The sequence below is a fragment of the Centropristis striata genome, chromosome 7, assembly GCF_030273125.1.
Source record: "Centropristis striata isolate RG_2023a ecotype Rhode Island chromosome 7, C.striata_1.0, whole genome shotgun sequence".
Lineage (NCBI taxonomy): Eukaryota > Metazoa > Chordata > Actinopteri > Perciformes > Serranidae > Centropristis > Centropristis striata.
The window spans coordinates 20,550,844-20,693,944 of NC_081523.1; the positions used below are offsets into that span (position 1 = coordinate 20,550,844).

The following is a 143,101-nucleotide window of genomic DNA, read 5'->3' on the forward strand; positions in this document are numbered from 1 at the left end:
AAAGGGGCAGTATTCATTGCTTAGAGGCAGACCCCTTCACTTACTCCTTATCCCATCTCAGACAGTGTGTATCTGCTACCCCCTTTTGACCAATACATGTATGACAGTCTCTAACTCACCAGAAACATAATGGTCAGTTTCTCCTCTTGGTGTGGCATCCAGCGGACAACACACAGCAACAGGTGAATTTGACTTGAAGGACAAGGAAGATGATAGGAAAGCTTTGTTAAAGAAAGTTATATTTCACTTCCCATTAAAACTGAATTTTCAAACACAGGTGAGAATAATGACATAATGGCTGAACTCCATTCAGGTGTGCTATTTCTGTAGTTTTCTGGCGGTTACTGAGTCATAGTTAATGACATGTTTGCTTTCTCTTATTTGACAAGTCAAAGCATGCTGAAAGTGAGAAAGGTCAACTGAAGGAGAGTACAGACAGCAGATGTTGATATAAATGTAAATACATTAAAAATGTGCAAAATTAGAAAACAGAAAAAAGAAGATACTATAGGGAGAGTCAGCAGCATTCATTTTTGTTTCGGATATATATATATATATATATATATATATATATATACACACACACACACACACACACACACACACACACACACACACACATATATATATATATATATATATATATATATATACACACATACAGCAAATAAAAAATAACCACTTACTGTGATTTCAAGAAGTATTTTTGTGCATTTTTACACTGAACTTTTAAGATTTCATACTCAAATGCATGTAGTTGTACTGAGGGCCACTTCAAGTGAGTGTGCGGGCCGTATGCGGCCCCCGGGCCTCCAGTTGCCCATCCCTGCCCTAAAAGCAGCCACCTGGCTGCCAATGCCAACATTTTCATATAAGGATTGGCGTTTCTTTAGCTGAGTTACAATCTATGGTTACAGCTCCTTGGAAGACGATAGAAAGTGTGCATAGCTAAAGTGAAGTCCCCAAATACTTAAGCGTCATTACTCCAACATCAGGCCATGGTTGCATCAGGGGTTAACCAGGTCAATATTCGGCTCCATGTGTTACCTTACATCACTCCATCACAGGTTTCATAACGTCACCCTGTTAAAATAATCGCCTTACTCATTTTTTCAAGTTTTGCAGGAAACACAAAAAAATTCACAAAAGTGTAACATATGACATTTATTGGTCATTTTACTCAAAAAAGGATGTAACAAAGGATGGCTATTGGCATAGTAATAACACTGTGTGTAAATTATGTAGCTTAAGAGAAATAAATGACTTAGGCAATTTTTTGAACATGCCTTTGTGACTTAAGCAAGACATGGTAACACTTTATTTTGAAGGTGTCTACATAAGAGTCACACAAGCCTGTCAGAGACATGACATGACAAGTATCATGAGCATTAATGTTACTTCAAAGTATCATTAATGTTCATGACACATCCAATGTCATGTTTATGACACGCTCATGTCACTCTTATGTAGACACCTTAGAGCAAGTGTTACTAATATTAGTGTCAACAATAAAACACTGATAACTAAACAATCTCCCTCTAGCTCTTCTTTGCTGGGTTCTTATCTGATGCCTATGAATGTGGCAAATTATCAAAGAAGTGATTATCTTAAAGTGGTAAAATCACATGATCTGATCAACTGAGGATGGAGGCGATTTTACCATAGGTGGCCGACGTCATGAGGAGATGATTTAGGCAAAAAAACAACAATTTTGACAAAAAATGACCTTGGCGATTATTTTAACAATGTGACGATGTGTTGGGCTACTTTACATCACTTCATTATAGGTTTCATAACTATGTTAAGCCAACTGTCAAGATAGTTCCCCTTTCATTCTCATTCACATTAGTCGATCACACAGTTTACCACACTGTAAAACCTTGAGACCATGACAACTTATGTATTAGACTACAAAAAGCAAATTATAGGCGTACTGGTGGCAAAATTCAACAATACATATATCGCTGTTTCAGATTGAGCCTGTAAAACAAAATTTGAGCAGAAACGGAAGTACGCTACAGTGTATTATCTTGACTCAATCGCGAGTTTCCGGCTCCCACTTCCTCTGACCAATGAGCAAAGCCGGCATAGCATCCTCCAGGGCCGCCTGAGTTCGCGGGAAACCGGCTGTAGCGTTATTGCTCTTGGGTTTAAACAACCGTATTTGATACTAAATCAACGTGTCATTTATCGAGCCATTTAAAACTGTAACTGATAAAAAACGTAGCAGCGAGACACAGCTTCAATCCGCCGTCTTCCTAGCACTGCTGCCCTGGCTGCTATGCTAACGAGGCTTGTTAGCTAGGTTGCCTCATTGGCTAACAGGAATATTGTGCTTTATGCGACAGGACACAGAAAATACTGCCGACTTCAAAGAGACAAAGGGCTGCAGTACTCAGACACGAACAGACTGTTAAACATGTTCAACTTAGACCGTTTTCGTTTTGACAAGAAGGCGGCGACGACAACAACAAACAAAAGCCAAGAAAGCGGATCGAAAAGTCCAGAGTCTGAGAAAGAGAACAAGCCAGGTAACCAGATGTTAAGCTATCTTACGATGCTGTTAGCCAGATGTGACAAGTATGCTATCGCTAGCAGTTGTTAAGTAACATCGGTTTCAAGATGACGTCTTAGCTGCAGGTTAGAATGAGTGTTTCCCACCTTCACGTGCATGGAACATACACTGTCACAGTTTCTGATATAAATTAAACTGCCACCTTTTGTAATCATTGCAGTGAGACTCGGTGCATGTGTTGTAGATGGGCAGTGTTGACAATGTCAAATATCACATAATTTTGAAAGCAGTGTGTCAGTATGTGAAGGTATTTTAATCATGTTGAAGCTTTGAAGTAATGTCACCACTCTGCATCGTTTAAAACCATAAACTATTGCACTCATTGTATACAACAATAGTATGATGAAATCTCACATGTCAATATCTATAACCCACTGGAGTGGAGTAGTTAAAGCAGGTCAAAAGGGAAGAGCTTTGGAGCAAGGCACACAATACATGATCCCTAAGCCCCCTAAGATTATGGTCACAGTGTCATTGTCATAATGAAGACATACTTTCAAAAGAGAGGCAAGCAGCAGAACATCAACATGTCACATAAAACTAACATATCTGCAAACTTTGCAAATGATCAACGCCTCATACTTTTTCAAACAACTGCATCCAAAAATCTGACATCTGTTACGGCCATGAATGCATCTGTTAACTTGTTTTTAACATTTTGCTATCTAGCTCAAATGAAAGCCCCACCAAAGTCCCACGCCAGAGGAGTGGTTTTTGAAGAAATGATTACAATTGACTTGGAAGAGGAGGAGCTTCACTCTGGAACAAAAACCAAACCCAAGAAGGCCCAGTAAGTGTAAACTAAAATAATGTTTTTTTTCTAACCGAAAGGTTCAGGTTCATTTGGCTTTACAGTCTTGTTGTGTTTTCCATAGGAGTGCCAAGGGGAAATCATCCAAGTCATCCCAAAATGGGGCAATGTATCACACAGATGACGAGGACAGTGAATTAGAAGAGAAAATGAGCAGATTACTGGAGATGTTCCCTCAGTTGACAAGGATGGAACTGCTGGAGGTGAGATCAAGCAAAGGCGTTGCTTTTCAGCATGGAACGCATTAGTCTGACTGCCGTCAAACCTATCTCTTGATTGATTATACGCAGCTTACTGTACACTAGCTTTTGGCTAAATGTATTATCATTCATTCATTCACTTATTATCCTTAATCGCTTATCGGCACTTGGGTCGCGGGGAGCTGGAGCCGATCCCAGCTGACATTGGGCGAGAGGCGGGGTACACCCTGGACAGGTTGCCAGACTATCACAAGGCTGACACATGGAGACATAAATGTGTTATCATGATAGTTACTAATTTATGTAAAAGGCGGCTATGATTTTGACACTGCACATGCAATAAAATCTGTTTAAATCCCCAGATGTTCTCTATTAAAAGCACCTTGTTCTGTTCCATTTTCAGGTTGTTGGCAGCACAAGCACATTGGATGGGGCTGTAGCTGCATGTCTTCTAAAGTTTGGTGATAAAGAAGGTAAAATTTAATGAGAAAATAATGATAGTCCATGCTAAATTCTACATGAATTTATGTAGAATTTACATGAGTGAAACAGATTCCTGAGGTGTTCTTAGTTTATGATTGGTGAAATTAAATGATTGGCTCCATCCAGCAAATTCAAAACTAGATGCAGCAAAGTTATTACTGAACCTGGTGTCCAGGTGGAGAAATGTAAGACATAATTACAAATATGGGAAAATGTTGCAGTAAAACACACACACATAAATGCTTTAGTTATAAGTTGTCTACTTTTGAGAACACTGCTTGTTTTTTTCCTTCCCAGCCCCAAACCAAGGCAGGAAAAGAAAGCAGGATGGATCCAGCAGTCCTCAGGAAAATGGTGAGATTCAACCCAGCAAGAAGAGAAGGCCATCCGCGGTAAGATTACTAATGACAACTCTGTCGTTCAAAACAATAGCCTGGGATGTATAAGTTTCCTGTCATTTTAATTTGAAGGAGAGCTTTAATGTCCCACACTGCAGTTGCTCAAATAAGCTGATTGGAGAAATACATTTATTTATTTTTATTACTTAACCCAGATTTATATTTGTTAATTTTGATGAGAGAAACACAACTTTTAATGAGGACGGATGCAACAATTGGTCCTTCCCTTCAACACCAAATGCAAATATCAGTAGGTGGTGATGAGGTTCATCTTTTATTGTATTTAAACCAAAAGGTTTCTGATGAAGATGATGATGATGATGATGATGAAGAAGATGAAGAAGATGATGATGATGAAGACAGAGAGCCAAACTGGGAGAAGCAGGAAGCCATGGTCAGAAGACTGCAGAAAAAGTTTCCTGACCAGGACAAAGAGGTGAGGATGCATGTTTATACTCTACATAACATTGTGATGTCCAGCCTCAGAAAACCTTGCAGCTTAATAAATCTCTTAAGCACATTCAAGTCTTTATAACAACTCACAGACTACTTTAGCCTTGTTTCTATTCAAGCATTGGAAGCAGTGGATCTCAGGGTAGCTCGATTACAGCAAAAATCTTAATCATGATTATTTTGGTCAATATTTAAATCTGATAATGTAACACATTTACCCATTGACTTCGGTGAGTGTTTTTTCTTGAACTTTAAATATAAACTGAAAAAGAAATTGAAAAAAACATTTTAAAAAATTGATAGATAAAATTATATATATCAATTTTTATAGATATAACGATAATAAACAAATAAATGATTGAGGATGTTGATGATAATTAGACCAAAATAATAAATAAATGAGATCAAACATGTTGTAGTGCACTGCCACAACCTACTGAAAACTCCTAAATACCTATTCAAGACTTAAACTATATTTATATTCCAGTCAATAATTTGGTGTAAACGAGCGAAAGGGCACTGCTGTTAAGGAAAAGTTTGTTAAGGTGTAATCTGTTTATAACACAAGACAAAAGAGAGCATCATTATGAAACAATGCAGTATAAACAATTTTTAATGAAAATAAAACTGCCCAAACTCTTGTAGCATTTGCGATTTAGTTCTGACTCTTGCGGGTGTCTGTTTTGTAGGAGCTGCGGATGGTGCTGCAGGAACACGACTGGAATGTTGAAGATGCTCTGCAGGTTCTTCAGATGTTCTCCGACCCAGGTACAAACACAACAGCCACTACCTGAATCTAGTCATCTTTTCAAAAGCCTCATGTTTATGTGTACTTTTTCCCCTTCTGTCTTTTTTCTTTTGTCAGATGACACCAGTTTCAGCTCGCCTGACACAGAAGAAAAGAAATCCAGTAAATCGAAGAGTAAAGACAAGTCATGCAAGGACCACAGGAAGTTAAGGCGCCACAAAGATCATGAAGATGGCGAAAGAAGAAAAGGTCAAAAGGACTATGAGGACACATTAGTTATTAGTGAAACAGATGAGGACAGTAAAGGTGATACAGAAGATACAAAGGACAGTGAAGAAGAATCGGACTCGGACAGTGGAAGATCGAAACACAGAAGTAGCACTTCCACTCTGTCTACATGGTTAAAAAAAAGCTCTGACTCAGTATCTTCATCCTCCTCCGTCAAGAAAACAACTACCTCTTCCTCCCAGAAGCCATCATCCTCTTCCTCTACTGTTGAGATGTTGTCCAAATTTGCCAGTGGGACCAGTATAGCTAAGAAGCAGGCAGCAGAGAGAAAGCAAAAGGCCCGTCTCTCAAACGAAGATGTCAGCTCTGAGGGGGAAAATGACGATGGAGAAGACACAGTTAGCACTGAGTTTGAGGACTCTGACGAGGAGCTGGACACTAAAGGTGGAATGACAGATCTGAAGAAACAGATACTCAGTTTCTTCCAGGATGCATCAATCGATGAGCTGTCGCTGATTGCTGGGTGCTCTGTTAAGAAAGCCCAGAAGATTGTGGAACTGAGGCCATTTGATGAGTGGCAAAGCCTGGTGAGAGACAAGTGTTTGTGTGTGTATCTGTATGTGTTTCTAAAGGAAATGAGACATTCAACACTGACTAGACATCAAACAGGGGTTTCTTCATGTCGCATAAAACAGTTTACACAAGTGATCAGTGGGAAAAGTTGTCAAATAATCAAACAACCACATCATGCATAGTCTGACATCTCCCTACCAAACACCTGGAATATGACTTTGTGACCCGTTAAGTTTCATTCACATTGTATTTACTTAGTGAGCGCATGACTACAAGGTCTTCTGTGTAGCAACAAGACATCCCTTACAATCTATTGAATAGCTGAACTCTTCAACTACTGACATATCAACCCCAAGGCTCTCCTTTGTCATATTTTGTCTCATTTTCCAAACATCTCTAAATAAATGTTGATGGTAATAGTGCATGATAATTACGAGAGGTTGTCATGTTGCAATAAATGGGGCAGTGAAATATTTAATATCTTTGTAAAAAACCAAACTCAATGATGACATAGTGTTGTTAGCACCTTTTATTATATGTAGTTGGTTTTTTTTATTTTTTTCCCACAAGATGGGCTTGAAACGACTACACTCAAGGTGTGTTTTCCATCATCATAGATGTATTAAACCATGTGAGGCAGGACAGACTGCTTCTCAGTGCAGTGGCACCAGTTCAGTAATTCAAATATGTTGTCCAAGTCCACTGGAAAAAAATGCTATGCCATTTTTGTCTTGGTGGAATCTACATGCTCACCACATGGAAAACCCTTTTTTTGTCCCCCTTTTTCTGTCCACATCTATTTATTGACCTCAGATCAGAGTATTCACTTATAGATGCAGTAGAAGTCAATGTGTGCTGTCTAGATATTGACATATTGTGTGAATGTTCTTTTCCCTTCAGCTTGATGTCTTTCATAAATCCAACGGGCTGTCGGAAGACTTACTGTTGGGCTGCAAAGTCGTCCTCAGAGAGCGGCAGGTCGTCCTGGGACTGATGTCCAAATGTCAGACCATTGCCTCAAAAATGGTCAAACAGGTCACTCAGGTGATGGAGAGGGGCCCAGGGTCCATGAAACAGCCCAGCCTCCTCAACAGCCAGTGAGTAAAATGCACATAAACACACACTGAAATTAATGAATAGATCATAAAACGGTTAAACCAGTGAATGAAGGATCAGTCAGCCTTTACTCTTTAAATTTCCAAGGATGATGCATTAGGACTTACTGGAGACTTACAGCATGTGTTAAGAAATGACGGCTACAGTTCTTCTCCTCAGTGCGTTATTGTTTGTCTTTCAGGAACCAGCTGAAACCCTATCAGCTGATTGGTCTAAAGTGGCTGCTGCTTCTGAATGAGCACAAACTAAGTGGTATCCTCGCTGATGAAATGGTAAGGCAACCAGTGAGAAGTGACGACCAACATTCATGAGGTGTTGATCACAAGCACAAAGTCAAAACCAATGAAAAATAATAAATGTAAATATTTAATAAGCCAAGCAGGATGGCAGGCGCTTACGGCTTGTTGAAGTCACCTCTGATGACTGTCAAGGGGTGTTTTGTGTGGATATGCAGCTTTCCTGCAGGTGGATAAACAACCAGAAAATACAGGGAGGAAAGCGGAGAGTAAAATTTGTTATTTTAGCTCCAAGACGGTGAGAGAAGTGAGAACTTTTGATTTGTATGCTTTAGTAAAGCTGCAGTGCTGTTGAAGGATGAAGGATTTTTTGTTGTTTATACTGGTCGTATGGGATCTGAAACGCAGATGTTCAAATACCTTTTTTCCTTTTTTTGTCTGTTCACCTGGCTGGCTGTCTGTTTGTCTGTATCTTTGTGTTTGATATCTGACTGACTCTCTCCTTTCCAATCTGTCTCTCAGGGTTTGGGGAAAACTATTCAGGCTATAGCGTTTCTGGCACAGCTGTCCCAGAATGGAATATATGGTCCTCACCTCATCACTGTGCCCGCCTCTACACTGGGTAATAATCTCCACAAATCAGCGTTGCTGCCTTGCTTATTATGTGATATATAGATAAATATGATTACATTTAGGATAATGACATGTAATGTTTGTTGTTGTCTAAGGCCATGTTTACACATAACATTTTTTGGTTGGAAAAATAACCCTTTTGTGAGAATAAAAAAGCAAATTATTGCTCTGCTCACCTCACCTGTTGCTCTGTTGATCTCAACTTATTGCTTGAATTTGCCATAAATACTACGTTGAGTCCATTCAGACTGCAGTATTTTACATCTTTGTCTCTTGAACTTCTTGGAACTCTTAAAAATCATCAGTCATGAATAGTGATTTTATGCTCATGTTATTCTCTCTGTCTTGTAGATAACTGGGTCAGAGAGCTGAAGCTGTGGTGTCCAAGCCTCAAAGTGGTAGTCTATTGTGGTACGTCTCCTCTTTTATCTCTTGCACATTTCAATCTCTCGTGTTGTCTTCCTTCTGTGAACCATGAAATTGATTTGGGAACTTTAAAGGTATAATATGTAACTTTTTTACTTTAAAATATCTAAAATGTCATTTTAAATGTATATTGAGTTGTGCAATTACATTACCCCAAATGGCAACAATTTTTTTTAAGACCAGAGAAATCTGTAAAACAACCAAGGTCCCTTCCCGTTAATTTAATCCCCTGTCAATAGCATCATATCGCCTTTGCGAATGTGTCAGCGTTGTAGTTATCTGTCATAAATTGACTTTTTATCTAGTTATAAGCCACATTTTTATGAAGCCTTTTTTAGTTCTCATCGTTTTTAATTCGACATTTTAACCTGATGAAGGTTTTTAGTCAGAGAGACTGTTAGCAGCAGTTCAGCTCATGGCCCCTTCGGGATGTCCTGTGCCTGAGGAACAGCATCACAGAGAAACACAGATTTTTTACATGAAAGCTTTATTCAGTGTTTTTACCAGTGGGAATAACTAGGTGCATTTGTTTTGGAGAGGAGACCTCTGCAGATAATTCGGCTCGTGGTAAAAACCACCTGTGAACACACTGAAGTGATCTGAACTGGGAGAAACTGACTACAATGAAGGCAATGGTGGTGAAGTCACCAAACTCTCTCTTTGTAGTATTTTAACTCTAGGGGTCTTTCAGTCAAAACAATAACATATTGTACGTTTTAAGTGTTCAGTGTGTTCCCGTTTGTTTTATGATGCTCTGCTGTTGTTAGTCTGTACATGGCCTCATGCAGATCTTTTCATAGTTTTGAGCAGTGTACTCGTATATCTCATGCAGGATCTGTGGAGGACCGCCGCTACCTCAGACATGACCTCCTCAATCAAGACATTGAGTGTGACGTCATTGTGACCACGTGAGCACACACGCACAAACACACACACATTATATTTGACAGATTTGAGTGCTGGTGACTACGAGCCTGAAGGGAAGTGACTCAGTACTTATTCCTTTTTGCTTGTTTGATGTGTTTTACAGATATAACATGGCCATCGGAAACGATTCTGACCGCAGCCTTTTCCGCAAGCTGCCTCTGAAGTATGCTGTGTTTGATGAAGGTCACATGCTGAAGAACATGAACTCTCTACGCTACCGCCACCTTATGGCTATTAACGTAAGTTCACTGGCATTTTCTAATGTATTTTTCTACCACAACTACCCCCATATTTCTCTGGTATCTTCATAAGTCATCAGAATCAGTTTCCTTTCTATTGAGAAGCATTGCACATAACAGCGTGGGACGTCTCTCGCTCTCTTTCTCTGTAGGCAGAGCATCGCTTGCTGCTGACAGGAACTCCTTTACAGAACAACCTCTTAGAGCTGATGTCTCTCCTGAACTTCATTATGCCTTCTATGTTCTCCAGCTCAACTTCACAGCTCTCCAAAATGTTTTCTATGGTGAGTGATGGTTCAATCGATTTTTATCTAGATTGCATCTACATGCTTACCACATGGAAAAAACGTCCTTTCCTCTTACTTTTTCTGTTCTAAACTTATTTAATGTTGAATTAATATCACTCAGATATTCTGGTTTTAAATCATGGCTTTGAAACACAATACAGATTATAGCAGCACTCTGGATATTTCATAAAAAGCATAGTGTGAGAAGACATCTTCACTTCCTATCTTGATTGCATCTCCTGGCCCTCTGCTGTGTTTTAGTCCCTTGAATTAATTTGTCTCTCAGGTTTAAAAAATAATACAAATGTTATGTCTTACAAGCTATAAAACAAACTGAGAAAAATTGTTGACTTTTTTTATGTCAGAAATCCCACGAGGAGCAGAGCCGATTTGAGAGGGATCGTATTTCTCAGGCCAAACTCATCATGAAACCTTTTATCCTCCGAAGAGTCAAGAGTGAGGTGAGTTGATTAGGTTAAAGTTGCCCATTTTTATCGTGTTAATATGATGTATATGTGGAAAGAGAGTTCTGTTGGGAAATCTGCAATAAAAAGGATTTTCCTCTGTCTCCCAATTTTTATATTAGTAAGACTGTGTTTTTGCTCTAACAACCAGCAAGAATATGATTTGGGTTTTTTAAAATGGTTTCCATGGATGAATTGTCAGTCTCCATAAAAATACATGGTAAACTGAATGGTAAATTTCAAGTCTCGCCCAAACAAAAGTCCCATTCTGAAATCTTAAAAGGTGGCAATGGTGAAAACATTGACGAAAGAGTTGGAGAGAGGAGTGTCAAGACATTTTCTGTGTTGGAGTACAACAAGCATAGCTTACTGTTCTCAAAAGATTTTCAATATCACATCTGAATATTAAGCTCTTTCCAAGAGGCCACACTAGATTTGTTTTTTGTTGTCGCTGTTAATCACTTAAACACAAACATGCAGTGTGAAAATAGTGTCCAGGTTGAAAATGATCAGTTTTCCTTTAATTTGTTCAGCATTTGTTACATATTAGTATTGCTCACAATGAGTAATTGTTGTTAGTATTGTAAATAACTAATGTTTTTTTTAATTGTTTTTTTTATCAGGTCCTCAAGCAGCTGCCAGCCAAGGAAGAGAAGGTTGAATCCTGCCCAATGAGTGACAAACAGCAGGTTCTCTACCAGACCCTCTTTAAAAAACTCAAGACTTCCATAGATGGAGAGAGTAAGCCTGAATTTCTGCTTCCTGCTGTACATCACAATGTTATTTTGTGAAAATGATAGAAATTCATGTGTGGTCAACAATTTCCCAATACATTTTTTCTGCAGAACAAGAGTTGTGTAATGCGATGATGCAGCTGAGGAAAATGGCCAACCACCCTCTGCTTCATAGACAGTACTACACCACAGAAAAGCTCAAAGCCATGAGTAAACTAATGCTCAAGGTCAGTCCTAGTCCTGGTTTGTATTTTTAGATTTTTCTGTTTAGTTTTTTCTTTTCTTTTTCTTTTGTTAAGAATCTCCCCTGAGTTTTTGCTCCGAGGCTTAGTTTGCTGCTTCTTAAAGTATTTGAATATTGAAGAATCATATCATTGAAACAAGTTGGGCGACATAAAATAACATGGTACACATTACCACATCACCCTTACAGCATTAATGCCAACTTTACTCCACCACCACATTCAATTATTAAATCTTTATTTGTTTATAACACAAACAAATGCCTCCTTTTTTAATCTTCCCTCTGTATCCTTTTGGAGTAAATCTCTGCCTCCTCTTGTTCTGTGTTTCCTCCTTTCTTCTTCCTCTCCTACCACAGGAGCCAACTCACTTTGATGCAGACGCTGCTCTGATCCAGGAGGACATGGAAGTGATGTCAGACTTTGAGCTGCATCGTCTGTGCCAGCAGTACTCCAACATCGGCTCTTTCCAGCTTGAAAATGATCTCCTTCTCGACTCTGGGAAATTCCACCACCTCAAAGAGCTGCTGGCTTCACTTAAAAATAAAGTAAATAGAAATGTCCAGATCCATGTCTGAGATGCAAGCAGGAGGAATGCAAAGATCTTATCATGTAGCATAACTTTTGTTCTGTCTCACAGGGGGACCGAGTGGTATTATTCAGTCAGTTCACCATGATGCTGGACATTGTGGAGGTGCTGCTGAGACACCTTAAGCATCGTTACGTCAGACTGGATGGATCCACACCCATAGCCGACAGGTCAGCGTTGTGAAGTACATTAGATCAGTTGTAGCCAACAATGCAGGATCATGAAGGATAGTTTTATTATCATGTAGGAGTGGTAACACAGGCTCCAAGGGCAAGCCTAAACTCTGCATCTGTGTAGTTTGTGATGACATATTGGTTAACCTTTAGCCGATTCAGTGAGTCAAGCATATGTTATTCTAGCGGTTACTTCGGGTGAATAACAATGATTTCAAATTGAGGAACACTAAAGCAAAGTTTGGAAGATTCAACTTTGTCGTCATAACATAAACCGTGTGGCATGTAACGGCTAAAATCGTTTCTTTTTCCTGCAGGATTGGATTGATTGATGAGTTCAACACTGATCCTGACATATTTGTGTTCCTGTTGTCAACACGTGCCGGTGGCCTCGGCATCAACCTCACCTCAGCTAATGTTGTCATCTTACATGACATCGACTGCAATCCATACAACGATAAACAGGCAGAGGACAGATGTCACCGTGTCGGCCAGACCAAGTAAGATGGAGTTTGGAAATGGAAAACTCTTATGGGATGAGTTTTTTTACCTGATGAGGTCTTGTAATCAGAATTCCTTTTAATTATGTCAGTAACTAGACAGAAATGTTCCTCTTCAGAACAGTGCTTAATGTATTTGTTTCATGTAGTGGCTAATGTACGTCGCTGTGTGTGTCAGGACTGTTCAGGTGATTAAGCTCATCAGCAAGGACAGCATAGAGGACTGCATGCTGCAGCTGAGCCAGAAGAAACTAAAGCTGGAGCAGGACATGACTGCTGCTGAAGGTAAGGACGTGCACACATGCATACACTTTGTTGATTGTATTCAAACAGTCATTAAATTTCTTAGAATTTAACTATGCAATGTAATACATCAAAATAGCATTGGTGATTTTTTTAAGTTAGTGCCAGCTTATTGCTGTAGGCCCAAGCTATAGCAATGCATTTTTAACCATCAATCTTATGTTTATGTGTGATATAACACAGTGAACATTCACCTGCTTAAATTGAGTCTGCAGTGAGTTCTTCAGTGAGAAATAAGGTCAAACAGATTACTGCACTGCTCCACTACCAAAATCAAAAGTACATATTATACAGAAAACACAGATCAACACCATGTTCATTTTGATAAGCAGCTACTCTAATCGTATGCGCGCTAACTGCTAACGTTTAGCGTTTATTCAGAGCACCAAGCACAGTGAATGTGTGTAAAAACATAACACAGTTTGCTAGTAGGCCTATGTTTATCACTTACTGTCATAAGTATTTTCATAACATTCTGAGTTATTTTTAAACTGAAAAGAAAATTAAAGCAACATGTGTTCTTTAGGTGGTGAGGGGACCATACCTGAAGATATGGCATCTTTGCTCAAAGCCTCACTGGGACTGTGATACACAAACACATGATACTTGAGACTGAACAAACACATTTTTGATGGCATTCCTGTGATTCTGGGCAGACTTGAGTGTTCTGTCTGAACACACACACACACACACACACACACACACATACTTGTGTCTATACTGGAAAACTACTGAGAACCATATGCTGCCATGAAAAAAAAAGTACTGAGATCTTATTTACTGTGTAGCATGGTAGCTGTGCCTAAAACACCTATTTTTACATGCACACAGTTTTTGCTTTATCTTTGACGATGAGATCAGTTTAAAAGGCGAAAAATGTTGCCTTTTACAGTTTATGCACTTCACGTGTTACGCAAGGATTCTCTGCAAAAACTTGAAAGAAAGTGGTGTATAGAAGTTCAGACCAAACTATCAGTATTGCAGTATGTGTTTGAATATGGCGCTTGTAAGAACAAAAGAATCATTTAAGTTTGCATATCCTATCCGGTCTTATAATATTTGCATTCAGATTAAGGTCCTGTATGCTGGCAGTCTTTGATGGATGAAATATTCCAAGTTCTAGTACAGAAGTTGTGCGAAGACATGAAGAATAGTAGATTTTTATACCATTCTTTCAAGTATTGCATCTTGCCTCGTTGACTTGCTCTTACCGGCCAGCTCTTACAAAAAGTGTAAAAAACATAAAAACTGTATTGCTGCTGTGATCCACATTAACATTTAACAGTAGCTGACAAGACAACTATACAGAAAATGTTGCTGTCCACATTGATTTGATTTTATTCCATTCCTGATCAAGCACTTTTGACAGTTGTGGTTGCATCAGAAAGTCAGCCAAGTATCTGGAAAATTGTAAAATCTGTAAGTGTAATGTGTCAAGTTTCATCCTGATGTCATACGTGAGGTCAGTTTTTTGCTAAAAGCAGGCTGGCCTTTTTAGTCATAAGATACATGGGTGTGTGTCTGTAGTCGATGCATTTAGTACACAAATATTCCAATTTTTCTAGTTTGTTCATCTAGAAAAACAAAAATATGGTTTCTCTGATGTTTCTACTCCTTTAATATCTTGAGCGAAGCGCCACAGAGAGGATGATTATAGGAAGCAGCTGCTGCATTAATGTCTAAGTGGCTAATGTGTTGTAAGTGTTCAAGTGTAAGTGTAAAAGCTTTTACTAAGTCTTTGTATGTTTTTAAGGTTCCTGTTTGAACTGAATAATAAAAATTGGAATAAATATTTGTGTGGTCATGACTACAGCGATTCAGAGGAGCTGCCAAAAGAAAATGAAAAAAATGATGATGTACTTCTGGTGGTTTGACAGCAGATCACAGACTTGTACATTTTGTAATGCCATTTTTTATCTCAATGAGTTCTATACATTTGGGATGGGTTTTCACTAAACTTTGTGTAACAGAGTTGTAATAGAAGATTGGCCCTTTTTTAGTTTAGATTTTGAGCAGGAGTCTACTACGATCAATCAATTTAGAAATCTAAAGTTCCCTGTATCTAATGCCATGAGATCCAGGGACTGGGAGATATGACATATCTGACTTTTTCAGTTATCAGCTGATACAGAGTACAGGTCTGGCCTTTGTGCAACTAAATGTAACAAATATTAATGAATCGTGCACCTGCAACTAATTTATTTTTGTATTAATTCCTATAATATATAAACATATTTTAGTCGGTACCTGCCCAATGTTGGTATCAGTACATGTGAAATGTCATCTGCCACTTCAAAGAAATATGTATGTTTGTAGAAATAGTGTGTTCAGCCTTTATAATTATCAATGCATTATTGATATACTGTACATAATTTAATCAGATTTGCAATAAGACAACTCAAGGTGACCTAAGACAAAAACACCAACACTTTATTGCGAGCACTTTGGTTAGTTAATACTGAAATATTACAAGACATTGGCATCGACAACTGATGACTTTTTTTTTTTTTTTAAAGAATGAATACTAAATGATTTTCGAAACTTAACATTATAAAATTGGGTTAAAGACAGATGTTTCCGGTTTAAAATGCAAGGGAAATGAATATCTGAAACTAGAAAGTTTTAACATTAAGAAACTGCTAATATCTATATCAACGCTATAATCTAATAATCTACTAAGCATTGGGGGAGTATCGTCCACACCTGAAGCCTGTTAAGTGAGCATCACATTTGATGCTGTAGGTGAAGTAGAGAACTCCTTTGCTCAGCTGACAGCTTAGAGAGTGAGTTCCTCGCTCAGGGAAGACAAGACATCTACCTGCTACATCATTGTAAAGAACATCTCTGTCCCAGACTTCAAACCTCAGCTCTTGACCCAGTTCCACCGATCCAAAGTCGTAAGTCACATTCCACACTGGGTCGTTGTTGTCCATCACCGTCTCGGTCTCCTCGTAAATGCCGTTATAGAAGATCTTCACATAGGCGTCTGTTTTTGTGAAGGTGTCCGCCCTCAGACCTGCAGCTCTGTGGATCTCCAGTCTGAGAGATCCTCTACCAGCACGCAGAGGACAGCAGTTGTGGTCCAGGTTGGGAGTCGGGGAGCAGTTCTTTAAACCAAGCAGGTCCTCCTGCAGCTGGTTATCTTTGATGTACTCTGTGATAGTGCTTCTCAGATTAGCACTGATCTGTGAGTCCTCCACCAGGTGATGCAGAGGGAAGATGGCGTAAGAAACCACATCAGGGTTGTCATGGAGGCTACTCATCCAGCTCTGGTACGCTTCAGATGGGTCATCGTGGTAGAGGATGTCGGGGAAGTACCTCTCCCCTCCTATCACCTCAATCTTGTGGGTCATGAAGCCTTGGTAGAAGCCCATGCTCATGTTACCCTTAAGGAGGTTGTCGCACTTGTTGGAGAAGGAAGCATTGCCGGGGAGGAAACCGAGAGCCATCCGTAGTTCAAAATTCAGGCAGTTTTTTATGTCGGTCTCTGAGAAACCCTTCAGTGTGGCTAGGCAGGTCCTGAAGGCGGTGATTCGCTTCACCTTACCACCAAGCTGCACCTATAGGAGACACAACAAATAAAAACTGAGAGCAGAAACACCCTTTATGGCTTAACAAGATTCATCATTCCTCCCTGTGTCATTATCTTGCATGTTGCAAAAAATTGAAGTGCGACAGTATAAAAAGGCAAAGAAAGAGCAGTCACCCCCCAGACCTGGTGTATGTAGTGTGTTCCATAGGTGTCTATCAACCGTCTATACAGGGCTTTGTTCTGGCTTGTGTTTAAGCTCTGTGGGAGTCTCTTCAGATGCTTTGTGAACTCTGCGCTCAGCTGTGGATGGTCAGCCAGCCTGTAGCTGAAAAAACAAAAGGCATGTGGCGTTCAATCATAACACAATGAGAATATAATCTTCACTCTTGTTACATAAACAGTAACAAGTTGAGTTCACCATCAGGCCTCGCCGCACTCAAAAATAATGTCTGTGGTGCACCAGTTATTCCTAAAGACCTTTTTCTTAAATTATACTCTTTCAAAGTCAATTTTTCTCACAGCCTAGGGAGCATTGGCAAGCTGTCCTCTAAGTTATCTTTTGATGTTAAACATATTTTAATCAGTGAACTACATACATTGGTTGAAGGAGTATTCAGATATTTACTTAACTGAAGGTAGCAATATCACAGTGTACAATCTAGTCCTTTTTTCACTTCACTTCTACAAAAGTACTCATCATGCAGAACTTAATTTAAGAATAATATCTATTCTATAATTGACACATTGTAGTCACTTTCATGTTGCAGCCCGTAGAGGTGGATCTTATTTTATTAAAACCAATCTTAAAAGCAACTAAAGCTGTCAGATAAATACTTTAGGGTAATAAGTACAACATTGTCCACGTAGTATAAGTACCTCTTAATTGTAAAGTTCAGCACCCTTCACCTTCACCACTTCCTATATATGCTTTACTTTCTTTACATGCAGGTGGAACAAAATATGATCTAGTATGTGCAGATAGGAATTATTCAAATAATTAATATCACTTTTAATAACTATTGCACTTAGGCGTTCTTAAGCAACTAATAAATCCACAATAATATCCATACTTATCAACATTTAATATCCGAATGTAACAAAAACAGAATTCCTCACATTGTCATCTACTATGCCTATACATGGTGATAACACTTTCTATGAAGACTACATCTATAGTGCATTATGAGCGCATTCATAGTGAATTATAATGCTCATTATAATCAATCATAATGCATTATGACTGCACTCATAAACACATATGAAGCTTCATGATGCACTATACCAACAGTTATAAATATAGCTTATAATGACTTATAAATCCAAGTGTCTTATGAGTGCTCTTGACTGGTTATAAACTACAGGCTGACTGATGAGGCTTATAATACATTACAACTACTCATACCCCTCTATACACACACCTCAACAATCAATTGTTATAAGGACTCATAGGATGCCATAAGTATAAATAAATGATCAATGTATGCTTTAAGTAAAGTGAGGTGCATGAAAATGTGTTACACTTTACTTAACGCCCACAATGAAACATCATGATTAGCTATACTGCATTATAGATGCGTCTATATGAACCTCACTTTACTTAAAGCATACATTGATCATTTATTTATACTTATGGCATCCTATGAGTCCTTATAACAATTGATTGTTGAGGTGTGTGTATAGAGGGGTATGAGTAGTTGTAATGTATTATAAGCCTCATCAGTCAGCCTGTAGTTTATAACCAGTCAAGAGCACTCAAAAGACACTTGGATTTATAAGTCATTATAAGCTATATTTATAACTGTTGATATAGTGCATCATGAAGCTTTATATGTGTTTATGAGTGCAGTCATAATGCATTATGATTGATTATAATGAGCATTATAATTCACTATGAATGCGCTCATAATGCATTATGATTGATTATAATGAGCATTATAATTCACTATGAATGCGCTCATAATGCACTATAGATGTAGTCTTCATAGAAAGTGTTACCCAAATGATTACTTAATCAACAGACTACACTAATTAAAAATCACTTTTACAACTCCTGTTTACCTGTAGTAGGTGCAACTGATTTCATGTATGGCGAAAGTGGCCTTGTCCACACTGTGCTGCGAACGAGCAAACTTAGCCAAGTCAGAGCGACTTCCTCCCAGCACTCCATTTCCAATATTATCTAAGCTCAAGCCCAGGCCCCAGTTGTTGTTCACCAGGGAGCTGGAGCTGCGCAGCAGGGAGTCCACAGAGTGGTGGAGGGCGCTCGAAAGCTGCTTACTACAGCGGCTGAAGGGACGCCAGTCCAGCACTGCAGCTGGGAGCCTCTGAATCTGAGCAGGAGAGAAAAAGCAGGATGCAGGTGGAGGAAGAAAATGTGAAAAAGGAAATGTGGAATACAGATGGAGGAAAAAACACAAGGCGAGAGGAGCAAAACAGAGGAAAGGTGGCTTGGATGGAATTTAGTGAGACGAGACTAGATTGAAAACACTATTGAAAAGAGTTTTCACCTGTCCTCCTTGGAAACGGTTTGGACACAGTGTACAGGTGCGGTTGTCAGCCAGGTGAGCTTTGACATTGATGACGTATGCCCCTGTACGACGCATCCGTACCACATCAAAACCCTCCCCTGCCAGGTTGTGGCCCGGGACAAAAGGGGCTTTCTCACACTCTGACCCTGAGCCAATCCGACAGCCCAGGACTGTGCAGACCATCAACAGGACCAGTATAGCCAATGTAAACAGAACAACGCTGCCCCGTTGGCATCCTCCAGCTTGCATGATTACCTAAATGCAACAACACACAAAGGGAGAGAAAGTAATCACTAAAATCTCTATATAATTACTTCTTTGCAATACAATACAGAGTGCAGAGTGGTTGCTTGTTGCAGACAAACAGTCAAAGATGAATTATGTCTCTAACACAGTAAATGCAGATGAGCTTCTAATCCTCTCTGATTTACAATCTGGAGTAATCCTGCCACAGATGTTGTGTCAACTCTAAAAACGTGCTCAGCAGAGCCATACACCACAACACAGGCATGCACTCTTACCTTGGACTGTATGATTCTATGCAGCGTCCTTCAGATTCTGTCCTCGTCTTCTTTTTCAAGTTGCCAGGTTGTAGCTTTCTCTGCCTACTGAAACTCCTCTCCAGATTTTAACAGCCAAGAAAAACACATCTGCTGTGCCTCCCTCTTTTTACCAACCCCATCGATGGTGCAGCTTGCTGTAAACGATGAACTGCAAACTGACCAAACTGACTTAGTCCTGCTGGAAATGAAATCACGGTTGAGAGAGCTTTAGCTTTACTGGAAAGCTGCGCTGAAAGCCTGCTGGGTGCACTCTTTTGTCCGTCCTCCGCCTATGAAAAAGACCAAGAAGGGAGTTACCCTGCTTTAGGGCTATGAATCTGTCTCTCTCTCAGGCCTTAACAATTTCCTCAGCATGACTGGGTTTGTTTTCATGTTCATGACCCAGCTCTGTGAATCCCTCACAGCTGTGGATGTGTCTGCACGTGCATTTGTGGGGGAGGGAGATTCTTGTATAGTCACGAAAGAAAAGGTTCACATTAGTATGAGTGCTCTTTACGGGAAATGGCTTTGCGTACGTTGTATGTATGTGCATGTGAGTGTACAGTGCATGTGTGTCTGTCTGTTGGATGACAGTGTGTGTTTTTGTGGATACAATGTCTGAGCCGGCCTGTCTGTGTACTGATAACCTCACCAACAACATGAGGTCAGCTTTGCCATTGTGTATTTTTGGATGTGGGAGGAATGTTAGTGGTTTTCTCTGTAAGGTCAGGGAAGATAAGTGTTCCTCTGCACACTGTGTAAAAGGTTTCTTTCAACATTTTGAGAACCCAAATGTGCTTTACTGCCACGTTTACAGGCTTATGCATACCCACTTCAACTTTGTTGTTTTTATTTTGTGCTAACTTTAACACTGTATAGTTTAAATATAAATTAAGTCATGATTTGTTTGGATTTAGCTCAAAGATGCAACTCCATTTGTTAGATTAAAAAAGATGCGTACTCATAAAACAGATCTGCCAAAGGCTGATTTCTTTGCGTGACCACTAAAGATGCACAACTTGGAATTTGTTCAGTTGATATGATAACTGCTTGTAATTGCAGATACCAATAAGATAACCAATACTTTCACACTGAATAAGTTCATAACCTGTAGTTTATGCACACCTGAGGGTAAGAAAGGCCTAGATGAAGTAAGAACAGATGGATAGTATATATACAGACATCACTATTAACACAGCAAAAGCAAAAACCAGTTCTGATAATTCAGATATATTCTTTTTATTATTTAATTATATAAAAAAACTTCACAAATATACTTTGGCTTTGATGGAGGATTTTGCCTAAGAATTGAAATTAAGTAATTTGACCTTTGAATAAAGGATTTTATAGAACAGAAAGCCTGCAGGTAAAATTACAAAATGCTTTGATACACTATTATATTTAATAAAGAAATGGAAAAGGTTTCAGGGACAGCTATGCTACTTTTGGTGCATAAAGGTCAGGCAGATTTTCCTATACTTCAGTGTGAATCAGTGTGTATATCCTCAGTATAATTGCAAGACCAGAATCATACTATAATTCTAATATAAATCTCCCATTATATCATGCCTCCCTCAGTAACCATGCTACTTTTAGAGAATTTAGCATGTTAAAGTTTTACATGAATGGGGAAATGTGATGCATACATACAATACAGAAATGAAAACATAGATTCATTAAATAGGTTTAAACAACTTTAATCAATAGTTAAGTGCAGTGCAGAACAGTTTAATTGACAAACATTTACAAATCATGTCAATTTTAGTAGCATGATATAAAAGGTAAAGTACAAAACATAATAAATCCTTATTCCAATGCTTCTTTTATTCATATGTTGAACAAAAAGATGTTATTCATTCATCTGTAAATGATGCATGCTTTATGAAAGGTAAGGTAAAAACAAGGTAAGGTAAAAACAAGCATGCATGTGCTTAAATGGGATATAAAAAATATTTATGTTAAATGACATTATTCATCTCTGCCTCATGGGGGCAGTAATGCCTCATCTTTCTACAGCATTTCTGCTTTGTGACATTTGGTGACTTCAAAAGCAGATTGCTTTCGAGTCACAAGTGCAAATGACAGAGTTGACCTATGCTAAGCAAATGCTTACATTTTTGGTAAAAGCATTACATTTACTTTCCATAGCAGTTGTTGTAGCAGTTGTGGATGTGAATTGCTAAATGGTTTGAGAGTTGCCTCAAAAGAATAAGTGCAAATACAAAATCTAAATGATTAAAACTAGGAACTCTTAAATGTGTGGGGAAAGAAAAATCACCCCTGTAAAATGCATGACAGTGGTTTCTGATGTGAAAATCAACAAGGAAGTTAAAAACAAGATCTGCCACACTAGATTAACCTCTCGGGGTGTCAAGCCTCTAGGCCTCTCCTTGCTGTGTCTCTCTCTCGCCTCCTTCATTACGCTCGACCTCTGAACTCATTTCCACAAAGCCTTCAGCTCGGCTAAACACAGACAGCCTCCTCCTTCTCCTCAGGACTAGGACTACCAGGACTACCGCCACTATCACCAGCCCCATCATACCCATCACCCCAAAGGCTACCCCTGCCTTTTCATCACTAGACATCTGATTCAGTTCTGGGTTAAGCTCCCGTACAATCTCCTTGATTTCCTCTGGTTTGGCCAGTTTCCACGCCTTCGTCTGCCCCACTCTGACCCAGCTCTTCTCTCCTTCAGTCATCACCATGACTGTGTTTGTGGCTTGCATGCTGACAAGTGGAGGTTTAGTGAAAGGAGGCAGACGGATCGGAAGCAGCTGCCCACCTGTGAACAGACCTGACTGAACACAGTAAAGGATTTCACAGCCGTCACTCACTGTGGCGAGGTGCTGACTGAACTTAGAAGGGCAGCGACGCTGATCCTTTGCCAAGGGGTTGCTTGACTCACAACTGAAGAGGCCTCCGAATGGAACTGCGTATTTGCTGCCAGCTTCATAGTCGTTACTCACACAGATCACTTGGCCATCTGAGAGAAACTTCAAGGGAATGAAGTTTGCGGGGCATCTTTTGGCATTGGTGAGGGGGTTCAGGAGAGAGGGGCTGTATATGCCTCCAAACAGATACCCTGAGTTTTCTGGGGCCTGTCCGTTTACGGAGCACCAGTTAGTGTTGATGCGAGCAGAGCGAACATGGTAGTTGTCCTGACACACTTGACGATTGCAAGATGACAAGTACAAAAATCCACACCGGTAGGGTTGGTCATAGCAGTCATAGGTTGTGTAACCCTGCTGTCTCACTTCTGATCTCAGTAAAGTAGCAGAGTAAGGCGAACGACATGTGAAGTTCCCTGTATCAGGGTTCTTCTGGGCCAGGGCTTCACATAGTGGACCAGCATCCGTGCTGAGAGGAACACACTGTTGGTACACGCCACCAAAATTGAGGTTTGTGGCGGGGCCTTCACAGGATGCATCATCAATGTTGGCTTGGAAGTTGAAGTTCTTGGAGCTGATGTCGACACATCCAGGCCGCGTGTTGACCTTGTAGTAACGCTCAGCAGCCTGACTCACTGCAAGGGCCACTTTGCCGACTGTCGGCGGTGGCAGATCAGGGAAGGTTTTGGTGTTTATAAAGTTATGTAGAGGGAAGCCTGACCGGTCAATAGCAACCAGGTTGTTCCTGATATTTTCCTGCCACTTCTGCAGAGGGATGCCAGGATAGAAGGGTGTGCCGCCATGGCTCTGAATAAACCAGTACTTAATGTTGGACTGATAGGTTTGCAGTGATGAGCTCTGTTGGGTATTTGGAATGCTTATGTCAAACTTGAGTTTGGCAAAAAAGTTGAAGCCTGCCTGCGCTGTGATGGAGGAACTTTGTGACACATTGTCTGTCACGTATGAAGAATTGAGGTAGTCCTCCTGCATCAAAGTGGCTCCAGCGTCGACACTAGTGATAACATGGGTTCCATAGTCCAGCACCATCTTCTCTGAGAGATAGTTGGCATTCCTGGTTTGGTTGTTTTCAATTGCATCTGCAATATCTTTGGCTTGTTGAGCAAATCGTGAGTCCAGAGTGAAGTCCGGATATGCCTTAACTGTGTAGATGAAGTTACGAATCTTTGAGGAAAAAAAAGATTAAATATCAGTTAATTTTCTTTTCAGTTTAGTAATGATCTATTCCTTTTTTTATTTGCTTTTTAAGGTGACATCTGTGACATCTGTCCAGGAACTAAAAAGCTACCTTCTTGCTCACATTTGCACATTCACAGAAGTGTTTTTTTTTTATGTTAAAAGACCTATTAATAGATAAATGATTTAAGATTCACAAAATGTGTGTTGTTTGTACTATTGTTCATCTGCCCTTGCACTGGAGAAAATCTCTGTATAATGTGTCAGATTTCAAGTTTTGACATTTATGTTTAAATGGAGTAGTCCTGCAATAAAGATAAGGACACTTAACATTTTAAAAACCAAATATATTAGTAATTCATGGCAGAGAAACATTGTTTATACATAAACAAAATATTTCTTAAAATATTTTAGCTTTTTATACACAACTAAATGTCCCTTTAATTGTATTCATCCAAACTATGGAAAGCATAAAGCTATAAAAACTTACTTGGACTCTGGCTGTAGTTGAAGAATCTTTGACCTGATGGGTTTTCATCCTCTGGTTCTCCTCAGAAAATTTGCCATTCAGCAAGCTGAAATAGGAAACTTCTGCATTTATGGAGCTGGATGTTGAGCTTTTCTGCTCCAGCCAGGAGCTGATGATCTCTGAGTTGGTCCCCACACTCGTCTCCTTGTGGGGGATGACGAACACCTCATCTGGGATGAGGTAGAGCCCGTCCTCGGTGGTCTGGCACTGGAAGTAGCTGAGGTTCATGACTCGACCCATGTCCGTGTTCCTGAGATTGTCCCAGCCTCCACCTGGCAGCACCTCCAGTGCTGTGATGGAGAGGTTGGTGGAGGCTCGACATTGTCTGAGCCAGTTGGTGGGGCGGCTGACGGGGACTGAGGAACAGGCTTGAAGGAGAGAGAGAGCCAGGAGGGTCGCTGCTGCCTTCATGATGACTGTGTCAGAAAGGGTAAGACAGCTGAATATAAGGTTCAAGTCAAGTTCCTCCTCCTTTTATGCAGTTTATCATATGACAGACAGGAAAACCTAGTTTAACAAAAGGTGGGGGCAGAAGAGGTTTTAGTTTTAGTTTCATTTGCAAGTCTGCATTCTTTTTCTTTAACCTGAAAATAACCATATTTAAAGTCATAACATCTTCAAAAAAGTCATTTATCTGTGTTTTATATACTGCAATTGTTGTTATTAGCGTTTTCTAATTGAGTGATTTAAAGATGTCATCTTTCAGTCAATGCTTCCTTATTTTAATACAAACACAGTGCACTATAATGAACTCCATCATGAGGGGTTTGGCAGAAAAATACATATGTCAAGTGTTTGCAGGTACACCATAGCAGTGCACACACTGGAGTTTCATTTCACTTGCCAGTCATCCAAAGTATTTGTTTGTTCCATGCATCCTCACTCCACCCAACATAAAAATAACCTGCTTCTTTTTGAAAGCACGGTGATCGAGAAACGCAAAGAGCTGAGGTGTTTACATGTTTTCACAGTCACATGAGTGCATGTCACTGGGAATTTCCGACTGTGACTCCACATCCAACAATCAAACCTGAGCTTCAACGTTTGGCAAACTACAAAAGATGAGTAAACACGATACATGTAACTGGTAAGGTAAGGTAACTTTATTTGTACCCGAGGGTAGATTTGGTTGCAATTAAAAAGAATTGGCTGCTTACACACACACACACGCAGACAACATTGACAATATTGACAGACAGTGACATAAAAGTGACAACAGTGCTCCAGACATGGAAACATGGATTAAAAGCATACAAAAAGGTATTACTATCAAAAGATAAATAAATACTGAATACAAGCCATAATGGCAGATACAAAAAACAAGGTCAGAATAAATAAATAAATAGATGAAGAAGGCTGTACAGTCCATAAGTTAATAAGTTAGTGTGTAGCTTAATTAATTACTTACTATTTAACGTTTTGACAGCTGAGCGAACAAAACTGCCTCTGTACCTCTTTGTTTTGCAGGCAGGCATTTTGTACCTACGGCCTGATGGGAGAAATTGAAATTCACCATATAGTGGGTGGGATCCATCTTCTAAGATAGACCCAGCTAGTCTCTGTAGCTGCCTTGTATGCAGGGATTCTGGGTTCAGCTGTTGCTCTCCAATCAGCCTACTAGCCCACCTCACAATTTGGTTCAGGGAATTCTTATTTTTTAGACACCAGGCTAAAGGATATGACAGATTCAATGAAGCAGCGGTAGAACATGGTTAGCATTTTACTGTCAATGTGAAATGAGGAGAGTTTCCTCAGAAAATATAAACTCTGACGTCTCAAAGTTTAGCTTATTGTCGATGATGGTCCCAAGGTATTTATAGTTTTCTACACACTCAACAGTCTGACCCTTTATGCAGGTGAGTTCCTTAGCACTGGGGAGTTTCCGGAAATCTATGTGCATGTCTTTTGCTTTTGAAATGTTCATATGAAGAAAGGACCTATCACACCAGTCTACAAAATCCTGAGAAACTGGGCCATGGCCTATTTCATTCCCTTGTAGCAGGCTTACAATGACAGAATCATCTGCATACTTTAAAATAAATCTGTCTTCTCTGTTGCTGCGGCACATGTTTGTGTAAAGGATGAACAGGAGAGGGGACAAAACACAGCCCTGAGGGGAGCCAGTGGATGAGCAGATCTGGTCAGACAGTACTCCATTGACTCACACTCTTTGTGTCCTATTGGTTAAAAAGTCTAAAACCCAGCCAACAAGATTTTTACTCAAATCAAATTGCTCTAAAAGTCTTTCTGTTAAGATGTGGGGTTGAATTGTATTAAAAGCAGAAGAGAAATCTATAAATAAAAGCTGAGCATGTGTTCCTTTACCTTCCAGATGTTTAAAAAGTTTAAAAGTTTAAAAATCCTCGACACCTCTGTGTGGCCTATAGGCAAACTGCAATGGGTTGATATCAGACTCTGTTTTCTTTAAAATTTAATTTCTCACTAATTTTTCAAAAGCTTTCATGACAATAGATGTCAGAGCAATAGGCCTAAAATCATTCAGAATTTTGGGGCAGCTTGTCTTGGGAACTGGAACGGCTATCGCATCTTTCCAACATTTTGGACTAGAACATTATTAATGCTGTTTACATTTAGAGCATAAGGAGCAACATGAAATGTTTTGTTTTATATCAAAGGTATGGAATTTTCTTTGTCCCATGATCATTTACTTTGAGATTAATATGTGCCATGGCTTAAATCAATAGAGTTCAAACTTTACTTACCGCCCCCCTTCTCGCCCCATCCAATTCCTCAAATCTAAAAATCATTTTAAGACTCAAAAGCAAACACAATATGCTTGACCTAATACTAAACAAACAATTCTAATAGTTCATGTTTTTATTGAACACATCCATTAAACATTCATAGTGCCAGTGGAAAAAGGAAGGGAACCCTTGATTTAATATTGGAATGCAGGGCAGTTTTTACACCATACCTATTGCTGTGTGTTCTTCATGAACAATTCAGGCTTAGTTTCATCAGTCCACAAAACATTTTCCCAATAGTGTTGTTTCGAGATTTGATAAACAGTGATGCAGTGATGTTATCTTTGTAAAGCAGCGACTTTCTCCTTGGTGTCCTGCCATGGACACCACACCTGTTCAATCTTGTGTGTGTGGTAGACTCATGACTAGAGATGTTAACCAGTTCCAATGATTCCTTTAAGTCTTAACTTGTTACTCTAGAATTCTTTATTACCTCACTGAGCTTTCTGTGTTGTGCCTTTGGAGTCAACTTGGCTGGGCTGGACTGGTAAATTCCTAAAGTCTTTTAGTTCTAGCAAGTTCATTTTGTCTACTCTGAATATTATTCTTAGGTTTCTTTTTTCACACAAAGGAAAGTAGGAGATGTTCTTTACCTTACATGTTTCGACTGAAAACTTCAGTCTTCGTCAGAGGCGTCAGCTGATGACGCAGCTGTGACGTGTCCTTTAGTGGTGTTCCTCATGGGCGTGGTCAAGCTGACAGACCTGTCAGTTCTGTCAGGTAATACTTCTAGCAAGTTCATTTCATCTACTCTGAATATTATTCTTAGGTTTCGTTTTTCAGACAAAGGAAAGTAGGAGATGCTCTTTACCTTACATGTTTCGAGTGACAACTTCAGTCTTCGTCAGAGGCGTCAGCTGATCGCTGTGACGTGTTCCTCATGGGCGTGGTCAACCTGAGAGACCTGTCAGTTCTGTCAGGTAATACTTCTAGCAAGTTAATTTTGTCTACTCTGAATATTATTCTTAGGTTTCATTTTTCAGACAAAGGAAAGTAGGAGATGTTCTTTACCTTACATGTAACATGGAACATGTTCTTGCATGTTCTCCCCGTGTCAGCATGGCTTCTCACCGGGAGGTAGCCTACGGCTTCCTCCCACAGTCCCAAAACATGCACTTAGGTTTAATTGGTGACTCTAAATTGCCCGAATGATATCTATATGTCAGCCCTGCGATAGTCTGGCGACCTGTCCAGGTACCCCGCCTCTCGGCCAATGTCAGCTGGGATAGGCTCCAGCTTTTGCAATGTATCAAGTACCGCAGAATTGCTGCATTCTGATATCATCATATAACACAGTATAGCAATAGTATTATATCATAACTTACCACCTATGCTTTCCACCCGACTACACACTTTTTTACTTTTTACTTTATTATGTTTTTTTTTTCTTTATCAACTTTTTAGGCGCTAACTTTTTTATTGATTGCATATTTATATTTTAAATGCAATTAATAATCAAACTAAATATTTGCATGAATATTTCTCATTTTCTTTTCTCAAATGACAATTTTCATGTGTTGGCTATATAATGTATCTCATTGCATACAGATTGTCTACATTACAGTTTTAAACGGAAACGCTAAGTTCAGTTTGCAAACCAGGAGAACGACTGTTGCTGCGTTGGGAATTTAGGAGGCCTCTTTTATGAATAAATTATATCTTGCACAGTCAAATATGTAAATAAAAGGGCGTTATCATAAATGCTATCCCTCCCATAAGGACATAAAATATATCAGAATTATTAATAATTATCATAAATATTTATTTATTTATTTATAATAAATAATATTTCAAAAATATAGCAAATTCCCCTGACTCAGTTACTACTATCTAACTATATCGAACACTGATTAATAATTATTAATATAATGATACTGAAATTAGCATATTTAGATTTTGTAATGGTTGAAGGAATTTTGAATTATTTCATAGAAAAGGTTGATATATCGTCCGCAGTGTACAACATTAAGTAGACAGCATTTGTAATCATAAAGGTATTTATGCTACAAAAAAGATGTGTGCTAAAAGCACACATCTGTGTGTTTGTGTGTGTGTGTGTGTGTGTGTGTGTGTGTGTGTGTGTGTGTGTGTACACATACAACTTCAAATGATTTAGCTACAAGAACATCACAACAAATATACTTTAAAACACACGTATAAACCAAATCATTGATTACAGGTCAAATCATTTGTACTTAAAGTCCTTGCTAATTCCTGGGCTCTGGGGAACCAGAGCTTTTGTCCCTCCGGCTGGTCGATTGAGAAAGACAGAAAGAAGATAAGGGGTACTTCCTCCTTATAGTAGACCACCTATGGTGTCATAGGTCTCCTGACCAATGAACTCATCTCTAGGTGTCATAAATGCTGTGCATCCTGGGAGAGATGTTCCTTATCAGAGAATCAAAATGGAGGGGAGACCTCTGGTTGTCCCTTGTCAGAGAGCCATCATGGAGGTGGATAAAATGCTGCTGCATTTTAGTCCACATCTGTTAAAGTCCACAAATGAAGCCAAGATTTACCTGTGGTATAATCACAACATTCCCCCTTTCGATCACACTTCCACTAGATGTGTAATTCTGCAAACTAACAAAAAGTAATCCACAGTTCATTTGTCAGTTCATTCAGTTTGTATTGTCTGCGCAGTTCATTATCTATGTATCTTGGATAAACAAGTACAAAACAAAATCCAGAGAAAACACAACTGTAATGACATGTTGAGTGCAGATCTTCTAAATAGCGCATGGATTTCTTGCTGGCTGTTTGAACATCATTTTGCGCTTTTATTGATTCTACCTCCTTTTCTAGAGCAGCTTTGCTCTGAGAAGCAATGTTGGATTACCTGTGGAAGTTCAAAATCAAACATCTTAACAATGGTCCATTTGATGCAGCTTGTGCGTCACACCTGTCACTGAGTAAGGAGTCTATATCTTAACTGCACTCACTGAAATTTAAACTGCTGATTAACTCTGGATAGCCGGGTTTAAGGCTTTGTGCTATGGAGGAGATGAACTGTTCTATACAGGGGTTTTACATTGTTAAGGAAGAGAAAAAAGAAACAAGAGAGTTGAGTACACAAACAAAATGGTTGGGTGAGGTGTTGTTTTGACAGACACCTGGTAATGTAGCTTTGACACTACACTAGCCTAACCAAACAATAGGCTGGCTACACAAAAGAAAATAGCTTCCTGTGGAAGAGGACAGCTACAGCACCAACTGACTCTAGTGGGTATAGGTTTTAGCCAGTAAATGTTAAACTCAGCTTACAAAGGGGAAGTTTGCTTCTTAAGCTTCAACCTTGCACACTAGCTGGAATGCAGGGCAGTAAAAGTTAGGGGATTGTTTCTTAACATTTTTGACTCAAGCTGAAACATGTGTAACTGCAAGGTACAAAATTATTAATTTCACAGGGCTGAAAACACGCTGTGGCTCAATCTCAGTTTCTATCTCTTCTGTTGAAAAAAAACAATGAGGAAACCTTTAAAATTAAATTATCTGACTCAAACACAAAATCCTCACCTATTTCTCTGCGCTGATCGCATGATGGGGAAAGGATGAGCAGGAGACGTCCGAATTCTCAGTTTAACTTCATTTTATTACAATAAGAAATGTGCAGTTTACAGAGTCTCTGGGTTCAATCCAAGTGAATAGTGAATTACGCACGCATAGATAGTGACCTATGTCAACAGAGACAGAATAACAGATTATTAAAACAGCAAAAGTAAAACTCTATGTGCACAGGGCCGGAGGCACGCTGTGTCTTACTCAACAAAGGGAACAGGAGCACTTAATTAACAGCAAATGTCTGAAAAGGTTGCATAGAATATCCTGTATTCAAATGCTGAACCAAACTTTTTAACTTCTACAGAGTAGGTTTTAACTTAGATAGTTATCAACAGCAACTTAGCACAATGAGTGGATTACTAAATTTTTGAATAAATTAATTTACACCACAATGTACTTTTGTGAGTACATATCGATCTACTTCTGTAGCAGACTGCCGGTGTAAAATGTTAAGACTTCTAGCAAGTCTAGAATTGGAATCAAAAAGTAATTTTGGTGTGGACCAAAAATTAAAATGCTGATATTAATATTGCACAATTATAAACGATACATCAACCTCTCCTATGAAAGAATTCAAAATTCCTTCAACCATTACTAAATCTTAATATGGTAATTGATCATAATTATATTCATAATTATTAATCAATGTTCCAAATTGATAGTTCAGTAACTTTATGAGACTGATCTAGGTGAATTGGCTATGTTTTTCTTTGTTTTACAGAGTGGTGCCCCAACGAGTGATGACTGAGAGTTAATCAAGTCATATCATTTATTATAATTAAAAATAATTTTTTGATAATTATTAATAATTCTGATAGCCATCTAACACACTTTTGAACCGTGAGGTCCACACAAGTGTTTCTCAGGTTCATCCTTACGTATATTATATCCTTATGGGAGGGATAGCATTTTATAACGCCCTTTTATTTACATATTTGATGCCCCGTGCAAGATATCATTTATTCATAAAAGAGGCATCCTTAAATTCCCAACAGGTGCCACTTCAGCAAATGAATGAATTATTACTGAATCTGGCCAGTAGGTGGCAACAGGCAACCATACAGCAGATGAACTGTAAAGCTGTGAGTCACCAAATTCTGTACACTTTATCTTAACTTTACAGATTCACTACGTCACCCCACCACGTCGATATACGTAGCACCAAAAGGTTGAGCTGGTGACTGTACCCTGCAGCTGTGTTGGGAGTCCTGAGCTGTATGGCAGATTCAGTTTCTTTTAAATATACAGTACAAGTCAAAAGTTTGGACTGACCCTCTCATTCAATGGTTTTTCTTTATTTTCTATTATTTACAACATTGTAAATTAATACTGAAGACATCAAAACTATGAAAGAACACATATGGAATTATTTTGGTTTGTGTAATGCTTTTTTACTACATATGTTGTATATTTTAGATTCTTCGAAGTAGCCACCCTTTGCGATGACGACAAATTTGCACACTTTCTTGTTGTTGCCTTCTTAATGTGTTTGAGATCATTAAAGGAAGAGGTGGCTACTTTGAAGAATCTGAAATATAAGCCATTCTGGTTTGTTTAACACCTAGAGGTATTGTGATAATAATAATTCTAATATAAATCTCCCATATCCTGCATCCCTCAGTCACCATGGTACTTTTAGAGAATTTAGCATGTTAAAGTTTTACATGAAGAGGGAAATGTAATGCATAAATAGAATACAAGAATGAAAACATAGATCCATGAAATAGTTTTAAACAACTTTAATCAGTAGTTAAGTGCAGTGCAGAACAGTTTAATTGACAAACATTTACAATTTGTGTCAATTTTAGTAGCATGATATAAAAGGTAAAGTACAAAACATAATAAATCCTTAATCCAATGCTTCTTCTTTTATTCATTTGTTAAAAAAAATATGTTATTTACTCATCTGTAAACAATATATAAAATGCATGCTTTATGAAAGGTAAGGTAAAAACAAGGACATAAAAATATTTATGTTAAATGACATTATTCATCTCTGCCTCATGGGGGCAGTAATGCCTCATCTTTCTACAGCATTTCTGCTTTGTGACATTTGATGACTTCAAAGGCAGATTGCTGTGGAGTCACATGTTTTAAGTGCAAACGACAGAGTTGACCTATGCTAAGCAAATGCTTAAATTTAATTGGTAAAGGCATTACATTTACTTTCCATAGCAGTTGTTAAAATGTGGATGTGAATTGCTAAATGGTTTGAGAGTTGCCTCAAAAGAATAAGTGCAAATACAAAATCTAAATGATTCAAACTAGGAACTCTTAAACATGTGTGAGAAAAAAATTCCCCCCTGTAAAATGCATGACAGTTATTTTTGAGTTGAGAATCAACAAGGAAGTTAAAAACAAGATCTGCCGCACTAGATTAACCTCTCGGGGTGTCAAGCCTCTAGGCCTCTCCTTGCTGTGTCTCGGTCTGTCCTTCTTCGTTACGCTCGACCTCTCCACGTATTTCCTCATAGCCTCGAGCTCGGCTAAACACAGACAGCCTCCTCCTTCTCCTCACCAGGACTACCGCCACTATCACCAGCGCCATCATACCCATCACCCCAAAGGCTACCCCTGCCTTTTCACCACTAGACATCTGATTCAGTTCTGGGTTAAGCTCCCGTACAATCTCCTTGATTTCCTCTGGTTTGGCCAGTTTCCACGCCTTCGTCTGCCCCACTCTGACCCAGCTCTTCTCTCCTTCAGTCATCACCATGACTGTGTTTGTGGCTTGCATGCTGACAAGTGGAGGTTTAGTGAAAGGAGGCAGACGGATCGGAAGCAGCTGCCCACCTGTGAACAGACCTGACTGAACACAGTAAAGGATTTCACAGCCGTCACTCACTGTGGCGAGGTGCTGACTGAACTTAGAAGGGCAGCGACGCTGATCCCTTGCCAAGGGGTTGCTTGACTCACAACTGAAGAGGCCTCCGAATGGAACTGCGTATTTGCTGCCAGCTTCATAGTCGTTACTCACACAGATCACTTGGCCATCTGAGAGAAACTTCAAGGGAATGAAGTTTGCGGGGCATCTTTTGGCATTGGTGAGGGGGTTCAGGAGAGAGGGGCTGTATATGCCTCCAAACAGATACCCTGAGTTTTCTGGGGCCTGTCCGTTTACGGAGCACCAGTTGGTGTTGATGCGAGCAGAGCGAACATGGTAGTTGTCCTGACACACTTGGCGATGGCAATGTGATAGGCCCAAAAATCCACACCGGTAGCGTTGGTCATAGCAGTCATAGGTTGTGTAACCCTGCTGTCTCACTTCTGATCTCAGTAAAGTAGCAGAGTAAGGCGAACGACATGTGAAAGCCCCTGTATCAGGGTTCTTCTGGGCCAGCGCTTCACATAGTGGACCAGCATCCGTGCTGAGAGGAACACACTCTTGGTACACGCCACCAAAACTGAGGTTTGTGGCGGGGCCTTCACAGGATGCATCATCAATGTTGGCTTGGAAGTTGAAGTTCTTGGAGCTGATGTCGACACATCCAGGCCGCGTGTTGACCTTGTAGTAACGCTCAGCAGCCTGACTCACTGCAAGGGCCACTTTGCCGACTGTCGGCTGTGGCAGATCAGGGAAGGTGTTGGTGTTTATAAAGTAATGTAGAGGGAAGCCTGACCGGTCAATAGCAACCAGGTTGTTCCTGATATTTTCCTGCCATTTCTGCAGAGTGATGCCAGGATAGAAGGGTGTGCCGCCACCATTGCTCTGAATAAGCGAGTACTTAATGTTGGACTGATAGGTTTGCAGTGATGAGCTCTGTTGGGTATTTTGACTGCTTATGTCAAACTTGAGTTTGTCAAAAAAGTTTAAGCCTGCCTGCGCTGTGATGGAGGAACTTTGTGACACATTGTCTGTCACGTATGAAGAACTGAGGTAGTCCTCCTGCATCAAAGTGGCTCCAGCGTCGACACTAGTGATAACATGGGTTCCATAGTCCAGCACCATCTTCTCTGAGAGATAGTTGGCATTCCTGGTTTGGTTGTTTTCAATTGCATCTGCGATATCTTTGGCTTGTTGAGCAAAGCGTGCGTCCAAAGTGAAGTCTGGATATGCCTTAACTGTGTAGATGAAGTTACGAATCTTTGAGGAAAAAGAATAAATATCATAATTAGTATATTTTTATTTCAGCTCAGTAATTATCTATTCCTTTATTTGCTTCTTTTTTTTTGTTAATAAGATTTGAGATTCACAAAATGATTAGTCTTTGTATTATTGTTCATCTGCCCTGGGACTGGAGAAAACTGCCTTGGCTATATCTGTGTAATAATGTTTCAGATTTAAGGTTTTGACATTTATGTTTATGCCTTCTCAAATAAACTTCATAAAGATAAGGACACAACATATTTATCACTCAAATACAGTCATGGAAGAAATTATTAGACCACCTTTTTCTAGCCATTTCTAGCCATTTACCATGGTTTTCTTGATAATAATAATAATAATAATAATAATAACCAAACTAGATATCGGCTCTTAAATTAAACTCTCATGAGCTTTTTTGTTGTTGTTATCATTATATTTGCCCAAACAAATGTACCTTTATTGTACCAGGCATTAAAATGAACAAGACATTAAAGAAAACAAGGGTGGTCTAATATATATGAGTAATCCATGGTAGAGAAGTATCTTAAATCCATAAACAAAATATTTGTTAAAATATTCTAGATTTTCATACACTGCTGCCACAAATAAAAGTGCCTTTAATTTTATTCACCCAAACTATGGAAAGCATAGAACTATAAAAACTTACTTGGACTCTGGCTGTAGTTGAAGAATCTTTGACCTGATGGGTTTTCATCCTCTGGTTCTCTTGAGAAAACTTGCCATTCAGCAAGCTGAGAAAGGAAATGTCTGCATTTATGGAGCTTGATGTTGAGCTTTTCTGCTCCAGCCAGGAGCTGATGATCTCTGAGTTGGTCTCCACACCTGTCTCCTTGTGGGGGATGACGAACACCTCATCTGGGATGAGGTAGAGCCCGTCCTCGGTGGTCTGGCACTGGAAGTAGCTGAGGTTCATGACTCGACCCATGTCCGTGTTCCTGAGATTGTCCCAGCCTCCACCTGGCAGCACCTCCAGTGCTGTGATGGAGAGGTTGGTGGAGGCTCGACATTGTCTGAGCCAGTTGGTGGGGCGGCTGACGGGGACTGAGGAACAGGCTTGAAGGAGAGAGAGAGCCAGGAGGGTCGCTGCTGCCTTCATGATGACTGTGTCAAAAGGGCTAAAACAGCTGAATATAAGGTTCAAGTCAAGTTCCTCCTCCTGTTATGCAGTTTATCATATGACAGACAGGAAAATCTAGTTTAAGAAAAGGTGGGGGCTGAAGAGGTTTTAGTTTTAGTTTCATTTGCATTCTTTTTCTCCCCAAAGTATATATACTCTAGGCTACTTATTAACAGAAAAACAGAAGTTGGTTGAGGATTTAACCTGAACACTCCTTTACTTCACAGTAAAATATTAACATATTTAAAGTCATAAAATCTTCAACAAAAGTAATTAACCCATGTTTTATATACTGCAATTGTTTTGATTTATGTTTTCTTATTGTTCAAGTGATTTAAAGATTTCATCTTTCAGTCAATGCTTCCTTAGTTTAATACAAGCACAATGCACTATAATGAACTCTATCACGAGGGGTAATATGCAGAAGTCATAAAAACCAAATTAGTTTTAAGTAAACAGAATCACCCAACAGTCTGAGGACAAACACTTCAGAAAAATACATGTCAAGTGTTTGCATGTACACTAGAGCAGTGCACACACTGAAAGAGTTTGATTTCACTTGCCAGTCATCTAAAGTATTTGTTTCTTCCGTTTCACATCCTCTGCCCACCCAACATTTAAAAAAAAAAACTGCTTCACAGAAAGCACAGTGATTGAGAAAGACAAAGAGCTGAGGTGCACATGAAGGGTTATTTGCGGAAATGAAACTTATTGGTTAAAGCTGCAGTGTTGATAAATGCTGTGTTCCACATATTCTTTTCTACTTTTAAGGTGATGGTGAAGTTGCTTTTAGACTTCCTCTTATCAATAGGGAACAGAGAAATTATCTATTTGCAAAAGGAAGTGGGGGCATTTTACATGTTTTCACAGTCACATGAGTGCATGTCACTGGGTATTTCCAACTGTGAGTCAACACCCAACAATGAAACCTGAGCTTCAATGTTTGGCATACTTCAAAAGATGAGTAAACACGATACATGTAACTGCAGGACTAGAACATTATTAATGCTGTTTACAGCTAGAGCATAAGGAGCAACATGAAAAGTCTTGTTTTATATCACGTATGGAATTTTCTTTATATCTTCTGATTGTTTACTTTCAGTTAATATGTGACATGGCTTAAATCAATAGAGTTCACACTTATCTTACCGCCCCCTTCTCTCCCCCATCCAACTCCTCAACTCTAAAAAACATTTTTAAACTCATAGGATTAGAGGTGATAAGACTCAAAAATGCAGTCATATAAAGTAACAAGTACACTTTCATTGAAAAACTGATTCTTGGCTGTTTTTCATCTTTTAAGCGACTTAGTTACTGATGTAAAAAATACATAAATACCAAATATAAATAGTAAAATGCATTTAATGGCATACAGTTGCACGAAAAAGTAAGTGAACCCTTTGAAATTTCCTAGTTTTCTGCATTAATTTGTCGTAAAATGTGATCTGATCTGCATCTAATTCCCAAGTATAAACAAACACAATATGCTTAACCAAATGCCACAACAATTATAATATTTCATGTTTTTATTGAACACATCCATTAAACATTCATAGTGATGATGGAAAAAGTAAGGGAACCCTTGATTTAATAACCGGTCGAGCCTCCTTTGGCAGTAATAACCTCAACCAAACACATTTGATAGCTGCTGATCAGACCTGTTCAACATTCAGGAGGAATTTTGGACCATTCTTCCTGACAGAACAGCTCAGCCATATTCTGAGGGTGTCTGGTGTGAACAGCTCTCTTTAGGTCATTCCACAGAATCTCTATTGGATTGAGGTCTGGGCTCTGACTGGGCCACTGGGCCACTGAGTCACTACTCCGTGACTCCCTGCCTATTAAATGGCTTGTATTCTTCTTTTTAACATGTTAACTTCAGAACTGTTGTGCTATTTGGCATTTCAACCTTTTGCCAGTTTTAGATTTTTCTTTTACATTGGAATGATGGCACATATGGACATAGTGGCAATCTTTGTGTCTCAGTTTTCCAATTATGTGAATCTTACACTAAAATGCAGGGATTAATTGTATAATAATCTGCCTTAAGAGGTGATTTCCTTCTTCAGTTACACAGATATCATGATGTATTGTAGGTTATTGTTTTGCAATATATCATGTACCGCAGAATCGCTGTATTCTGATACCATCATTATAACACAGCATAGCAATAGTATTGTATTAAAACTTACCACCCTACTAGACACTTTTTTTTTACTTTATTATGTATCTTTTTTTTTGTTTATTAACTTTTTTAGGCGTTAACGATTGCATATTTATTATTTAAGTGCAATTATTAATCAAACTAAATATCTGCATGAATATTTCTAATTTTCTAGTCTCAAATCACAAGTTTCATGCGTTGGCTACATATCTCATTGCATACAGATTCTCTGCATTAGAGTTTTTTAATCGGAAACGACAAGTTCAGTTTGCAAACAAGGAGAACGACTGTTGCTGCCACTTCAGCAAATAAATGAATTATTACTGAATCTGGCCAGTAGATGGCAACAGGCAACCATAAAGCTGATGAACTCTTCAGAGTGTGTGACCACATACTGTAAGCTACACATTATCTTAACTTTACAGATTCACTACGTCACCCTACCACTTCGATATAGAGTACCAAAAGGTGTATGAATATGCAACCATTTCAATATTTTTATATGTATTCACGTGTACTCCTTTAAAAACCAAACTCACTTACAGTAATCATGTTATCACTGACTGCGTCATCTGCCGCCTAAATCCCACCATAATCTTGGATGAGGATGGTAATAATCAGTCGGGCAAAAACTTGATGAAACCCTGGCATGTGTGTTTTTTTCAGCTGGAGATAAGGGGAACTCCAACGAACACGATTCGTCACGCCCGTCAGGCCTGATTAGCTGCCTTTGGCAAGCAGCTGGTGACTGTCCCCTGCAACTGTGTTGTGCCCAGCCTGGGATCACCCACAACTGTGCTGCCTATGTCTTTCTGCTGCGGATAAAAGTCCTGTGCTGTACAGCTGATTCAGTTTATTTTTAATATACAGTACCAGTGAAAAGTTTGGACACACCTTCTCATTCAATGGTTTTTCTTTATTTTTTATTATTTTCAACTTTGTAAATTAATACGTAAGACATCAAAACTATGAAACGCATGGAATTATGTAGTAAAAAAAGGTGTTAAACAAACCAGAATATGTTGTATATTCTAGATTCTTTAAAGTAGCCATCCTTTTCGATGATGACAGACATGCACACTTTCTTTTTATTGCCTTCTTAATGTGTTTGAGACCATCAAAGCAATAGGTGGCTACTTTGAAGAATCTGAAATATAAAATATATTCTGGTTTGATTAACATTTGTGTGTGTTCCATCATAGTTCTGATGTCTTTAATATCAATCTACAATGTAGAAAATGTATTCAAAATAAAGAAAAAACATTGAATGAGAAGGTGTCCAAACTTTTGACTGATGCTGTATGTGCACATGCATAATTACGTTTTGATTAAAATCATTTGTGACGTTAACCCTTTGATGCACAACATATAAACACCTTCTAATGCACAACATGGGTAAAAAATGACCCGCATTCATTTCCCATGTTATTTCATGCTGGCTGTGTGTTTGAATATCTTTTTTTTTTTTTTATTACAACAGATCATTATATTCTTTTTTCCTTTCATACTTTATGAAGGAAAATAGTTTTTGTATTATTAAAAATGATTAAAATGACATTGTGCATTAGAAGCGTTTTAGTACAAAAAGGGTTTTTATCCAAAAAGTAAGAAATGAAAAAAAATAGGATGTATGATGATCAAAAAAACAAGTTAATTGAGGAAAACTTGCAGTAGTGAATGATGAAAATAATTTATTGCAAAGATAGAGAATATAAAAACTTAGTCGGTCACTTTAGACCCATGTTGTGCATCAAAGGGTTAATGGCTTGTGCTTGTGTCCGCTACACTCATTGTTCAAATGTGAGTGACACAGTGAGTGCACAGTGCAGGAAGCCTTGGTCCCCGTGCGTAATAGTGCGTAAATGCGCCCCTCCAAAACGTTGCGCGCGCTCTTCTGCGTCACTGTGAATTAAGGCTGCGTCCGAAATCAGACCCTTGTTCAGTCAGTGCTCCGAATATTATGGACACTCCGTACTGAGCAGTAAATTCCAATTTTGGACACTCACTAATCATCATTTTGCTGCATTAATGTCAGATGTAAAGACGCACAGAAGTACACTCACCCACAGTAGAGTCACATTTCTGAGACACTGAAGTCAATTGTGCTGAATGACAAGATACTATTTTATAATACATTTGTAACAATGTCAATTTACAACGGTTTTTGACCCGATCGGTATAACATATTTTTAAAAATGTTGTAGACTTTATATATATATATATATCAGTGCGATAAAATCACAAAACACACTATACATTAAAATATGTTTATTATTTTCTACAATTGTAGTTCAGTTCTTTAGAAACCACAGCAGATGGTGCCAGAGAAAGAAGAGTCAAAACAGCAAGTTCAGTATTTTCCATTATAGAAAAACTATGAAATATAAAGCAAGCTCAAGTTCTTGTAATAGATGCAGTGTTTTGGTCCAAGCGTGCGTTAAACGCCTCCAAAAAGGCGCTCGTTCGCATTTAGTGTTCATTAGAGCGCGTTCACTTCTTGGCAGCAGCCCTGTTCTTGGTGAGCCTGCGTCCCTTGCAGGTGTCGGGACTCTTGAGAGGCTTCTTGGCAGCTTTGGACTTCTTTGGTTTGCTAGAACTCTTCCTAGGACTCCTCTTCCTTTTAGGCGACTGAGCTGACTTCTTGGTTTCGGCCTTTTTCACCTTTGATTTCTTCTTCTTCACCAACTTCTTCTTCGGAGGTGTGGGGGATTTCTTGTTCAGCTTGTATTTGCCCTTGATTTGGACCACACGTTTGCTGGCCACCAATCGCCTGAGGGCCAAGCGGATTCTGGCTTTGTTCTTCACCACGTCGTATCCTCCAGCCGTCAAAACCTTTTTGATGGCAGCCAGGGACATGCCACCGCGCTCTGTGGACGCGGCCAAGGCCTTCAGGATCCGGTCTGCCACGGTGGGACCCGGCTTCTTCTTCTGATTCGTGGCTCTCCTATTGGGAGACGAAGCAGCCGCAGCAGAAGACATTGTATCAGCGCTGATAGTGGGATCAAATGAGTGAGAAGTTCAGAGATATCTCTGTTGTCCTCTGGTCAGGGTCATGTCTGATATAGCCCTGGTGAGAACCGTGTAGAGTGAACCTCACCTCCAAAGTGCGCCTCTTCTCCTCATCTCAAACTTGATGAAGTTTGTGTTTTCTCCAGCTCCATTATTCTGTTAAAAACATGCGTAAAACGTTGAATATCCCCATATAAACCACATAATAAGAATCACCACAATCTAAGCTGTCTATATCTATATTTTCATTCAGCCATTTAATAAAATACACTAAAGTGTCCTGTATAGTTACAGACTGGCAGTTGTGAAGTGTTTATTTCAGACGTGTATTTTGAACATTTTAACAAGATTACTCCCTCTAAACAACTGAGTACAGACTTGTATATTTAAATATGCATAAATAGTAATGTGTCTGATGTACTGGCTCCAAAACCTGGTTTTATTTCAGTTATTTTTGCTAATTTAATTCATTTAAAGATGACCAAAGAAACACAGTTGCATTCCAGACCCACCATAGTGAACTCAGCAAAATATAAATGCATGAAAGGCAGAGGCAGGACAGTTGTGATAAAATGTGCGGTGAAAAAAGTGAAGTAATAGAAAATATAGTTTTATGCTTTTATATGATACATAATTAAAGTATTACTGTAGGCTGCTGTTTGTCTCCTCTGTGTGGAAGGAGATGGACTTGAGCCAGAATTAGGGTTATCAGTCTGTGAGGAGGAGCAGCCAGAGAAACAAATTTAAGATTAATTTCCCGGGTCTTTTAAACGTTTTCTCTCTTTTTTCAATCACCAGTGAGGGATGCATTCACATTATGTATCATTAAAACTAATTTCATTTATATTGAAGTGATCTATGATTATGTGTTGCTGTAGAGAAAATGTAGTAAGTAATTTCATCATGAGCTTTTAACAGCAACATGCTCCGCATATAAAAAAGATTAATTAAATCAAGTGCAATGGCAACATACTGTTTATTATATTCATCTGACTGCCTGTCTTCAGTCTGTAGTGTTTTTAGTACATGAACAGCATAAGATACTCCTGTGGAGTAGTATAATATCGAGGACTGTTGAATTGAATTATGAAGTTTAGTTCTATTTCAAACATAAAATTGTATTCACTTTATTTTACGTCTAACCATTTTGTGTGTTGTTGTTTTTTGCACATTTGTGCACCATCATTAAGTCAATTATGATCCAATTGCAGTTATTCACTTAGATTATATGATTCAATTGACCTATTCATGAAAAATAATATTTTTTGTGGCTATTATTATTATTATTATTATTATTATTATTATTACTATTATCGTAAATGCAGTTTTGTTTTCTCATGTGTTTGCAAACATTATTGATGGGGAAGGAAAATAACAACAATAAAAAACATAAAATAAAAAGAACCTGGTGCCTTTGAATCACTTTAAAGTGCATTTGCATGACTCTGAGCTGGAGAAAGAAACTTTAAATATAACCAAAACATTGGTGTTAGCTATTGATTTTAAAGATTTCTAGTCAAATCATTGAGACTTTATTTCTACCTCTCTTTGTGGTTTTTACCTCCTTTTTATGAAAATAAGGTGAAGAGTGTGCATGTGCGTGTCTATGTGTATGCACGCGGGAGGGAGGAGATTGGCAGATGTTGCTGTGCCTTCTGTAGTGCACTGATAGCGCCTCCTCCTGTTACACACAAAAACAGAGAGAGAGAGAGAGCATAATAGCAGAATAAGTGAACTAGCCTTTATATATTAGTTGTGCTTTTAGATGGCTTGTCATTGGTCAGTTGTATACAAACATGTTCAAATGTCTACTGTAGCTGTGTTTTCTCTGTAGATGAGAAGTGTATGTCTTTAAATCCACTCCAACACTGGACTGAAGTGGAGAGCAGAGAAGGATGTAGGCAGATCAGATTAACTTGTTTTTAACTTAAGAGGTAATACTGACAGAGTGTAAAACCTCCTTTTAGACTTCTTTTATTCTAACACAACACTTTCGGCTATATAGCGGATAAGATTTTCTCTCCAAAATTCAAGCAAAACTTTTACTTCCTTAAGCAAAGAGTTACTGAAACTGTTCTTGTGAGGTTTTCAGTTTGTCTTGTCTACATCCCTATGTTACATACACCATGAAAAGAGCACAAAATGTAGCAGATGACTTATTTTAGAAGATGTGCCGTTATGGTTTGAAAAGTTCAATCTATGTCATGATAAGAAGAGCAGCTGAAGCCTTATGATGTGCTCTCTAAAACCTCCATAGTAACTAACTTGAGTTAAATATGTCAGTGGATTAAATGACAAGCATCTAGTCCTACCTATGCCACTGTGATAGCCTACAACTGAGACTTCCTCTTCAGCAGATAAAAGGCCTCCAACCTCCTGATGGTAAGCGGTGCTTCTAAAACCAGGCTTGTGTCTAGTTCCATTGAATTCCCTCTGTTTTAGGTCTCAAAGGTGATCATAGGTCGGTGACTGTTATGTCTGTACCCGTGGGCCGTGACCAATTTCTGATAAATCAATGAGAATACATATATTCACGGTGCGTTGTTATTTGTTTTTATCCGCGGGCGCGGCTAATCCACTTAATACGGTAATATATTCACTACATTGAGCCAATCAAATCGATTGTTTACAGTGCACTGCTTACTAGACTGTGAGAGACAGTGATGTGAAGCAGCTAACTGCATGAGACAGACGTCCTGCAATAGAGAATTGTTTCTAACACTGTTTTTCCAGTTGAACCAGCGTAGCACTGCACACATAACCATGTTTGGATCGAGCTGCAGCTGTGAGTCAGCTTTCTCAGCTATTAACCAAAGCTCTGCTATGAACATTATGAAACTCAAGCAGCCAACCGATCCAGGATCAGCTAATGAGCATCTAGATCCATGGCAAGATTTAAACCACTGTCAGTCACAGGCCAATTTGTCCCTGTGGGAAAGGAGGCAGAAAAAAGAGAGATGGGCTGCTAAATGGTCTGTTTACAGGAGGGACTTATAATCGATTGTATCTAGAAGATTCTGTCTTGTTTTTTTTGTACTCAACATGTTGAAATGTAGACCTTATGATCATCCTACTAGGACTAATTTTATTTAATAGTGTTTTGATATCCATACAGTGTCACACAAGTTCAGCGTGACAGTATGTTGAAAATAGATTCTTGCTTTAACTGACAATGAATGTTGTCATGTTGAATGAAGGTATATGAAATAGTACATTTTAGTAGGCCTAACTGGGCCTCTTTTTTATTAATATTTGAAAAATATTTTTTAGTACCTCTGTCATAAGACATCTTTGCTGTTCAATGCTGAGGAGCAGAAGAGGATTTGTCATCCAGTTTCTTCCATCACAATGTAGCTTGATTGTTGTCTAATTAATAATTACAGGAAAATAAAATAAACACTTAAATAATACAAATATGGGTATTGAAGTTTTATTTTGAAAAACTAACAAATTATAGTTGTTATTATTATACTCAAATTACAATTATATTAGTATTATTATTTAATCTATTTTTTTAATCATAGTTTTCTGTTTGTTTTGTGTATTTTGGTTACTGTATGCATAGCTGTAGGCTATCATCCGTTGTTTTTTATTAGTTATGATGAAAATAAATAAAGGGTTATATATTTCAAATTAAAGTGGATTCTTAAGCATTTTAAATCCAGATAAGTGTGTCCTCAGTATTAAAATGTTTAATCCCAAATTTTGTCCAAGAGCTCAAACCAGAATAAAATATTATGCGTTCTACTTTCACATTACAGCCTTTTGTGTTATTAGGTTATTTTGTATACAGTATGGTTTTTCCCCTCTGCTGTGTGACGTCATGCAGCCTCCCAGCAGGGGGGAGCTGTAGGACCGGTTCTGTTACATCGCTCTCCCCTCCCAAAGCATGTGACCATGTGATCACAGCCACTGCAGGCAGACAAACAGACAGACCGAGAAAACTTGTGACTAAAGCAGCAGGGGAGAAGCAGCTCTGCCGGATAAAAAACTGCACCTTCAGTCTCTCCATCTCCAACAGACAACATGGACTGCGGGATTTTCACGTCCAAGACCGTCCTCCTCTTCCTCAGCTTGATATTTTGGGTAAGGCGCGGTTTTATTTCTGTATCTGCTGAGATTTTAATTCAAATAGGGAATAGGGATTTCTCTAGGCAGGGAAAATAAAACGTTTTTGTCTGCCTATTAACAACTCATAGTCATAACTATTTGTGATTATTCTGTGTGCTTTAAGGTTTACATCCTACAAATAAGGTCTGACTTGATAAACATCCTGGTAGCTGCCCCAGTTTTGGGGCAATCTCTGCATTGTGCTTCCTCATTTTGACAGTATCCTGGAATAGCTCAGGTATGACTGGGTTATTTTCCAAAGAAGTCAAATGATTCATGTAAGGCTATGAGAAACATTTCCCAATAATGTCCAGCTGGGGTCAAGGGGACATTGAGTGGATTCCTGTGAGGTTATGAGAAACATTTCCCAATAATGTGAGTCCACCTAGAGTCAGAGAGAGAGTTCGCTGGAACGTTCTCAGCTTGAACTCTGACTCATTATCAACGTTTGGCCAGAGTTCATATATGTGTTAGGGTTTTTTTCTTTTATCAGAGTGAACTTTGTATTTGTGTATTGTTGGCTCATTTAGCCAATTCTCTCCCCAGCTGTCAGCTCTGCTCTGTCTCTTTCAGTGGAAATGGGTCTCAGAAGAGGCCCTGTGAAATTTTGAGCTTGCTTGTGCTGATGTCTGTATAATGTGATTACTGTGAGAGACAACTGGCCTGTGTGTTTGTATTTGTAGGCAAAACACAGCCATGGTTCATCTCATTTATTCAAGTATCGACATCAATTTTTCACTTCCCTTTTCTTAGTCTTCTTCCCAGTTGAATGCTTTTTCTTTCTCTGCATCTCATACGTGTGATTTCCTCACCTTTTCCAGCTATACGACTTTGATTAATCAGTCTCTCTCGGATGATTTTTATGTGTGTAGGCTTGATTACATTTGTCCATACTATCACCATATTCCAGAGGTTTCCAGTGGTGCTGGAGATGCTTCAAAACAATTGAATTTTAATGTGGTGCTTTCAGGGTTTTTTAGATTTTGACTAAAATGCTCTAAACTTTACAGGTGACACATTTTGAAACATGAAACTTTGATTCATTTTCCTTTTATTAATTCAGTAGAATGCTTTCACAAAACACAAGTTTGGTTTGTAAACACCTAATTTAATGTGATGAAGAAGTGAGATAATCAACATACTCTATATAAATACATAACTTTCCACAAGGGTATGGTGCTGCCAAAGTTTGAACAGTGCTTTGTAGGAACCCTGTCCAAAACATATATATCTCAGTGTCAAACACATCCGGATTCGTCATTTTGTCAAACAGCTTCAGCTCAGTAATCTAGTCTGCCATGCCGACTAAACTTAACAAGTCCATATATAGAATGTAATCGTGAGCAGCACCCATCTTTGATTCATCTTCTGATTTATCGGGCCAACAGTATGAAAAAAAAAAAGTGTGAGTTAGATTCCCAGATTCTCTACCAACAGTAGACTTTTTTTTTGGCCGTCACTTGGCGTCATTTTTCATCAGCAGCATCATCCTCATTTTAATGGATATCATGAAACAGCGCTGATTAGCATTGTGAAAAATCCCAAATTTTGAACAAAATTACAGGACAGTAACTCTTGCCAAAGGAGATATGTTGAGAATTTTTTTTTTTAATTATTATTAAATAATTCAAATAATTTTTTAAGCTCTGTCTCACCTACTTGTTGGCCTGTCTTTATAAAAGTATATGCAAGTAAAGATTGTACAAACCAACAAAAGCACACGGTCGCCAATAAAGTTGGAGTAATTTTGTTTTCAGACACAGTCTTCTGTTAATTGTGTTAATTGTGATATGTTTGGAAGAGATTGATGGATTAAGTTTTGAGAATATATACACTTTATCTGTCAAGAATATATCACTTTGTCACAATCATTTCGTGGAAAGACCATATTTCTTTTAAGTCTTCTGAAAATCTCAAAGTTTTAAATTATGGCAAACTTAGTGACATTGCATAAAACTCCACTTAGCAATATGAATAAACCTAAAGTAAGGGTGCTGCGATAAATTCAGACATAAATAGCCTTTTTTCTTATCAAATTATAGCCTAGGTAATCAAATTAGGTAATTTAAGGGTAAAATCAAAACATCTAGAGGTCAATACATTTTCAATGTTTAGAAGCACATGAGTGGGAATATCATGGTCACTTTCTTTCCTAGTTTCCAAAACGTAGATCATGCGTGCCCCCTGGAACTTGTCTGATACAGTACTCGTGTGTTGCGCAGGGCCCCGCCAAAGTCATCCCCACAGAGACATCGCCTCAGAGGTTTCTCACATTCCACAGAGGTGGTGGCACCGTGCATGGGCGCTATACATTGTGTAAGCCTCTTTGTGCTGCTTCTTAGGCACAAGATCAGAATTTCTGGGAAGATTAGGGGTGAGCGGTGGAGGGGGGCAGTGTAGCGTAACTCCCACAGAGGGATCCCGTGACTATGGAGTGATTAAAAGAAGTGAGTCATGAGGCTGAAGTGGAGGATAAATGATTGTGAGGCTGCACAAAACACACATACTCCCATACAAACAAAGACAAGTTCGCAATCTATAACATGTCATTAATAGGAAGTGATACTGAAAAAGACACACAGAGGGGGATTTTTTACTTAAAGTAATAGTGGCGTCGTCTTTTTGCCACAAATTTTCCATCTGTCATAAAAAGGGAAATGTACTGGCAACATTTTCTCATATTCCAGCTTCACATCAAAGCAGGACTTACACAAACAGCATTTTGAGTATAATCTCATTAGCAGTTTAGATTCTGATGTGTTATTATTGTTTTCATTTTTTTATTACTCAGCAGTTGTTTTTGTTTTTTGGTCTTTTTCCCCTCAACACTACTGGCTTTCTTATATCAGATACTGCATTTTGGTTCAAGGAGGTTCAAAGGGCAAAGGGAAGTAAAGCAGGCAGCTGATAAGATAAATAATTCAGAGTCAATGTTTTCTTAACAGCTTGTTAGTCTGTTTCTGTTATTGGAAGTTTCTGTAGTTTTCCATACAAAGAAATAAGAAATCTCCACTGCTATTCCAGTCTGAACTGTGGATGCACAAAACTTGCCTATATACGTGCAGTCTTGTGATTGATGAGATCACCTCTGAAGCTTGTGGAAAAGTCATGACAACAGTGTGACCTAAAACCTACTCCACCTCTAACAGACTGTCATGACCTTAATCACATGAGATCACAGCAGATAAAAAAGAAGGAAAAATCTCTCATTGTTAAAGAAGCGGTAAAACAACCAGACTGACCCAAATCTTATATCAGAAATTATTTATTTGAAAAGAAATCCTTTACATTTACTCATTGCTCTCTACTATTAGTGATTATACAGGAAGAAGTAATTTGCCAAAAAAGATAATAGCCATTTTAAAAATTCATAACCCAACACAATTGTGATGGATGTTCTGTTGAGTACAATATAATAATACAGTCATGGAAAAATTATTAGATCACCCTTGTTTTCTTCAATTTATTGTTCATTTTAATGCCTGGTACAACTAAAGGTACATTTGTTTGGACAAATATAATGATAACAATAAAAAAATAGCTCATATGAGTTTAATTTAAGAGCCGATATGGTTTTTTATGATAATGATTTTGGTTATTATGAGGGAAACCATGGAAAATGGCTAGATACCAGCTCTTAAATTAAACTCTTATGAGCTATTTTTGTTGTTATTTTGTTGTATTTTTTGAGCTAACTTTTATTCTCACCATAACCATAAACATTTTTGATAGTGAGTGATCACCTTAATGTGTAATATGTGATGTTTTCTCCTTCCTGCAGGCTGCAGGAGCGGCGTTGGCCTACGTCGGTGCCTATGTGATCAAGAGCTATGACAACTTTGAAAGTTTCATTCAGGACAGGTACACACTGATCCCTGCAGCCATCATAATCGGCGTCAGCGTCGTCATGTTCATTTTTGGTCTGGTGGGATGCTGCGCCACCATCCGGGAATCCAAAGTCGGCCTTACCTTTGTAAGTGTGTGTGTGGTGGGAGAGAGGAGGTGCTTAAGTCATCTTCTCTGTTCACTGACTTCTGTTCATGTTTCCTTTTTAATTTCCTTGAGCTTTTGTTCATCCTTTCACTTCATTTTACTCACTAAATGTCTCTATGTTCTTCACCCCTAGTTCTTCATGATCATCATGCTGATCTTTGCAGCTGAAGTGGCTGCTCTGGTATTCAGCTTCATCTACCAAGGCAAAGTGAGTCACATATACGTGTTCTCTGTCACGCAAAGTTTGCTGCTGTCAGTAAACACTTTAGGAATTGAATCTCACTGATTCCCTCTTCTTGTGTCTGTCCAGATAAATGCAAACCTGGAGCACTCAATGAATGACGTCTTCATGAAGTATGACGGACAGGGCACTGAGACGAAAGCTGTGGACTACCTGCAGACTCAGGTTGGTGTCATATTCTACTGTTTATAAAAATAGTTTTGTTTTCTCAGCTGCACTTTCATTCTCTTCAACCTCTTCTGCTTTGCTAGCATTTGTTCCTACATGCATGCTTTCAATTCCTTCTTGTTCTTTCAGTTTACACCATAGCCCTTCTTTATCTCTCTTGCCTTTTTAGAAAATAAGCCATCTTAAGACAGCAAAAAGTATACCTGTTGTAAGACACAGCATACTGTATATTTTGTTGGTGATGTATTTTTATTATTCCTGTGAATAACTGGTCAATAATGTTTATCAGTGTCACGTAATATGATCAGAAGTATCATTGTATGTTTTGTATTTTCAGCACAACTAAAATTAACTGAGAGAAATCTCTTACAGACAGCTAAAAATACAGACAACTGCTCTCTCCACCTATATGCACCTAATGGTATTCTGGGAAATGCAGAAGTAGAAAAAAAAGAGAACATTTAAGTGTGATTGTCAACATGAACAAGACTAGTGTCACCAGTGATAGAGGAAGTATTCACATCTTTTGCCCACGTAAATGTACAAATGCAGCATTGTGAATATACTCCATCACAAGTCCTGCATTGACAATGCAACTTGAGTAAAAATATGTTAGTATAATCAGGAAAATGTTGTGTTAATTGTATTTAAGACAACATTGTTTTGATCAAACCAGCTGCCTGAACCTGAATTTATTGAACAATAAATTGAATAACTTAATAGGTAAAGTTGATTGTATTTGTAAAGCTGAAACCATGAAATGTTTTATACAAACAATGACTCAAATGGCCTAGTAGTTTATTTTGTTTAATCAACATTTTATTGTTGATTATTTTACAGTTTATTATTTTTAACATTCGAATTTGGTCAGTTGCTCTAAAAACACTTCAGAGTGTATTTGATATGTTAAAAAGGTGCTACAGTAAAAAGTTTGATCGATTGATTGATTGATTGGGCTACCAGTTAATTTAGTCAGTTGACCAATCAATAAATTAAGTAATCATTTCAGATGTAGTTGTATATACCATTACTTTCAAACAAAACATCATGTTTTGTAAGCTCTTCATATATTTTGTAAGAAAAAAAGATTCTTTATGAAGCAACTAACAGTGTCAAATAATTGCAGTGGAGTGAAAATTACAAGATTCCCCCTCTGTAATGTAGGGAAATAAAAGTATAAAGTCGCATTCATAGAAATACTAAAGTAAATTACAAGTACCACATTTTTTTTTTTTACTCATCTTGACTTTTATATTAACTCCTGTCTGTTCTCTCTTTGTCTCTGTGCAGCTGCAGTGCTGTGGTGTCATGAATTACACCAGCTGGTCTAACACCACCTGGTTCAGCAACCACAACAACACAGTGCCAATGTCCTGCTGTAAAAACAGTACGACACAGTGCACTGGCAGACTGGACCAGCCAGAACTACTTAACACACAGGTAAATCATACAGAAGCGCACTCTCTTTTCTCTGAAATACTGTGCAGGTTTGCATGTGGTTATTTTGGGATTGTAAACTGTTAATTTAATATTACTTTAACGTACGTTTGAATGGTTCTCCAACTGCAAACTTTGGAACAGCAACAATCTTTTTATTTTGTGATTTTTAATGCGTTTATGACTTGAAATATAAAGCCTACAAAATCAAATCATCCCCCACTTCTGAGGCAATGAAATAAGATCTTAATTTCAGACATTTTGATGTACATTCACTCACTGTAATTGTTCATGTGTTTTAGGGTTGTCAGCCGAAGCTGGATCGCCTCCTACAGGATGTGTTGGGTTATGCCATGCTGGTCATTCTGGGCTTCGCCATCATCAAGGTAAAGACAGTCACATACAGTTTAGCAGCTGTGAATAAGACTTATTGGTAACGCTTTATAATAAGGTCCTTAATAACCATTAATTAACAATTAATAAGGCATTGTTCTCGCTTTAGATCCGGTAGTTGCAAAAAGCATAGTTAACTTATAGTTAACTTATAATAGATGAGCAATAAAGTATATTTTAATATCAATAAGCAAACAAAATAAAATTAATGGGTGTTTGTAATGCCATTATTAACACTTATATAAGCTTATAAACACACAATAATGTTAATAAGCATCGTGTAAGGACTTACAAGGGCCTTATTACTTGTTAATTAATGGTTCTTACAAGGACCTTAATATAAAGCGTTGCCGAGTTATTATAAGTCCAACTCTCTGTTCTCACAATGCAGTGAGCTACATAGCATCACAGCTACATGACATACTCCTCTCTATTTTGTGTAGTACCTAAGTGCATGGATTTTCTTACAGAGCACTAATTGTATGATATGTTGAATTCAATATAGCAGTTTAAGTACTTGAGCTAGTCCCATCACGTTAACTTCAAGAGAATATATTTCAAGAGCTTGTGTCTGATTACTTTTATCTCTCCTTTTGCAGTTCTTTGGGATGCTGAGTGTGTGTGTGATCACCTGTAAAACTAGCAACCGGAGAAGCGGCTACCAGCCTCTGTATGCCTGAACCACTACCTGCACATGCTGATCTACCACCTCCTCATGTTGCTTGTCTAGGTTTGCAGACCACTCACTCAGCAGTGTACATACACTTCTAGGTCAATCATTGTAAAAGTCTTAAGAAGGACTTCAGTCTTTTCCAACCTTTGTTTTTGTTTGTAAGTGAGGGGATCTCAATTTTTGATATCGATCCAGTATTGAGAGAGAAACTGTTTGTTACTGGAATCTGTGAAGCAAGCTACAAGGACAATTGTGCATGGTTATTTTTCCTCTGTGGTCATAGGGTCACACACCCATCGGTCTCCTGAGTTGTACAGTTTTGCAGCAGTTTTTCAGAACAATACTCCTCAATTTCTGGAAGATCTTTTCCATAATATCGTCAGACACTAATATTAACAATCTGAGCCTGTCAGCGGCAAAAACAAGCACTTTTAGTGAACGTCATGTTACATTGACAGGATGCAATTTCCCTTCCAACCAGGCGACTGCAGCACTCTCACTCAATACTGGACCAGTTTCAACAGTTGTTATGCCCTTCAGTCACTTAGACAGAAAAACATGGTAAAATTAGATCCAGGTTTTACAAAACAAAGTTCCCTTTTAAGTTTTACTTAAATACTAGTATATAACATATGCACAAGTTGCAAACCTTGTCTTAATCTAAAGGGGATCTCACCAGATTATTACTCCACATCTGAAATCAGCACAAATGTTCTTCTAACTTGTTAAATAATTTTGCTGAATGTGGCTTTGAATTGAGTTATTGTCTAAATGTTCCCTCTTTAGAGATTTTTTATCATCTTTTATGTCCCTGTACTGTCTCAGCCCAGCTGCTGTAATATTCTTTGGAATAATAATAAGGACTTCAAACTATATTTTAAGCTGTTTGTGATTGTAAACGAAAGGATAGCTGTTTAATGCCTTATTAAGGGTTACAATATTTATAGCCAACTGAATACAGTATAATACAGTATATATATAAAGTTTTATGGTCAGTTAACTGTATTGAATTAAGTGACAGTTCTACATAGCTTGACTTTTGTTGTGTTTATTATGTTTCTAAATTAAAAGGGTGAAACTTTCACAGCAGTCTGGTGCAGTTGTATCACATTATTGTGTTTTTGCCTTTTTGCCTGTGTTTTTAAGATTTTGTAATTTACAATAATATATCAGAGAGGACACACTGGCAGGTGCAGATATGTGTAATTATGAAATTACAGAGAGAAAGTTGTGTCTAATCCTGTGGTCATTTTTGTGCCAAAACACCTTCTGCTGCTGTGCTTTTTTTTTAAAGAGCAGACCAGTGTTGCGGAGTGTACATTCAGAGCATCACATTAAATGTGACCCGTGGTGTTAATCTCTCCTCTCTCACCTCCTGACACTCCTGATAAAGAGGCCCTTAGTGCTGTGGAGAACAGGAGTGCTCATCTCACATAAGCTAAGCAAAGATAAATGAGAATATAAACTCATGTCTAGGTTCATTACAGTCATCAATCATCACAGAGCAGCACAGGTTAAAGTATAGGTCACCTGTTGATGAGGCTGTACAGCAGATACAACTAGTTTTAACCATTAGTTTAATTAAAATGTAAAGTATACCATGATCTGTATCATTAACGGTAAATTGAAACCAGCAATGTATCAACCTAATTTTTTTCCTTTTTTGCCATCCCTATCCTTGTAATAAAAATGATATCTTTTCCATCAATTGCAACATTAATCATACATTATAAGGTTTGTTGTTGTTGTACTTTAAGATGCAGTAACACATAAAATCCTGCAGGTGGGGTTAAAGAACCTGCTCTAAGTTCAAAGTAAACAGCAGTTATGTTGGTGAAGGGGCCCAAAAACAACTAACATGTGTACATTCTATAGAGGTAGCAGAAAATAAATAAGTTATTATATTTGTAAAGGTTGAATGTGGGACGCTTTTAAATAATGGGATAAATCAGATTTTCAGATGTTCTTAAAGCTGACAGAGACACTCAACAATTATTACTTTATAAATTGAAAAAAAAATGTCATGACACTTGTTACTTGAAGTTTTGGAGTTTTAATGACTTGCTCCATGCTCCATGTGATTAACATCTGTGTGTGTATGTCTGTGTGTGTGTATGTGTGTATATGTGTGTTAATGAGCTCCGCTGATGTAAATGACCCTGCTGCCCTGTCTCAGCCTGCGTCCCTCTCATATCTCTCGTCTGCATATCTTATTCAGTGCATATCCTCGCTGCTCCGGGCTGTGTTGACATTTAGACAGGCCGGTGCTTTTCAGAGAGAACTGTTGGCACACACAAGACTAGATAACCTTGTCAGCTCCCTCCTTCCTTGAGCTGTCTATTTCTCCTGTCTCTCTTTCACTCTTGTGTCTCTTTATCACTGTGTGTATGTGTCTGTTTCTCAGCTCACCTCTTTTTCTCTTGCCTTTTTCTTTTATTACATTTGAGGTGTATTTGCATCTCGACCCCCCATATTTTTTCTGTTCTGTGCTCTTGTTTTTCTAAACTTCCCTCGCTCAGCAGTATCTCAAGTGTTTCCCCTTGATATCAGGTGGTGCAGGGAGCAGGATTGTGCTTTTTCTCAGTAATGCTCAGTAAAAAAAATCCATCTGAACAGAGCAGTAAAGTATCATAAACATGACAATTGGCAAAAGTGCAACAAGATGTTTTTTGTGTGTTTTTCTGTTTTGTTTTCTGCATTTTAACTTTAGTTTTGTCTTTTTAAAGTGTAGATCTGGCTGGGTATGAATGTTGCTCTGTATGATTACGTTATGTTCTGATGTTTTTCTTTCATATTTTTTAAACACGTTCATTTTGTGAAACAGAACTACTTGGTTAGGTTTAGGCAACAAAATGGTTAATGTTAAAATTAGTACTTAATACATACATACATAACCCTGATGGCACAATCACTATGCAGGTATCACTGCAAACTAGACTTCATATGTAAAATCAATGGAGTGCACCTTAAATATTAGATTTTTTAGAAATTAATAATCTGGGATATCATGAGGAATCAGATGTTCGTCCCTATTTTATAACAGTCACAGCATGTCTGTTACCTCAAAGGTAAAAACAAGCACTGAAAGGTGTTGAATTCACTGGGGTAAGAGCTGCTCGTGGCATGATTTGCCATTGTAGCAATTGCTATTCCCTCATGAGTGATTTTTGCCCACCTACAGATGTGCCCTCATCTGTCTATCCCTCTCCTCTCTGGGCCATCACATCTCTGGAAAATCATTCATCACGCACCAAACGAGCCGCCTGAGCCAGATGTTGTCACATGGAAATTTCAGCCTGACCTCTAATTTATTTATTTCCTTTCCTACTTAGACAGGGATCTGTTGGAGGGAGGTAATCTGAGGAGGACACACACATAATACTGCTGCTCACTCTGTGGTGAAGGGAGATGAACACAAGGGCAGGCGTGCAGTTTCTCTGTGTCTCTGCAGAGATCTGAGGACTCCTGTCCAGCCAATTCCTTCATAACATTTCTAATACTACTGCACATTTTTTGGATTTGTTTTGTTTTGTTCCATATCTGCAAGATTTTACATCAAACAAGTAGCAAAGAACCCTGCCTACCACAAACAGTTTGCTTTGGAACTGAATCACAGAGGAGATAATATGGTCTTTTTCTCCTTTTTATGAAACAATAATACAAGCAAGGAGGGAAACAGTACTGTGCCACAGTTTTATTTGGCTCTCTCGCTTTCACCTTTCTTTTCAGGGCATGCTCATAAATAATAACCACACCATGTCACAATCAGGAGCAGGTGCTGCGGACAACATGTGCATGTGTGTGTGTGTGTGTGTGTGTGTTTTTCTGTAAATAGCCACCCACCACAGACACTGTGATGTTTCCATTTGTCAGATGCTATCAGTGTTAATTAGAGAGGGCATAAATACAGAAGAGACACAGGAACAAAGCACAGACACAGAACAAAGAATCAAATGAGCAGCAGTAGTATCATGATATGATTAATATCATCTATAATTTTCTACACTTTTAATGCATTTAGTAGCCTGACTGCTATTCCCTCTTTTATTTTAGCATTTTTCATTTCTCTCTTTTCTGGTTATTTTCAGTGTTTTTGTAAGCCGTGTTATTTAAAAGATGCCAGTGATTTTATCTAGTTTTTGGCTAACCTCCAGTGGCTAATGACTTCCCCTCTGTTGCATTTGAAGTACTTATAAAAGGACCAGTGTTGCTGCTCTCTTGGAAATGGTTTTAGGGAATTTAAATCACAGATGTCCAAAAAATGCTAACAAGAGGCTATTTTTGTAGCTTTCACCTTTAGCTGGTACATCAGAGCACATTTTTTTTCTGCCTTCTCAAATGGCAGTTCCAAAGGGGGGTCAGTGCCCCTGTAATATTAAGCCTGGACTCCCTATGACGCCTGTGGCTCTGTTTTAAAGATAAAAGGAATATATCATATGAAACTTAACAACCTAATGCATCCATTGGTACTTTGCTATGCTAGTATGTCATGAATATAGCCAAATAAAACTCCATAGGGGTCTGCTTGCCTTTGACCTCAAGCTATCTAAATTAAAATGGCTTCTATTGGTTCTCATAAGTCTCCCCTTTACAAATATGCCCACTTTATGCTAACCTCGTGCAGTTTAAGCTATGCATATGATTTAAATATGTATTTTGTTTATTTTACTATTTCTGCATACAGGGTCCGTAGTTTTAGAATTACATAATTGACTAAGGCTTGAAAACTGTGGCTCTTGTTGATTTAAGAAGCCTGATTGTATTCATGTGTAATGATTTTAGTCCCAATAGTTTCATTGTAGTGAGACCATCTTTCGAAACCTGACCTCACTGTATGAAATTACCTGATGTGACCTCTAGGATAATCACAGCCTTATGATACTTTACAACCACAAACTAGACAACTAGAGAACTGCTAATGGCCATTTTCCTCTTTCTGTTGTAAATGTTGTGATGTTGCAATGTTTCAGAAGCTGACAGTGCAGTAAAATAATACAGTTAACACATGTGAGATGCCAGACAGTGTTATTTCATGCTTTTTTGATTGTAGACATTCTTTTGAATTGCACCACCGTCAATCTCATTCATGACAAAGGCATCAAAACCCTTATATAGAGACTGGAGACTGATTGATTGGTAAACAGTTACATTTGGATGTAAATAAGATAATCAAATGGTGTGTGATTTAAAAAAAACTGAGTGGTTTTAAAAAGGGAAAAGAATATTTGATCTTTCATTTCAAAATAGTCTTCACTACATTTTCTGACAGCTTAGCTGCTGCTTAATAAAAACATCTAAAGTCAGCTCTGACTCAACAGCAACAAAAGTATTTGACAATTTCCTCTTCACGACATTCCACTTGTAACCCCGTCTTCTCTAGCTGACACACAGGAGAAGGAGCGGATACACACCTGGAAGACGTAAAATGTCTTTGAATCCAAGAGGCTTTACTTTAGGTACATCATACAGTGAGCACAGACTTCTGCTGCTGTTTTTGTTTGGAAAGGGGTGAACATTTCTCTGTCACTTTAATTTTTCCAACAGCACCAGTTCTCTGATTACAACCTCTGCTCTGTAATCACAAAGGAACAACTGACCCATCATCTAATGGCTCCAATTTATCAAATTATTCATCACATTTCGGCATCAAACAGATTCTACTAAAAGTGTCCAGTGAAATAAAGTGAAAAGACTCCATCCAGGTAAGATAAGAGAGAGATCTATAACGCGACTGTCAAGGTCACAGGATGCTGCATCTCCCACTTTGTTTTCATGTTCACCTATGTATGTCACTTAATGAAGCAGAAATAGCACACAAAAGCCAGAACTGTCCCTGTAGCTCTTCTCACTGATGGAGCCATAAGATCATGGTGTCACTTTACTGTGGTTTATTACATCAGGCAGGTCTCTGTTAACTCTACAGCCTCTCTCCTCTCTGCTAATCTTGTAGCACCTCTGCATAATCATCATTACACCCTGCATGACCTGCCTTCTCTTTCCTTCCGTTTCTCTTGCTGCACTACCTATCGTAAGAACCCTACAATAAGATAATGAGGTTTGAACTTGGTCACAACCTGGAGAGAAGACCATGCCAAAAACATCCTTTTAATATCTTGTTTTAGGTTATTATGATGCTTTATATTTTGAGGAGTTTTATATTACCAGTGCTCATGCAAAATGAGCTAGACCCTCAGGATGTAGCCCACCTTTCTTTAAACCTAACCACCCTCAACTAACTACAGGCTATTGGACTTTATAAGTCAACAGACTATTATACAATACACCCAGAAGAAATCTGCAAACTTTGGAGAAACTTCGATGTTTGTTCTGCCCCTGTTACACTCTCTCCATCTTCACGAGGGCTTACTACCCACACAGTGCATCTGGGTCACAGGGTTTTCCGTGGTTGTCAGAAAAGTTTTTCGGAATTCAAGTCTCAAACTGAATTGAAACACTAAACCTCAAAATAACTAGCTAAACTTAATATGGAATATGACAACCAGTAAGATATTATATTAAGAGTAGCAGGGTGGTATTTTTTGGACTGTTATCTTTAGTTTTGTACTCTTATAATGATCATTGACCTGAAAAAAGTTAATTTGTCTAATGGAGTTTTGTGGAACAGTAACTGGGGTTTTGGCCATTAAAGTGTGAAATTGTAATCAACTAGAAACAACCTCATACAGCATACAATATAATTGCTTCTTTCATGTCTTGCTTTCTTTTTATGATAATGAAAAAGTTTCACATTTTACTACAATAACAGTAATTTCCAGTAAATTAGGGCAGCTGTTTTGAAATATAACCATTCCACCTCTACTTTCAAGGTGACTTATTTAAACAAGATTTTGTATTTCACCTTCACTCCCTGTACGTACGTATCACCCAACATTACAGACTTTCTACAGATCCCTTGTACTTGAACAAACTATTATTTCTCATTAGGGGTCCTTGACATGCGGTGGTATCCTTGCTTGCATCCTTGTGGCTGGTGTAAAAAAAATCTATTCACTATGAACAAACGCTCCTCCAGCTTCCTCTCTGGGGAAATCTCAGACAAATCATGGCAGGATGGTAGATGAAATATGGTAATGATCACGCTATAATAATCCAGCTGGAAGAAGAATCTGGAGGCTGGCTTTAAGATGCCCTCAAATACAGTTACTGTTTTCCCCCTTTAACTTTGACACATTATTTTATTCTGGAGACTAGTGAGTCCAGCATCCTGCAAAAGCGACCCACGTTGGGTACAGGTGCTGCTGGGAGTCCGAGAGAAAAGAGGGAGAGATTGGTACTTAATCATTCATGGTGCAGTGTGTGTGTGTGTGTGTGTGTGTGTGTGTGTGTGTGTGTGTGTGTGTGAAGCCACTCAGCTCTGGTAGATGTATCTGAAGCGGGGTGATCCCTCCTCTCCTCCCTTTCTCAGATCACTCCTCTGACAGAAAGCGGACAGTCGCCCACAATAACCGGCTCTATAGCAGCCTCTGGCTTATCTCATCGCAGCGGATCGCCCCCGGTGCCGACCCGTACTAGCTGCTCCTCCTGTATCACCAGAATCACACACACAAACACACACACACAAGAGAAAGAAATGCGGTCGTGTTTCACTTTCTGTGCTTCCAAGGACCCGTATCTCTCACATCTTTTCCCCGGATCTTTGTCTCTGGACGGCGGGCTGCGGCTGCGTAAAGCTCCGGTGAGTACTGATGCTTGCTGTTGTTATCTTTCTTTCTTCTTCCTCTTGTTATTGTTCACCGAACACATACTGACACAGATAAGATAACGTGAAGCCGGTTGGGGAATGAAAAAAAAAACCCACGGGCCTGTTTGCCGTTGGTGTACTTTGTTTTTCTTTCTTTTTGGAAATGGGGTTTGGTGTTTTATTAGATGCACTTCAACCTTAGTGTTTTTGTTCTGTCAGAGGGGCGTTAATCGAGTGTTTGGAGACACACAAAGGCATGAAGAGAGGAGGTGTGCAGAGAGGATGCAGCGTTTCCCATTTTAACTAAAACTGCTTTAACGCCTGTTGGGGAGTAAAAAAGAGAGAAAAAAAGAGAAAGAAAACACAGACAGGGACACAGAGGCATGCTGCACAAAGCCAGAGTACAGCTGGATGTACCTTTTATTCTCCCATCTACTATCACATACATCATAGCCTACTGGCTCACCAGAGTTTCATTTTCTGCTTAACCTAAATTAAAGGATATTTTAAGCCAGTGGGATATTTCAGAGAATGTTGACAATGGGCTTCACAAATTATAAATTAACCTATTTTCCTGCACTGCATCAACTATTCCTATTCCTATTTCTAATATGTATTCTGGTTGCATAAGCAGGAGAAATATGGAGAATAAACGCACACCAAGAGAACACCAAGCACCTTCTCCATTGGTTATGCATTATATATAAAGTTAGCCCAGTGCTGCACCTCCCACCCAGCAACACTGTCAACGCTTCCTCTCTCTCAGTCTCTCTGTTCTCACTTTACACTCCTTCAGCCTCTGACAGTCAGCCCGACTAACATGAATACGGAGTGTGTCTGTAAGTATTTTGAAGGCTGTTAAAAAGAAGCTATTGAGTGCACATCCCCCCACCTCTAGAAATAAAAAAGAGAGGTAATACTCAAGCCTGCCCTCAGGCCTTTGACAGCAAAGAGATTTGTTTTATAGATTGATGGATTGTTTGAGTTTTGCTGCCCAGGGATCTAGAGGTGCGAAAAAGTCAAAGCTTTTGTTTTCTACCACTGTATGACCTTTCAGGGGTGGCAATAAAATGTCAGGTATTTGATTTATTCACTTTTAATCAGACAGAATGTGCACTACAATCAAAAAAACGCAACAATGAAAGTATTTGTCAATGAAAACAACGCTACCATGATAATCCATTCCATCCTGTCCAATTGTCTCTGCTTTGAAATGTCAACAGCATCATATAGCAGATATTAAAGTATCATTTAATTGAAGTGATCATCCTCTCTAAGCACATTCAGTTGCTTTTGTAGATTAGGTTACACTGCCATTCAGTGTTATGTAATGTTACTCTCCTGCGACATAGAGCCTGTTAACAAACTGGCTCTGTTGCTGTGTAACTTTCATCTTTATCTTTGTTCTGTTTCCTTTTTCTCCCTTTAGCAGCAGCGGGGGCAGCAGATGTGTTGAGCAACTCAGCTAATAGCAGTATCTTTCCATAGTGACCACAGCCTGATGCTGAAATCCCTACATTCATGAGAAGGCAACAGGAAGCAGATTATTGAGGGATTAAACGCATGCACACTTATGCACATGCACACACTGAGACAGTTCCGGGATTTGACCGCTGTCCAACTGTGGAGCTCACACTGAATGAACTTGTCTGACTGACTGGCTTGTATCATGGAAGAAGAGGAGGAGCCAACAGAGTCTCATTGAATTTAACTCACATAACCCCTCCTCCTTTCTCCTGCCTCCCCATCGAAGGCTTTGACTGGTCGATGAGGATTACAGATTTATAACAAACAGCAGAGAAAGAGAGAGAGGAGTGCAGAGCCGCCCGGCCTGCTGCTGTCCCATGATGCATCTATACATGTAAGAGCAGGATCAGCCACACAGAGGGCTGTTTCTATGGATACCCCTGCCCTGGGTAGTATTAATAAGACTCTGATATCCTGACTATCTGCGCGTGAAAAAAAATACAGTGAGAGATCAGAAGTGCATCTCTGCAGCAGACTACACCATCAAATAACATCTTTGGAGCAGCGAAATACATCATCAAGTGTCAAGAGGAAAACTGATGAAAGAAAAATCTGTTATTTTAAGAAATGCACTGTAGATGCTTTACACTCCTTTTTCTAAACACCTCAAGGGTTGTTTTAAATGTGATGCCGAGTGGATTCTCAGCTGGTTCAGGAAAAGGGTGATTTAATAAGAATCTGCCCACACAGGACCAGAGGAGGAGGGAAAGATGATGCACAAAGACACTTTTTAGGCCTGAAGGAAATGTCTTCTTTTCTAACCTGATTGCAACACTGAGTACAGCTTGAAATTCTGGATAAAATATTCAGACAGGAACTTTTGTGGGCCCCACCACCTTTTACCAGACTAGTACTGAATTTGGGTGTTGTCTACATGAGAGCAGACATCTACATGCACCAGCTACCTATAAAAAAATCAGGGCTTTAGTCCAGGTTCTGAACTCACCAGCAAGATGTAACATCATGTGCATAAAAAAAAGATAAAGCACTTTTATTTCTAGATATCGTGGGGATCCATCAAGCTTGAGGTACCTGTAATCTAGCCATCATCTGTCCTCCACACTGAGCTATCATGGCCAGACAAGACACCCCCCTCTTCCTCCATGGTTTTGACCTAGGCGGTCACTTTGTTGACCTTCGACCTCTCGGCACAGGCGTTACAGGCCTGGTGCTCTCCGCTGTGGACGAGCGCACCGGACAGCGTGTGGCAATCAAAAAGCTAGTGATGCGTGATGCCGTGACAGTGAAGCATGCCCTGCGGGAGGTCAAGATCACCCGACGGCTGCTCCATGAAAATGTGGTGAGGGTTCATGAGGTTTTGGCACCGTATGGAAGACCGCTTCCCAGAGACCCGACCCAGCTGAGTGCCCTGTACATCGTCCAGGAGTGCATGGAGACAGATCTGGCTCGGCTGCTGGAACAAGGACCCCTCCCCGCAGGTAAACAAACACACGTATTATTTTTTTTAAATGTGGACAGTTTAAGTCCCATTATTTTACTATAGTGTGGTGTCTCATGTTGAATCACTTGTTTCATTGCTGCACTGCTGGCTTTGTTTACACTGTGATTTAGTGGATTTAGTGACACTCTTCTACTGAGACAGTGCTTTATCCACAATTCACACATTTGGAAATCATGTCATAATTTTTTCCCAAAATGTGTTGATTCATTCATTCAGCTTGTTTGTTTCCTCCACATAAACATGCTCAGCAAATACTGAAGTGATACAAACCATCATTTTGACATATGCGCAAAACATTTTAGCCCATATTGACCAACCACACATAATAAGATCAGAATCTGAACCCAAATCTGCTTGTTCATTCAGTCTTTCCTTCATTTATTCATGTCTTGTGTTTTTTATTTAGTTTCTGTAAATTTACTGTGTATATTTTTAAGGAAGACAAATCTGTCATGCGAGGAAACATAAGAGCAAATTATTCTACACATTTGATGATAAAAATAAATACATAAATAATGAAATAAATATGTTGTAGAAAAAAATGAGAAATATATTAAAAATAATAATAATAAACACGAAAATAATAATTTATAAAATTGTTTTAAATTAACAGAAAATAAATCTAATAAAATAATAATTAAAAACAAAACACAAAACACCACTTGAATTAGGCATCTCTTTAAAGTTTGTGCACCCTCCAGTGTAATTTAAAAAGGGGTCTCAAATTTATGAAAGGGTTTGTCCTAGAGCCAGTAGGTCATGGCTTCCAGAGGGATGTTGTATTTTATTTTTGTTATGTCTCTGTTGACAGGTTTAAATGATGATGAACCCATCCATGTTAGCTTTACTGAATTAAACATAACTAAGCATATTCACTGAGTCAGGAGTACACATCAATAGAAGCTGTGTGTTGTATCCTGATACCTGACTTTTGTCCTTGAACAGGTCACGCTACTCTGCTGTTTTACCAGCTGCTGAGGGGACTGAAGTTTATCCACTCTGCTAACGTCCTGCACAGAGATCTGAAGCCTGCCAACATTTTCATCAACACGGACCAACTGCTGCTCAAGATTGGAGACTTCGGGCTGGCCAGGATTGTCGACCCTCATTATTCTCATAAGGTAAGAGAGAGACGCACAAGGAAACCCACCACACACACGATAGGGCTGCACATTTCACACTTGATCAAAATCACAACATGGTATCGTGCAATATCTAAATCGCAGGAGGCGCAATATTTGTGAAAGAAAGGCATGTTAATGCAGCACATGTGCCAAATGTTCTTTTGACCAGAGGCCAATGAATGCCTGTGATCATTATTCTCTTTAGGCTCATGCTCTCTTAACGAGTTTTAAATTAATTTTATGAATCCAAAATCTTCAGAGGACAAGCCAGCTTAAAGGTTTAGATCTCCGTCCACATGATTTTGGCTGCCTTATCTTGTCTCTGTACATTCTGATACTTGTTCTACAAAAATTAGTCATACTACGAATATTCAAGCCAGCAAAGTTGAGAAAGTTGTTAGGATTTTTCACTCGTCTCATCGCTGTGAACCAGTGTGGGCTGCTGATGGATGAATCAAGGGAGAATACTGTAATATTAAGCATTATCTCTGCTCCCTCTCATTGAGGTGGAGCTGTTATCAGGGAGAGATAGCAACTCTTAGAGCCCTGGCCCTGTGTGGTTGTCAGACAGTGATGAACGCACCCTTGTCCCAGTGTAGCAATGGATACACTACCTATAGTGTGGGATACTGTTGCAAAAGAAATCAGCGGGTTTGCATATGTTTTGTCCGCCTCGTAATTGAAACACAGGAATAATTTATGTCTTTCTGGTGTCCTCTTAATGTGATATGTCAGGTGATAGCTTTTGACAAAAGATCCAGATTTTAAACACTGGCTCACAAAATGTAGCCAGAATTTGAAACAGAAAAGTGTTTTGAGGTGTAATTGCTCCACCTCTTAAGGATTCTACCCGCTGCAATTGCACCACAGCTAAGCCGTCTTTTTTCTATGAGTGGCATCTCCAATTACACATCCCCATGTCTGATGTTGCCGACCTGCCTTTCACATGAAGCCTCCTCTTCAGGTCAAACCCTGCTATTACTGTAACGTCTTCTTCTCAAACCTGGTATCAAGTTTTGTGCTAATCAAACCCTGTGATTAGCCTGTCCACTGTGGGTAAAGGCTTCTGAGAGATTAATGTGACTATTTACCGCTTCATTGTGCTGCTTTATTATACACGAAGACCCAGCAGCAATACTGTAACAAGAGCAGGGCAGAATGTGTGTGTGCTTGTTTGTATGTTTGTGAGTTTTTTTGGTCTGTGCGTGGAGAGAGGCGCTCTCGTGAAAGGCGATCTTTGTCGGCTTAGGACACGGGACTGGGGATCAGCTGGGCGCAGACACAGGGGGTGCGTTTGGAGTGGAGGAGAAGCAGGGGGGCGGGATGATGAGGGAGGGGAGGCAGAGAGCAGATGAGGAGCAAGGGTGAGAAATATTGAGTCATGGAAGGGTGAAAAGAGGGGAGGTGAAGAGTACAAAGGCAGTGGAAAGGAAGGAGGGTGAGCAAAAGTGCAGAGAGGACAAACAAGGAAAGGAGGAAGGGGGCAAAAGAGATATCAAACATAGAGAAAAAGGGAGAGAGATGAAGGTAGTTTGATTTGTACAGGACAGCAGAAACAAGGTTTTCTACTCTGTTCCCCAGTCTGTGTGTGTGTGTGTGTGTGTGTGTGTGTGTGTGTGTGTGTGTGTGTGTGTGTGTGTGTGTGTGTGTGTTTGAGAGCATATTTGCTCTCACACTGTGTACCTACAGAAACTGCTGTGCCTGTCAGAGAACACAATGTTCAGGCTCCAACTACTGCACTGTCATAAGGTAGGTAGGTAGATAGATAGATAGATAGATAGATAGATAGATAGATAGATAGATAGATAGATAGATAGATAGATAGATAGATAGATAGATAGATAGATAGATAGATAGATAGATAGATAGATAGATAGATAGATAGATAGATAGAACCCTGATAGTCTCATGTATGTGGGTTAATAAACTCAATCCATCCATTCCAACATTCACATCAAATACCTCACTCTTGGGTCCCAACTTTAGAGTTAACAGTTTTTTACGTTTTGACATCAAATCCTATCTTTTTACAGTTTTCAATTGTATAGCCTATTATGTCACCAAGGATCAGCAAATTAGCAAAAAAGAACGTCCCAACTTTTTTGGATTCATGGTGATGATGGATGGATGTATGGATGGATGGATGGATGGATGGATGGATCATACACAATTTACATGAAGCAATTGTTGATTTGTTGTGCAATAAAAACTGTATTTTAGCTTATACAGATAGCATTTTTCCCTTTTCTGGTGCTGCACTGTCAGCCTCTTCCTTTGCAGACGTTAGCCTCAAAGCTTTGATAACAGGGAGCATTAATAACCAATAAGAGTGCTGGCTGCACATTACATTCTAATTTTAAACTGACTGCTGACATGCTTTGAATTGTTCTGAGTTGGATATTGGGAGTTAGTTAGGGGTCCGTCCCAGCTGATGTGTCTGTTAGCCAGCAGAACATCCGTTTGTCATTGTTCATTAGCATTGAGATTGTATTACCAGAGTTATGTGTGTGTGCTCGTGTGCATGACGCCGTGTGTGTAAGCTGATGCTGGGCTATTTGTGATGCAGTGTTGACACCAAAGCAGATGCCTGCAGTGAATGTGCTAGCATCCTCTCTCTTATTTATTAATGCAGAGCCAAAGAGCTGCTTTTTCAAACAGTTTTGTGGTAATAGACGTGGGCAGTGTTCACTTCAGCTGTGATGTGAAATTCATAGTATTAACTTTCATATTCTGCTCTGTGGCTCTGTTTTTATGTCTCATTTGCATTGCTTTCAAACAAGGTCCTTGCATCACAGTTGACCTTATTAATCAGGTTTTATATAATGTCGTGTTTAACAGTGTGATTGTTTAGTTTTGATTTCCATCTCTCACCATTCAGTGACCTTTTTTAAATGAACTATAAGTGCTCCAAAGAAATCCCTGCTACCTTTTCCTAGTGTTCTCCAGAATCTGACATGGTCTGTGTGTTATCACAGTGGTTTTGTCAGCACTCTGTGACTCTGCAGTGTATTGAAATGAGGCTGTCTGACGAGTTGTCTCGATGTGCGCTTGTGACTACACAGACAAACATTTACTCAAGCAAAAAGAGATGACAGAAAGGTTGAGAGAAGAGAAAGGGGAAACACAGGCCAAGAAAACATTATTTGTGATGTTGTTTACTGTCAACACCGGTAGGAATTTTGGAGTGTGTATGTGTGAATTTCACCTGCTGAGGCAGCGCTGGATCTGCCCAGAAATTATTCATGATGGCCTGGATGAAGGAGAAAGAAAGGAGAGGAAAGGTGAATAAGGAGAGAGAAAAAAGGGAAAAAGGGTGAAAGGGAAAGAAGTGAGTGACAGGGGAGTCAGGTAAAAAAAATAAGCAAAGTGGAACTGGAACTGACAAGAAGAGAAGAGGGGATAAAACAGGTGAGAAAAGAGGTGAAGCAAGGAGCAAAAAAAAAAGGAAAGAGATGGAAAAGAAAGGTGAGGAAGACAGTCTGAGCTACTGTTGGTGACGTAGAGAAACACTGAGGTGGGTTGAGATTAAGGGAACGGGTGGAGAGGAAAGTGGGAGGTGATGACGGGGGAGAAGGTCGAGAGGAAAGGAGAGGAGTGACGTAAGCCAACAAACACTTTACATAGGTGAAGAGCTGCGATACAGTGTTTAAATCAGTGTAAATATAGCTAAAACATCTGTGCATGATTTTGCAGAAAACTGAAACTGAAAGATGTTTCTTCTTTAGTTCAAAGTGCCGTTTTATGATTATCATAAAAAGAAAAAATTCTATCCCAAAAAATGTTCCACTTTTGACCACTCCTCGAAAAACACCGTCTGTCAGATACTTACCGGGAGGCAGAAAGGGGAGCTCAGATGTAGAGACTGATCAGCAAAGAGATAGAAGACAAGGTGAGCATATGTTTGTCAGACCATCACTAAGCACTCAGCATCAGTTTTTGCTCTGTCATCTGCTGGCTCACAGGCAGCGATGAGGGAGGGCATGGAGGGGCAGGGGAGGCGTTTAAGTAAGGTGCAGTGAGGGCAGAGGAGAGAGGGAGCAGAGAGCATAATAATGTAGGGGTAAAGAGGAGATGATGAGAGAAGAGGTGGCAAAGGAGGAGCGAAGAAGAGAAACAGAGCTGTAAAACTGAAGTTCAAGTCATAGCTTCTTATTCACTGCTATTCGATAGTGCTATTAAAATGGGAAACTCATTTAACATCTTGTATTCTAGGAGTAATGCAACTCCAATAAAGGCTGGCTGGAAAAGTCATAGATCCATTTTGACAGGCGAGACACTACAGGCAGAGACATAATTTCTCACTGCACTGCTCAAGTTTGAGATTTTGGGCTATTTCGCTTTCATAACAATGCTTCTTGCAGACTAGTAACATTCAGAATACACATTTAGGGGCACTACTCTTCGTCTATTTGCTTCTATAGATTTCTCCTAAATTCACCTAAAGTTGGCATTAGATAATCCCTCATTTGCTTATTTAAAGTTTTACCCTTTCCACCCGTATGCCTCCCTTTAAAAAAACAAACATGGCAGCCTGGCTGAGTTCTATGTGAGGACACACTGCTGGGAGGGCTGTATAACAGGGAACATTGCAGTGGGTGGTGCACAATGAGTAAAGGCTCTGAGTCATGTCCTGAACCTGCTGATCAAGACACAATTATATATATAAAATATAAAACCTGACCCAAAACATAATCATCAAAACGACTATGTCCTGCTTAGTGGGATGTTATCGTGGTATCACAGGAGGCAGCAGATAAATAAAATGATGAAAAAGCTCACAGGGCAATTTCTGACATCCACTTTAGAGTATGAGAACTCCTCTCTGTAAGGATGACTCCCATGCTGTCTATATGGCATACGCCTAGATAGAGTAATTTTGCAAGAAGCACCAGATGAAGAGGGAGATAGGAGAATAGTGAGATGGAAAAAGGAGGGGGGAGGAGCAGTGAGGGCAGAAGAGGTAAAGGTAGTGATTAAGAAAAGGATAGCAGAAGGACGTTGCCTGATTTTGGATTGCCTTTTCCAGACATTTGGGATAAAGGTGAACAAAAAAAATGATGCCTGTAATAAAGAATTATCACTTTAAAAGTCTGCAGTATCCCTATTACAGTATGTCATCATTAAGCAATTCACAGCAGTCAAATGTCAAAGTATTGAAATTAAATTAGCCATCAACTGCCAAGAAATATGAGTAAGAAAGTGTAAATCTAATTATAAGCATTTTATGTTGTGCAGTATATAGTCTTCAATATCATTACTTTAAGCAGTTTTAAGTTTTGCTCAGGAGGTATGAGGCCATGAGAAGAAATATCCTGCAGTAAGTGCAGGGATTTGGAGATTTTTAAGGTCAGAGTGGAGCGATTACAGAAAGTGAGAGGTGGATTGATATAAGATCTCTATGCATGTCATCCGTGTTTCTCACAAGGTGAACATTTACAAAAGTAAGAGGCAGAAGGGAGCCTTGTCGGAGCAGCCCTAATGAGAGGACTGTGTTGTTAAATAGCAGAGCATCAAAGGCTCAATGAATCGCAGTGACTGCAGGTAGAGATCCGGGAGATGTTTTCAACTGCATAGTGTATCCACAGCAAAGCCAGCTTCCATCCTCACATAGCTGATGTCTTGTGAGCTCAGATTTCCTTCTTGTAGCTGACATGACCAACCTCACTTCAACAAAATAACCACCAACAAACCACTAGCTAGATTGTAATTAATATGAGCAACATCTCATATACATGCAAGTGTATGAGAAGTACACCACTAAATGGCAAGAACTGGTAACAAACCTGTTGCATGCTCATAACCAATACACTATGACTACAGCAAATCATTCTGTCTTTTAACTCTCTTTCTCCTATTTTTCTCTCACTCACACCCTCACCTGCTTCTCCAGGGCTATCTGTCCGAGGGACTGGTAACTAAGTGGTATTGTTCACCTCGTCTGCTCCTGTCCCCTAACAACTACACCAAGGCCATAGACATGTGGGCTGCTGGCTGCATACTGGCTGAGATGCTCACTGGACGCATGCTGTTTGCAGGTACCTCTACTGCTTGTCATATAGTGTCCACAAAAAAACTCATGATCTTGATGCTCTGCAGGACTATTATGATTTTGCTCTTCATTTATTTTACTGAATAATAAAATATCATCATATCATTAGTGTTCAGCAGAAAAATTGTGTCACTAAAAATCCTCCCTTTCTGGGAAATTTGTTTTTAGGAACCGGCCGTTTTTATAACTCATTAAAATGTTTTAAAAATGTGTTATGTGAAAGAAGAAATGTTAAGTTTTTAAAGGTGAACTCAGTACTCTTGAATTATATTTGCTGCATCAATATCTGCAGTATTCATATACACAGTGTGAGAAAGTGACATCAGAACATCTCAGAAATTAAAGCCTAAATAAGACAGAATATTAATGTCTTTGAGTGACTAATTGAATACAGCCATACAATCTGGGTAAACAGATGCATTTAAGCACATATTTTGTGTCCCTTTTCTTAGTAGCAGAGATGCTGAAAAGGCGCTTAAAGACTACATTACAAGGTGGCATCAAGTGAGAGCAGAGGATAGTTTGTCCAGAGTGTCCTCCACCAAAGATACTTTATTCTCTTTCTGCAGGCTACTTCTTTGCCTGACCAGAATAACAATGATGACAGAGAAATTCTCCCTGTCTGAAGCTGATGTAGTTCCTCCTGACAGGCTGATTTGACCTCCACCAACCCTCTAAACCACAGGAGAGATGGTGCCATAAACTCAAAAAGCATCATCTGTTCCCTGGTGTTTGTCTCTGCTAGAATTTCACACGTCCACTGTTAGAGTTGCTTTTTTTTCTTAATAGCCAGAGTTTACACGCCATTAGTGTTATTGTTTACCACAGGGAGAACAGTGCACTCTCATCCGAATACAACACCGCTGCTTGCTTATGCAGTGTGGTGAATGTGTTGATATAGCACCACCTGCTGGTGCATATTAGCCTGATGATGATTTTGCTGTTGCTACTCCTTTTTGCATACAATTGGGAAACTGTACTTTATCATAACATTGTGCCTTTAGGCTTTGACCCTCTTACTTATATATGTTGTGCAGAGGATTGTGGGTCAGAATAGCCAAAATGGCATGCAAAATGTGCCCAGATGCAGCAGGACATCTTGGTAGTTTTAGCGTTTAGCATTTGATAAACTCTGCGTTGGGGCATACTAAATATTCTTCTGGCATACTAATTAATATGGTAGTATACTCATACTGAGCTCTGTTCTAAGTTGAAAATTCAAGCATGTAGCATGTCTGGTTACAACATGGTCAGTGACTTCAAAATATTTGTTTTCCAGTCATTGGTTTTTAACACCAAATTGCTCTTTGGGGACTTTTTCAAGCTTCACAGCATCTTGTTCCTCACAGTTTGTGTACAACCCTGAACAAACTCAGCTCTGTGTTTAAGGTTATCGAGGTTTAACATTAGGATTGGTCATAGTTCTGGCAATTGTCTGACAATTTTAGAAGGATGTGAGATTTTTATACAACCTGCAAAGAAGTGCTGCACAATAGGTCGTATTGTGAAAACAAAATTACCAGGTGCACAAAATGCTGCACCTACTGTGGCCTCACAGTTAGGGTGTGACCAGAAAAACAACAAGCCTGCATTTTCAATCTTTTCTATTCTTCAGGGTGGATTTGCTTTTAAACACATTAATATTCAGAGGGCGTAAAAAAATAAAATTAAAAAAAAGATGCAAGATGTGACATTTTGTGTGATTTGAAGCACTGGAATAAAAATTGAAGTGGGAGTTCTAATATTTGGACCTTGGAGTGATGATTTCCTGCCATAGTTTTTTAATACAGAAAAAATAAATAAATAAATTGATAGTTGACTGCAGAGTGTTCCATTCTATCTGCATTGCACTTTACCATTTCTTGACAGCTCACACCTCCTATTTTTTCCTGTTTGACTCTAATTGGTCACTTTTTTTCTGCTTATGTAACTGAGCCTCTGTCTCTTCTCTGCTTGTCTCTGATTGGTCGGTTACCTTTCCCAGGAGCTCATGAGCTGGAGCAGATGCAGCTGATTCTGCACACAGTGCCGGTGCTGAGAGAAGAGGACAGACAGGACCTGCTACAGGTGCTGCCTTATAGGCTGTCTGCAAACTGACTGTTTAAATATGGAACAGGGTGTCATTTTCATGTCATGTTTGCAGCTTTAGACAAAAAAGGTTTCATCTACAGTCAAGGTTAAATGTGCACACAACTCTTTCCATTAAAGGCCCTGCATATGCAGCCTTATAGTAGAAGTTAATTTAGTGGATTGCCTTGAAATGTGCAAAAAGAATTATATAAAGCAGAATCATGCACATATTTTAACCCCAATGTCCTCTCCTCTCCCAGGTGATGCCTTCATATGTCAGTCATGGATGGAGAGTCAAGAAACCCTTTTCTGAATTGCTGCCTGAAGTGGATGCTCAGGGTAAGCAGAGGGAAATAAGTAGCGGCAAGAAGAGGAAGGTCAAACAGCATGAAATAGAACAGGGACAAATAAGAGTAATAGAAGATGTGAGGAGTAAAAAAGATACAGCACATTCTCTGGGTTTTAAAGGGGGAAGTGATGATAAAGTAGGCTGTAGAGGTTTAGAGGTTCAAAACATACATTTAGCCCTGATAGTGGAAGATGCATGAGGATATTTTTAAGAAGAACACTACCATCTATTTCTCCTTCTCTCCCACGCTCACTGATCCCTTCTTTTTCTCCTCTCAGCTGTGGACTTCCTTGAGCGTATCTTGACGTTTAACCCTATGGATCGGCTGACAGCTGAAGCAGCGTTGTCCCATCCCTTCCTCAAGCAGTACTCCTGTCCAGAGGATGAGCCCACCTCATCGCATCCCTTCCGCATCGAGGATGAACTGGAGGACAGCCTCGTCACTGAGCAGAGCCTCAGTAACAGTAACAGTCAGGCCTCCAGCATCCACTGGGAGAGGTGTGTAGATTAACGTTCCTATACCAATATATTTGTTGGAACAGAGAAGTCTGGCAAAGCATAATAAGATATAAGATTCTACCTCAGATTACCACTGTTAAAAAGGACAGTGAAGTTATAATAAATCTACTTATTAATTTCTGCCCTCCTGCAGGTATGAGACCAGTTTATCAACCGATGTGTCCTGGCAGCAGTCAGGTGGGAGGTGTCGCTGCATGCCTCCTGGCCACATGACTTCTGACCTTGGGGACACCACAGAGGATGAGGAGGTGCAGAGGGACCCCCGAGCCAGTTCAGCCTCATTGTTGGAAGAGGCTCAGGTTGGATATGCTTTGATTTTTTCCCCCATACTGATGGATTTGTACTTGAATAAAACCATTATCTTGTTTTAATGAAGTGAACAGATCATCCTCACCCAAAAAATAGCCATGTAGATTGTCATGACCCATATTTACGTTTGTGGCGACCTCTAGTGCCTGTAGTAGTTATGACGGGAGCAAATAAGGAAGTCAGTTGATGTAGCGTAAAGAGAGACAAAAGTCTGTAAAGAGGGGAGGTCAGGGTGGTTGGATGGGTGGGTCAAGCAAACACAGGACTGTGACCCAGGAGACCATCATGGAGGGCCCAAAAATACTTTTTTGTGTAGGTAATTCACCTTCCCAGTGCAAACATTTAAATAGCTCATATTTCAATTATAAAGTCCTAAGAGTAAGCAGAATCAGAAGTTATTTTTCTTTCTCTGTTTTTGTGAATGGGCAGTTGGGAGGCAGGATAAGACAAACACATGTGCTTGCGCTATGGGCCCCACAGATTCTTGTTATTTTATACAGAACAGTCAGTTAGACTGTTAAAGCAGTCATATGTCATTTTGGAAATCATTGTCAAACGACCATTCTGTCGTTTAGGCATTAGGATTTGTTGGAAATGCAGTGTAAAGAATATTGAGTAACAAATATTTTAATGATGCAAAGCCGTTCAACACACAATACAAATGGAAGTAATTTCTCCTTCTCTATTTATCACCTTTTCCCTCCCCGTCTGCTACTCCCCATCTATCAACCTATCTATCAATATATCTTATACAGGTCGACCCACGCAAGTATTCTCACAGTAGCTCAGCAGAACGCTTCCTGGAAAACTCTCACTCCTCTCTGGAACGGGCCTGTGGTTTGGGATATGGGGACCTGGACTGTGGGCGCTCCTGTGACTACAAAGTTGGTTCACCTTCATATCTGGATAAAATTGCCTGGAGGGAGGGTAAGCCTCAACACTACTCCGAACCTAAGCTGATCCTGGATCTGTCTCACTGGAAGCGTAACACTAACAGCCTCCCTGTGCCTGCTGAGCCTATTGGTGGCAGCATAGAGGACCTGGGAGAGATGAAGGAAGAGGAAGCAGAAGAGGAAGAAGAGGAGGAGACTGGGGATTTATTCAAGGAAATCTCTCGCTGGGTAGAGAGCACCCAGTCTCGCCTGCACTCACCCAGTCCCAGTCCTTCTTTAGAGCCACAGTCACCCTCCTGCTACACCTCGTCCCCCCCTCTCCCTCTCTCCCCAACTGACCTTCCAACTCCAGTCTTCCGCTACACGGAAGTTGTGCAGCATCCCTCAGCTGAATACGATGAAGACAGACTGAGTCCACTTCAGCCTGCCACGTCTTGCTCCAATTCACCTCCCTCACTACTCCCCTCATCTCCCACCTCTCCACTTCCACCTCAAACAGTGTCTGCCCCAATATCGCCACTTTTTCCTTCCCCGGAATCTCAACCCCTTTCCTCTACTTCCTCCATTTCTCAGCAAGTAAACGATGGTTCCATGGAGTCACTTCCTGTCAAGCAAAAAGATCGGCTGTTTGACCTGGACGTGTTCATATCCCGGGCACTGAAGCTGTGCAGGCAGAATAAGGAAAAAGTGGACGGAAAGAAAGGGAAAGAGGGAGGATGGAGGGAAGAAAGCAAACAGCCGAACATTAACCGGAAGCTGCCAAGGCTTCCGGAGCACAGGACTCCACCACCACAGACTCCCAACTCTTGATGTTGAATTTCAGCTTCAGGTTCACCATAGTCTAGCATCACAATGGGTAGCACTTCCAAATGCTCATAGTGCTTTACATAGTGAGGGGCGTCAATGGTTAAATATGCTGCTTAAACATTAGACCTTAGTGTTTGCAGTATTTTTGTTACTAATGCAATGACACGATACACGCTGTGATGAAAACTCTCACTTAAACAGGCAATCCTGCAGCTTTGTCAAGAGGTGCTCTCAGGCAATAAGAGGTCAAAAAGCATTTGGGTTAAATAGGAATAACCATGCTATCAACTGCAGATATCAAGAGTTTCTATTTTAGAAATAATCAGCAAATTAATGATTGTGACATGTGGTTTGCATTTTTCAAGTTAAGTCACATTATAGATGGGTCAAGCATTGACTTGATAATAACTTGTGACCACAAGAACAGCTACCCAGGATAGTATGTCCTGGATAACAGTTACTGCAGAGGGATCACTTTGTTTGTTTTAAGTATGCTTTAGATTTGTGTTTCTATACAAGATCCCTCGCTGTGTGTCAGTCAGTAAGTAATGTTTTTGAAATGTAAGACAGTCTTCCAAAGGTGATGTTCACCAAATAATGATAATGACACTGGGAAATGCTTTTTCCAAACTGAATGTATTTACTGAAAATTATGCTCAAATTATGCTACATGGTGACCCATAACGATTTTATTTGTTGCTGTTTTAACACTCTGACAGTGACTTATTGAGCTCCGTCACTGCTACATGCCTTGTAAACTTGTATAAAACTGTTGGCATATTTAATAGTATATTTCTAGAGACTGTTGTTATTGATATTCTTGTGTTTTAAGTATTTGTTGCTGAATGCTAGAGCACAAGTTTCTGTTTATTTGGAGTGAGTTGTATTTTGTTTATTACTGTGCTCTATTGTAATATTTAAGCTATCCTTTAAACGCATATTGTTTAATATCCTGTCTGCCTGATGCACCAAACAAGGTCATCATCTGCTGTACACATTAACTGAAATACCATCTATATCTGTGCTAGACAGCCAGATATCTGTCATCATTTTGCTCACTTGTTAGCCACAGAGAGCGATGATTCTAACAACAGTAAGCTATATTTTGGAGAATGTAGATCCTTTGCAACCTTTATAGGAAACTATTTGTACTCAAAACTCCTCAATGCTGCCCAGTAACCATATTAATATATGGAACAGAAAATAACCAAAACATATATTTTGAAAAACTTTTCTATCCAGCAAGGAAGACAGTAGACCCTGAGAATGTTATTTACTAAGATGAAGGCTTGTGCCTCATACTTTCTCAATCAAGAGCATCTGACATTCACTTCACCACTTAGTTTTAAAGTTGATCGTGAGGATATGGAAATGGCATTAAACAATTCTGTTGAGCTAGTGCCAAAAAGAAATCCCATGTATATCGTATATATGACTGAACAAGGGCCAGAGGCATAAAACACACTGCCAGCACAGCTACATCCCAGAATAAGACATGTTTTGTCTCTTTAGTGATTTGTCAGCAGCATCTGATACCCAATCTGACCAGTCAGTTAGCAGTTCTTCAAACCCTTTTACCTACTATAATCCTTAATCCACACAATCCTGGCACAATAAACTAGGACCATGAGAGTGTGACAGTTCATATAGGTCAATGATGATACCCACTTTCCCACAATACAGCAACTTTATCCCTTTCTCTTCTTTTAACAGATGTTAGCTCATGTGATGTTGACTCCTGTTACACCATCACTGTAGGCAGATCATCACTTGCAAAACATAGAGTGAGCCATATTTGAGAATTGTTAACAGTACAACCTATGATACAGCAAAGCCAGGTATGTTCTTTTTTATCCACAATAGACATGAAGCACACATTGGAGTCACTAGCACATTTAGAAATGCAAGTTTCCCTCAGCGACAACTGAAACTTCATAACTGTCAATGTTGATTTTTATCAATAATGTACCTCTAAGGTATAAATCATATCTGGGATGGATTGCTGGACCAGCAAGTAAAGTGCAAACTGTCCATTTTCTGATCCAGAGCCATTTATCTATTGACAGAAAATAGATAAAAGCTGTGCTGCAGTCAAACTAATTAAAACAAGTCCCGTTTTTAACCTCGACCAGTCTAATGATCACATTTTGCATTATCCAGTTTCCTCTGCAGGTAACCTAAGCCAGCAATAACATCACTGACGAACATACTGTAACACATGTGGCTACTGAGCCGAAGTTAATTATTTTAATTGTGTGAAGAAATGTAGAAAATGTGCCTCAGTACACCTCGATGCTTCCAGCTTGCTGAATGTAAAATATCCTTTCCCTTCTGCATGGCTTTCACAACTATTCAAATAGCTTAAACTCTGTTGTTTTTACTATGTGTCACTTTTTTGGACAGTCACATTTCCGTGGGCTCTTATTTCTTTTGTACTCACGCTTCAAGGAGGCCTCAGCTTTTCATTTGAGAAAAGCTGTGAGGTTTTTTAATGCTCAATATTGATTGACAGTATCTCTTTTTGCAGTTTCTGTTTTTGCTGAACAATTAATAAAACAATACTTAAGCTGTTCTTTAAACTCATGTTTTCTGTTATTGTGTTGTAATGTCAATAACAAATAGTGCTGGAATTGGTTATTTAAGAGTATTCTTTCTTGTGATATATATTTATTTGTGTAGGGACGGACCAATTCATCACAGCATTTATAGCCAAAAATGGACCAAATGCAATATATACACACACACACACACACTATTATCTAGTACATTTTTTTTTGGTAAATTTTATTTATGCAAAGTTTTGGCACATATATATACAGACACATACAATACAAGAAAGGTAGAGAAAACCCCCCCAAAAAATTAAAATTAAAATTAACAAACAGAACAGAAACAACAGACAGCCAGACACCACTTAATCATTGACATAAAAAGAAAATGTATGTCACAGGTTTCTTTGTTCTCTGGTGATACAAGTACACGGAGTCAGAGATCACTTAAAGCAGTTTATTTATACAGGCAGGGTTCTTTAAAAAAACAGCAAAAAATGCTGAAGGGGCACAGTCTTTTAAAAGAGTCTTTACCGGGGGTTCCCAAGCTGTACAGTCTTTTACTCCTCCTTGACTGCAGCTAAGGGGGGAACAAGGTAGAGTCCAGCCTGTGCCGTCTGCTGCTCCTCTCTCTGCTCTGCTGTGTCTGTGTGAATCTTCCCCCTCCATGCTGCTCTGCCTCCCCCTTATCTATTTGGAAGGTGATGAGTGTTTGCAGGTGTGCCAGGTTGCTGCAGGGGGAGGTCCTTCAGCCACAGGAGAGAGAGGCACCTCAAAACAATGATTCAAACACAAAACAATTAAGGATAAATCAATACACTGCAAACACAAAAAAGTATCTCCTGGTGACTTTGTGACATGTACACAAAAACATGTCGGTCCAACAAAATGCCCCCGAATGTCCGCTCATATGAAAAGGGCCAGAGATTGAGTCCAGAAGGCCCGAGCCAGAGGGGAATAGCAAAGTCTCATAGCATGGATACATTAAAAAAAAAAAAAAAACAGCAAAAAAAATAATCACAAGTAATTAAAAAAAAAAAAAACTGGCCCATCTTTTCTAATGTATACATGGGGAGCAGGGCCGGAGTGGGGCCACTTTTCAGCCCGGGACTTTCAGGCCCAAGACCGGCCCACTTTTTCCATGGTAGTGGAAATTGGATAAATGAAGCAACAGTTCAGCTCTTACTATCCTGTAGTTTTTTTTTATTACTACCATGGTTCAACAGATAATGTTAAGGTTAAATAATAATCCACTTAAGCTGAAAAGTTAACAAAAAATATTTCACTATTCCACAAGGATACAGTAGGTTGATAAATTAACAAAAGCATAAAATAAATAAAGCATTTGAAACATATCCCACTCTTCAATAAAGATGCATATTGAACTACTGTTTACAGTTCAACTCACAGTAGCTCCACTATTCAGTTACATTGTGAATAGCACCATTATCATTTTTCTGCATAGGTATAGCCTATTATGGTGGTTTACTCCTTTAGGCTACTGCGCCCACATCTGAGCAAATAATGCATATTGGTTCATCATGGACTGTCATAGGTCTATACTGCTCTTTCTTACATTAAATAACTTTAATTCATATTGTTTACTGTTATCATGATGTTATCCTCTCTACCTGTCCCTGTAGTCATGGCCTCCTCATTGCAAATTTCGGGCTCATCATTTTCAGCAGGAGACTGGCTTATCTGCTGCTCAGAAGCTACAAAGAAAAAATAATTTCACTGCATAGCCTACACAGTTTGAGTTTTGTTATCAATATTTTCATAATATTTGCAAAGTCTATGAATCGCCATATATCAGGTGATATAAAAAGGCTTATATTTTAATTCAATTCAATATTTTGCTTGCGAATAGGTTGACAACGCTTCAACGATATTAATCACGTTACAACGTTAGCCGAACAGTTACGTTGCATTAAGCCTATGTCTCTCTTTACCAGTTGCCACTTGTGTTTGTCCTCTCGAAAATAAATCTGTAAGCTTGGCACATTTGGCAGCATCCTCCTCCAATGCCTTTCTTTTCTTCAACCTGGCTTTTTCAGCCCCTCCTGGCCTCTTCCTCCCATCCATCCCCCCCGACGTGTATCGTTGAGATAGGGCTGGCCCAGCTATCGGTAGCCTACCTGAGAAAACTTTTTTGGAAAGACGGCTATGGACCCAACCAACTTTATTTGGGAGGGGAGAACTCCCTCACATGGTACAACCCATGCTGAGGCTGAGGTGTCAGAATGCAAAACGTGTTTAGCGTACTTTAAGAGGAGATGGACTAACGTGAAAAATGTCAAATAAATAAATAAATAAATAAATTATCGGCCGGCCCAAAAGTGAAGCGGCCCACCGGGAACTCTCCCGATTCTCCCGATTACCCACCCCGGGCCTGATGGGGAGTTAGACATAGAAAATCGAACCTCTTCGAGGTATAAACAGGAAACCATATCATTCAGCCACCTTTTATCTAATACATATTTAAATATATTTTTTAAATTGTAATTATTTCAGTTCTATTTTTGTGCTGTTTGCTGCTACCGAACACCAAACAAATTCCTTGTAAGTTAAGACTTATTGGGGGAAAAATATGTTTCTAAAACCTGCTTCTACGGGACTATCTTTTACAGTAATTACGGCAGTAGGCGTTGCTCCAAAAAAACTTGTGCCTGTCGTAGTCTTTACGGTAGCCAAGAAGGGAATCCCAAGATGTGATTGGCTGAGCGGCTGACTGCTTCCACACCGCGTGAGTCTCCTCACTGTCACTCTGTGCTGCATCTGGCTACCGTGAAAGGACAAACCGAGCGGTCAAACGACTGCAGTTACACAGCGAACTACAGGAGAAATATGCTTTATAATCATTGAGCTGCCCTACTGAAGAAACCACAGCAGTATAATAATCAGGAACAGGTAAGCCGAACCGTTATTATCTAAAAGTAAACGTTTGTGTCAACTAAGTTCCCGTTTGTGAGCCAAGAATTACTGAGCAGGGGGTCTGAATGAATGACAGCATGTAGATCATCAGGTTATCTGTTTCTTGTTGGAGTTACGTTTCTGTTTCAGTTTGACAGACATTTGGACTGTGGATTTTTCTGTCGTTAACCCTTTCGCTGTAACAGGTGCTCAAATAACGGCACTGCTTGGTCCGTTTTATTTTTAAGCTAGCTTCTTAGCTTGTAGCAGTCGTTAGCTGCGTTTTGTTTGTTGTTAAGATTGCTAAGCTAACTTATCAGGTTAGCATGCCACTGTAGAAAGCTGCAGTCCCTTATTTTAACATGTCCATCTGATATTTTTGTGTAAGTGCTCACACTTAGCTGTAATATTGCTTCAGTCCACTCCAAGTCTACCTCAAAGAGAAGATGGAAGAAAAAACGTAAATATATTTTTCATTTTATTAGATAATATATAATATGTATATATATATATATATATATATATATATATATATATATATATATATATATATATAGATATAAGTAATTATTTATTTATTTATTTATTTATTTTATTTTTTGAGTTAACATAATTATACTAATACTCCAATAAAATTGTTTCCATTGCTTCTGCTTTATACCAGTGTACTCCTGGTAAAATCCACTTCTAGGACCAAACAAAGTTTACACATGAAATGGGTGTGGGTGTAATTGATTGCTTGTTAGGTTAAGAGGATGTGTGGTATGCATACAAGGCTGGCTTTCTGTTGGTAACTTATTTCTGGAATGACACCCTTTGTTATTACATTATGCCTACGATAGTCAATACAAACTATTAGAAATACTTCACACTGGCTGGATTGTGTATTACACCTTAGATTTATTCAGTCAGATTTGGTACTTGCGAGTACTTGGCTTGGCTCTGTGTGGAGATCTCAGCACAAGCTTTTAATATCCACACAAGAAGTCATGCACAATTCTGGGTTGGTTGGATGCCTGCTTTAATGAGCTATTTGCATACAAACAGTTACAGTTACATAAAGTCCAGTGGAAGTAGTACTAGTTGTTCCATCACTGATACAAAGCAGGCTTGTTATGGTTCCCATGCCAGAATTGCCCTGCTACTTGGCAGACAAATAGGACAAATCAAGCAATTACAGACAATCTGATTATGTTTGATTTCTTAGAGCTGACATGCTAACAAAGTCTGGGAGGAAATTACATGAAAAAGGATTTTGTATCTCCAGTGTATCAAATACCAGCCTTATTAGGGTGTGTCGATAACCAGAAAATATTCTTGTACACAAAGACTGGAATTCACAGAGGACACACTCACTCAGAACATCAAATCAACAAAACATTTCAATAACAAAACAATATGTCTCTTCATTGTCGGTGCTGCTTATACAGTCTGCCACTTTGGCCCTGGCTTTGATGCTGCTTTCTAGGCAATGTTTCCTGGATGTGTAGTTGTAAGCCAAGGCTCTGCCAGCTGGCTATGCTTGTCATTTCTTTCATCAGATATTTTGGTCAAACAGAGAAGCACATTATCAGACCACAGTGCTGCCTGTTAGGCTGTTCTTCAACAAGAAGTACAGGCTAATGTACAATTTTTTTCTTTCTAAGAAATGTTTAAGGTTAATGATAGTTACCATCCGTGACAGCATGTAGCCGGTGTTGTTTTCACATTGTGAATCTGTATGTGTGTGTGTGTCATCTTAGCAAAATGTGGTCCTGGAGACACCTTAGTGAAGCAGGAACTAGGGCTGCAATTAATAATTATTTTCTTTATTGATTAATGTACAAGTTGTTTTGTTGATTAATTGTTTAGTCTTTAAATGTCATAAAATAGTGAAACATGTCCAGCCGAGTTTCTATAAGGGGATGTCTTTAAATTACTTGTTTTGTCAGTCTAAAACCTAGAAATGGCAGTTTAATCTGATATAAAATAGCGTCACATAGGGTGTGATCTCATCGCTCTAGTCTGAACTGGATGTGTAGTGCATAGTGTGATTAAACACAGGGATTGCCATTAAAAACAACTGTTGCATCTTGCTACTATATATAATATATAATATAATATATATATATATATATATATATATATATATATATATATATATATATATATATATAATATATTTGTTTGTCTCATTTCCATTTGCATGGTCTTGTGGTTTTGTGTGGGTTATATCTAGTATGATAAATAGAAGTGTGTAATGAGGGGACAGAGGAGGGCAAGACAACGTTGACAGCACAGATGAGTCCTGTTTGTTACATTAACTGGCCCTGGGTCTGTTGTTTGTTTGTTATTTGCCACCTGAGCTCAGCTGCATTCTGTTTCAGATCATGAAATCATTCATCGCTCTTCCAAACTTTTCTTTCTTTACCTCAATGATTTTCAGTTTTCTTTTCTTTTTGGAACAGCTGACTGCAGTTGACTGTCATTTCCTCATGTATCTTGTATTTCAAAGAAACTAATTTAGCATTCAGCTAGTCTCGGTCACTTAACTGCCACAACCTAAAATAGAAACTGCGTGCAATAATGGCCACGTAGCTGTTCCCCACATAACTCGCTGACAGGTCCAGTTGCATTTCCTCTGGGTCAGGTCTTGACATTAAGGAAGGCCGGAAGATATTTGGCCTGGATAACAGAATGAAGCCAAACCAGTACCAGAGCAGAAAAAAGTGTGTATAACAGTTGGATTGAGAAATGCTTCTGGCTACATTTCCTCTGTGGGCTCTATGGCTGCTTGTGAAATCTACCCTTATTGGCATTCACATTTAAAGCACAAGATATGTTATATCTGTATCATACTGTATGTGGCAATTTAAGGCTGTTCTTTCAGTCTGTTGGCTCTGCAAGTCCAATGAGAAGGCAACATTTACTTCCTGGTTTCATAGTCAGATGACAGTTTGCTGCAAATAATTATCACAAACTCCTCTTAATTGTCTAAAACTTACAAATTGTCTACACTGGCATCTTTCTGCATCCAACACAACGCAGCACCACACAATAAACACAGGTCACATGGAGGACCTAGCCCTGACAATGACGTTACTGTTCCATGCCATCAACAACTGCGAGACGCAGAATAGGGGCCCCCGAGTAATGTTAGTATGCTCTAATGGTTGTTGGTGTGGCACCACTTTAGGAAATTCTGCTACCAGATACAGTTTTTTTGTATTTATTTATGATCTTGTTTTATGTCCTTCGCTTTCAAAATAGTAGAAATAATTCATTCCTACAGGTATGCTCTGCAGATGACACATGTGATTTGTGTGGTTGTTTATAGGAGTCCTGTTTCCAACTTGTGATGCATGTTATCTGCCCGTCTTTCCATCTTATTTGACGACTGATGTCATCATGATTTAACTTGCTCTCTGTCTTCGTGTGGTGCTCATTGGAAAAAGGATAAAGACAATCTTTCAAAGCTTTTCTCAGATCACGCACTAAATCACTTCAGTCCACATCCAGATTAATGACATGCCGCTGCTGTCAGCATTTGTAATCCTCGAGGGTGGGACTGTATATGCACACCAAGTACATTCATAGTCTTCTGTGATTAAGTGTGTGTCAGTAGAGCGACAATCTTCACTGCTGATACCTTAATTACTTAGGGATGATAGCGGTCTGATGATGTCATATGTTCAAAGGTGGTGGCAGCGGTGCACTTTACAATAAGTATTGACCCGTTGACCCAAAGGAAATGTGTCATGGCATTGGCACCACAAATATTCAACATCCATTCATCCATTATCTGTATTTGCTTAACTTGTTCAGGGTTGAGGGGGGTGCTGCTGCCAAACCCAAGTCAATAAATCATTTTTTCAATATTGTCTCTTTTTCCTTCCTCTGCAGCTTTACCAGTGGAGCTTCCAGACCAGTGACTCCACCATGTTGTCCAGGTTGAGGACAACTTGGTCCCTGAGGCCCTGTGTCTCTGCTTGCAGATGGGCACACACCAAAGAGAAGGGCAAGCCCCTCATGCTGAGCCCTCGCACCAACAAAGTGAGTGGACAACATTGTGTGTATGTGTGTCAGCATTAAAAAAGACATACTGTGTGAACAGATGGCCGTGTTATTAACATGTCTGGCTGCATGTTAGCCCATTTCTGCTAGACCCAAGCCAATTAGGTCATGTCATAAAGTCAACTAATTTGGAATTAATGTATTTATGTAGGCTAATTGTCATAAGCTTTTTGTGTGTTGGGGTGGAAAATAATTGGATGTATGGACATCAGAATTGTATTATATTCTTTGGTTATAAGGGAATTAATGATAATGAATGCCAACAAATAAAATTGTTTATATTTGTTTAATTTTTATATTTGTATTATTTCTGTTTTAAAACCATCTCCTTTTGTTGACAATTTTTAGTTTTCCTCATATGAGGAAAACTTAAAATTTCAAAGCATCATATTTCTACAAGTAGAAGAAGATGTCTTCATTCAGATGTAACAATCAGCAAATATGAAGAAACTTTAAAAATTGAGTTTATCATGCAAGCACATGCAGTTGCACTGAGAGCATTGTAAAAAATAAAAGTACAGTACGGACAACATGGACATGAAGTACAGTCAAAAGCTGCATCATTTAATCTAATCCAGGGATTAGTTATATGAAAAACTAGAAAAACTTGCACTGGCTTAATAGAGACCTACTTAAAACAAGTGTTTTTTTTCTACACTGCAAAGGCCTCAAAAGGGTGCTGTATTTTTTACTCCTTTGTCTTTCATTATTTTGTATATTCCTATTTTATTCAATTCTGCTCTTTATATTCCTTCTAAAGGTTGCGTTATTTCTCATGTAAACCTCATGTCAACTGCCTTCCGTTTAAAAGGTGCTATATAGAAATAAACCTGCCTCGCCCTGTCCTGCACGTGTCCCCACACCCAACAGTGGTGTCACTTGTGCATTCTTGCAGTGAGGTGGGGAAAACAATTCTTTAGCTCTTTAATACCCTTTATGTGTATCACAATGTTTAGCGTATTCCATTCATGCTGTGAATAGTTTGGGTGGGAGAGGTTCCTTGTCAGGTTTTTCAAACTTCTTAAAGCTTAAAATGACATTTGAAACATGAGGCTGCTTTAAGTGACAGGATCTCTCTGTGTGCAGGTTTTTGCTAAACTTAGCGTAGACTACACATGTTGTGCTATATATAGACATTCCAACCATCATGTAAACTGGTCAGTGGCTGGTTGGCTGTTAGCCCTAGAAACACTGTATGCATAGCAACTGCATTTCAGATCAAAACCACCTCAAGTGTTTAAAAGCTTCGTGAAGAAGATTACATGTTTTTTTTTCTCTTTTTGAGTGACATTGAAAGTTCATTGTGACTTGCATCTAAAACAACTTAAATTGCATAAAGCAAGAGTGATACAGCAGGATGCCAGAAACTCATAGGAAATGTGTATTTGCCAGAGCAGATGTGACTTCATCAGCAGATTGAATTGTCATGATTCTTATGATTCATCATACATCAACAGTAAAGGTCATAGTGTTGCAGAAATGCATTGTTTATTACATTACACTGTCAGATAGATTAAATTAAATAGTTAAAATATATCTTGCAAGATGATGCTGTGTGTGTTTAATGCGCCGTTATCCTGATGCTCAAATTTTCACCAATGTACTGTTGAGTGTACACGGCAATTTTGAAATTTAGTTTTGAAAGGGCATTTAGGTGTTCAAAAGTATCAATTTTCGTCAGAAACTAAAAAGTGTTTCAATACACAGACTAATATGACACTAAAAATACATATACACAAAGTACAAGTATTAGCTTTTCAGGAAATCCATTATTTATGTTTTTCAGCACAGTTTGAATCACTCAACACACTACAAAACAGCAATTTTAACAAACCAATAGATGTTCAAATACTCCGTTCAAAATAAAAAGAGAAAAATCTAAAACTGCATATCAGAGGTTTGCAGCATGTTGCATTATGTTGAGAGGAACTGAGTACTAGAGCTGAGTGAAGTGAAATGCTCCATCAGCATGACTCAGCATTTTGCCAGGGGAGCCCCCTAACATTTATCACTCTCACAGAATAATCAGCCCCTTTCCCAGCCTCAGACATTATGGCTTCCATATGTTCTGCCCATATTTCATTCAGACATGGCTTTGTAAACCTACACACACACATACATGCTTACATCCACTGCAGGATCATAAAACACTTTCTATCCCTCCTCCCCAACCCTTTCTTTTATTCATGGGGTGTTTCTGCCCACAGTTCTCCTTATTGGCTTCCTAGAGGCGACTCCCCTCTATTACCTCTTTTCCCCCAACTGCAAAATTGCCTTTCATCTGGCCTCCCTGTTTTTCCACTCAGATGTCCGTCTTTTCCTGTTAAGAGTCAATAGGTCAGGCCAGTCTTGAGACTCGTGGGTAAATCAGTGCGCCCTCTGGTGACAAAACTTTGTCATTGTATGTGAACATTTCCTGCCGCAAGGGCTCTGAAAATTGGTTCAGTTATTTATTTATTTTTTGTTGAAAGGGGTGATCAAGTAATTTTAGGAAGGAACTTAAAAGCAGTACACCATACAACAGAGAGAGGTGATATGCAACATGTGTCAGTTGGTGTAAAATACCAAATACAATACGACAAGAAATGCTGGGTTCAGAAAATCAAACATTTGTTGGACCAGTTGTTCATGAAGGATCGTTCTTTTGCCAACAGAGATTGCATCGTTTCTCATAAATTTTGATTAATCACTTCCTGTAGTCAGAAATGAACACATAACAAATACCATACCATACTTTAATCCAGGCAAATATATGGAATAAACAGGAGTCTTATTCAGAAATAGTAAGATTGATCATCTTATCTCTTTATCTCTTGTTAGTGTCACAAGACATCCAAACCAACCCTCTTTACATATCTGCACAAACACAGCATTATAAAACAGTGCTGCCTGTTGAGATCTTAGACAAACTTGTTATTCTCTAAAAATAATAATTTGACACAACTGTCTCTTTCTGTGTATTTTCCCCAGGGCATGGCTTTCTCTCTAGAGGAGCGACAGATTTTGGGGATACATGGTCTGTTACCTCCCAAAGTGGAGACTCAGGAACTTCAGGCCATGCGCTTTCAGAATAATCTCAAGAAAATGTCTGATCCCCTACAGAAGTAAGGACATATTTTGCTTAAAGAACTGGAAAGTGCAAACACTATTTTTTAAGTGTTAGGTTTTCCTTTTAAACATTTTTTTTAATCACATGCTTATCCTCAATATTTACATCTATATGGTTTAACTTTTTCCTCCTTCTCTGCTCAGGTACATCTACTTGATGGGCATCCAGGAGAGGAACGAGAAGCTTTTCTATAGGTTGTTGATGGAGGACATAGAGGACCTCATGCCAATTGTCTACACTCCAACTGTAGGCCTGGCCTGCACACATTATGGAAGCATTTTTAGAAGACCCAAGTAAGCAAGCAGTAAAGCTATCAAGAATCAACTAGTGAAAGAGAAAATGTAAAAGACTACAAGGAATGTTGTGCTGACCTTTGTTTGCAGACATACTGACCCTGTTGGGCACTAAAAAGTTAATAAAAACAAAAGATGTGCACCTACTGTTCAGGAGTTCTATGAAAGTGATAAAACTGGAAGTATATTTAAAATTGATGAGAAATGGTCAACACCTTGACCAAACTAACATTATGGATGTTATCATAGTGGAGATATGATTATACTATTTGTTCTCAACAGAATCTTACAATGAGTGTGTTTAAATAAGTAAACTCATCATCTTTTTTTTCTCACCAGAGGCTTATTCATCTCCATTCGGGACAGAGGACACATCCGTTCCATCCTGGATAACTGGCCAGAGACTAATGTTGCAGTGAGTATCTGAAAACCTCACCACAGTAACACCTTATCAGCTAATATCTTTAGAACAGTGTAAAATAGATTACTAGGTCCATTAATCCCTCTCAAACCAGGAGACTGAGGATTTTAGAAATTATCTGTGACTATCGAGATATCACCATTGAGATATCACTTACGGACATTTTGGCTATACAACTATGAATAAATAGAATTCAGATCAGATATCACAGTAAAATAAGAAATAAAGCCTACTGGTGGGTTTGAATTACATTATTTCTTTAACATTTCATCTAAATTATACCATTTATCATAACCAGAAACTGTAAAAACATAAATATAATCAGATTTTGAATCTGTCTTTGAATGAATAATGTGTGACGAATGGTATATAAACTGAAATAAATAATTTGCACTAACCAGATCCTATAAAAAGAAAAATCAGTGCAACTTTGAAGCTCTTACCAACGGTCATGTGACAAAAAAATCACTGAAATGTATTTATTTTTATAACTCATGTGGGCACTTCGAAAAAAGTTGTAAATATAAATTCAATTTTTATGACATTATAACTGTGTTATACTGCTTTGAATTCTCCCTGCTTTTAGACATGACTGTGCTGTTTCCATAGAGATGCAGAATCTCTATATTGAAGTGAAAAATGAAGCATCAGGGAATAAAATGTGACAGGAGCAAAAAACGCTCTGAACCTGCTTAGGGTTCAAAATTGACCCATTACCGTTCACATTTTACATTCACTTGACGAAGGTCCAGTTAAGTGTTGTGGGCTTTTAAAATGTTAAACTGCAGTTTTGCTGACTAATGTACTTTTTTTCCATCTACTCTCCTCTTTCAATAGGCAGTAGTAGTAACTGATGGAGAGCGTATTTTAGGATTAGGGGACCTGGGTGTTTATGGAATGGGCATTCCTGTGGGAAAACTTTGCCTATACACTGCCTGCGCCGGCATCAGACCTGAGAAATGTCTGCCTGTGACGATAGATGTTGGCACAAACAATGAGGTAAGAAGATTTTTTTTGTATGTTTTCTGTATACTGTATAACTGTATGTGCATTATGCTGAATATGTTCGTTTTTTCCCTCCAATCAGACTCTCCTCAAGGATCCACTTTACATGGGCCTGTACCAGAAGCGAGATAATTCTCAAGTCTACGATGATCTGATTGATGAGTTCATGGAGGCTGTGGTGGACAAGTACGGACAGGACACTTTGATCCAATTTGAGGACTTTGGGAATCACAATGCCTTCCGCTTCCTCAGGAAGTACAGGGAGAAATATTGCACCTTCAACGATGATATTCAAGGTTTGCATATAAACCTTCATACAAAAACATTCTGAGATTTTGCATATTTCAGCCCCTCTCTATAAATTGCCTTTTTTATTATTGTTGGGAGGTCTTTCTAAAAGCATGTTAGGTTTTTAGATTGCTTTTCTAACTTCCAGCTAACCGTTGATTTCTTTTCATGTCACAAGGAACCTGAAGACTTCCTTGAATTAAATAAACCATTACACTGTACATATTGTGACCTTTAAGTCACATTGCTGCTGCAAGGTAATGCAGCTGCAAGCTGGGACGTTATTGGAAAACTGATCTACACTGACAGCTGAGATTTGGGTGCTGAAACAAAATGCATTCATAAGCTTTGTTGTCTGAAAATCAAAGAGACTAAACAACATTATCAACAACATCATTTTTTACTGTTGTGATCTTCTGCATGGTTCCAGGCACTGCAGCTGTAGCCCTCGCTGGTCTGTTAGCAGCTCAGAGAGCGATTGGCAAACCCATCACTGAACACCGGGTGCTTTTCCTGGGAGCTGGAGAGGTAAGATAGCATTTATCCATAAACCTTGGTTTATTTTGTTTTCTTAGTTTTATTTCTACTCTTGAATTTCTTCTCCAAAAAAAGTCCCATATAACAACAGGTGCTAGTTTGTTATATATGTGTTGTATTTGGTGTTTTGGGGCTTTTATACCTCTTTTAGGGTTCCGGATTCCTATCTATTTTATACTTTGTTTAATATATTCCATGTTTTATGAATGTCTTTGTTAACTATTTTTTGTCTTTCAGTGTTTTTATTAAAGTTAGCTTACTAAGACAAATTCCAATGAATCATGCTAATATGAAAATAAACTATTAAATCAAAATAATTTGCAAAGGCTATACTGCCCCCTACTGACTTGAGCTGCTACAACCAAACACATGATAGTCCAAAATTATTTAAGAATTAAAACTTAGCTCAACATCGACCAGAACATTTCTAGGGAAAAAGCTGGATTTGCTTAGTCATTCTATTATTAGAGAAATAATTCAGTGTTAAAGTTCTATGTGAATACACGGTCTCAGTACTTTGAGTTTAACTTGATGCAATTATTTCCTCCTTAGGCTGCCCTTGGTATTGCCAATCTGATTGTCATGGCCATGATGGAGGGGGGGATGACCCAAGCTGAGGCCAGAAATAAGATCTGGATGTACGATAAACATGGCTTACTAGTAAAGGTTAGTGTATTTGTGTGTGACACAGACATCAACAACCACAACATAAGTCATATGTCTGTGTGGTTTCCTGTGTGGCTCACTGATGATACTTTATAATTGGTTTTACTATATTTGTATTGATGTATGTGATTTCAGGACAGACCGCAGGAAACAGACTCCAACCAGGAGGCCTTTGTCCATGACAGTCCAGGGAGTGTAGAGAGCTTCTTCGATGCTGTCAACACCATCAAACCCACAGCTATCATTGGTAAGGAACTTCTCATTTTCTGTATTTCTATAGCTATAATGCCTTGCAGCACAGTTTGGAATATGCATTTTTAAGTTTGAGCAATTAATCAAAAACAGAAACTGGATAAAATTATTATGTGCTCTTGTTTGTAAGGCTTACAATTTATTACATTTTATCCAAGCAGGAGATTTGACTCAGGTCAATTGAATACCTATATTTTATATTTCAGCTATTTATTATTTATCCAATCATTAAATCTACCTGCCAAAGCAAGGCTCTGCTTGTGTGAAGATGATGGATCACACACACAGGATGACCAAAATTTCTCTCACGTTCTTCCAGGTGTGTCAGGAGCTGGACGTCTGTTCACCCACGATGTCATCAAGGCCATGGGAACCCTGAACGAACGACCAATCATCTTCGCCCTGAGTAACCCAACCACTAAAGCAGAGTGCACAGCAGAGGACGCCTACACGCTCACTGATGTACACAGTTTTTCTTCTTTCCTTGAGTTTTTGACCAACTCAAACATTAAGAGCTTGTGTCCTGTCAAATCTTGCTTCTTGTTTTATTAGTTTATTTGTGAGGGAGAAGCACAGAGAAACATTGACAGTTGCAGAATCAGTGTTTGATGTACTTGTGTACGGTATACAGTAGGTAAAGTTAAATCCCTTGATGGGACCATTGATAATTCAAGTATTAATTAAAATTACATGTTACAGTATAAACTTTAAAGTGAGTGCATATAATAATCAAAGACAAAAGAAACCATTTATGACAACACACCTTTAAACAGGACCCAAAACCAGTTCTAGCCAAGTTTTCAGCCATTAAGGGAATTCCAAAGGGATGTGCCTTTTACAGTGTTGTTTTTGCAAACAAAGTTGTGCAGTGTCTAATTAGACATGGACATAACTAGACTTAATTATACTGTTTGTGGTACTATATTTTAGTCTAGTTATGTGTTTAAGTGTTGCAAATGGGTCAAGCTAGATGTTGGAGACATTTAAGTGGGAGTTTGAAGTATGTTTCTTGTCCAGCACTTGAATAGTCTAGTAATTAAGGAATGGTGAAGGTTAAATGGTGGAGGTGATGCCTGAGACGTGAAGGCTATGCAGTATGCTGTTACCGTGCTTTCTTTCCCCCCATCATCACTCTTTCACCCTGTGCTTCCTTGTCTCACAGGGTCGATGTCTTTTTGCCAGTGGTAGTCCGTTTGATCCAGTGACTCTGAGTGATGGTCGCATCATCACTCCTGGACAAGGCAACAATGCTTACATCTTCCCAGGTGAAAGAGAGAAGAAAATTAATATTCATCATTTCTATTAATGAGAGACTATGGATTATGTACTGATTCTCCGGACATACAGAATAGCTATCAGTAATTTACAGTGTTAAGATGCAACCAAAGACTAGTGCACCATTTGCACCATGGATAAAATGATTGCCTGTACTTTTTGCATTTTGTTTACCACGTTGTCTGTTTTAAAACATGCTGTTTGCTCACTGCAGGTGTGGCCTTGGCTGTGATACTGAGTGGAGTGAGGCACATCAGTGACACAGTGTTCTTAGAGGCTGCTAAGGTCTGAAGTCATCATTTCTCAGTCTTTCTCTCCTTTATATATGCTGATGTCCACCTTTACCTTCCCCCCACCCAATCCTGCACTTTCTTGCTGACTCTGTTATGTATACATATGCTATAAATGGTCATAGAAACCCTCTTTAACCCTGTTATGTCTCCTGTTCCTTCTCTTTCTAGACTAACAGCTAGCAGATGTGGGGCTTTAAAAAGGCTGATCCTGCTTTGCACTCTTTTGATCTGTTCTTCCCTCTTTGCATTTGACTTGATAACATTGATCAGTGCAATTAATGATAAAAAAAAAAAAAATGTAATTTCTTGCCAGCATTCTTTGGTCAATATTGAAATATTTTGTAAAACACACTGTCATTTGCATGTTTGCAATGGGAGTTGTGTTTGGATAAACAGGAAGGCACTCCAGGCATGCAAGGATCTGTACCAATCAAAGATATATATTTTTTAACTCTGCAGAAAATGATTTGTAGGCTGTCACATCTGTAAAGAACCACAATACTTAATTCGGAATGTGATTTAGATAAAATTTCGATTAATTAAATCCTTTATTGTAGTGGCTAAATCATTAAAAAGCCAACATGTTTTTTTTTTTAATTTTTCATAATTTTTTAATGATCTAGCCATCACAGTAAAGGCTTTTTAATATTTTCTTCCCTGTGGTTACATTTTGATTTATTTTGGAGTGCCTCGATTGTCGTCTGTTTTTCCTATTTTATCCCCGTTTTCCAAGAACACCCAACACATTTTTGATTTAGATTCAGTATATGACAAGAGTCATCTCTTATTCCTTTATGGGTAGTATTTGTTTGGTCATTTCTGTCACACACCCTAGAACTTCATATATTTCTTACATCTTGTTTATCTTAATTCGCCTAATACCAAAGAACATACTATATTTATGACTTCACATTTGTGTTGGTGGCAAACAGCAGGGAAACATGCTGTAGGCAAATAATAGTCTTTGTCTTTTTGGACCACATAAATTCAACTCCAGCCTAAAAGTATTTATGTACTCCTTCCAGACCCTTTCAGAGCAGCTGACAGATAAAGAGCTGGATGAAGGCAGACTCTATCCTCCTCTCTCCAACATCAGAGAGGTTTCTGTCCAGATGGCTGTCAAGGCAAGTCTCCCAAAAAAAAACAATTTATCTAGAGACCCCAACTTTAGCTAAATGTTTCAGCTATTCAGGAACCTGTTCATGTTAGTCCAAAATTTAAAATTATAATGGAACTATATGGCACTGGATGAACCTTCCCTTTAACAGTTCCATCCTAAATTTAGCCTCCTCTGTCAATCTGATATTATATATATACGAAAGCAGTAAGCTGTCGCATTAATCTAGGTATCTTTTAAAAACTTCTCTAGGTGACTTTTCACACAGTATTGCTTTCCAGTGATTTTTGTATGTAGTTGTCCAGTAGCGTTTGGGCAGTTCATTTTCTATTTATCTCTAAGTACTTCTATCTGTCTTTTCCTTTTGTATTTGTCTCTCAGTTTTTCTCGATGCTAACCTTTTTCAATCTTCCTATAGGTGGTGGAGTTTGTCTATGCTAACGGCATGGCGTTCCGCTACCCTGAGCCAGTGGACAAGGAAAGCTTTGTACGTGCCACTGTGTGGGAAACCAACTACGACTCCTTCTTGCCAGACACCTACGACTGGCCAGGTGTCAGCTTCAGCCCCAAGACTAACTAGAATTAGACCAGAACCTCACTGTGCCCTTTGTTTTCCATCTTACTCTTATGCACAGATCTATTTAGGTGATCAAAATTATCTTAGTGCAAACATCTGCTTGTGAAAAAAGTCAGTGGAATTCAGTTACTGCTGCCACGTCACTGCATTTGCACTAAACTGAAGGCTTTTCTTATCAGATCTGTGAAAAGGTAGAGTGGAAAGAGGCATTTTAAAGAGGATATTTGAATGGAAATGGAAATGTTCACATCCGAGCTCTTTATCACCTCAGCATCACATGTAAACCTGCACCGAACCTGGAGTGCCACCTGGTGGTGGGAAAAGGCAGTGTGGAAATCTTGTTTAATTATTGAAACCTTAAGATACAGATTCTGTTTTGGCCTGTTCAGGGTTTATCCCAGCTTTCGCCCTATGATAGGATTGTTGATAATCAATGAATGAATTAGTGAATACACTCAATACTCTACAAACCAAAACAGCAACTGCAACTTGCATCAAACAATTTGAATGCCAAGCATTTGCAATTGCGTTGTGTAGTAGTGAGTAGTAAACCAAACACTGTAGACTGTCCCTCTGCTCGAGGTTCAGATGAGTTTTTATAAGTAGAAATGACTCCATGATTTGTTTTGTGTTTGTGTTATCAACCCCTATCTTTTCATTCATAAGTAACCTTGGACCCTTTTGTCAGAAAAACACTTTTCTTGTTTTCACCTATTTATAAAAAGTAGTCACTCCATTTGTAATGTACTAATACTTTGTTATGTACACTCCTGATGCAGAGGTTATTTTGTGCTTAGCACTTACAGTAATTCTGACTATGTGTACTGTAGAGATTGCCAAACTTAATGCACATTTATTGATATGTATTTCTGACATTGCCTTTTTTCACATCAAGTGGGCCTCTGGTGGCTTCACTGATCCAACCTGTACCCGGTGTAAGACTCCTTTTTAACCTCTGCTTAAATCGGGCTACATGGTTATCAGAAAAGGTGTAGTAGAGCAGAGGGTTAAAGTGCTCAACCTTGGTGTGCAAACTAAGAAAGGAATTTAATTGTTTTAAGAAACAATTAAAAAGACCTCGGAAAATTAGATTTTTTTAAGGGAAATTAAATGACAATAATGTTTAAAAACATTTCAGAAACCAACGTCCACTCCTGCATTGTATTTGTTTGAATGCTTTTGCCACATTGTATTTATTTCTCTGATTTTACCTTATTTAATGAGGGTGTATTTATGTTTTTCCCTTGTACTGTATATTCATTAGAAACCCCGTTGTCAACACTCCTTTAGTGAGCTGTAAGGTGAATCCATCCCTAAAAATACCCCTTTAACTGAAGATAAACTATTCCCTAAATATTGAAGGAAACAATTTGCAGTGTTGAATGATTGGATAAACAGTTTATATTTTAATTATATTTTGTGTACTGTCTACTTAAAAGAGTGTTCATAAAGTTGTGTTAAGTACATCAACGTGTGTTTCGGCAGGTTGTTTGTGGGTTTCACTCCTTGAAACAACAGGACAACAAATTTACAGGCTAGGCTTCATATTTACTGTTCTGGTCTGTTGTGATCATTAATAACTGTCACATTATCTCAGATTAACACAAGAAATAGAGATGAAAACTCTACCTTAAGCAAGTTTATTTTTATGGCACCTTTCAACAAGGCAATTCAAAGTGCTGCAAATAAGACAAGACCAATATTTAAAAGACAAACATAAGAAATAAATAAATAGTACAATGCATAACATCTGAAAAATGAAAACTGATGACGTTCATGTCCCAAAGACAGGTAATGCTGCCAACAAGATAATAAGATAGTTACTGGCAAATTATTCCATTTTTTATGAAGAAAGCGAGCAATGCTAGTACTTCTTTTTGATGCTGCAGGTCTAAGTTTTGAGTAAAATCCAGTGATCTACTCCCAGCTATATACTTGATTAATAGTTACAGTTACTGCAGAGCACAGAAGCAGAACTTGGGCATTCCTCAAAGTTAGATACCCCATCAACTATATTCCAGTTATATTTTCACAATATTTCACATATTTATGTCTGTAACATCTATAACATTTGCAATTGGTCTTACACTATCTCAGTGAGAAATAGGACTGGCAGTCAGCCTGCCATGGTTGTCCTTAAGATGTAGACCTTTATATTTTTGCTCTGCTGCAGTCTAATAAAGTAAGTAAGTCAAATATCTAAAATTATGTATTTTTAATGTAAAATGTGGGAATTGACAAAACTATGGACACAAACACACCCTCACAGCTAAAAATCTAAGTCTGGTAGTGTTAATGTAACTGGTTAATTTTTCTATCCTATTTTTGTTACACTGTTGTCAAGGGCATTGGTAGTATCATGCATTAGTCTTAAAATACGTTTATAGAAATGAGGCCACCGTGTTAATTTTAATCTCAGGATACTGTATTAGGACCTTCTGATCACCTGCACTGAAGTGCCTGCATCATGTTCAGTGTCCTTTCATAACCACTTCATGTTCCATGATGTAGACCTCACAGCATGCTGCAGGTAGAGCTGAGAAACAACACCTCAGCACTGCTAATACAAAGAAAAAAATGCTGTTTGTCTTGTACCAAATAATGTAATTGTGTAGTATTCAGTGTGCAGCTTTTCCTCTGATAGACTGTGCAGCTTCAGATTATATATTGTTAAAGACAAAGTTTTCTATCCATACATTTTGAAATAGTTTTACTTGAAAGAAACTCTTTGAAAAAGTTTAACCTCAGTGAGTGTTTGCTCATAATGTGTCTGGTCCAGTTGTTGTTACTGACTGTCATCGTCCAGAATGAGATTTCACTGTGTTGTGTAAGAATATGGCGATTGTTTTGCGCATGTGTTTATTGCCGTCCCCATAAGGAAAATGTACTCCGTAATTAATTTAATTGTGCTTTTCTTATAGTGCTGTGTCTATCCAGTCTGTGTTTCTGAAGTTTATTTTTGTTACATAATAATGTTGCCTTAGCGTTTGTATGCAGAGAGAATACCTATATGAAGAATAAACAGTTTTACACTGGCTGTATCGGGTGCTGATTAAAATGTTTTATGTGTTTTAATGGTGTGACTGAACAACTGTACTTGTTTAAATGCAGTTTTTGTGTGTAATTATAAAAAACCCTACATTTCATTTTCTATGACAAATAGAATACAGTCTATGATATTTACATAATAGGATACATATTTACAAAAATAAATAAATAAATAGATTAAATAAACAAATACATAAATCATTTATCATTTATGAAAACACCCGATTGTTAAAGCCCTTCTGTGCCCTTTAGTACTACTTTTTAAACTGGATCATGCTTGGACATTGCTTGAGCTCCACATCCTCACTGCACAAACAAAACTTTTTAATGTTGTAAGTGCCCGCTGATGTTTTAAGAATTGAGAAGTCCGACGTCACTTGAACGCTGCACCGTCGGTCGAGTCACGTCATCACAGTGTGACAGTTTACAGCGAGCATAGCATGCTGCTTCACTTGTAGCTGGAGGCTTTTTCACCTGGCTGTCTTTAAACTCTGTCGGGATGACCATGGATATGACTTTCCTGGGGACCGGCTCGGCCTACCCGTCTCCTCACCGCGGCGCCTCGGCTCTGGTGCTGCGGACTCAGGGGGAGTGCTGGCTGTTTGACTGCGGGGAGGGAACACAGACACAACTGATGAAGAGCCAACTCAGAGCAGGTGAGTCACTGCAACACGCCTTTAAAAGTTTCTGGTCAACTAAAAAAAAGTCTTAAAACGTTCTTGAAAACAAGCCTTGAATAAACTTTTAAGTAAACGTATTTTAATGTACCTACCACCTGCACCCCAGCTCCAATAATCCCTTTTACATTCCATCACCAAAACCTTTGAAATGTTAATTCTTTCCAAAAGTAGAGTACAATATTTAACTAATCAAAAAGTTATTATAAATGAGGTGTGTCTTCTTGGTCCAATCTGTGTAGTATTTTGTGGTATTGATTTTCAGTCACTTGACACACATGACATAGAAGCTACTTGACTAAAAAAATGAATTTTCCACTAAAAATATGAATATTAAATGGAAGAAGCACTAAAATCCTATAAGAAGATTTGTCTCCCATTGGTCTAGTGTAGTAATACTATTTTTTATTAATTTGGACTCACTGGGTCACATGACATGGAAGTTATAATATATATATATATATATATATATATATATATATATATATATATATATATACATAATATAAATGTATTTTCCTTAAAAAATTAATATGAAATAGAAGAAGCTGTAGAATCCAATAAAAAATATGTGTGTCCTATTTGTCCAGTGAAGTAATTCAGTATTGATTTGGAGCCATTGGGTCACATGACATGCAAGCTACTGAATAGAAAATATGATTTTTTTTTATTATTATAAAACAGAAGAAGCTGTAAAATCCAATAAAAACAGGTGTGTCCTATATCTGGTAATTATCTGGAGTCACTGGGCCATATGACAAGGACACTGTTGAAAAAAAGGATGGATTTTCCATATAAATATTAATATAGAATAGAAAATACCCTGCTCTCTCCACATTCCCAGTATGTGTAGAGATATTGGGGATGAAGTATGTAATGCTATTTTGTGTTTTTTACCCAGGTCGAATCACTAAGGTTTTCATCTCCCACTTGCATGGAGATCACCTGTTTGGTCTGCCTGGTCTCCTTTGCACTGTGAGCCTCAACACCAACCCAGAGCAGCAGAACCTGAACTGTGTGGACATCTACGGGCCCCGTGGCCTCCGGCACTTTCTAAGGGTGACTCTTGGCCTCACAGGATCACAGCTGCTCTTCCCTTACGCAGGCAGGTACAACGTGTACTACCTGAGCTCTGTGTCCACACTACTGCAGTCCTGAACACTCTGGTGTCAGTTTTAGCACAAACAGCCACATTCTGAGAGAAAAGTTATCTTTTTTGAGGGTGACTGCCACCTTCAGGGGAAGATATTACATTTCATTCAGATACAGATTTTTTTTCTTACTCTGCATACTAGTTATTCAATTGAATATTTATACATATAAAGAAAATGGACTTTGGGAAGCAAACCTGTATAATATATAGAGTATATGAAAAGTTTAGCAAGACATTTTGAGCAACAGAGCAAACATCCCCTGCAGTTTAATGTTTATGCTACGCAATGGACTGCTACCCATAGCAAGAAAAAAAATGACTTGATATCCAGCCTTTCCAACTCGGATTCAATTTTGCAATTTGAAGTATCTGCAATTGGATGATACTGTGCAAAGCATCAGGTTTTTACCTGTCATTGTTAATTTTTTTCATTATATAAAAACTACAACTACTTTTATAGCGTTCTTTTTTATTCGCTATATTTCACACAGCTAATTAATTTACCACTTCCAGCCTAATTTACTTAATAATTCTTACATTGTTGTTCTATAGTTCTGAATTGTAATGTACTCTCTTAATTTATTTAATGTATGTTGCTGTAGTACACGAGCTGGAGCCCACAGCTGGCCAGAGTCCAGAGGAGGGACAGCTCAGCCTGGAGGTATGTGATTGATTTTGGTGTTATTCCTGAATGGTAATAAATCACACCTTAGTGCCCTGTAGTACAAAGCACAATACAACACACAGCAAGAGGGTCACTGGTTCGACTCCAGCTTGCGGCTCTTCTGTGTGGACTTTACATGTTCTCCCTGTGTCAGCGTGGGTTCTCTCCAGGTCCTCTGGCTTCCTCCCACGGTCTAAAAACATGTAGCTTAGGTTTAATTGGTGACTAAATTGCCCGTAGGTGTGAATATCTGATGACCTGTCCAGGGTGTACCCTGCCTCTCGTCCAATGTCAGCTAGGATCGGCTCTAGCCCCCCCTGACCGAGCTCAGATACACGGCTAAGGATAATGCATGTGTTAGTTCCTTGGCTTTTTGTTCAAGCCCAACCTGACTCAAACTGGCAAGGATCCCTTTTCAACCCAACTCCACCCTGAACTACCAAAACCTTGTTTGCATTTATGACATTTAAGATAATCGAAGTGTTCTTTGTCCCTCTGCATTATACTTTACTCTCTGTGAGGTCAATGTATGTCTTTTACTTTAAATATGTCCATTTTGCAGTGTTAACATGTTATTTAATAATTGTCTTCAAACGGCAATTAAATACAGCAACTTTATGTTTTAAGCTTAACTTCCATTCAAAAAATTGTTGAAAATATTCCCTCGGCCCAAGAGACGATCGTGACTGTGTTCTCCTCCCATACAGGAGATTGTAATATTTGATGTTTTGTGTTGTGTCTCTTCAGATGACAGCGGCGAGTGGTCCTCTGCACCCACAGGAGCAGCTGGGCAGGACGATCTCCCTGGATGTGTCCAGTGACAGTTACCTCCTCTTTGAAGACAAGAAGTTTGTTGTCAAGGCCTTCAGATTGTTTCACCGCATCCCCTCCTTTGGATTTTGCATTCAGGAGCATGATCGACCCGGAAGACTTAAGACTGAACTCCTGAAGGAACTAGGTAAATGCACTTTGAGTTCTTTCCTTTTACTTTATTTGAACAGTTGTAGTGAAAAATGATTGTAGAAATTAAATCATGATCCATGAAGATAATATGCAGATATTGGATATTTATACATTGGACTTTTTCTGACAATGTTTTAGTATACTATGACACTTCTTATAAAAAATATTTTGTGGCATTGTGAAGATATCTTTTAAGACAAACTATACTATGACAATTATTTTTTGTAATATAATATAGTATTACATTTTTACGGCATAATAATACTATGACATTCTATAAAATAAAATATTTTACATACTATGATTTTTTATGACCTTTTCATGACATACTATATACTTTTATAATTTTTTTTGTTGGCAAACAGTAAATTGTATTGTATTCTATATTATGTCGATTTTTGTCAAAAATGGTAAAATTTGAAAATGCAAAAAAATTCCCCACTTATACTCTGTTGATACTGGTAGTAGTATAGTTTGTTAAAAAATAGCAAAATATCAACATGTTATGGGATGTCCAAAAATGACCCACTTAAAAATAAGTCATAATAAATAGTATGTCGATTTTTGTCAAAAATGGTAAAATTTTAAAATGTATCAATTATAGTATGTTGATACATATTAGAGCAAAATATGGCCAGACATGACAGAAAATCACCATGTTATGCGATGTCTGAAAATTACCCCCTCAGAAATAAGTCATACTATAGTATGTAAATTTTTGTCAAAAATGGTTAAATTTTCGGGGCGTCCCGGTGGCTCACACCGGTAGAGCGCTTACCATTAAGGCTGAGTCCTTTCTGCGGCGGAGCCGGGTTCGAACCCGGCCTGAGCTCCCTTTGCCGCATGTCTTCCCCTCTATCACCCCCTTTCTATCTATCACTTTCAATAAAAAGCAAAAATGCCAAAAAAATAATCTTTAAAAAAAAAAAAAAATGGTTAAATTTTAAAATGCTAGAAATTGATCTATTATAGTCTGCTGATATATGTGGTAGTATATAGTTTAAAAAATTGTCAATTTTAAAATGCCTAAAAATGCTTGAAATGGGTCAATAATAGTCTGCATAGAGCATAATATTACTGCAATATTGTGCAATGTCCAAAAACTGAAGGACTTCATAGCATGTCATAGTATGTTATAAAGTCATATGTAGTCATATGTAAAGTCATAGTATGTCGATTTTTGTCAAAAATGGTCAAATTTGAAAATGCCTAAAAATGCTTCAAATAGGTCTATTATAGTCTGTTGATACATATTAGATCGTTATATTGCCAGAAATAACAGAAAAACATCATATTATGGGATGTCCGAAAATGAACCCCTCAAAAAAAGTCATACTATAGTATGTCGATTTTTGTTAAAAATGGTCAAATTTTAAAATGGGTCTATTATAGTCTGTTGATACATATTAGATCATTATATTGCCAGAAATTACAGAAAAACACCATGTTTTTGCAATGTCCAAAAGCTGGAAAAAAAAGTCGTACTATAGTATGTTGATTTTCTACAAAAAATGGTCAAATTTTAAAATGTCAAAAATGTAATTAAATGGGTCAATTATAGTTCGTTGATACATATTAGATCATTTGTTGCCAGAAATGACAGAAAAACATCATATTGTGCAATGTCCAAAAACTGAAGAAAAAAAGTCATACTACATATAGTATGTCAATTTTTGTCAAAAATGGTCAAATTCTAAAATGCTTCAAATAGGTCTATTATAGTCTGTTGATACATATTAGATCGTTATATTGCCAGAAATGACAGAAAAACACCATGTTTTGCAATGTCCAAAAGCTGGAGAAAAAAAGTCATACTATAGTATGTCGATTTTTGTCAAATTTTAAAATGCCTGAAAATGCTTCAAATGTGGAAACATCTGGGATGTCCAACAATTACCTCCTATTAAACTTTGTTGATACATGTCACACTTTTGGCACAATAAACTTTTATTGTACATTATTGTGATTGGTCTAATTTTGTGTCCCACAGGCCTGAAACCAGGTCCGCTTTATGGGAAGCTTAAAAGTGGTGAGTCTGTAACTCTGGAGAGCGGGCGTCTTATTATGCCTAGTGAGGTGCTGGAGGAAGCCATTCCTGGGAGGAAAGTCTGCATCTTTGGAGACTGCAGCTCAGTTCTTGGAGAAGGACCAATGAAGTTGTGCAGTGGAGCAGACGTTCTGGTTCATGAGGCCACCCTTGGGGATGAGCATCGAGAGAAAGCAGTGGACCACGGACACAGTACACCTGAAATGGCAGCAGCAGTGGCTCGGGCTTGCTGTGCGCGGAGGCTGGTTCTGTACCACTTCAGCCAGAGGTACAAACCCTGCTCTCTGCAGAAGGAAGGGGACGAGGATGATGTCTCAGAACTCAAGAGACAGGCGGAAAATGCTCTACAAGACAGTGGTGTAGAAGTGACTCTGGCTGAGGACTTTCTTACTCTGCCCATTCCTCTCAGAAGACCAATGTAATGAACTACAATTTTAGTTTTTGTGTTGCCTTATCAGTAAACTCTCAACTGACATTTCCATTGTCATTGGATTATTCTGAGCACTTTCGTGACTTCTTGTTGGCTCTGAAAGCTAAGCTGGACACATCAGTTGATAATCATTTCAGCTCAAGATCCACTTACTTTCAACTTTATCACACAGCATCAGCAGGTCCACTGTCAAGCTTAACGTTTGTTTCAAAAACTGTAAAGTATGTGTGGTGTTAAAGAACATTGATCATCACTGAACCTTTTCCAGAGCTTTATTTCTGGATCTGTACACAAGGTATTAAAGTACAACAGAAAATACAAAATAATGTTTAACAAAAGAAAAAAACAACTCAATGTTTATGTACAATTCTTATAAACAATAAAGATAGCTTCTTGAACATTTCTCATAGTGAAGTTTGATTGTCTATATTTCTGGATATACATTTTTAAGTTTTGTAGGTTTTTATTCACAAAGGTGTTTTTGTTTTCATCAAAGGACTCGAGTTTTCTTTTTCAAAACCACAACTGCAATAATGTTTTTTCCTTTTTAAACTTCAAAACACAATACAAAATATAAAATAAATTTGTTTAGTGCTTTCTTGCACACACAAGTCTCATACCAGAGATATCAATAAAATATCACATTTTCGAGAGTTCACAGGGTGGTGAAAAACCTACTTCTACTACTTAATGGCCTTTACATTCTGACAGTTTTTCTGAGTCTTTGTACAAACCACAGGTGAAATAAATATCACTGCACTGCTAAAGCTAGAAGAGCTTGGAGGACCTACTGCATTATGCACATTGCATTAAAAGAGAAACTAGCTCTCCACATACATAGAGCAGCAGTCATCCCTTTACCATCGAGACAAATATAGACGACGACATGTTTTTAAAAAAAAAAAAAAACTTTTCAAAGAAAGAAAGCTGAGCGTCTTTTACACATGGCTGCAAGTTTTGAAGGCAAAATTGCAACATTGAGTAATATCAATACGTCTTCAGGTAAAGCCGTTTTCAGTGGTACACTCGAGAAATGGACACAGCTGGCATGCGTGGTTTCAGCTGTGTCCTGGGGATCATGACTTTCCAAAGAGGGAAACAAAATTCAAACACCAAGTCAACTGGTAAAATGCAAAAACCCAAAATATCTGTACATATCTACAAATTATTGCCTTTTGACAAGGAATCAAATTAAAACCTTTGTATCAACATAGATTCACAAGTGTAAGAGGTCAGTTAATAGACTTTTTAAAGGCTATTTGCTAATTATTTACATGAAACACAGAAGTGAATATCTTCTCTGATGCTGGGCTTGGAAAATTAATTACTCGAAACTTAATATTGATTTATAAGCATGAATCCTGTCTGTACACACAATGGTGAATTACTAAATCTATGGACATGACAAACATGATGTACCCCTGAAACAAACTAATTATTCATAGCACAATGCATAGATAAATTAAGTAAACACTACTACTGCATCCAATTCAACTGACGACCCGCTAAACATTTTACAATTCACAATTATGGACTTCAGTCATGAGACAAGAGCTCCATTTCTGCTACTGGACTCAGAGAAACTGCCAACTAGATCGTACAGGGAATTCTCTAGTCAGTACAGGTTAGGCAGAGGTTGAATACAAAATCTGAGTGGCTTTAAATAACATAATACTGCTAGCAAGCTTGCTAAGTGGTGTGAAAATGGCATTACGTGATTTAGGAGCATATTCTAACATTATTTTTATCTACAACTAAAGGACACATCAGCTAAATCTGCCTAAGAGTAGCATGAGTAAAAGGATTAAACAAAATCTCACAAAGCAAAAGTAATAAATACACACTTTACAGTGCCTGATGATGTCTATGTTTAAACAACGAACCATTATCTTTGCATTGCAATCTTGCTGTTATGGTTTGCTTGTCTGATACCCTGCTAGAAAGAAGCAGGATTTTTTTTTTTTAACAAAAAAAGGGGAAAAAAAGCATATCCAAATGTAAAACAAGGCGACTCCTATTATGTTACTCTGCACAGGTTTTCTTCATCAGCTGTTTAGAAATGTAATAGAAAAACTAGAAATCAGGGACTATAATTTGAGTGAAACCAGATGGAATAAAAAAAAAAAAAAAACTGTAGCAAACATTCATATGTTCCAGTTTGGCCACTTTGAACAGTTTTAAAAGTAAACAAGCAGACCAACTGCAGACAAGCTTCCACAGGAGAAAAGAAAAAGAAAAGACAACCAAACTGGAAGGCCTTTGCAGCTGAAGCCGCCACACCTCCTGATCGCCAAGCTAATCTCCACGCTAGTGTTGCTCTTCATACAATATCTAGCAAAGTTTATTTGAGGACAAATAAAACCATTTGCACCAGCCTGGTTACTTAAAAGTACCTGTAAACCAAACACTAATTAAAAAAAAAAAAAAAAAGTACCACTTCAAAACAACAAAGACAAGCAACTAAATACTGACACTAGAGGCAGAAAAATGAGCCAATTTTGGCAGCTGAAAAGAATGGCAGGATAACATACTGAAGATGATGTGTGAAGATGTGAGGGAGGAAGATACACAACTCTCCTACTGCAGCCTCTGGGCCCCACTGTACATGGACGTTACACATCTCAAGACCGCAAAACGAGAATAAAATAATTGGCTATATAAACTCTTGAGAGAAATCAAGATTTTAGTTCTATATGATAGACATCACTGATGTCATATTACACAAAAAATGAAAACAAAAAGTATATTCATATACATATATATAGATATATATATATAATAAAATTTAAACAAATCGGATTCTCCAGTGAGGTCAGTCTTATGTACAAGCGGGATAAGGGTTTTCAAAAGGGAAAAACAAGGGATGAAGATGAGGAAGATCACTCTGACTGAAGTGCTGCAGTGTGCTGTGTGTGGTGCCGTGCATGTGCTCCCAGAAACCCGTTGGGTTCACCACTGCCAGCTAAGCTCCCAAAGTCTGTGACAGACACTGCCATTTTGGCGCCGGTAATTCGGTGGTGGTGCGTTGTTGTCCGTCGTGCTTCGAAGTCCACTCCAAGGTTTCCCACAGACACGTCATTGATAAAGGAGTCAGGCAGGGCCATCTTGAGTCTCTTGGATGGCCGATCGCAGTCCTTGTTGACACACACCCCTCCTAGCTGGCCCAGATCAGAGTGGTAGAAGCCAGCGTCGAGCATGTTGAGGCAGTCGGGGTCTGCACCATTCGAGGGGAACCCAAGGGATTCGTCGTGGTTCAGGGACCCACGATGGAGACTTTCCAGTGGAGGAAAACTGTAGGAGTCCATGCAGCCAACCTCTGCAGGGTTGCACACTGTGGCTACAGTGTTACTCAAAGCTGCAAAGAGACAGGACACTCAATTAACACTGAATAACTATGAGCAGTAAGAGACTCTTGTCAAGAAACATGTTGATTGAGGAGGAGGGGAAAAAACAACATACTGAAAAATTAGCACAATAATTTTTATGATCATAAAAAGGCAGCAATTTCAGAGAGCAAACTTAAGCTGTTAAATGTGGAAGTGAAAAGGAAAATATTTTGTTTTTTGTGTGTGCACTTTTAATGCATGTCCCTCAATAATACGTGGCAATGATAAATTTGTACTTAGTCAACAATTTTCCCCTGATATAGTATATCATATAAAAAGCAATTAAAAAAAAAAAAAGTATGCCATGAACATGTATTGTCATATCGTTTGCCCTTAAAAATGTCAAAAAGTCATTAGTATGCCATACAAATGTCATTTTTTGTATAGTATAGTGTGCCCTAAAGTGTCACATTATAGTATGTCATAAACACGTCATAGTATAGTATGCCTTTAAGAAAAGTCCAAAAATGCCACTGTATAGTACGCAAAAAAATTGTCCAAAAACCACCACATTACAGTATGCCCTAAAAAAAAAAATCATAAAAATGCCATTGTTATATAGTGTAAAAAAAAGTTCAAAATGTCAAAGTATAATATGCTGCAAAAACAGTCAAAACAGTGTTAAGTCAAAAAAGTGTAGTCTGCCATAAAATGTGAAAAGTCACAGAAGAGCATGTCATAAAAATTCATATAGAATGTAATAAAAACCTCAGAGTATAGTATTCTATAAAAATGTTTAAATAGTCATAGTACAGAATAGCTGTGTTTCCTTTAGGGGGAAGAGTGGCTGCTGGGAAAGTTTTAGGCCACGCCCTCTCAAATGTCCGCTCACTCAGCGTGTCTCCATTATCTCATATTCAAGTTAGGGGCGTTTCGGCGAGTGAGACCCGCCTCATTCCGGGTATTGGACTGTAATGGAAACACCCCTAATGCCCTAAAAACTGTCAAAATGTCATAGTATGCCATAAAAACATTTTAAAAAATGTCATAGTATAGTAAGCCATAAAATTGTCAATAAAAAGTAATCAAATTGAATCACCATAGAAATTATATTAACAGAGGCATAGTATAACATGCCAGTGCCATTAGTCCCATTACTGACCTGTGAGGTCGCTTGCAGTGATGGAGTTAAGCAGGCTAAGCTGTTGGTCTGTGGTGGTTTCCAGCCTTCCTCCTCCACCTGCTCCTGAACACACAGAGGAGGAACTGTCCACTGCCAGTCCCTCTGCTTCATCCACCAGCCTATCCATCAGGTCACTGGATACAAAGAATCAAGTTTAACTGTAATTTTCTTCAAATGAAACACTTTTTTTTTTATTGTTCAGTCCTAAATTATATTAAACATAAGCAAAAACACAAAAGGAATGAAAAGAGATGCATCAGTTCCTATTATGCCACTTACGTTACACCAGGATAGCTGCTGTACTTTTTCTTCCCAAACCGATTCTGCTGCACAAAGAAGTCGAAGCGTTCAGACTTTTTCCACATGTAGTAAAACGCCACACATTCAGCTACTGTTCGTGTTGTGACCTGAGTGGGGGAAAAAAATTAAAAATGAATGAGTATGTTTTATCCTTGTGTAAAAGGGAAATCAGGAATTTTCATGATGATGAAATGAGACTCACTTTGTGTTTCTGTATAAGATGAAAATTCTTGTCATACATCTGTAGTGCGTGCTCAAAGTTCTTGCATTCCTCTTCTGACCATGGAGGTGATTTTTCTGAAATGAAACCAGAAATAGGTTAATACATTTTTATTTTTACTTATAAATTATTACTTTTGTCAGTTCTATTTGTGCTTCAATAAGATATTTTTTTATTTATGCGACTTAGAAAGGCTTTCTACTTCAACTTAAAATGTTATCTGACTTCATGTGCAACAAAATAATCTTGAAAATTTATGGACGTTAGTGATCTAACCAAAGGATTTTGGAAAAAAAACAAAACATGAATTTCTCCTAGTGGCTAGCTTAATGTGCCTATGCACATACGCAGTACAGTGTTCACTGCGCAACTAATTCCTAAGGAAGCCGATTATTAGCTCTAGGTGGAGGTATTTACTCCTTTGGGTACTTTGCTTCTTGTTTTGCAAAACCCCTCATCCAGTGCTCATGGGTAGCTAACAACAGCGCAAACCTGCAGCATGAAAGTTTTGTCTCCCCCCTGGCAGTAAGAGTAATTACACAAACACTGCTGATGTATGCCTGCAGGTGAGCTTGCCGCACCTCCTGCGCCCCCAGGAGTGCCCTCTTGCAAATAATTCAGGAGAGACAAGGTGTGAACAGGCAGTGAATGAGTATTTTACAACAACCAATCTGTTCAAGAGCAATAAGCTAGTTCTGGTGCGCTAGATGGTAGACACCACAATGCAAATATACTGTGAAATGTAGACCACGTTGTCTGGCAGCAATTGGCTTCATCAGCTGTTTTATTTGGACCTATTGTCTCCTAAGTACATGTATAAATTTATTAATGAATTAGTTCCTTAGTTTAGCAAGGGCTTGAATGTAATGGACACTTTTTTAGATGTTTAAGTCCTGCACTCCTGATGCAACTTTGAAAGAACAAACAGCAGCAACATTTAAGGATTATTTTGACAGTATTGTGAGCTCAACATATTAATTGCTGTCAATATAAATATACCAATGACATTTTCCTCATGTGAGAAATTACACATTTTACATGCATGCAGTAGGAAACAGTTGCCTTTGCTTACCTTTTGAGGACTTTACACGGCTGCAGTGTCTCTCTAGTGCTTCGCGGGTGTTGTAGTTGCATTTGACAAGCTCACATAAAGCCTATGTGGAAAGAGGGAACCGGTGAAGACTAATATTGGCCACAGGTACCTTAAAAAAATCTAGTGTACACTGCACAAGTTCATCCCTGTTACAATATAAAAGGACTGATAAATAAAGAAATGACTTACCTGCTCATTGTCTCGTACATGCATCCATGGTTTGTCACATCCTGTCTTTTCATCTGTTGTCCGTGACAACACATCAGACAGGAAAGTCCTAACCTTGTTTTCTGACATTGTACCTGGGCTCCATAATAATTCGTCTTCATCCTCATAAACTGCATAACAAAGTACATTTCAGTAAGATTAGTCACTTTTGTGCATAGTATCTCATCTTCATAGAAAGTTTGTTGGCTATCATATTAACGGTGTGTTCAGACCGGACGCGTAGCGAATATTTCGCGCGACAAGATTACATACAAAGTCAATGCAAACACGCGAATAGACGCGAATTTTTGCCGGCGGCGCGGATCGCGGGTTTCGCGCGACGCGAATGCCGCGATTGACGCGAATGTCGCGGCGTGAATGAAACAACGCAAATTTGTGTGAGTTCAATAAATTCAACTTTGCCGAAATATTCGCGTGACGCTGTGTCGGGACAGCCTATCAGCGTTCCTAGCAGCCTTCACCGGCCGGCATATTTATCTGTTTGTATCTTGTCAGAGGAGGTATGCCGCAGGAAGTGGAAGGGGCTCCTAGATACATACATGAGAGAGAGGAGAAAAGAGGCAGGAAGGAGGAGTGGGTCGGCAGGAGGGACAGGAAAAAGGTGGAAGTGCTCTGCGGTCCTCTCTTTCCTCGAGCCCTTCGTCACCCCGAGGGAGACAAGTGGCAACATGGTGCGGGGGGACGAGGAAGAGAGGACCGCAGAGTACGATGAGGATGAGGGAGCAGCAGTTGAGGGAGCAGCAGTTGAGGGAGCCTCAGGTGAGGACCAGGCGTCAGGAGCAGCAGCAGCAGCAGGGAGTGACATGAGAGGTTGGTTTTCAGTGAAGACATACACAGCAAGGGAAACATGTGGGAAATATTGTCCTATGGATGAACCCTTGTTTCATCCATTTCATCCTGGTTGATGACAGAATGAAATGGAGGGAATTATTTGGCGCTAAATAGTCTCTTGGGCGAAAATTCGCTACGCGTCCGGTCTGAACACACCGTAAAAGAACATGTTCCGCACACATGCTGACAACAAAAAAAGCAATCACCTTTTTCCCCCTCTTTGTAGTGACAGAGGCCAGAAGGAACCTCTGCTTGGTACTGTGTTCCCACCATTATTTCCTAGGAAAAAAATCAAACAAAAGACATATTTAGTGAACTAGCCTTGATTCAACTTTTAACATGACTTTCTTTATCTTAATGCGTTTCATAATGTTACCTTTCTAGAGTCCTCTGGGCTTGGGCCATCTTCATCACACTCTGACTCTTTATCACCATCAGAGATTGCGTTAGCTGATAAAATAAAAACATATAAAAAACATGAATTCCAATGGTAGCTCCTGTCTACTAGGGCCTGATGCTGAACCTACCAGCCTTGGTGTAAATTTTTGTACTATAATAATCGGTAAGCAAGTGAATTTCATCCAAAATACATTCACCCGAATCTACCCGAAAGTTTAAAGTATGCAGGCACAACTGGGCCAAGACCTAGTCATTGTGCGGAAACAATTATTCTATTAATCAAACATTACATGTCAGACAAACAGACAAAAAATTAAAAACCAACAGATGCAGTTCTTTTTAATTGATTAATCTTTTCACTGATTAATCAAGCTGCTGTTTTTATATTATTGTTCATTTAATATAATAATTTAATGGTCAAAACAAGTGACTTGAAAATGAATTAACTGTTGATTCATTCAAAATGATTGACATCTTATTAAATAATGAAGACACCCCTTTTGTTAGTGCAGGAAAAAAAATGTATGGCATTGTATTGCATGACAAGCTTGAATTCTGCAAAGCAAACTATATTTTTTTAGCATGTGCCACTTACATCGAAGTGTTCTTGGGAAGAAATCGGTTGCCTCATGGGAGGTGACTGAAGGGGTGAGATCATCAGCTGAGGACTGGGTCTCCTCCTCATAGTCCCCAGACAGCAGGTCTTTAGCTATTTCCTCCTAAAAGAAAAGAACAAATTCCATTGTATACTGGGGCAGATCAACAGAATATCTTAGTTATTTATTTAAGATAAATACATTTACTTCTACTTGTTTTCAGCAGTTATTTACCTTGTCCAGAGTCATGTCAGGCAGCTCATCAGTCAGGTCTCCAGAGGAGCTGTCTATACTGGAGCCTGCTGAGGCCTCATAGCGATAAATGGCCAAAAGCTCCTCCAAAGGCATGTTCCCCTCCTAAAAGAAAACAAAAAACAAACAAACAAGAGGCAAAATTAGCACTTCATTACTGATAAAGCTACTGCGCATTCTCCCTTCATTATCCAAATTAGATTAAAACATTCATAGTAAAAACCCTTATGAATTCCACAGAATAATAAGATATACATGTTTGTTTAACCTCAAGTTTAAAGCAAATTAATTAATTACTTAACAACAACAAACTCTAATTCAGTCACAAAGAGACAATTTGTGAATGAAATGAAGAGAATGCATATGTACTTCAACTTAGTTGACCTTTATTTGTAGCATCTACAGCTATCAGTGTCAATATTTGCAGCCTTGCTGCATTAAAGAAATACACTCGTTTCCAGATTAACCACACATAAAAATGTTCTTATATGCAGAAATGTAGATTTGACTGGCACTTTAAAAATCACCAAATTTGTTTTAAGGCATTTTGAGCATTTATTAGTTTACCTTTTCTAGATCTGCAATTTCTGAGCGGAAATTCCTTCCTCCCTCCAGAGACTCTTCCTCCTCTAGAGTCCTCTCGTCATCATACTCATGAACTAACATTTCTGCTGTTGGGTCGAAATCATGGTCCTCTGATGATAAAGAGCCAACTGTGTGGGGGGGATAAGAAAAACTCATATTAAAAAAAATCATATTAAGTGTCTCAGTCTTTAAGCACAACTGATTTTTTTAGACTGACAATTGAAGATGTACACTTAAAATATGTTTTCACATACACAATATGTTGCAATAAGAAAAGCATTACATTTTGGCAATTTCAAATTAATTTTCTCTAACAAAATATGTAATACTTCATATAATTTAATATTGACAAGCATGAAAAAGTGTGTCATTTCAATATAGATACATAAGTCATCATAAAGAGTGTATACCAATACTGAATTTGTGCCGTGGGTTTTCTTACCTGGACTTGAACTCCCTAGGGAAGCCTGCAAGAAATAAAGCCAGAGCATTAATGAGTTGAAACATGGGTTCAAGCATTATGCCAGCGCTTAATCTTCCAATATTCAATCAAGCGGAGTAAGAAAAATTGCCTTTAATGCCCTGTATTATAACCACAGAATAGTTGGGCAGGAAAGTTCCACACTGAAAAAAATTGGAGTGACATTTGCTTAAGAAAAGCTAGGCAAGTTTTTCCACACAGAAAGTGTTTGTAATCTTTACTCAGGCTTTTTCTAAGTAATATTTATTTAATAGAACCACTTTTTTTTAATGAAAATGCACAAGTAAATTGCAGATTCACTGATGTCCCTCAATCACATTTTACTTGGAAATATCAACTAATTAAGCCAATGAACTGGTTTAGTGAATATAACTTGGAACGAATGATTCAGTTTACATACAAAACTGGGGACACATAACAACAAACAATCACTAAGTAATGCACTACATGGAAAAATGCTATTTTAAAGTAAAAGCACTGAATTAGTATTTCTATGTAGAATTTATATAGATGATTGGAATAACAATTACAGGGCCAAAAAATATTTTTTTCCAGTACATTTACCGCTAACGTTACCTGAGATAGGTGGCTAATAAAACGATAGCCGCGGGTGAACGCTAAACACTTGACAAATGTGAGGAAAATTCCACGTTACCTTTTTAAACTGGGTTTAAAAAGACTCCTTTCATAACACACAGTCGAAGTAAAAAAAAATAGGAATTTGTTGAGCGGGATAGAATGATTTACGCAGTGTCGGCGCCTGTAACAGTCAGCTAGCCAGCAAGCTAACCCCCAAGCTTACTGTTAACGCTATGCATCGAAAAATGTAAACAGTAATTTGGTTTGCTCGCCACTGCAATCGATGGAATTGATGATCTTTACAATACATGTGCCGGAAATTTAGCCTAAATAGAAAAGATACATTTCCATTCATAACAAACACTATATAAGCTGTTATTTCCTTTAACCAGCAAGCTAACGTAAAATTTACGTATCAATTTACACAGCCGCTACACCAAAGCAGCTGAGCGAGCGAGGCGCAGCGGCCTTGTAGTGAAGGATCAGTCCACACATTCAAGCATATTTTAGAGGAATAAAAATGACAATTATGACACGAAACACGCTATATAGAAGGCAAAAACTATTGTTTCCCAAATCGATAACATAGAAATGGAAAATACAGCACACAACATTTATAAATATCGATTTAAGATCGATCGCTTCTCCCCTGTTTTCTCTCTTACCTCCGCCATATTGGTACCTTTAGCTAATGGGCTCGTTCTAGCGCAGTACCCGGATGAGCGCTCTGGACCAATCAGAGGTCCAGGTGACCGTTCTAGTCGTGACGCCGTTCAAACCAACCACTGATCACACTAACGGGAATCATATATAAACTGTAAATCTACTGTACGAAAATATAACGCTCATAATTTTAGAAATAAAATCACCTATACATCTCCAACATAAATCCACACCATGGCGTTCAGCTTGTTAATACCTACAACAATGACATTTTACCAGAACATTCCTGGAATGTTCACTAAGCATCCCAGCTGATTTCCTGCTCGCTTGTTTATCGCAGCTATGGCATTTAACTCTATGGAGTCTTGGGCTATTTTGTCCATTTTTGAATCCTTTTCATCCTGCTTGTATACACCACTTAAAAAATGTTGAAATGGCATGTTGGTATTTTTTTTCAGCATAACCTCACCTATATGACCTAATAATATTTTTTTATTTTTTTATCTGACTTACTGGATCAACATTTTGAACCAAAAAGAAACAAAGAAAAAAACAACATAAATGTGATCTTGGCTTTTGTTGTGATCCTGTCATCCAACTCTTTTTTTTTCTTGTAGTGTGACTGTATTATATGTGTCTTGTGTGTTTAGCGTAACAATTTTGGTCTTTTTGTGTATTTTTTAGTCATTTTGTGTCTTTGTAAGTCATTTTGTGTCTTCTATGGTCATTTTGTGTCTATTTTTAGTAATTTTGTGTCTTTTTTGCATCTTTTTGGGGTAATTTTGTGTCTTTTTTAGTCCTTTAGTCCAACATAAAATGTGATTTTGAATCTTTTTTTATTTTCAAAACACTATCATGCTCAATAAAGAATTTTAAATGTTGCAAATGTGAACAAAGGTTGCAAATACAACATCAAAGAGGGTTACATCCAGTTCTATAATTTTATACAAAATATATTTGACGTTGTCTCCAGTTTTACTTGATATATCATCATCAAACTGAAACTGGCCTTATGGAGTTTCAAGCCAGAACTTTAGAGGTAAATTTACAGTAGGGCTCCACGCTGCTTTGTTTTGAAGAATAGAATAGAATAGAATGCCTTTATTGTCACTATATACATGTACAATGAGATTTAAGAGCTGACTCCAGAAAGCAGTGCGCCAATAAATAAAATATATAAAAGATATAGGGGGCAAAATGATTTTGACTAAATTCTAAAACAATTATCTTTCTCATAAATGTATTTGAAATGTAGTGTTTTTGTATACAGGCCAGCAGAGGGCAAAAGTACCCTTGAAAAGTATGACTAATCTGTTCACACACTGAGAACCACTCTATCCTTCCTTCCTCCTCCCTCCCTTCCTGGTTTGGAGGACTGTACATCATCATATTTGATCATATAGTAACATGTGAAAAGGTAAGGTGGAAAGGTGGTTTTCACTCTGCACTCTTAAATATCAGCTTTGGACAATTTTACCAAATTTTCTGTTGTTTAGTTTTGTACGTTGGGGTTTTGAAATGGTTTAACAGTGTTATTCTGTGCAGAAGTGAAAGATATTTAAAGGTTACTACGAGTTCAAGGTGAGTCCTACACCAGGTGCTGCTGTCAGGAATCTCCAGATGTTGCAGATGTTTGCGCACAGGGTGCTGGTGATAAACTGCTTCCTGGCTCCTTCCTGCAGCATGACAAAAACATAGTCATGTGTTTTTGCTGTCTAAAACATTTGTTTAGAACAAATGGGAGTAACATTTTGGTTTTTCCTTCATTTTCCCCAGCTTGGGCTATCATCTATCATGCCAAAAAAGGTGGGACCTGTAGCTAGAAGAAGAATGATGATGTCTCACATATTGGACCTCACAATATTTACATTAGTGGGAGAAGAGGGTCTGATGGCTTGATTGTGCTTGTGAATGTTGCCTGCATTGTATTGGATGTCACATTTGGTTAGATGTAATGGCAGTTTACTTTGTTTTAGTTGGTTTTGTTATGTTTTGCTTGACTGAAAATGCATACTCTATGTATAAATTCACATTCAAAACCAACCCCATAAATCCATACCTTAACATACACATGCAGAAACATTGCAAGTGGTACTATTGAATCTAAGTGCTTATCTTGCATAACCACATCTTTATTTTGTGATGTGGACAGAATATATAACCGTCAGCCATGCTGACTCACTGGTTGCAAGTGGGTGTCAAACGTCTCAGTGAAACTAGCAGGGAGTCACAGGCCATCGTTTACATATTGGTCTTATTCAATTTGCAATTTCGACCATATTTTTTTCTAAACTTGTTGCAGCAAGTAAACCTGTGTGTTTAGAAAACAGAAAACAGTGTGGGCTCAAATTAGAGGACTCTGCAAACAAATGAGTCACTGTGTTTAGACCATAGACGGTTCAGAGAGTTCAGAGGCACTTCCCTCTACAGGCCACATCTGTTAACTTCTTACCTAAGCTATGGCGGACCATAATAAAGACCCTAAGTTGAACAAAGTAAAGTTAAACCACATTTAATGCATGCACTGAAGACTTTTTACCATCTAAGTTAAATGGTTGCCGCAGCAAGAGTATTTCTTCTACTCCTCCTCTTTCTCCTTCTCCTCCATCTCCTAAGTAGAAGTGCTATTTTACTTTTTTACCCTTTAGCAGTGTAAAAAGTAGCCATTTTCCATTTGTCTCTCATCCCACTTTTCTCTGCAGATGATTATCCTAGTTATTTGAAAGACCATTTGAAGCCTACTTTTACAGAACAATGTAGTCAGGAAGATGTGGGCCCTCGCCTAATGAGTAAAACTGTCAAGCCAACACGTTATCCTCTGACGTAGATTATGGAGAGGGGTGAAAAAGGGTCACAATCTATTGTTACAGTGTAAAACGGATGTAGCTGATTATCACTAGCCCACACCTACACTGGTTTTGTGATTGTCCAGCAACTGCCCACTCAGCTGATGTGCCATTAGAGGGACTGACGGACAGCAAACCCTTTGTAATAATGTCCTCATAATTCATAATTACAATTCTGACAAAATGGACACATCAGCTGCATATATTAATTATAATTTGTATACTTCATTGGAGGATGTGCACTGAGTGAACTGCACATCTCGAAAACATTCTCATTATATGTTTATATATTGTTAATATTTGTTGTGGATAGTGTCAGAATATGAATTACGCATTATATAATCCTACATCCTACACATATAAGAGGGTTGAAATACCCTTATTGAAAAACATTTTTTAGGGGGTATTCACTGTTTTTGTGCACACTAGAGATCAAATGCACTTACTGTAAATAATACTAAGCATTGGATAACATTTTAAATTGGATATTTGTTTTAAAAAACAAAAATTCAAGACTATAATAATGCCATTATATATATATTTTTTAAAATTCTAAATAAATATAAATATAATCTTATGCAACTTGTAAGATATGTGTCTAATATAATAAAAACAGGTGAGTGAATGCCAGCACTAAGACGCAGCTATGTTTAACCACAAACATTTATCAGATATTAAAATATTTAAGGCTAAAACTTAATTTATTTAAAAAAAATATTATTTTAAAAATATCATGGTAAACCACATGCATTACATCTTCATAATCTATTATGATGACAATGGCATATTGTGCCATTGTAGAGTCAGCATTGTGAAATAATTCACTGTGTACTTAGACAATCTGAGACGGTTCCTTTATAAGTATACAAACCACCAGGTGGCAATGTGTGATAGCTTTGGGTTCTTCATGACTCAGCTTTAGCATTTTCCATTTCCTCTGTGCTTCAAACACCACCCTCAGTCAGGCTGCAACAATGACTGTAGGAACACCAACTCCCTGTTGTGTTGATTTTCTTTGGTGAATCACGTAAAGATTCCAACACGTGCAGTGACACTGATTTGTGTGTGTTTACATGTGCAGTATTTATCCCCAAATGTGGAACACTAAACAGTGAGCAGCTGCGGAGCAAGTCCTACAGTGTCAGCAACCTTTCTGAATGACTTAGGCGGTTTAAAGTTTAGATTATTGGTGAGTAATTTAAACAAGCTGTTGTGCTTTCTGTGTGAAGACAAAGTTTCCTCGAAATGCTAGAAAAGAGGCAAGAGATACAAGTAAACAATGACGGTTATAAAGTTGAGCCAGTTCCATCAATAATGCTTTCCTGTGAAAATAAATCCAGTTTCAGGTTGACATTGTGCATGAAAAATATGAAAAATACGAGCTGCTATGGTGAATGGACATTTCAGCGTTTGCTCAAAAGTTATGACAATGCATCTACACATTTCTAGCTTTTGTAAGACAACCTATAAGGTACTTTGCATTACAAGTCTTTGCAGTAAAGCACTAAATCACATCATCAGATCAAAAGGCCTAGCAGATCTCTGCAAATGCAAGTTACAGCCCATATGTCAACAAAGAGTACATTACAACAAGACCATCCAAAAGAAAGGAAAGGATGCTTAGTAATGGCAAGTTTAAACTCCTCAAATGTGACTAAGACAATGTATAATATGTTTACAGATGTCATAGCAATTGTTACAGTGGGGAAATAAGCATCAATAATGGTTTGTTACATAATTTACCTAGAACTGTAATCAATAAGCAAATGTGCTATGTTGCACATATTGATTAATTTGTGTAGTGACATTTACTGTAAAGTCATGGTAATTATCAGTTACACATAATATCTGTGTAAAGTGTGTTCCTGTCAGAAAACAGGTATTGGCTGTGAGGCGCAGAGGTCAGTGCTGATGTGATATAACATCTTGTACAAGTCACAAGATGTGATGTTCACCACAGAATAATGTTGGACTGTCACAGCTCTAACAGCCTTTAAAATGACATTAAAATATTTTTTTTTACTTTCACCACTTTCCTCCATCTAATATTTGTCTCCAAAATAAACATGAACGCGAGATTGTTTTGTATATATATTGCTAAGTGGAGTCCACAAAAGGTCTATTTGTGAAAATGTGAATGTACCCATTCAGTTGCTGAAGAGGGTTTTCCGGTGTATTAAGCATGCATTAGTAATAGTGAGTACATACGTGGAGACGTGTAGTTCTCTGAATGACAACTGATTCTGAAGTGCTTTTAAAATAACAGCCCATCTCTACAAGTGTGTCAGAGAAGATACAGTCTCGCTCACACTCCTTTTATAAAAATTGTGTGTAATCAAATAATGCAACTGCAGAAATGCAGTGTTTCTACTGTAGGAAGTCCTTACATGGTCCGAAGTCAAGCTGGGCCCCAATGCTGATCTTTTTTTCTTTTATTTTTTTTACTGCATTAATATCCATGAGAACTTAATTATTTGGGTGATGTTAATGTGTTCAGACAAGGTGTGTTTCAGTAACCAGAACTGCCAGATGGTTTGTTATGCAGAACCAACAGAACTGCAGAGTGGTCATTGGAAACTGTTTGGAAAAGGGAACACACTTTCAAAAAATACTTGGCAGGTGATTGGATGAACCATCTGTCTATCACCGTCTGTGCAGAAAAAATAAAAATCTTGTTCAGTTTTTCAGTGTCATTCTTTGCTCTCCTTTCAGTGAAGAAATACTCTCTTCATCTGATATAACTGATGCTCTTGCAGCATGGACACTAACCTCTGTAGGAGCCACCATAGTTGTTTTTAATGAACAGTTGCCACTCTGTACCATCACATTACCCTTCAACATGCCCATGGCTGCTGCTATTTCATCACAGGATGCTGATAAGTCCGAGGTTTGTGATCTTATGATATTGCAAGAAACCAACTGCAGTGTGTTTATAGTTCGGCAATAATGGTATGTTTGAGAACACAGAAGAATATCATAAATTATCCCACAGACACCCTAAAAGATTTTAAGACTAATTTAAAAACTGAATATTCCCCTAGTACATCACACGCAATGGGTGGGGTTGGGGGAATTTGGTTGGGGAAAAGCTCCCCCAAATGCTTACTAATTATAATTGAATAACTGTTTCTCAGAATACAAAACCACATCTTAAACAGTATTTTAATGTGCATCATTTAATTTAATTTGTTTTTTTTCCTTTTGCACAATGCTGTAAACAAGTTAGAATTGAAAAGAGCACAAGCAATAAAAATGTAAAATATACATATTCGGTGTTTTGTACTCAGTTACCTCACTAAATACAGTAAAGTCTAACTTTCCTGTAGTTCTCAAATGGCTGTGCAAATAGTATATAGTGCTGTCTTGAGCATTTTCAGGTAGCGTCACCAAGATCTGACTTTTTTGCATTGGAAAACATTTACAGAGTAAACTGTCATAATGAAAACATGACAAAGCCATTTGGCTATCTTTTTCATAAACAATGGTGTCAGGACTTTTCATCCATTTTGAGCAAGTGAGGCGCTTTTGCAGGTTATCAACAAGGTTTTGCAGTTAGAACTAATTGTTTTGAGAAATGCACTAATTGTTGTGCAAATGTAAATAGTGATGTGAGAAAGGCACCAAAGCGACTGAGAAAATTGTAAATGTAGCCATTATGAGCTAGTACACGGACCTCTGTGCACTGTTTGGGGATCAGTCATGTCTCCTCAGGTGATGCTGGGGTTGGAGAGTTCGAGGGCATGCAATAACCAACAGTCTGAGTATTAGCAGTGCTGCTTCTCTCCCCGGCACCACACAGAGCTCTAAATCACAGGACAGAGTCTACCTTACACTGTCTGACGTGATGGAACAGACAGGTTGACTGATGCATAGATAGATGGATGGATGGATGGATGGATGGATGGATGGATGCATGGATGGATGGATGGATAGATAGATAGATAGATAGATAGATAGATAGATAGATAGATAGATAGATAGATAGATAGATAGATAGATAGATAGATAGATAGATAGATAGATAGATAGATAGATAGATACATAGATAGATACATAGATAGATAGACACGGACAGACGGACAGACACATTTGTTCTACTACACTGTGAATCCTGTAGTAAAAACCTGGCAGTTAAACCTGCATGTGCTAGTTCGTTTTTTTTCACTGCTTGGAACAGGGAGCAGTGAGAGCTCACTTCAAGGCGGAGTAACAGTGAGTGGGCACTGCAATTTCCTCTTTCTGTAGTCAGACGCACTATGTACTTGTGTAGGTGTTTGTATATATCCATCACTTGCGTCACGCTGTGTGCTCACATGTTTTAAATGAGATTACCTCTTTAGCTGACTCGTTTTTGACGGCTGCCGTGGAAATGCCCATATTTGTGATGATGATGCAGGAGAAATGCTTAGAAGGAGTTTCTCAAGAATTTACAATGGCAAAACAATGAAATTCCCTAATAATTTGTCCCCCATTAGCTCACTCTTGCGGTATAAGTATATGCTCATTTTTGCTCCTTTTGAAAGTATTCATTCATTGCGATGCATCTCTTCCAAAACGCAACCACATGTGAGATATAGTATATGACTTAACACCCCTGGCAATTCTCAGAGACACTTATCACGTCAGCAATCGTGAAGGTCTTTAGCAGTTTAGGCAGGATGTTTAGCTCTAAAGCTCTTTTGATTCAAGTATTGTGCAGAATGTGCAAAGTGGTGAGCAACGTACTGAATGTGAAGGATAGAGGAAACAGCTGTGTTGTCATGGATAAGAGGCTCCGCATGACGAGACATGTGGGTGACTCTGTTTCCATGGCAACCTAAGATTCGGCCACAGGAACAGTTTGTGAGGAGAACAGAAGATGTAGAGGCTGAAAACTTGGGAAATTCTCACTTTTTTTTGAGTACACATGAATTCGGATGTCACACATCCAAGTCCCATTCTTACAGACACTGGTACAGCTGCCAAATTACAAAGGAGTGCTGTCGCTCCTAGCCTCCTACACACCGGCTCTCTGAATGAGGAAAGAAAAAAGAGACTGTGGTTTTTAATAATGAGTTAATTCAATAGATAGGCCATCAAAAATCATCTCTTGTTTAAGGACATTGTCAGGTTTTTGACTGACTTGACAAGTGAACTGATTTGAATGCCACTATAGCGCAATGGATGAACACGACACAAGAGTACTAACACTAAGTCAAGAAAATGGAGGAAAACAAAAGGTATGTATAATGTGTAATGGGTTGTTTGTAATGAAGATTAACACCCAGTTCAGCAGTTCCCCTCAGCTCTTTAATCATTTTGGTTTTTATGGTTCACAACTTTATTTATTTTTTGGTTCCGTCTCACACCTCTAATGAAGTTTGTTTCCAGTCACATTCGGAAGCTGTTTTCAGCATACAAAAATTGATAATTGTGTAAAAACTGCGGACTGCGGATACTTGATGTGTAATTATTTTTTTCTCACATCTCCATGGTGAATGAAGAATGCAAAAAAATCTTCATAGTCCTTGATGAGTTGAAGTAACAGTGTCCTGCTACACAGGCGCTCTATTTGTGCGTGCAGCAAGCAAGTATGAGATGTATAGAGGAAGTGTTTTGAAAAGTAGGATTTTAGTAAAAATGCACATGTTTAGAAAGCAATGACTAAACAACTGGATACATGTGACTTGGATTATACTGCATGAGTTGTGTGAGAGTTTGTTAACACATGTTTTGATGTACTCTTACTGTTAAACCTGGCTTTCTCATCCCCAATAATTCAAGGTAACACGGGATGAGCAAGTGATATACAAATAGTCATTTTGTAGGTGAAGTATTCCTTTAATGCAGTGAAGCGTTTTTGGAGCTAAAGAGCCAGCTGTTTCCCCCAGGAGTTGGTGAAGAGCTGAGTGAATGCTGGGCTTAAATTTGGACACAAACACTGCGCCAAGTAAATGCTAATGTTGCTCTGTATTTGCTGGGTGATAATATATCATTGTTGTGTTTACAGCTTGTCATGCTGGCCACAAAAACATCTAATGCAGATGATTAAACACTTTGTATTTGGTTAAAATAACTATAAATTTACAAGATAAGATTTGGTTGTGGTAAGAAAAATCTTCATTACCTATAGGTTTTTATCTTTTATACTTGATCAAATGAGCACCATTTGTACATTTTGTTCAATTCCTTAAAGAGACAGAGATACTTTTCCCTCTAGTGCTATTTATGCATCTAGATTGTTTTGGTGTGGACTGCAGAGTGTTGGACATATTGGCTGGAAAGATGTCTGCCTTCTCTGAAATATTATGAAACTTGGCACACAAAGCGTCAAAAATGAATTTGAAAAACTCAACTGCAGTGTCTCCTCTCCTTTATCTTGTTGAGAGCAGATTTATGAAGGAACTATTTTCTTATTAGCTTAGAGTGTGATGAAACTGCTCACAACAAGATCTGTGGATTATCTTGAGAAACTGGGTCATGATCTCTGGGAAAAGGCATTGCTGTTGAGTTTTTCAAAATTATTTTTTGGCGCTTTGAGCATCACAAGTGACATACCATCTAGTTCCATTACATGAAAAACAAGGCAGACACTCTACAACTCACACCAATAGCACTAGAGGAAAAATAAGAAAATATAATCATATATGTTTTGATATATATTTAGAAAAATAATGAAAGAGAGGTTGTGGTCAAAGAATCTGTTGGAAATCTGCACACACAAAAAAGTCTGCATGACTCAATGTGTGATCATGTGGCTATCTGTAGAAAAAGAAACAAGCAGTGCAGGCCATCTAACCTTTAACCTCTTATTCTTGCAGTGCTTTCTAATCACACTCCCATACAGGGTGGTTTTTATATTTAGTACAGAAAAGTTTGCTCTACGTTCCACTTCAGCAAACACAAAAATTGGCACGGCTAGTCATCGAATGTTGTTTTCAGTCTTCTGTTCTTTTTAATCAATATGTGTTCATACACACAGTGTTCTCATTATAAACTCTCATCCTAATTTCTGTTTGGGACATACTGTCATTTCTCTCACAGTGTTTAGCAGCATAGACAAAAATAAAAAATAGGATGCAAGATAAATAAAAATATTATAGCAGCAAATGTTCATGACTGGGATACATTTATTACTATGCACATTACCACATAAAGCTTCTTTACGTTTGTACTGTATTGAACATCAAATTTTCAAATTGAGAATACCAGTACACTGAGAAATTTGATTCATAGGTGGATTATGAGATAATGGGCCCCTGGACACAGATATGCAGAAAACCCACCACCTCTCCTGCAAGACACAGAGTCTTAAGAGTTGTTGGGCCTCTTTTTGTGATTGTTTGGCATTTTGCTCTCTTTCTGGTTAGTGTGTGTCTAAATGTGAGACATTTTGTTGGAAAAGACCAGGTGGGGCCCTGACACTTTGGGTCCCCATGGGCTTGTGCACCCGTAGGCTCAATCAGTAATTAATCCATAATAAGATTATGTTGTAAAACTACTGTGATGGCCTATTATTCTGGTAAAAAAAAACACACCATGAAACTAATTTAGGGTGGAGTTATGTAAGTTGAAAACTGGAAGAGAACATCAGGACCCAATTTAAGGCTAATAATGAGCTTTGGCTGACAGTAACTTTTGATGTGTGTCCATTTGGCTCTTTTTGTAAGTTAAGTTATGATTAAAGCACAAAAAGCCAAGCTGGTAGAGGACCTTTACATAAAATAAACTTAGATGATTATCATTTTAGTTCATTAAAAACGAATAATGTCTTATATTGCCCGTAGTTGAACTATTAATGTTGTTGCTTGATGAATTTCAAAAATGTATGAGTTTGACTTTAAAGGAGCCAAAAATAAAACTTCCTATCTTCACACTGACACATTCCATTACATTTTACATTTAAATCACACTTATCTATACTGAGGGGGCTGCCTTTCATCGCTATCTTTTTTGGGCTGAATAGGAGGCCAGTTATGTAAAGAGAAAGCTCAAATGTATCCACAGGTGTGTGTCTGGAAGTAAAAGCCATCTGTGAAGTGCGATAAGGGGACGAAAAAAGTGTCTATAACTACTTCCTCCCCTGAAAAATTGTATCCCCCTAGGCTTCTGAGCTGAGGGAGACAGTGCAGCAGTCTACTGTGCTGTTTTACTCGCAAAGATGTCTGATGGGGGATGACTCTGCAGTGCAGTATCATTGTTATTTTTATTAAGATATCTCTGCTACCCTGTCACCCTGAGTTCGTGTTTTGAATTTGGGGAAAATTGCAAAGAGGAAGACAGTCAGAGTCAAAAAATGACAAAAAAAAAAGAAAAGTTTTTTGCAACACTGACTCCAAGGACAAAAGCTCCATTTGTGTGAGAATATAACCAAACCAATCGAGTAGCTGTAAACTCTTTAGACTACATAAGAGAAAATACGAAGGAGCCTTATACACAACACACCCAGCATTACAATTCTATTCTTAAAAGAAGGTATTCATTGATAACTTTAAAGAATGGAGTCTTTGAAGTCAAACACAATCTTCGAAATGTGTGACCTCCCTCTGAGCTTTCCAATCCCAGCTTTATCGCACCTCTATTTTGGAGGGCAGTATCTGAAGACTGTAGGAGGTGAGATTGGAAAAGGAAAAAAGTGCACGGAAATCTCTGGTGGAGTAGCATTTAGTGTTACATTACATAATAGCTCAGTCTTCTAAACTGTGCAGTCACTTGGCCTACATATTTCCATTGTCTGAAATTCCACACTGCCTCCGTCTCCATCTCTAATGCATCACTGACAACGAAGAGGTATAATTATGTTTTAAATTTGGCAATCAAATATTAGAAAAACATTTTTAAAGGCTCCAGCTACAGAAATAGGAAAGGCAGTATACAACAGGCACAAAGCAGATTATTATATCTCTTAGACACTAAATATAGCACCTGTGTGACATCCTGAAAACAAAGACGTGACTGTACACTTCCATCCTCCTTGCTATTCTGATCAGTTTTGAACGTGAGAATGCTCATGACAAAAGTCCTCTTGGCAGAGAGCCTGAATTCTCTGTGACAAAGGTGATTGTGAGAGGAAACTGTTATCTGTTGTGACTGTTTTCTGTCTGCTTCATTATTTTGTTGGCTGTAATCAGTTTTTATGATTTTTCAAGCATTGTTTTTGCTTTAACATAATCTTATATGCAATCATGCACACCATGCTTTCAACATTAGACCAGCATGCATGCAATTTAATACTGTACATTATTTTGAGTATTATTTGCACCTCAGGAAGAGCAGTTGGTTCTAGGTCTGAGTTATTAATCTAATTTATTTTCTCTTATAATTTTGGCCTCCAAATATTATGGAAACAAGGGTTATATGTGATATTAAAGGATTGTTGTGCCAAATCCTTTTTTCAATGATGCAGTCATTTTGTTTTGCATTATAATGTTTAAGAGTTTTCAGTAGGTTGTGGCGGTGCACTAATGTTACAACATAGTAGATCTTATTTATTATGATATAAATACAATATATATATGTGTGTGTGTGTGTGTGTGTGTGTGTGTAATTTATTCATCTTTTTTTCAGATTAATTATATTTAAAATACAAGAAAATCCACAGTATCTGGAAACACATCCAGTCATCAAATTGATTTCTGATTATCCCGTGAGAGGACTAGTGTCCTTGATTTACACAAAATTAATGCGAGCATCCACTGGTGAACTCCCAATGGTAAAGAAATGGGAAAGGGATCTGAATATTGAGGAGAACACAATTGACTGGGATGCAGTCTGGCATAACATTTTTCATTGCTCCAAGAACCCCAACCACCAGCTCATTCACTTTAACATATGCCACAGGACATATTGGACACCTCATAGAAGATACATTACTAAAGCCATTGCTAACCCATACTGTACCTTTTGTCGACCTGAGCTGACTGGAACCTTCCTACACATGGTGTGGGAGTGTGAGGAGGTACATCATTTCTGGCTCAAAATAACATCAATGATATCAGACATGATAGATTACTCAATCCCTGTTGACCCTGTTGTCTTGCTACTTAATGACGACTCAAAGTTAGGCTTGATTAAAAAGCAGAGGAAGATCTGGCTAACCAGCTTAACAGCAGCAAAGAAAAGGAGATCTCAACGATGGTGCCCACTGCACTCTCTTAGTATTCGGCTGTGGTTATCATACTTTCTGGATGTGGTGATGTTGGAGCTCTCCAAAGCAAGGATTAACAAAGCAAAACTCAAAACTATCAACCTGTGGAGAGCAAAAGCAGCTCAGATTTCAGACATGATGACCTCATCGACACCACAGGAACTAGCTAGATCCCCAGCAGACAGTGAGTAGGGAAGGTGTGGAGTTATTTTTATTTTATTAGGGCCTCGGGGCAATCGCACCGAGCACTGGTCCCATACAGCAATAGCTGTAGGGACCAGTGCTCGGGGCAAAGCCCCGAGCACTACTGTTATACTGTGGATTTCTTCTTATTCCTCTTCCGGACGCAATTTCGTCCCGCTACTAGTTATATATCTACTACTTATATATCTACTACTTATATATCAAAACGTGCGGTTTGATCGGGATCGGTGTGCTATTACTTTTCTCTACGGAATATGAATTTTTCGCGACGTAAGTCGTGAAAAACTGCCCAAAATTTTGCATTGAAATGAATGGGACGGCCGAAAGAAAATGAGCAAAAAAGAACATTAATTGAAGATTTTCAGACGTCTACTTCTCCGGCATAATTTCACCTAGAGACTCCATTAAAACTTTAAACAGTAGACACAAGTCTTGTGTATTGGTGTATTACTTTGCGTTTCGATAGGTCATATAGTTTTTTATCAATCCCTGTTCAATGACCATGATCATTTTTGGAGAAATTCTGAGATTATAATGGGTGTGTATTGCACGGAATGTTCGTGTCAGAGTGTGTGATGTCATCGCTCAGAGTGTAGAGGGAGAGGTAAAACTGTCAAAAAATAAATTTGAAAACTGCACTCCAGGCCGCAAATTCCACTCTACAGAAATAATTTATACATAGAAATGTAGGAAAATTTGTCTTCTCACTCACAATCCTCTGGTAAAGCTGTCAGAGTTATAATTTGGGCGTACGACGCAAAGATGCGCCACCAAAACCACCAACAGCCTCATTGGGTCCCATATTAAAAACGCAGGAAGATTTTGGGAAAAATTGAGATTTAACAGTTTTTTTAGATCGCTCTAACAAAGCTATTTCTTCATTTTTCTTCACAAAAAACATATGTAGAGGTTCAGGAAGAACTCAGGACGCTCAAAGTGAAGTCGGATCAATGATAGGTATTATGGTTTTGCCAAAAATGCTTTCTGTTCGAGGCCAGAAATTTCACTCTGCCCACCTCTGGCTGCTTTCACTCTGCCAGAAGATTCCACAGCTGTTAATTCCGTTGATTGCTCTGCTCTGATTGGTCGACCCCCGCTTTGATGTTTTGATGTGATTACAGTTACAGATACACGCACGCACACACACACACACACACTGGTCATTTAATGTAATAACAGTTAAAGATACATGCACACACACACACACACACACTGGTCATTTAATGTAATAACAGTTAAAGATACACGCACGCACACACACACACACACACATATGCGCGCGTAAGCGCGCACACTCCTCCAGATACAAATGTTTCACACACACACATTTTAAGGTTAAAGGGCATAGGTTGCTGTATAAATAAATACTTGAAGAGGAATAGTATCATAACATTACTAGTATTAATTGTTTGAAATCTCTGAAGAATCTCATCATAGTGTACACACACCGGCAGTAGCCCCCGTGGCCCTTTCAAAATTTCCCCCAGAGGAAATTTTCTAGTTTTTAATTATTATTGTTTTCTTTGTTATGTTTTGTTTCTGAGACCGCAGGCAGGGGTGGGGGGTGGGTTGGTGGATTGGGATTTGTATGTTAAGTGTATGTTGGGGGAACAGTGGGAGGGTGGGTTGTTGTTGGGGAGGAGGGCGGGAGAGGGGGTAAGTTTTGTTGTGCTATGTTCTTGTACACCATTTGAGTGTCATGCATGATGTGTCATGCTTGCTGTTATTTCACATGTATCTGTTACTGAAAAGGTGTCAATAAAAAGAAAATCCACAGTTAAAAGTTGAATAAATGCATGCTGTTTTTAAAGTCAATGAAGTTACTTATTCAATTATTGTTATTTCAATATAGACTAAAATTATCATGATTATGACTTGACATAATTGAGAAGCCATAGACTTCTGAAGGGGTCATGGGAGTTTGCTCATCCAATCTACATGTGTTTTGTGGAATTGGAGAAGGCTTACAACCGTGTCCCTCGGGGGGTCTTGTGGGGGGTACTGCGGGAATATGGGGTACTGGGCTCGTTGCTATGAGCTATCCGGCCCTATATGACCAAAGTGAGAGCTGTGTCCGCATACTCGGCCACTGCTAGGGTTTCCCCATGTCTCAGATTCTGTTCGTGGTTTTCATGGACAGGATCTCAAGGCGCAGCCGGGGGGAGGAAAGGATCCGGTTTGGTGACCTTAGAATTGCATCTCTGCTTTTTGCGGATGATGTGGTTGTTTTGGTTTCATCAGACCGGGACCTCCAGCACGCATTGGGGCAGTTTGCAGCCGAGTGCAAAGCAGTTGGGATGAGAGTCAGCACCTCCAAGTCTGAGGCCATGGTTCTCTGCCAGAAAACGGTGGACTGCCCCCTCTGGGTGGGGAGAGAGGTGCTGCCTCAAGCGAAGGAGTTCAAGTATCTCGAAGTTCTAGTATTCACGAGTGAGGGTGGAAAGGAGCATGAGATGGATAGGCAGTTTGGCGCAGTGTCAGCAGTTATGCGGGCTTTGTACTGGACCATCGTGGTGAAGAAGGAGCTGAGCTGGAAGGCAAAGTTTGGGAACGCCTGGGGGTCCCCCAGGAGGAGCTGACGTGGCTGGGGAGAGGGACGTCTGGAATGCAGTGCTTAACCTGCTGCCCCCGCGACCCGGCCCGGATAAACGGAGGAAAATGGATGGATGGATAGATGGATAGATGGATAGCTGTTGCATTAGTAATGGCAGATGAGGATCTAAATAATATCAAACACCAATTAACTTAAGACATTTATGTAAAATACTAAAAATATGGTTGGATGTTTTACCTGTACTATGTCTTCCACTTAAAGATGCTTTACATCACAAAACACACACACACACACACACACACACACACACACACAAAGTTAGTCAATATTGTAGGCAGATTTGAAGAGGTGAGTTTTGAGGGATTTCTTGAAGATAGAAAGTGTGGGCGAGTCGCAGATGGTTTTGGGGAGTGAGTTCCAGAAGGATGGAGTGTGCTGGTGAAGGAGCTCGGACAGGTAGGAGGGAGCCTGGTTATGGAGGGCGTTACAGGTGATGGTGAGGACTTTGAAGTGGATTCGCTGGGGGATTGGGAGCCAGTGGAGGTTATGGAGGACAGGATTGATGTAATCACGGGTGCGGGAGTGGGTGAGAAGACAAGCAGTAGAGTTTTGGATATACTGTAGATGTTTTTTCAACATTTGACAGCCCAACTAGTAAGCAGGCCCACAACCCATACGCGATAACGCATTGAAATAACCACTTGCCACTTACGCATTGAAATAACCACTTGCCAGTGTGTCAAGATACCACAAGCCTACTAGATAAGATATTCACAGTAAATAACATTTCACAATCAGTGAATATTTGTGTTGTGTTTATTTATGTACCAGCCCCAGTCTTAAAATAATAGTAATAAAATGTTGTGGTGTAGAGCATCCTGGCACTTCCCTGCACTCAACCTGAATTCACAAATTATTTAAACAATATGTTGTTAGGCAATGTGTTGTTGCAGCTGATTGAATAACATGTATCAGAAGCTTAAGAATTACCCACAAATAACCTATTTAATATTTCTTCAATATTATATCCTTCATTAAATCAAACTGTCAAAACAATGACTGTGCGTAGGCTACTTTTAATTTGGCTATCCCATTTCGGAAAAAAAGAAGGCAATGCTCTTTCTCTGTGTGTGTGTGTGTGTGTGTGTGTGTGTGTGAGAGAGAGAGAGAGAGAGAGAGACAGACAGACAGAGATAGAGAGAGCATGTTCCCTCTCCAAAACCCAAAAGTAGTATTTTTAGGATGTTTTTGACATCTTCCCCTTATTCTAGAATATCAGAAGTGACGCCAATGAATGGAAATTCATGAAATAATTGCTGACTAACTGTAATTATGGTGTTATTTCATAATTTTCTAAATCGCACAAACCATCATTATCATGGTGAAAACTCATAACTGATTAAAAAAAAACGTTGTGTCCTGCTCCTGCAATTTACCAGCAACTCTCGCTCACCTGTGCCTGTTCAATACTAAATAGGTCAGTAGGCTTTTTACATTTTGATGCCTCCGCCTCTAAGGCCTCATTCAGACTGCCAGCCAAAATCAGATTTTTAGCCCATCCAGATTGGAACTGGATGGCTCTTTTGAAGTCTGAACAGTCACAAATCACATGAAATCCGATTTTTGCAGACCGGATCGAAACCACCTTCGGGAGGTAGTTTCAAATCGCATTTGGACAGATGCGTTTCAGTCTGAACCGCTCCAAACACTGGTTTTGACTGTCCGTGACGTCACTCTACGCGGAGACGAGGTGTCCACCGGCAGCTGCACCCGACTCATACGGGCCCGACGGGGTCCACCCGCCCGGTTTCTCCCCTGGTGCGTCTGAGAGGTTCTGCACCTGTGATAAGGCCAATATACTGAGGTGACCTGCCTCCATCATGTTTGTTGTTGTTGTTCTTGTCGCTGTCACAATTATATGGCTCTGACGCCGTTACTACAGCAACCTGTCAGATCAGTCAATAATGTGGCCCAGTCTGAACAGAGCCATATCGGATTTGAGTCTGAATCTGATTTGAATCAGATTTGCCCGCAGTCTGAACGCAGCCTAATGATTTGGCCGGTAAGCTTTTTACATTTTAATGCCTCCGCCTCTAATGATTTGGCCCTCTTCTCTTTTGATTGTTCTCCTTATGTGTCCTTATTGACATTTTCTTGCACTCTTCTGTGTGTTGTTTCAAGTTTTATGTCTTTTTCCCATGTAATAAATAATCGTATTGGCGCCACTGTTGTTTGGAAGTTAATTTTGCTAATCATATTTTTTTATGATGAACCACAAAGGTTACAGACAGGGTCTGTGGGACGGCCGTTCTGGACTTTGACAGAATTTCCTATTGGTCAGACCATCCCTCCTACTAAGTGAAAAATTGTTTGAGCTCATGCTTAAACATGACCTGTTTTAAATGCATGTATACCTGCCATGGAAACAGACTGCTTCTGCACAAAGACCACAGGAGGGAAGGTGTTCCAACACGTGGTTCCTGCAGCAGCAATGGGACGTGCTCTGCTCACCTCGCTGCCCTCTGATTCACAAGCACCTCGCTCCCTAACCTGGGTGGTGGCTGACTTTCACAGTATTGTTTCAGGCCTCCCATAGTCCGCCATTTTGTTTCCTGTGCAGAACAGGAAGTCCTGCTTGCAGCTGTTCCCAGCACTGTGAACTGAAGAGCTTTTGCAAGCACAAACACCTACACACACAACAGCATACACACATCCTTTTCCTTCATGCTTCCCTTCAGCCTGAGCTCAGGATGCCCCTCTCTGATGTGAAGATGACCCCTAGGGATGATAGGATGAAGCCAAAAGCACGTCTGCTTTCCTTTCCAAGAAAAAAAAAAACTTTCCTACATGTAAGATTCACGTGTGCAAAAGTATTCAAGGATATTGCAACATACAGGTAATTTTGTTCAGGCTCAAACAAGAGAAATATTTGTGGTGATAGTAATATAATTTAATAAGTGTAACATTAAACACATTCTTGTGCTTAGTCATCGGATTAAAGTCTTTTCAGGGCCTGTAGGATTATATACTGTAACATGTGCTTATCCAACACCTTGTTCTCAAATTCTCTATTATTCTCTATTATTATGCACTTTTTTCAAATACTTTTTATTTGACCACTCCAAAGACCAAAGAGTTTCTCTTCAAGCCTCGCTGTCTGATGAAATCATTGTGAATACTGGGGTACTGGAGTACATTTTGAAGAAGGCCATCAAGTCGCCAGAAACAATAAGGGCATTGTACATTTCTGCCAACAGTTGATACATTGATATGAAACATTTTGGCACCCTCCAACTTTAGCACCAGGAAAGTGACACAATAGTCATATAACTAAGTTGTTTTTCATGGATTTTCACCCAGTAGGCCGGTTTTCAGATCCTGTGTGAAAGCAACTCAATTTGAAGATAATTTTAAGTTTTAAGCTAAGTTAAGTTAAGTTAAGTTAAGTTAAGTTAAGTTAAATTAAGTTAAGTTAAGCATCTGTACATAAATACGTCAGATTCAAATGCCATGCTCTAAATAACCTACACACCTACTCTCTTTTTTTTCAGCTAATTTTCTAAACTTAACCATGTAGCTTTGTTTGAATTCACAAAGTTAACCACTTGCTTAAAACTGTGCATCCCTCAGAGGGAAGGAGAGCCGAGTTACAGCGGTTAAAAAACATTGAGTTTCAACCTTGTTGTGGTTTGCAAAGCATTTACTCTGGAGACTGAGTTAGGAAGGCAATGCAGAGAAAGTTTCTTTTAAAAAGCTTTGACAAAAGCAATTAACTCCTGAAGATGGTTTACACCAGTCAAGTCAAAAGTCTAATTTCTTCCGACATCTCATGCTGGTACAAAAATTTAGGGGTTAGAAACCAAAGCAAGCTGAACCTTTGATTCTCGCCCACAGGCGAGACATGGCATACAGATCCCCAGATGAAGACAGTTATACGGTGGTGGGAAAAGATCTAATAAACCCATCATTTCTGTGGGACTGATGCCTTCATGTCTGCATTTTGAAAAGTTTCTTGAGAATGGATGTTGATATTATTCAGGCATCAACAATGACATCACAGATAATACAGTTGGCGAGACATCTTATCTGCGCCCGTTATTGTTTCTGTGCAGTGATCCTGATAATCCCTGAGCCTTTCAGCAGATTTAAAGTCAACACGCATAATAACCATGCAGCGTCTGCAAGCACTCACAGGGTGTGTGAAGATGTGCAGCACACAGATCATGAACATTATATGATGCAGCTGAAGGTTTACTTTGTCTACAGTCTTATCAGCCAGTGTTAAAAAACAGCTGGGACTGAAAAGGTTTCCGGACACTTGAGCAGGCTGAATACTTGAACAGCATCCTCTTTTGCCAATCTGCTGCATATTATCACTCATGCAACAAACACTCCAGCAACAAATCAGTTGCTCACAGTTTGCCGGAGCCTAGTGGAACTAATATTCATGATTCAATGTCATATCGATAATTGCACTGTAATTGGTCCTCACTCGGCCCACTTCTCACAGGGTTGCAGGCAACTGAAGCTTATCCCTGAATGCATTTGGTGGGAGGCAGGAAAACACCCTGGACAGCACAGCCAGTACATCAGGCCAATCATACACCCTCTCATACCTGTGGGCAATTTAGACTGCATCTGATTTTGAGTGTGGGAGGATACTGAAAGAATTGGAGGGAACCCATTAAAACGCAAGGAGAAGCATGAGACATCATTTGTTTTTTGAATAAATTTAATGATCCCCTTTGGAAATTTCAGTAGGAGTTTGATGTTGATTAATACTGGCATTATTCTGTCCTTGAATAGCATGTTTGATTACTCATGAAATAAGAAAAAGTTGTAGAATTGATTTTTTCTATGTTGGCGTTGGATGGTGGTATGATGTAGTGCATATTTAAAGCACATTCACAGTGTTACTATATGCAGAACACTAAGCTGAGTATTGGTTCCGGGACTGATCACTAATTATAGCGAGCACTCATTTCCTATTAATGATTTACTATTCAAAGTTGTGTATGGGCCAAATCCCCAGTCTTTTAAGCAGGGGACCGGTGTTTGAATCCTGTTGTTGGAAGCTATGTCCGGAAGTAGTGATTTAAAGCCTAGTCGTGTGTTTTCATCACAGTTCAACACATTTTCCAATTTGTGAGATACATCAGTCGCTTTTTCATGGCCATTGGTGAGCTACTGCGGCTTACATGAAACCCCTTTGTTTCAGTTTTGGACATATCAGGGATAACATGTACAATGTTAGTTACATGCATAGTGGTTTTTTTTAATGTCCATGTTCGTATGAAACGGTTAACTGTAGGCAATAAAACCAATTGACTAGGGTTAGAATAAAAGAACAGGGTTGAGCTTAAAAAGAACTAATTCCGCACTTAACTTCAGACACAGTTATGCAGGTTGACTCCATATAATAACAATAACTCTTTGTTTGGCATACAAACAAAGAGTTACATGAACATCGGTCTTCTAGGGTCAAAGTCCAGGATTTGTTTGACCCATCCAACACTGCTCCTACCCACCCTGCCCGGACCATCTATTCGAAGCATGCAGATGCTAAAGTTTGCCTTGTGCATCGATGCGTAAGTACTATACAACAAACAAAGTATTTGTATCTTATGATGCAAAAGTTTTTAAGAATATATCACCTCTGTCCACATTAGTTTTTAGTCACCTTAATTAAATAAAAAAAACATTATAAGACGATGAGTAATACCAATGACTAATGAAATCAAATGACTCTTAAAGTGCTCCTCACTTCTCTGTTTTGTATCCGAGAGAAAATCTGCCTTAAGGTACTTAATAATTCTCAGAAACACCTTCAGAAAGGGCTTAAGAATGTAAATAAATCCCTCACATTCCATAATTAATTAGACTTCCTTTCCATATCCTTCGTTTGCCCTCTGGAGGAGCTGGTTTCCTCTCTTCAACCATCCATATGTTTCCTTTTAGGAAGGATGCCATCACACCTCCTCCACTCCTCCAAGGTTCCACCCTTTCCTCACTTTAAACCATCGGCCAGTCAAGTTCAACTGTGAAGACTGGGTGTGCAGTATTTCCACTCTGTTTTGTACATTAAGTCCTGATCACATCTCACTGTGGAGTACAAAGAGTGCATAAATGTACATTATGGGTGTGCATCTACACATTTTTTGCATGCATGGATATTGTATGTTGTTTGTGTGTGTGCAAGGGACCGTGGAAAGATTGAAGGAACCTCAGAATTATTAAAAGCAAACCTCTGAGACAAAGTGTTGTCTCAATATTGCCACCAGCTATATCAAATTCTCTCATAAGCTTAATGTTATGCAACACAGTCTGATTTATATGCCAAGCAGTAACATCCAGGGACGAGGACATGTTGCTTATGAGATTGAGTCTGTGCATTGCTGTGTGGTGATTCCACCCGTAACACAATACCTTTTTTATTGATGGACAAGACACTTGTGTGGAACACAAAAATCTCATATTGCAGGCAATTGATATTAAACATATTTCAGTTAAAATGAGGACATGTGGGGGAGTTGTCTTTTTTCATAGTCTCTAAAGGAGGCTGGATGAGCTTCATAGTTGCAATAACAGCAGTTGAGCACGGGGGGCACCATCCACCCACACAGGACATCTATATCTGTGGATCCGTTTGTGAGTCACTAAGAAAAAAGCAAAGGCTTTCTGACTAAAGGGGGGGGGGGACTGATTCTCGGCTCAGGCAGGGGATAACTTGCTCGAGAGCAAGCAAGCTCAGTGAATCATCACTGGGAACCCGTGAACAAACAGGGAGGCGAAGCCTCCCCCTTAACAAGCCCAGAGGAAGCCTCTCCCACAGGGTGAATAGGTGAGAGCAAAGGAGCTTCCTCTTGGAGGGGAACAGTCACCTCTGCTGTTAGAAAATCAGAATCTGTATTGGAAAAGGTGTGGACAACACTAGGGTCATTCATGTCAAGCCACACCGGAGACTCTCCCTAATTAGTGTAAATCATCTGTATGCTGTAGCCCGTTGCCAGTTCAGTCATTAAAAATTAATGCAGGGAGCTTTGTCTGCTCAGAGAACCACTGACTCACTAGTGAAAAGGCATTTTCATTTTAGTGGAAGAAAAACTCTTCTGTGAAGTTCTCCCCTCAAGCATGTGCAGCTTTCTGCAAAAAAAAAAAAAAATCCAAAGTACACCCACGTTTCCCCAATTCCTCAATAGGTACATAGCTGAATTTCTGGCATATTTTAAACATTACTCCATATTCTCTGTGAGGCTTATGCTGATTTCACACTTGTGTGGGAATGTCTCTGTGAATGTTCCTTGGCTTGCACAACCACCATATGTGTGAATGCGTAGTAGTTCACTACACCTGTGTATGTCTCTGATGCAAGCCAGAATTTGTAAAACCCTGTCATGTCATTACCATCTTTATCTAACAGGATGGCAGAGGAAATCAGTGGGAGGATGACGACATTGTAAAAGGACCTATACTTCCAAATAGATTATTCAACGTGTAGGCTACAGCAGGAAACACCAGTATGTTATAAAAGTACTGATATTGTGTGGCAGATATGGTTGCAGGGGGTCCCTATTAACTTAAAAATGCTCCCTTTTGAATGAGTTTCAAGTTTTACAGGTTAAAGGCAAACTATGCAGGATTTGTCGCTTACATTCAAATTTGGCCCCTCCTCCCCAGCTCGATGAAAGTGAAAGCAAACCCCAGATTCATTCTGGCTTTGCTTTTTTTCAGTTCTGCGTTTACTATTTACGACTATTTTTGTAGCTTTGTGCTCAAATAGTTATGGCCAGAAATGTCCTGAACACAGCCACAGGAAAAGAAATGAGAAAATTCAGGCAGAGGGTGGGGTCTCTGCAGATTCACAAACCACCACAAAGTGGGCCTGAGCAATCCAGAATGGCATTCCCACATCAATAAATGTGTGTGTTTAATTGTTCTACGGAGTTGAAACTCAGGTGTCTGTGGAAAGTTTGTGTCTGTTAGAGTTCATGTCTGGGTAGTCATGGTGTTTTTGTGTTTTAACCTGAGAAAAATGTTTGGTTAAAACAGATCAGTGATGCTGTTTTTTGTCCTCACTTTTATGATGAGCACTGCGTTGAACTTTGCTTTAAGAACAGCCTTTTAAATGCTACAACCCTAATTCACAAGAAGAAGGGCTGCTGTGTAAAACGTAAATATGAACATTATTATTCAAATTCAGAATTCAGAGCACAATAACCTCTTAAAATCCACCTGCCCAGGAAGGTTTAGGGGCGAAGGGAAGGGTTAGGATTGGACCAAAATGAATTTTGAGCCGAAGCTTATAACAGAAGAACTGTAAGGCCAAAATGCTTGCATGAGGTTTAATTATATTAATTCATTATTATGGTAACATCTTCTAGTTTCTGCAGTTGTGCTTGTTGAGAATGTCATTGTTTAAATATATTGTCATTATATAGTTTTCAAACGAATATATGTTTTTTAATTTTTGTTTTTAAATTATCAAATTATTGCACTTTGTTTTATTTACGTATTAGATAACGTCCCAACTACTTTTGAATTGGGGTTGTTCGTTGTTGTCAGTAACTGGTTATATGGTAACTTAGGAGGCAATTTGTCCTTGTGTGGTCTGATTAAATTAGCATGCAGTTAACATACCACTCATAATTTTGTTTTTAAGAAAATTCAGCTTTGGGCATTTGTTCCTCATGTTTTTCACCCACACACACATCCCACCCACTACACCACATCTTAAGGTTCCAACGCCTGCCAAACTGCACTTTAACCTTTGGTCATAAGTGATGACTGGGAGGAATTAGTTTTGTATAAGTCTCACAGTTTTAGGGACAATGTTGCATAGTATACCTTTAACCAGAATTGCATTTCATTGAATAAGAGACGGGAGCGTCACCTTGGAATTGTACGATGATTGTGTCACTCTTTTGGCATGAATACAGTCAGTGGGGTGACATTCTGAAGGCTGCAGAATGTTAAGCTGCCTGCTTTAACAGGAAGTGTGCACCCTCCTCTGATTCATAAATCCAAAATGACTCCCTGCATGTATGTAAATGTGAACTGGGGAGATATTTCAAGTACAGCCTCACAGTTTTCATCAGAGCTTATAGAAGGAATTAAAGAGGGTGGGATATTATACAGGAAGTGGTGAAACACTAGAAGACAGCTCCAGACTCAAATGTGCTGATATAAATGCAATACTAAGCACTTGAAGTAGGTCTTAAGCTAGATTTACATATTTTTTTAGTAAGTCATTGCTAGGACATTGTTCTGCTTTGCAACACAGACTGTTTACTAAATGTCAGTTGTCTTGTTATTCCTGTATTCCCTCTGCTTGAGTGGCATGAGGGCAACTGCCAGCAAGCATTTATATCACAACACCACCGACATACCCTTATTTTAGAATCCTAAAGCAGAATTAGTTAGGGCACCACTATGGCTCAACTATGTGTATTTTGTGTGCTTAAAGGAATTCTAGAAAATGCAGTATTTTGGGCACCAAACACACAGTCAGATAAGGTATCAGTTTCATCTCGCAGCCCAGAGATTGGTCTGACATGTGATTAGTATACGGTATCTTAAAGCAACAGCCTCATGTTTAAGTGAAATAAAAACGCCAAAGCTGTCATATTTGCAGGTTGTATCTTGCATTACTCCTGAATGGTAAGTTAGACGGGAGAACTGTCCCTATAGGAACTTGGAATGGGGACAATCTTGCACCCACTGATTGTTATTCAGTCTTTCGGGGCCTTGATAAGGGGCTTAGTAAATACAAATCTCTGTCAGATTCACATTGCACCTTTGAGCAATTCAAAGTCTGCAACATGAGAGCATGCAAACCAGGGACTATATTTACATATATTTATGTAGGGTTATACGTCAGGCAATCTCTAGATACTGCTCTACCCTCACATCTATCTATGATGGCAGCATGTCAGGACAAACGCTGAATTAGAAATCCTTTTGTGTCTCACTTCCCTCAGGCTCTCCGAGGTCTCATTCACGTATCTGTGCAACAGCTGAGGTCAAAAAGTCCTGAAACAAAACAGGATGAGGATTTGTTGAATGGACTTTCAGTTTGGGAAATTGTTTTTCTCATGAAAGCTATTTTGGAAACTAAAACAACACAAATCTAATTCAGATGTTGATCTACAGCCTTTTTAAAAATATATAGTGCTCCGGATCATTTCCATCTATTTTTTATATTCACAACATTCTTTGAATGTGATCAAGCACAGTTTGGCTCAACATACAGTAGAGCCCAGAGAAAAACTTAAAAACTACAATATTTCAGTGGTAATGATTCATAGGTTGCAGGTATACTGTGATTCAGTGCAGTGTTTTCTGACAACATAGACTGCAGGTTTTCTCTCAGTCTGTTTACGAGATACAGTCTCAGGTTTACGTCATCCAGTGTGTCAATGTTTAACATGGTTGCAGCGTTAAGCCCGGAAAACAATGGATGAGGTAATTCTTAGAGGCAAAAATTGCTTTTCTTCTAGGGATGTTTTTAACACAGAGGAAGGGGGTTGGGGCTGGTAAAAAAAAAGAGGAGAGGGAGGAGAGGCAGGAGAGGAAGGGGAGGACCTTTCAGGCCTTGGTTCCCACTGACTGTATGCAGCTGGATGAGCAAAACAATAATGAGAAACAGTGAAAAGAATAAACACGACCACTCCCTTGGGAAAGTCCCTGTGGTACCTGCAGGGTATGACAACCAGTGTTTAATCACTTGAAACTGTCATGACATCAGAAATAATGAACTTCAAAGTTAACACTGCTGAATGGCTAAAGGGCATTTTAAGTAGTAAATAGATTGCCATGAAATGTTGTACACATGTTCATGATCCCCAGAGGACAAATCCTGCTGACTTTGATGATCATCTGACTTTTCCTCTAATGCCACCATGAGGTTCACTATTGTGGTTTAAAGTTAAATGTCTACCGGTTGGATGGCCATGGCATTTTATACATAATCATCCCTCAGAATAAGCTGTTATAACTTGGGATTTGCCTTTACTTTCAATATAGCATAATTCATTCATCCATTATCCTTAAACGTCAGATCGCGGCAAATATAGCATCGTCATCAAGCAAAATATTTAAATTGTGTTGGTTTTTTCAATCAAATACCTGCAAAACTAATGTCTTGCCCATCAAACTCAGTTGTACTTTGTAATTCATGGTAATTAGCAAATGTAAGCATGCTATCATGCTTAACTAAGACAGTGAACATTTATACTGAGCAAATCCAAATTACTTTCCTGGGATCAATAAAGTATTCCTGATTCTGATTGTCATTAAGAGCATGCTAACATGTTAGCATTTAGCTGAAAGCACTGTTGTTCCCGCTATAAATACAATCTCACACTGACGCTAGCATAGCTGGAGACTCTTCTTGATTACATTTTTTTGTATGAACTGTCTGAACGGATCAATGCTACATTATGATGTGCATCTGCCATTCTCTACAATATCTGTGTATTTTATAATCATAATGAATACTGTATCAATACTTAAGATCCATGTGTCAGTGGAGTGCTTAAAGGGGAACTTCAGTACTTTTTTTTAAACCTATATTCTTTTAATTATGTCTTATGTCTAAGTGACTAATATTTTTGACACTGGTCCAGTATTGAGGGAAAGCGCTGTAGCTGGCAGCCATGAAATGAGCTGCAAGGGCGTCAATATAACAATAATCCAGCAAAAGTGTGTTTTTTGCCACTGACAGTCTCAGATTGGTATTATTGGTGCCTTACAGAGATATATAGCATTTTCCTTTACCTTTCACTTGATCTGGTCTCTTTGTTATTGTGTCCACTTCCCGCTTAAGGAGGAGTCTTGTTCTGAAATCTAGATACTAGGCAGCCACAGGTTCTTCCTCTGTGGTCATAGGGTCACAGCACCCACAGGAACACCACCAGTCTACAGAGCCTTGCAGCCTTACAGTAGCTGATTTTCCCTCTGCCTGTTGCCCCTCACTCTCTCCTGGTAAAAATTAATGAAGGCATCCATTAAATTAGAAGACCTCATCCAAGTTGTCAAAAGCATCTTTCAGCCATGGCATTGAAATATTTTAGATAACACTAGCTTACTGTACCCCAACACAACAAACTCTCTCTAGCACCTCTCTCATTCATGTTTCACATCTCACCAGATTTCAGAACAAAACTTTCCATCATATTTGTTAACACTTATAATGACAACCTGAGCCTGTCAGTGGTAAAAATAAAAAATGTGGCGCTCTTGCTCAACACTGGGCCAGTTATTATTATAATTATTATTGTTTATTATTATTATCATTATTATTATTATTATTATTATTATTTTAAATCTCCATTAGTCATTTAGGCACAAAAGCATGGAAAAATAGAGTTCAAGTCTTTGCCATTTAACCACACATCTCTATGCAAAGCAAAATGACACATCATAACACACGTCTGGAATCACGGGGAGAGATAAATAAAATACCACACTTAAGTTGTGAAGTTCTCCTTTCAGTATAGCTTATTAAGAGTCATTGTTTTCATTATTATCCCTCAGCATCCAGCTGAGCTTCCGGTGTGCTCTGAGTCATCAGTTGCAACTATTATAGAGAGAGTGAGAGCGGCAGGGAGGTGCACTGTTCTTCACATCCAACAAGCAGCAATTTTCACCTATGTCGCTACCTGTTATTGTTCTATACTCTGTAGCCTTTAATGCTTAGTCACTGTCTGTGACTGGTTCAAACTGACTTTAAAAGGGCATCTTTGCTGTCACAAATTGATTCCCTTTTGTTTGCAGCGTGTGCAATCAAATGATAAAACATTGCTGCACTGCAACATCTAGATGCGATACAGAATCATCTATTTAATGACTTAAGAACCAGTGTGAGAGGAGACAAGTTTTTTTTAAGGCGTGGAGATATATAAACCTTGATGTATCAGGAGCCAGGTTTACAGGTTTCTTTAACATCCTTGCAGAAATCTTACACATATTGCATCATCTATTCAGATGTCTCTAATCTGCATGCAGAAACCAACTCAGTGATTGCAGCACACCAGCTTCTGAGCATCTGCTGGCATAATACCTCACAGTAAAAATTTTGCTATATATCCCCACAATGGATTACACATAGCAGTAAAATTTTACCATCCCATTGTAAGCTAATTTATTTAAATGAATGAGTCAGCTTGGGTTTGTAAATATTTGCTACCATGCCTGATGTACCCAG

At 38.7% G+C, this 143,101-nt stretch overlaps 10 protein-coding genes across 12 annotated transcripts; 5 read left to right on the plus strand and 5 right to left on the minus strand.

Annotated features, from left to right (window-relative positions):
* Positions 1-2,028: 2,028 nt before the first annotated feature.
* Positions 2,029-14,659, plus strand: smarcad1a (SWI/SNF-related, matrix-associated actin-dependent regulator of chromatin, subfamily a, containing DEAD/H box 1 a). The gene is made up of 23 exons (XM_059337219.1): positions 2,029-2,531; positions 3,245-3,365; positions 3,451-3,589; positions 3,990-4,059; positions 4,367-4,461; positions 4,763-4,903; positions 5,610-5,688; positions 5,786-6,483; positions 7,370-7,566; positions 7,767-7,857; positions 8,344-8,443; positions 8,806-8,865; positions 9,713-9,788; positions 9,911-10,046; positions 10,199-10,330; positions 10,699-10,794; positions 11,421-11,538; positions 11,643-11,758; positions 12,133-12,321; positions 12,414-12,532; positions 12,853-13,035; positions 13,214-13,320; positions 13,865-14,659. The coding sequence occupies exons 1-23, from the start codon at positions 2,420-2,422 to the stop codon at positions 13,924-13,926; spliced, it is 3,237 nt and encodes a 1,078-aa protein (XP_059193202.1). The 5' UTR covers positions 2,029-2,419; the 3' UTR covers positions 13,927-14,659.
* Positions 14,660-15,747: 1,088 nt separating this feature from the next.
* Positions 15,748-20,210, minus strand: prf1.5 (perforin 1.5). Its single transcript, XM_059337220.1, has 5 exons — positions 19,920-20,210; positions 19,378-19,653; positions 18,929-19,200; positions 17,054-17,195; positions 15,748-16,898 (listed from the first exon to the last, which is right to left on the minus strand). Exons 2-5 carry the CDS (start codon positions 19,645-19,647, stop codon positions 16,014-16,016), a joined length of 1,569 nt encoding a protein of 522 aa, XP_059193203.1. The 5' UTR covers positions 19,648-19,653; positions 19,920-20,210; the 3' UTR covers positions 15,748-16,013.
* A 2,108-nt stretch (positions 20,211-22,318) lies between these two features.
* On the minus strand, positions 22,319-24,962 carry LOC131975145 (macrophage-expressed gene 1 protein-like). Its single transcript, XM_059337708.1, has 2 exons — positions 24,513-24,962; positions 22,319-24,010 (listed from the first exon to the last, which is right to left on the minus strand). Exons 1-2 carry the CDS (start codon positions 24,960-24,962, stop codon positions 22,319-22,321), a joined length of 2,142 nt encoding a protein of 713 aa, XP_059193691.1.
* Positions 24,963-32,601: 7,639 nt separating this feature from the next.
* On the minus strand, positions 32,602-36,174 carry LOC131974887 (macrophage-expressed gene 1 protein-like). The gene is made up of 2 exons (XM_059337386.1): positions 35,632-36,174; positions 32,602-34,961 (listed from the first exon to the last, which is right to left on the minus strand). Exons 1-2 carry the CDS (start codon positions 36,079-36,081, stop codon positions 33,279-33,281), a joined length of 2,133 nt encoding a protein of 710 aa, XP_059193369.1. The 5' UTR covers positions 36,082-36,174; the 3' UTR covers positions 32,602-33,278.
* A 4,345-nt stretch (positions 36,175-40,519) lies between these two features.
* On the minus strand, positions 40,520-41,406 carry LOC131975036 (protamine-like protein). Its single transcript, XM_059337565.1, has one exon. The coding sequence runs from the start codon at positions 41,243-41,245 to the stop codon at positions 40,757-40,759; it is 489 nt and encodes a 162-aa protein (XP_059193548.1). The 5' UTR covers positions 41,246-41,406; the 3' UTR covers positions 40,520-40,756.
* Positions 41,407-45,191: 3,785 nt separating this feature from the next.
* On the plus strand, positions 45,192-53,992 carry tspan36 (tetraspanin 36). Its single transcript, XM_059337903.1, has 7 exons — positions 45,192-45,361; positions 49,167-49,358; positions 49,512-49,586; positions 49,689-49,784; positions 51,078-51,227; positions 51,527-51,610; positions 52,217-53,992. Exons 1-7 carry the CDS (start codon positions 45,302-45,304, stop codon positions 52,295-52,297), a joined length of 738 nt encoding a protein of 245 aa, XP_059193886.1. The 5' UTR covers positions 45,192-45,301; the 3' UTR covers positions 52,298-53,992.
* A 5,844-nt stretch (positions 53,993-59,836) lies between these two features.
* Positions 59,837-77,672, plus strand: mapk4 (mitogen-activated protein kinase 4). Its single transcript, XM_059337815.1, has 9 exons — positions 59,837-59,986; positions 61,422-62,958; positions 63,927-64,102; positions 69,996-70,140; positions 72,139-72,221; positions 72,485-72,563; positions 72,852-73,071; positions 73,226-73,391; positions 74,157-77,672. Exons 2-9 carry the CDS (start codon positions 62,592-62,594, stop codon positions 75,102-75,104), a joined length of 2,184 nt encoding a protein of 727 aa, XP_059193798.1. The 5' UTR covers positions 59,837-59,986; positions 61,422-62,591; the 3' UTR covers positions 75,105-77,672.
* Positions 77,673-80,413: 2,741 nt separating this feature from the next.
* me2 (malic enzyme 2, NAD(+)-dependent, mitochondrial) lies at positions 80,414-97,112 on the plus strand. Of its 2 annotated transcripts, none has more exons than XM_059337188.1 (15): positions 80,414-80,560; positions 84,446-84,595; positions 87,587-87,720; positions 87,869-88,018; positions 88,358-88,433; positions 89,277-89,438; positions 89,527-89,740; positions 90,163-90,260; positions 90,822-90,935; positions 91,071-91,182; positions 91,507-91,649; positions 92,350-92,452; positions 92,677-92,747; positions 93,781-93,879; positions 94,291-97,112. In XM_059337188.1, the coding sequence occupies exons 2-15, from the start codon at positions 84,482-84,484 to the stop codon at positions 94,450-94,452; spliced, it is 1,752 nt and encodes a 583-aa protein (XP_059193171.1). In that variant the 5' UTR covers positions 80,414-80,560; positions 84,446-84,481; the 3' UTR covers positions 94,453-97,112. The 2 variants fall into 2 exon arrangements, with proteins under 2 accessions (XP_059193171.1, XP_059193172.1); XM_059337189.1 differs by lacking the exon at positions 80,414-80,560 and adding an exon at positions 80,635-81,023.
* An 813-nt stretch (positions 97,113-97,925) lies between these two features.
* elac1 (elaC ribonuclease Z 1) lies at positions 97,926-103,476 on the plus strand. The gene is made up of 5 exons (XM_059336942.1): positions 97,926-98,153; positions 99,076-99,279; positions 99,930-99,988; positions 100,739-100,949; positions 102,945-103,476. Exons 1-5 carry the CDS (start codon positions 97,997-97,999, stop codon positions 103,421-103,423), a joined length of 1,110 nt encoding a protein of 369 aa, XP_059192925.1. The 5' UTR covers positions 97,926-97,996; the 3' UTR covers positions 103,424-103,476.
* An 852-nt stretch (positions 103,477-104,328) lies between these two features.
* On the minus strand, positions 104,329-114,263 carry mier3b (mesoderm induction early response 1, family member 3 b). 2 transcript variants are annotated; one of them, XM_059336941.1, is made up of 13 exons: positions 114,170-114,263; positions 112,887-112,911; positions 112,427-112,572; positions 111,842-111,964; positions 111,607-111,730; positions 110,989-111,062; positions 110,819-110,891; positions 109,743-109,891; positions 109,533-109,614; positions 108,443-108,537; positions 108,220-108,347; positions 107,920-108,074; positions 104,329-106,786 (listed from the first exon to the last, which is right to left on the minus strand). In XM_059336941.1, exons 1-13 carry the CDS (start codon positions 114,176-114,178, stop codon positions 106,311-106,313), a joined length of 1,659 nt encoding a protein of 552 aa, XP_059192924.1. In that variant the 5' UTR covers positions 114,179-114,263; the 3' UTR covers positions 104,329-106,310. The 2 variants fall into 2 exon arrangements, with proteins under 2 accessions (XP_059192924.1, XP_059192923.1); XM_059336940.1 differs by lacking the exon at positions 114,170-114,263 and having other exon boundaries at positions 112,887-113,250.
* Positions 114,264-143,101: the final 28,838 nt, after the last annotated feature.

Excerpts from the sequence above, each read along its gene's own strand:
- smarcad1a (XM_059337219.1), top strand. The coding sequence starts at position 2,420 with ATGTTCAACTTAGACCGTTTTCGTTTTGACAAGAAGGCGGCGACGACA. Across the intron at positions 11,759-12,132 it reads TGAGTAAACTAATGCTCAAG|GAGCCAACTCACTTTGATGC; the intron begins GTCAGTCCTAGT and ends CTCCTACCACAG. Across the intron at positions 13,036-13,213 it reads CACCGTGTCGGCCAGACCAA|GACTGTTCAGGTGATTAAGC; the intron begins GTAAGATGGAGT and ends TGTGTGTGTCAG.
- prf1.5 (XM_059337220.1), bottom strand. The coding sequence starts at position 19,647 with ATGCAAGCTGGAGGATGCCAACGGGGCAGCGTTGTTCTGTTTACATTG. Across the intron at positions 17,196-18,928 it reads ATCAGTTGCACCTACTACAG|CTACAGGCTGGCTGACCATC; the intron begins GTAAACAGGAGT and ends TTGTTTTTTCAG. Across the intron at positions 16,899-17,053 it reads GAACACACTACATACACCAG|GTGCAGCTTGGTGGTAAGGT; the intron begins GTCTGGGGGGTG and ends TGTCTCCTATAG.
- LOC131975145 (XM_059337708.1), bottom strand. The coding sequence starts at position 24,962 with ATGAAGGCAGCAGCGACCCTCCTGGCTCTCTCTCTCCTTCAAGCCTGT. Across the intron at positions 24,011-24,512 it reads CAACTACAGCCAGAGTCCAA|ATTCGTAACTTCATCTACAC; the intron begins GTAAGTTTTTAT and ends TTTTCCTCAAAG.
- LOC131974887 (XM_059337386.1), bottom strand. The coding sequence starts at position 36,081 with ATGAAGGCAGCAGCGACCCTCCTGGCTCTCTCTCTCCTTCAAGCCTGT. Across the intron at positions 34,962-35,631 it reads CAACTACAGCCAGAGTCCAA|ATTCGTAACTTCATCTACAC; the intron begins GTAAGTTTTTAT and ends TTTTCCTCAAAG.
- LOC131975036 (XM_059337565.1), bottom strand. The coding sequence starts at position 41,245 with ATGTCTTCTGCTGCGGCTGCTTCGTCTCCCAATAGGAGAGCCACGAAT.
- tspan36 (XM_059337903.1), top strand. The coding sequence starts at position 45,302 with ATGGACTGCGGGATTTTCACGTCCAAGACCGTCCTCCTCTTCCTCAGC. Across the intron at positions 45,362-49,166 it reads TCCTCAGCTTGATATTTTGG|GCTGCAGGAGCGGCGTTGGC; the intron begins GTAAGGCGCGGT and ends TCCTTCCTGCAG. Across the intron at positions 49,587-49,688 it reads GCTTCATCTACCAAGGCAAA|ATAAATGCAAACCTGGAGCA; the intron begins GTGAGTCACATA and ends GTGTCTGTCCAG.
- mapk4 (XM_059337815.1), top strand. The coding sequence starts at position 62,592 with ATGGCCAGACAAGACACCCCCCTCTTCCTCCATGGTTTTGACCTAGGC. Across the intron at positions 70,141-72,138 it reads TGGACGCATGCTGTTTGCAG|GAGCTCATGAGCTGGAGCAG; the intron begins GTACCTCTACTG and ends TACCTTTCCCAG. Across the intron at positions 72,222-72,484 it reads ACAGACAGGACCTGCTACAG|GTGATGCCTTCATATGTCAG; the intron begins GTGCTGCCTTAT and ends CTCCTCTCCCAG.
- me2 (XM_059337188.1), top strand. The coding sequence starts at position 84,482 with ATGTTGTCCAGGTTGAGGACAACTTGGTCCCTGAGGCCCTGTGTCTCT. Across the intron at positions 87,721-87,868 it reads ATGTCTGATCCCCTACAGAA|GTACATCTACTTGATGGGCA; the intron begins GTAAGGACATAT and ends TTCTCTGCTCAG. Across the intron at positions 88,434-89,276 it reads GGCCAGAGACTAATGTTGCA|GCAGTAGTAGTAACTGATGG; the intron begins GTGAGTATCTGA and ends CTCTTTCAATAG.
- elac1 (XM_059336942.1), top strand. The coding sequence starts at position 97,997 with ATGACCATGGATATGACTTTCCTGGGGACCGGCTCGGCCTACCCGTCT. Across the intron at positions 98,154-99,075 it reads GAAGAGCCAACTCAGAGCAG|GTCGAATCACTAAGGTTTTC; the intron begins GTGAGTCACTGC and ends TTTTTTACCCAG. Across the intron at positions 100,950-102,944 it reads TGAACTCCTGAAGGAACTAG|GCCTGAAACCAGGTCCGCTT; the intron begins GTAAATGCACTT and ends TGTGTCCCACAG.
- mier3b (XM_059336940.1), bottom strand. The coding sequence starts at position 112,935 with ATGCTCTGGCTTTATTTCTTGCAGGCTTCCCTAGGGAGTTCAAGTCCA. Across the intron at positions 112,573-112,886 it reads CCTAGGGAGTTCAAGTCCAG|TTGGCTCTTTATCATCAGAG; the intron begins GTAAGAAAACCC and ends CCCCCCACACAG. Across the intron at positions 111,063-111,606 it reads CTTCCCAAGAACACTTCGAT|CTAACGCAATCTCTGATGGT; the intron begins GTAAGTGGCACA and ends TTATTTTATCAG.